We start from the raw sequence: 142,961 nt of genomic DNA, 5'->3' as shown, positions 1-142,961 counted from the left end.
ATTTAGTTGTGCATAGCAATATGTTTTTGTAGTCCTGTACTAGAATTCACTGGAATGTACAAACCTGAAGATTTGCTGTCTTTTAGTTACAAGGTTCTCCCTGTCTTGCCTAGCTAGTAGTACCTCGATATAACAATTGCCACACCTACCTGATCAGAGGTGATAGTGGGTTGGCACTCGAAAAAGTTGAAGTCGTAATAGACATGGCTTGGGAATGTGTACTGTCATTACAATCTTTTTAAAGTTACAGTATGTTTAATTTCAGTTCCAATGGTTTTGTGATGGTGAAGATGTAGGCTATTATGAAGGTACATCAATTTGGCTTGCAAGAAAAAAAGTTTGCCATGTTATTTTGCAGTAACATCCTCAAGGTGAACTCTTGGAAGTGCTTGCACAAAGGATAGTAACATCTCATCCTGTGTTCTTGGAATCTCAAGGTGGCAGTATAATATGAGAAACAAATGTATTGCCTATCAAATCACATTTTATTTGTCACACGCGCCAAATTCAACAGGTGTAGACTTTACCATCAAATACTTACGAACCCTTTACCAACGATGCAGAATTAGATAAGATTTAAAAATAATAATAATTCAAGTTAGATAAGAAAATGTTGAATAATAACACAAGAGCAATCAAATACGCAAGAATGAGGCTATATACAGGGAGTACCAGTACCATATCAATGTACAGGATCAGTACGAGGTAGTTGAGGTAGATATGTATATATAGGCAGGGTAAAGTGACTAGTCATCACGATGGATAATCATAAGAAAAAATAACTGAGTAGCAGCAACAGCATATATAATTGTTATGGGATTTTGATCAATAATGACTAAACGAGGTATACTGCACTATAACTGGCAATAATTCTACCCTGTCTTTCTGGTAGTTTTAAATCATGTTTGTCCATTAGGAAGGGGTTTTGTGGCATGGACCTAGGAAGAAAGGAATGTATGTGGAGATAAGAGAGGACAGGGAGGGCTCCTCCAGAGTTATGGTGTCTGGGGGAGCCTGGAACGGTCAGTTGAGGGGTTATAAACTGTGGTTAGACTCATGTGAAAATCCATGTTTGTGTGTATGTATGTGCGTAGTTTAGAAATTATATAAGAAGGGCTGTAATTGTGAAAACTTTGGAGATCTCGCCAATAAATTGGGACATGATCAATTGTGAGCTGGGAATTCTGTCTGTTTTATTTAAGACCAGAACTTTACAAACTCTGGGTATCAGACCGATAAATATAATTGGAGATAATGAAAACTGATTAAATAATTACTTGACAATAATGAGCATGAAAGACTGTGTGTCAGACATGTGCAGATAACTTTTACTTTTCAAATACTCAAGGTAGTCAAATATAGTTTATATAGAGTTTAAACTAAAATGCAACTATTTTCTTTGATATTCAAATAAAGGTCTCAGAAAACCAAATCATATTTTAAAGTATTTTGAATATAAAAACATTTATTTGTATTTTTATGGCTGCCAAATATTTGATGAAGAACCAAAACTTACAATCAGTTAGTTGAGTTAGTGTAAATGTAACAGTATAGCTTCGGTCCCTCTCCTAGTCCCTACCTGAGCTCGAACCAGGGACCATCTGCACACATTGACAACAGCCACCCTCGAAGAATCATTACCCATCGCTCCACAAAAGCCACGGCCCTTGCAGAGCAAAGGGGAACAACTACTTCAAGGTCTCAGAGCGAGTGATGTCACCAATTGAAACGCTATTACCGCGCACCCCGCTTACTAGCTAGCCATTTCACATCGGTTACATAAATATATAATCAATAGCACTTGGTTTGGAGGGCTCTCAGATATTAATCTTAATATAGACTATAGCCTAGAATTAAATACATGAGGAACATGGAATCACCTCAATATTAGAGTGGGTGGACCACTTTTGCAGCTTCAAAATTACTAACAAATATATTTTCATAATGAGTGTGACATAAGGTAATCCAGTAACACTTGACATCAAGATCTTATACATGTGTAGTAACTTTGATTAATAGCAACGTTGTTACATAAGAAATTACTTTATAATTGCATAATAATTGAGTTAGGAACAGTCGCTACAGTCGCTATTCCTCTTGTGTACAGTAGTTAAAAACGTTCAGCATATTGCTATGCTATTAAAATGCAACTACCAAAGTATTCTGTAACAACAGGCTACTAGAATGCTAACAGTAACAAAATATGGCTATTAGGCTAAGTGTTGAAGGATACTAAATATCCCAAAACTGCCTTCTTGAATCAACTACAGTCAAGTTAGATGAACAATTATGTTAGCTTGTATTCTGAGTAAATTATCCATTTAAAGATGGTATAGTGTGTGTTTGAAACAAGAACACTTGTGCTCAGATGAACAATGAGGTTCAAAGTTGTTTTAGCCAATTTGCTGTTTGCAATTGGCTTTGAATTACGCTTCATTTTTTTCAGGGATAATAAAATGTATTGCAGCTTTCAAGCTTTTCAGTGGCATGTTGAAAGAGTCATGCAGTAGTTGAGTATTACAACTTATTTATACGTATCTGTACAAAATATAATTGGTTTGACTTGATTAATTACACCTGGGGCAATGGACATTCAGGAGAATGGATATTTACAAAATGTTCAGATAGAAATGTATTGTGTAGGGGCCTCCCGGGTGGCGCAGTGGTCTAGGGCCACCAGAGACTCTGGGTTCGAGCCCAGGCTCTGTCGCAGCCGGCCGCGACCGGGAGGTCCATGGGGCGACTCACAATTGGCCTAGCGTCGTCCGGCACGCTAACCAGGTTGCCAGGTGCACGGTGTTTCCTCCGACACATTGGTCCGGCTGGCATCCGGGTTGGTTACGCGCTGTGTTAAGAAGCAGTGCGGCTTGGTTGGGTTGTGTTTCGGAGGACGCATGGCATTCGACCTTCGTCTCTCCCAAGCCTGTACGGGAGTTGTAGCGATGAGACAAGATAGTAACTACTAACAATTGGAGACCACAAAATTGGGGAGAAAAGGGGGTAAAATAAAATAAAAAACAGAAATGTATTGTGTAGATCAAGTAGATTGGAATAGTATAGGAGATTGTGTTTGGTCTATTCATTTTATTTCTGTCTTCCACATGCAGATCTCTGCTTGGAATACATGTGTAAGTTAAATTTGTCAGTCAATACATCAGTCAGTCCCTCCAGTCTGCTCTGTGGAGCTTTCATGCTGTGTGTGTGCATGTGTTATCCACACTGCTGGTGCTGTGTGCTCCCCCTCTGTCCCCCACAGTAGAGCTGTAGTTTCCTCAGCCTCTCTGAGTGTCTCTCTGTAGAGAGAAGCAAAACATGATGATGATAGTCATGATGATAGTGATGATGATAGTAAGGATGTTAGCCATGGTGTTAGCCATGGTGTTAGCCATGGTGTTAGCCATGTAGTCATGATGTTAGCAATAGCGATGATGTTAGCGATGATGTTAGTCATGATGATAGTGATGATGATAGTCAGGATGATAGTCATGATGATAGTCATGATGATTGCAATGATAACTGGTCATGTTGATAGTGATGTTAGTCATGATGTTAGCGATGATGAGAGTGATGATGATTGTCATGATGATAGTCATGATGTTAGTCATGATGTTAGTGATAGCGATGATGTTAGCGATGATGTTAGTCATGATGTTAGTCATGATGTTAGTCATGATGATAGCGATGATGATAGTGATGATGTTAGTCATGATGTGAGTGATGATGAGAGTGATGATGATGATAGCGATGATGTTAGTCATGATGTTAGTCATGATGATAGCGATGATGATAGCGATGATAAATGGTCATGATGTTAGTCACGATGTTAGTGATAGTGATGATGTTAGTCATGATGTTAGTCATGATGTTAGCAATGATGATAGCGATGATGTTAATCATGATGATAGTCATGATAATAGTCATGATGTTAGCAATGATGAGAGTAATGATGAGAGTGATGATGAGAATGATGATGATAGCAATGATAAATGGTCATGATGATAGTGATGATGATAGCGATGATGAGAGCGATGATGATAGCCATGATGATAGCCATGATGATAGTGATGATGATAAGTCATGATGATAGTCATGATGATAGTCATGATGTTAGCGATGATGATAGTCATGATGTTAGCGATGATGAGAGTGATGATGATAGCAATGATAAATGGTCATGATGATAGTGATGATGTTAGCGATGATGAGAGTGATGATGATAGCGATGATGTTAATGATGATGATAGCCATGATGATAGTCATGATGATAGTCATGATGATAGCGATGATGACAGCGATTATGATAGCGATTATGATGTTAGTCATGATGTTAGTCATGATGTTAGTCATGATGATAGTCATGATGTTAGCGATGATAAGAGTGATGATGTTAGCGATGATGGTAGCGATGATTGTAGTGATGATGTTGTGTCTTTGGTCTTCTCTGCTCTAATGGACCAAAGCTCCCAGTGACTCCCTGTGGACTCTGCTGCTGGAGCTGATCAGGTCTCTCAGGGGAACTCTCTTCTAGGGCTGACCCCATTTAGTCGATTGTTTGGTTGATAGGCTGTTGGTCGACCGAGATTTCTTTAGTCGAGCAGTTACAAATTGTTTAGTTTTTTCCATTGTGCACAAGCCAACTGTTTGATTGGCTGATGGACTGTTCATCATCCAATGGATTAGTCTATCAAAGACATGCAACTGAAATTGTATATGTTTATATTGTCTAAGAATAATAGTGCAACACTAATATTGTAATATTTTATAATATGTGCTTTCTCCCGTGTTGGATAGCGGTCACTTTGCGCGGTTCTGTAACATGCACGTCGCATGCACGTGACCAATAGGACCTGACCTTTAGCCCGTCATAAGAGTTGAGTGTTTAGGGTAGAGGTCGACCGATTATGATTTTTTGATACCTATTATTGGAGGACCAAAAAAGCCGATACCGATTAATCGGCTGATTTTTTTATTTCTTTATTTATTTGTAATGACAATTGTGACAATTACAGCAATACTGAATGAACACTTGTTTTAATTTCATATAACACATCAATAAAATCAATTTAACCTCAAATAAATAATGAAACATGTTCAATTTGGTTTAAAAAATGCAAAAACAACGTGTTGGAGAAGAAAGTAAAAGTGCCATGTGCCATGTGCCATGTAAAAAAGCTAACTTTTAAGTTCCTTGCTCAGAACATGAGAACATATGAAAGTTGGTGGTTCCTTTTAACATGAGACTTCAGTATTCCAAGGTGTAATAACATATTAAAACATGTAATGACGCATTCACTGACTGTTGTCTGCCTGGGCTTAACCATGCAATTTTGGCTTGTACTCTGTGTTATACCTTCCCCATCTCTCTGTTTCTCAATATACTAACTGCACGGGAAACCCCCACCAGGGTGGCGGAATAAGATAAACACACTGAAAACTCATAAATATACACACACTCAAAACCCTTTGGGATGGGCTCCAAAGACAAAGAACTCTGTCGAGAACCAATGGGATACTGACACCAGGCTGGAGAGGACTGTCTATCACCTACGAACAACCTACCAGGAGCCAGGACTACCAGAATCTACCTACGTCATTTCAATGTATAAATGAACTGCACAAATATGTTGTAGGTCTCTTCTTCTTCCGAAAGCTCCCTAAGAGTTGGACGAATAGGAGCCGTGCAGCACGTTTTGCCAGATATCATTACGCTTGAATAAACGGCCTTTAATATACCGTATCCGCCTTGTCCAGAGTCTCATCTTGGTCTCGTTTCTCCAATAACTAATTATTAACAAATTGGTAGCCAGAGGATGGTTGAAACCCATGAATTCGGTCCATAGACTTGATGAGAGAAAAGACAAGTTGACGACAGATTCTAGAAGGACGGGCGACCTGTCTACAGGAGCCATCGGGGATTCAACTCGCCTCAGGAAACTGATCAAAGAGCTCGACACTATAAGGTAAGCAGAACCTGTTTAATCGAAATCTGCATATTATATTATAGTCAGTATCCAAATTATGACCAGGAGTACTGAGAGCGTGAGTATGAATTGCCGTTAAATTTATGAAACATTTTCCGATAACCGGCTCCCGCATTTGCATAATGATATCTGTGTAAATATATTGTTCAAATCTAATTCAAATAGTCCAGCAACAGTTGATATGTAAATCGGCTGGGTGTAATGGTGAGGAATTGGAGGACAGAATGTGATGTGATATATTGTTTAAAATAAGGATTTGATAACAGAATTTGATGGAATGTGATGCACTGTTTTAATCGGGTCCATATAGTCTGGCAATTTTCGATGTGGCAATCGTTTAGGTGTTACGGTGAGGGATTCAATAACTCAGTGAAATGAAATATGAATGAGATGATGAAATGTTTTGTTAATTGATCGAGACGTATATTTAAGACTGGAACTAGTGGAGTAGGCATCCCACTAGGAGCATCAGTTAATAAGCTAAATAATTGGACTAGGAGTGAAGGAATTAAACCTGATCTCTCCAGATTAATGTCACTGATTCACCGTTCCATGAGACCGAGTGATACTGACCACCGGCTCTAAATTTGACCGCCGAGTCAAAAGTTTGGGTGGGGTTGTGCGGCCGCCGTGCCGTGTAACGAATTGATTTCTGTTCTCTTTGTGCTGTTGGGGTTGCCTAGAATTAATTTGACAAATATTATAGAAGGCATCTGAATGCATTGTCATTGACCCAAAAGTAGGCGTTTGGGACACTAACATTTCGCCAGGCAGTAGAAATGTGTGAAGCTGTAAAATTACTCCAATAAAATACCCTAGACGCATAATTATCTTGCGAATATCCCTTTTCGATATTATAGTACAGTAATTCTACAAAACTCTGTGTGCACGAGGGTGAGACACGAGAGATAAGTCTGTGTTGGCACCAGGGATACATCGCTGGTTTCGACCAAGTGACGGGCTAAGTGCACATAGTTGCTGAGGGCCATAGTGCAATATCTTGTTAGCACATTTTGTTGTTTTTTTAATTGTTTTACATAATTTTTTATCGGACCCAGACATAGTGAATTGTCAATATGGCCTCAATTACCGTTCCCAAACTCAAATTCAATGAATATTTAGATCAGAGAATACAGGAAAGGGCAGGAGGAAAACAGGAGTATAAATCAATAAAGAAGATATGGGGGGAAATTAGGCTGAGATGGACCCAGGCAGGTTACATTAGTGGAGTTGCCCCGTCAAGGGAACAACTCAACGCTATGGAAAGAGAATTAGAGGAGGCAGTCAGGCACGGGAAAGAGAGTGAGGCAGAAAGGAATAGCAGCCATTTTTTCAAGAAGAAAGGAACGAAGGAGAGAGCTGAGGCTGAGCTGAGAATAGGGACATGGGCAATAGAGGAGACAAAAAGGACACGCCCACAAAATAAACCTGATATGATGGGGGTGCTTGCTGGGGCCTCAGATGACGTCAGAGAAGGCACAATCAACAACCACAACACACCACCGCCCACCGTGACCACCCCATCGGCCCCGCTCTCTCTATACCCGCCACTGCCACAGGAAGAGAAGACTGAAGTGCCACCTCCCTATTCACAAAATCCATTCGCGCACCTCCCACACAACCCATTTAAAACCCACACCACACCAGCAGCCATACAGGCCCCGGTCTTTATGGTGCAGGGAGGACAGCTAAAAGGGAACATGACTGTGGGGATTCAAGAAGGCCACCTCGTCTGTGAAGAAAGGCCCGATTGCTCAAGCCCCACAGCATTACAAGGCCCAGGTGGGTCCCTGCCGAACTACCCACTAGGAAGGGAAGGTGGATCACAAATGGGCCTCCTAAAGAGAGAAGGCCACAATCTTATTCAGTTCTCCTCTACTCCAAACACAGACAATCAGCTGAAATCATAGGCTTGACACAAGCACTGAAAGGAGCAGGAAGGGGCCTACCAACTTCCCCTACGCCCAGCAGCTGATCCACGCTTTGTTGAGTACCAGCCTTGGAAGACCGCTTTGATGGGACAGATGCCCAGCCTACATGGAGGAGCCTCTACATGGCTACACCAACTGCAATGAAAACACTACTAGCCAAAGCCACGAACACAGGATGAGGAGGAGGAAGAAGAGGACCCCCTCCTCTACAATACAACCACCCAGGACCCAGCCACATGCAGCAGCAACAGCAAGATTACAACCAACCACAGTTTCAAGGTATAGCAGGGAACACCATGCCCTGGCCATAAAAGATGCCCACACTGTCTGAAACCCAAGAAGTGTACTGGCTAAAATGCCTACCCACAGGGCCTGCCACCCCTCACATCCAGTTTAAGTTCAACCAACTGAAAGCTCAAATCTACACTCTGCACCCATATAAGACTCCCCAAGCTGAGAGCCATTGCACACTCAATGCAACAGAAACTGATGACTGCCTCTACACTGCAGACTGGGACGAAGACATGATGCACCTGACCCCACCTATCAGGTGTTGTACCATTGTGTGTGGCCCAGAGGGGGTGGCAGCACCGGTCATCCTACGATCAAGGAACCTCCATGCACCCCTGGCCTGGACGGCTGAAGCATCAACAGCCATAGCACTCCTGACAACAGATCTATCAGCGGCAGCAGCTCTGACTGTACCTGACTACAAGAACAAGTTCCATTTGGATGTTTCTGAAAGGGAAGGATTCACCTCATCCGTCCTATTCCAGAAACAAGAGGGGGAGAGAAGGGTCTTGATGTACTACTCTTCCAAACTTGACCACATTGAGGTAGAACAGACAACATGCTCCAGATACGTTGCTGCAGTAGCAAAAGCTATTGAAAAAACAGCTCACCTCGTGATGTCACCCTTCAATCAGCCATCATCCCTCAACCAGCATCGGCCCAATTAGTTGAAATCATCGGATTGACGCAGGCCCTCATCAGAGGAAAAGGAAAGACTGTGAATATCTATAGAGACTCAGCCTATGCCCATAAAGCAGTCCACACTGATGGACCCAGAACTTTTATGAGAAGCACATGGCCCCACACACGAAGGCAGACTAAAGACCCTCCAAAAGGCCTCGCACATCTGGTGGCACCCTCACATAAAAAATATGACTGACTTATTTCATGGCGATGATTTATTTTGTGATGAATGCAATGTTTGTGACAGACACAACCCAAAGAAACCATATCGAACACCAATGGGCTCATACCCATTACCTAATGCATGATTTCAGGATATTAGCATAGATTACACTGACATGGGGACGAATAAGGTGGTTAATGGGAAACAATACCTATTAGTGATGGTGGATAGGTTTTCCAAATGGGTAGAGGCAATTCCAGCGGCGGGGGAGGATGCGAGGTCAGTTATAGGCCACAATCCCAAGGTCTCATGGAACGTGCAAGTCAAACGTATGTGCCGGGTCGAAGTTGAAATGGGTCGAAGCCCTGCCCCTGGCGTTGATGGCCATGAGAGCCTCACCAGGGTCAGGCGCCCATCTCTCTCCTCATGAGATAATGACTGGTAGAGTCATGCCTGGCCCACCAAGGGAGGGAGGTCATATGCCCGCCCTTGATGTGCAATAAATTGTAATGTCTAATTATGTGAAAAAACTGACGGTTCTCTCTGCAGCACTCTCTACCCAGGTTCACAAGGTCCAGGAGGGGGAGCTGCCGGGGGATACGCCACCACTGAAGGTAAAAGTTGGAGACTGGGTAAGGGTAAAGGTCCACAAGAGAAAGTGGCTGGAACCCAGGTGGACTGGTCCGTACGAAGTGAAGGAGGTTACTTCACACTCAGTCCAAGTCAAAGGTAAATTGGGCGCACCTTGGCACCACCTCACACATTGTACACCAGCTCCAACCCCTTCCCGCACACTGACGGAAGTCAGAACCGACCTAAGTGGTCTACATTCGGCCCCAAATCTTGCACCTCCTTAGTCAGGGAAAATGGGAGGTTCAGCCCCATATTCACTGACTAAGTCACACCGTACTCCTTGGGAACGGTTGGGGATCTCCGGATCCTTGTTTGTTATTTTTCTTCTCATGGGAGGAGTCACTGTATGTACACTCACATGGCTTATAGACCAACAGATGCACCCACTACAGATTCACACACTGAATTCTACTCTGCCAGGTGAAACTAACTCTCTCTCTTTTCCCTCTTATCTACCACAAGACCATACCGTCTCTAGGCGTGAGGTGGGGGTCACTAAGTGTACCCCCCAGGAGTTGAAGAGCACCACCTTGTGTTTGCCTTTCAATGCCACCACCACCGTTTACCTGCCTTGGGGCCTTTTGGGTCATGCGCAAAATAGTTTGGGGCTACCTGCCTGGACCTATTCCAGTTTTAACTGGTATATAACCAAAGGGGGATATGGTGAGTGGTCTTGGAAAAACCTGGTGGCGGAAACAGGGCATGACTGGTCCAGCTATTCCAAGGGACGGGTTGTTCTTGCCTGGCGCAAACGGCTTACATTTTCACTCACTGGTTTTCAACTAAAGCTGATTGTACGACCTGGGACCACTATGGGTTGTCAGGTTTTTACGTTGGCCCCATATGTAGATACCAACAGGGCTGAAGTCCATTTCACACTATATATCTGCGTTACGCCACAACCACAGCCTACTTCTGTGACGGTGCGTGACGATATGGCAAAGCCACATACCCTACCCCAGCACAGGGATAGGTGGGGTTCTGCTGTTTTAGTGGTCACCACCTCTACCCCGGATGAGAACATTCGGGTTGCTACAGGTATCTCAGGTTTGTCTAACAATTGGTTATTATTGACCGAACAAGCAGCCAATACAACCCCCACTAGTTGCGTAGTTTGCATGGGTGCCCGACCATTGCTCCGCATTGTCCCGGCTACTGTCGAGATCGGATGTTTAATGCCCCTTATGGACAAAGACAATCCGACTGGTAATTGCTCCTTGTGGGATGCAGTTTACCCTGTTGTCTCCGCTACGGACAGGGCACCAGTATTTTCCTCTGATGTTGCCAGGGCGAATTCTCCTGTATTAACATGACAGGGGGTATACTACAGTTAGGGTTACTCCCTGTTGGTTGGTGTACAAATACTATCGTAGTAGTTGGTGGTTTTAAGCCAGTGATCAGGGCTGACATCTGGTGGTGGTGTGGGGGACCTCTGCTTTTTGACAGACCTCCCAATAAGGCTACGGGTACTTGTGCGCTTGTAACACTTCTGCTGCCTATCTCTGTTTACCCTATAGGTGTGGGTGATTTGGTGACCCGGATACAGGCTGTGGACCCACAGTTTCTGCCTACCAGAACCAAGCGGGAAGCAGCCCTGACTGTTAGGGATCCCACATATATTGATGCTATAGGTGTTCCTAGGGGGGTCCCTGATGAGTACAAGCTGGTGGACCAGGTCGCCGCAGGTTTTGAATCATCTCTCTGCTGGTGGTGCACTGTGAATAAAAATGTTGACCGCATTAACTATATACATTACAATGTCCAAAAATTAGGTAACTGGACTCAATAAGGTTTTGAGGCCGTACATGGTCAACTGGCGGCTACCTCCCTTATGGCTTTTCAAAATCGCATTGCCGTTGACATGTTGCTGGCTGAGAAGGGTGGGATATGTTTTATGTTTGGGGAGCAATGTTGCACATTTATCCCCAATAACACAGCCTCTGATGGCAGTCTCACTGTTGCGTTAGAAGGACTACGTACCCTGAATGGTAAAATGAAATCCCACTCTGGGGTTGATACCAGCACGTGGGACTCCTGGATGGATGCATTTGGTAAATATAAGGTCCTGGTCTCTTCTATTCTGGTCTCTATCTCTGTGTTTGTTGCAATATTAACTCTCTGTGGCTGTTGTTGCATCCCATGTGCCCGCTCCCTGCTTTCTCGAGTTATTACTTCTGCTATTGCACCAAATAATGACCCTGCACTGATGTTCCCCCTCCTACAACAGGAGGATCCTCTGGTGGAGTTTGAAACATGCACATATGAGTAGTTTTCACGTCTCTTTGGAGACGTGAAGAGGGGGACTACAAATTTCCTACATTTCCTGTTCTATTTTTCTTACTTTTAGTTTTTGTCACGTCTAATAGATGTGAAGAGGGGGATTTGTAATAACATATTAAAACATGTAATGACGCATTCACTGACTGTTGTCTGCCTTGGCTTAACCATGCAATTTTGGCTTGTACTCTGTGTTATACCTTCCCCATCTCTCTGTTTCTCAATATACTAACTGCACGGGAAACCCCCACCAGGGTGGCGGAATAAGATAAACACACTGAAAACTCATAAATATACACACACTCAAAACCCTTTGGGATGGGCTCCAAAGACAAAGAACTCTGTTGAGAACCAATGGGATACTGACACCAGGCTGGAGAGGACTGTCTATCACCTACGAACAACCTACCAGGAGCCAGGACTACCAGAATCTACCTACGTCATTTCAATGTATAAATGAACTGCACAAATATGTTGTAGGTCTCTTCTTCTTCCGAAAGCTCCCTAAGAGTTGGACGAATAGGAGCCGTGCAGCACGTTTTGCCAGATATCATTACGCTTGAATAAACGGCCTTTAATATACCGTATCCGCCTTGTCCAGAGTCTCATCTTGGTCTCGTTTCTCCAGTAACTAATCATTAACAAATGTAAGAGGTTGTAGTTAATATAGTATTTATAGGACTATCTCTCTCTATACCATTTGTATTTCATATACCTTTGACTGTTGGATGTTCTTATGGCACCTTAGTATTGCCAGTGTAACAGTATAGCTTCCGTCCCTCTCCTCCCCCCTACCTGGGTTCGAACCAGGAACACATCGACAACAGCCACACTCGAAGCAGCGTTACCCATCGCTCCACAAAAGCCGCGGCCCTTGCAGAGCAAGGGGAATAACTACTAATCTCAGAGCGAGTGACGTTTGAAATGCTATTAGCGCACACCCAGCTAACTAGATCGCCATTTCACATCGGTTACACCAGCCATTAGGCTGATAGGCTTGAAGTCATAAACAGCGCTGTGCTTGCGAAGAGCTGCTGGCAAAAGTGCTGTTTGAATGAATGCTTACGAGCCTGCTGCTGTTTACCATCGCTCAGTCAGACTGCTCTATCAAATCAGACTTAATTATAACATAACACACATTAATATGGTCGAATCCGGAAACTATCATTTCGAAAACAAAACGTTTATTACAGAACAGTTCGGTATTTTATCTAACGGGTGGCATCCCTTAATCTAAATATTCTTGTTACATTGTACAACCTTCAATGTTATGTCATAATTACGTAAAATTCTGGCAAATTAGTTCGCAATGAGCCAGGCTGCCCAAACTGTTATATACCATGACTCCATATACCATGACTCTGCGTGCAGTGAACGCAAGATGAATTACACAATTTCACCTGGTTAATATTGCCTGCTAACCTGGATTTCTTTTAGCTAAATATGCAGGTTTAAAAATATATACTTCTGTGTATTGATTTTAAGAAAGGCATAGGTGTTTATGGTTAGGTACAGTCGTCCAACGATTGTGCTTTTTTCATAAATGCGCTTTTGTTAAATCATCTCATGTGTAGTTATAACTAGTGATTATGATTGATTGATTGTTTTTTACGCAATAAGTTTAATGCTAGCTAGCAACTTACCTTGGCTTCTACTGCATTCGCATAACAGGCAGGCTCCTGGTGGAGATGAATGTAATCAGGTGGTTACGAGCATTGGACTAGTTAACTGTAAGGTTGCAAGATTGGATCCCCCGAGCTGACAAGGTGAAAATCTGTCGTTCTGCCCCTGAACAAGGCAGTTAACCCACCGTTCCTAGGCCGTCATTGAAAATAAGAATGTGTTCTTAACTGACTTGCCTAGTTAAATAAAGATTAAATAAAGGTGTAAAAAAAAAAAACTACGCCCAAAAATACCGATTTCTGATTGTTATGAAAACTGGAAATCGGCCCTAATTAATCGGCCATTCCAATTAATTGGTTGACCTCTATTTTAGGGAATGTTTATCATATACAGATGAAGGATTTCAGTAACAACTTTTCAGTCAGAGAAACAAGTAGAAACTAAATGGCTGTAATTAGGTTGCAGCTTCAGCACCACGGACAGCGTGATAAACACTTGCTGTGTTGTGGTGCCTGTTTGCTGCAGCAGGGAGGAGAGGAGACAACGTACGCCAGTCACAGGCACTCACTGTCATTTATTTAACACAGCGTGGCCATCTGACTCCCTCTTGAGTCATTTATTTGTCTTAATTATTTCATCAAACAGTGTGTTTAAAGCATCAAACCACTCTCGTCGACCAAGATTGTTTTTGTCAGGGACAGCCCAACTCTCTAGACACTCACACACACACACCTGTCACCTTCAGGATCTGGGGGTCACACACACATAGCTCCAGCAGGCTCACATTATTGAGAGATAATCTTCCTCATGTTAGTCTCCATCTCTCTCCTGTTGTTTCTGACTGAACAGAGGATCCTCTCTCACTTCCTCTATTTATCTCTGACACCATCACTAGAGGACAGTCTTCATTTATCAACAGTGTTTTATTCATTTACACACCTCACTGAACTACAGTTCTACACAACATCCATTTGTTAGAATAACACTAGTGTACTGAACACAATGTGTATCTTCAACACAGTAGATAGAACCAAGCCAATATCAGCTGGTGTAGAATAGATCCACACACTCTGAGTGAAGCAGAGGAGTAGAACATGATAGTGATGATGATAGTGATGATGTGTCTTTGGTCTTCTCTGCTCTAATGGATCAAAGCTCCCAATGATTCCCTGTGGGCTCTGCTGTTGGAGCGGATCAGGGCTGTGGTCGTCATGAAATTTTGTCAGCCGGTGATTGTCAAGCACGTAACACGGTAATTGACCGTTAATTAACATAAACACGCTTAGCATCTCCTGGCTTCCACACAGACTACAAGTCACTGATGCAGACCTTTGGAACGTTTACATTTTAAAACGTCTAATAAATCCATGTAATATAGCCTACACCTTCACAATAAATCCATTATTTATTTTAGTCATGTCTAAAGAAACATGATATGAAGAAAAAGTAGTCTGTTTCAGAAGAACAGAATAGCATACGCTGAGTTGTCCTTATGTTAGGTCCTGATGTGGCTATGCTATATGGCTGTGGGCTCCACTAGTTCATTTAGCAGACAAGATTTGCTTAGAATTCCGTGGCATTATTTTATATTATTTTGTAGTATGAAGAATACAATTGAACATAGCTGAATAAAATAGAAAGGATATGGCTCTGACATGGCTCTCTCAGAAAGCTCAATTCTCATTACCCGTCACGTGATCGGGTCTTTCTCACAGGCTACAATTGAAGACAGACACATCCGGGACACAACTGCACGACACGCGTCCTTATCCAAAAGATATTGGAAGAACTGTCGTCATTTACATTTCTTCAACAAGATGAGTAGGCTTTCCAAACAGCAAACGCACTAGCCTATGTCAATCTACTATCCTCCATAGTACAAACGTCGACCTCTTCTATTAAGTGCAAGAAATAAATATTCCAAACATAGTCTGGGACAGTTATGCAATAGATCCAAAACTAATACAACCATTAGCATAAAAAAAAATGTTTAAGCAATGAGGCTGACTCAACAGATCAGAACGTTTAGCTTAAAACATTGATAAACTATTAGGCTATTTCTTCACATGATAAGCGCAGCAATGCGCACGGCAGCAGGCTAAAAGCAAAATGCAATCAATTAGTTGGAAAACGCCATTATCAAAAGTGACTGCAAATGCAATTATACATGTAATGCTTTTATTATAAAGGTGCATTTTTATGGTAAAAATGATCTTCCCCAAACTTGAAACTCATGTGCTGCTTATGTATGCCAGTTAGGCTCTACACCCGTTGTAAAGCAGATTAATGTGCTTAATTTTAACATGTTATTTGGCCACTTTAGTTGTGATACAAACCTTAGCAAAACATATAGGCCTATAGGCTAGGCTACATGAGGTGTGCGACTATGATTTGAAAAAGGCGCAAAACAAAGGCGCGCTATTTCTTGCCTTTTTCTGGGCATCTTTCACAAGTGACAGTATATCATTCAAAAGTGATAGTATATCATTCACAAGTGATGGGCTAATATTGTCACCCATCACACTATTCTCGATTTAATCTTGTCTTTACATATAGTAAATATGTGCGATATTTAGAATGGACCATTATCATGCACCTGTCTCAGAACAGGGACAACGGGAAAAAAATACATGTCATCTATGCACTTAAATAGGGAATGGAGGATGCTTTCGTTGACAGACCAAGGTGTTGTTACATTCGTTGACAGACCAAGGTGCAGCGTGGTAGGCAATCATCTTACTTTTATTTAAAATGAACACCAAAAAGAAAGCAAAAAATACAGACGTTCTGCAGGCTATACAGCACCTAACAAAATCAAGATCCCACAAACTAAGGTGGAAAACAGGCTGCCTAAGTATGATCCCCAATCAGAGACAACGATAAACAGCTGCCTCTGATTGGAACCGTACTAGGCCAACATAGATTTGCCCACCAAATCACACCCTGACCTAACCAAATAGAGAATAAAAAAGGCTATCTGAGGTCAGGGCGTGACACCTGTGATTTATTTTCATGCCAGCCAGGTGAGCTATACTCCTGTTGTAAAGCAAAGCAATGTGCTTAATATTAGGAAAGCTGAGAAATAAATATAGTAGCCTAGCCTATAGAAAGCTGATGAGATCCTCTTTTTAATAGAGGCCACCACTCTGTTTAATTGCATAGCCTATAGAAATATTGAGCAACCTGAGCTCATGGGCTCTCATGAAGTGTTTGATTAGATTTCTTTCGATTACATTTGCATTGATGTCAGGGATTAGAGGGACAATAGAGTGCTGAGTACCAGGCAGTTAGCAAGTTTGGTAGGCAACTAATGACCAGCAGCAGCATCAGAGCTTGAAGAAGCCTAATTACCTTGATTAAACGGTCACGTGGAATTTGCCGGTGTGACACACTCACCTGTCACCCTCAGGATCTGGGACACACACTCACCTGCCACCCTCAGGATCTGGGACACACACACACACACACACACACAGGAAACGTTTTGTTCCTCAAGGTGTCATTCATTAAGATAACTAGTATTGTCTTTGTGAGTAACATTTTTGAGTTTTAGGTAGTCCTCAGGATCTGAGCACGGAAACCCCCTTTTTCCTTCAAAATGAACAAGTAAAATCAAAACATTGAGACGAACACAGACAGAGGCACATGGATCAGTTTCTTTATCATGTTAGGTTAGTGTGACCTGTAGTGATGTGACTCATCACAGATCTGAAACACTCGCTAAGAGAAGACTTCTCCGGCAGGAAGGCAACCCCACATTACAGCCAGCTAACTATTAGAGTGTATTACAGTGTGAACTCATACATGCCTGTTTGTTCCCTCTAGGAGTTCACGTCCTCCAGCGGATGTATGGCTGTGAGCTGGATGATGACGGCAGATTTCCTCAGTCTGGACAAGAGCACTCGTACCTGGACTGCTGCCAACCAGAAAGCTGCCATCAGCTAGCTTAAGTGGGATGCAACTGGAGATAACGCTAACTATTGGAAGAATTATCTAGAAAACACATGCATTGAGTGGCTTAAGAAGTATGTCAACTACGGCAAAGACACTTTGGAAAGGAAAGGTACAGTATAATCACTTCTTCCTTTTAGCTGAACACAACTTGGGTAGTGTTGACAAATATGAAAACATATCTCCCTTTCATCATAAGCTGTCCATTACATACATGGTTGTAGAACTATGATATCGAAAAATATTTATGTATACTCAGTATTTATTCAAATGTTCACTTCATCTGTCTCTTTGTCTCTCTCATCTTTCTCTCTCTCATTCTCTCCAGTCCCTCCCTCAGTGTCTCTGCTCCAGAAGAGCCCCTCCTCTCCAGTGACCTGCCACGCTACAGGTTTCTACCCCAGTGGAGTCATGGTGTTCTGGCAGAAAGACGGACAAGGTCACCAGGAAGGTGTGGAGAATGGAGAGACTCTCCCCAACAATGATGGAACCTTCCAGAAAAGCACCCACCTAAAAGTGACGCCTGAGGAGTGGAAGAACAACAAGTATCAGTGTGTGGTTCAGGTCACTGGTATCAAGGAGGACTTCATCAAGGTTCTGACCGAGTCTGAGACCCAGCCCAACTGGAGAAAGAACAGCTGGGGTAAGAGGGAGATAGATTTAAATATACACTTTACCCAACCCTCCTATTGAATGTACCCAATAATCCTCATTTAACTTCACTCATCTGCTCAGTAAAGCTACCTTTCTGACTGCATGTTCTCATTGATCTCATGACCTTTTATTGACATTGAGCGATGCTGCTTGGAGTTCATTTTAGATGAAAATGTATCATCTAGAACTGTAGTCTGAATGCTCTGTTCTGATTACAGGTGTGAACACAATTGTCTCCGCCCCCATCATTGGAGTGGCTGTAGCTCTCCTGGTCGTTGTTGCTGTTGTTGTTGGGGTCGTCATGTGGAGGAAGAAGAAGAAGAAGAGCGAGAAAGGTGTGAGGAGAGAAAGACCTCTTTCTATTGTCATATGTAGGATACACTGTCATCTTAGACATTATCAGCTGTGATTTACTTTAGTTTAGAAGTAGTAGTCATAGTACTGGTTTACAATTAATAGTATTGTACAGTGTAGTTAGTGATGGTAGAAGTATGTTTGATTTGATCTGATTCGTGTAAATAAAGAGTTACGTTGTCACCTAGGTTGTATGTGATGTCTGCAGTGGGAATACAGGATTCAGAATACTGCGAAACATGGTCTTCTATTGTAATATTCCAACAAATCTGAGTCACACACACTGTAAACACAGAATCCATATATAAAAAATATCTGCCTTTAGAAATATTCTTTGGTGATTTCCTTGAAACAGTTGTACTTTAATTTATTCCGTTTGCTTTTTAAAAGTTGTGCTGTAATTTTGTTGAATTATAAAATGAAAATGTTCCACTGTGTGATAGACATCTCAATCTTACAGGTAAATTAGAATCAATGGATGTAAAAATTCAAATGTAAATTATTATTCAAATAAAACATCAATTAGCTTGATTTTCCCCTAACTGAAGCCACCAAAACAATCACATTTTAAGAGATATTGCTGTAAACTGGAAAAACATTTTTCAATTTTGTTTGAATGCGTAGTGTAGCAGCACATGTTTTGGTGGTATAAGATACCGTAATTGTGTGATGTTATAACTTTGCTCACACTAACTTGTTTAATTGTATAACTATAATCCAGACCAGTCCGTCCACATGTTCCATTTGTACATTTTTCTCTTTTCTCGAATGTGGCTTTATTTTTCTAGCTTTTTTAAAATTTAATGATATGTTTGATTTATGATGAGGCATAACACTTATTCACTACACATTCTGTAGAACTAAGTTGGTGAATGAGTGAACATGTATTTTATTGGAAGTGTAAATGTGATCAATTTAACAGACGCATAATCAACCAGCCAAACAAGACCAATTAGAGATGCATTCTGTAATAATGTTCTTACACCTTTCAATAAAGTCCACAGAGTTTAAATGAAAGTGTCATACTGGGCCTTTTAATAATGTTTGCAGTAAGATATGTTCTAAACAGCAAAGGACTTGAAGTGGAACAAAATAATTGTGTATATGGTATATGGGCTTAAGAAGAAGTAATATATATTTTGATGACCTGTATGAAAAAATGATGGGGTGACAGGTAGCCTGGCGGTTAAGAGCGTTGGGCCAGTAACCAAAAGGTAAGTTGCTGGTTAGAATCCCACAGCCGACAAGGAGAAAAATCTGTCAACGTGCCCTGGAGCAAAGGCACAACCATAATTTCTCATGTAAATCGTTCTGGATAAAAGTGTCTGATATGTAATTGTTTTAATAAAATGCTTCTTAGAAAGGGGGTCATCTCTACACTGTTTCTTTGAGTACCGGCACCTATTTCAGTCCAAGTCAAGCAATGGCTGTAAACGACAACGGGCATAAATAAATAGGTGCCGGTACTAGTTTGGGTGCGGTACTGTTGACGTTTAGGTGTAGGAGTTCTACAATTATTTTGTAACAATATGATAGGCTTTTGAATAAAGGTAATTCTAGACATTTTGTTGTCCTGTAAGAAAGATGTTTGAATGAAATGCTTCTTAAAAAAAGGGTGATAATCTCTGCAATGTCATATGATCGTATGATAGAGACTAGAATAAAACAACATAAAACAGTATCTTTACTTATATGGAGGTCCACAGCACTGCTGGTTTTCATTCTCTTCTAATCAGGGACTGATCAATTATATGTATTGATCAACTGCCAGGGAGAACAGAGAAGCTGTAGGAGTACTTCTGCCCTCTAGGGTTGAAATGTATCATCTGGTGTTCACCAAGACCTGTTGCACAGAATCCTGCCTGGCAACAGATTATATCAATGTTGGTAGACTATTTTATGGAATGTAGTTTCTGTAAGAGATGTAATTCTCTTTTGAGAAAATGAACATAATATGTATGGGAGAAATAGGCTTCTTCAGGTTTTATGGCAAATTCATTGCATTCATTTAAAACTTCCTCTGATATCACAAACATTTTGGTTGTAGAATTTCATTTGTACAGTGAACTCCTATACTGAGGTGGACATTTACAGAATTATGCCAACCAAAAGACACCTGGGCAAACACATCCGACTGGTTTGGGACAAGTATTTGTGTTTCAGGAAACAGTTTGTTGGAAGCAGATACGCTCGACAAAACGATAAGGACTCTGAATTTTACTTCTTCCAACTGTCGGCTATGTTATTCGACTGTTTAGTAGGCTAAAACATTTGACTAAAACGCTTCAAGGCACAAAGTTGTCAAGTGTATTTCACAAGTCTCAACAGACTTTACAGAGAAATTTAAAATCAAGGTTTGTAGTATTGTATTAAACAATCCTACAAACATTTTCCAATGACTGGGACTGGTACATAACTAGTAGATTATCATACTGTACATTTGAATAGGACTGGTACATAACTGGTAGATTATCATACTGTACATTTGAATAGGAATGGTAACAGTTGCAGCAAGTTGTGACTGCATGTAAGACCTTCAGGTTAAACAATCCAGAGGATGCAGTTTGAAAACGGTCTTTATTTGGAGCAGTGCTGGGATCAGTTGATAGAGAACACAGTGTGTCTGTGTGGGTGTAGAAACTGATCTGGGATCAGAACATGCCCTTCCTATAGCGGTGGATCAGTTCTGATACGTCCTCCTTACACACCTTTATCCAGCCGTCCTCCTGCATGTGGTACACTGGACAAACACAGACACACATAAATTAATTTGAAAGGTATTGTTAACATTTTATTTTCCTATGGATTCAGCATATGACTACTTTTTAATATGGATAAATCCCTATGAGATTAGATTATAATTGCATATTTAGATCTAACCCCTTGAATGGAATTACAACAAACAAACAAAATCTCAACATACAGCAAACTCAATCCTGCACCTATCTATGCTTCACATGGTCTAACATGAACTGACTTAGTCAATTCATGTCAAATGAATCGTTATAGAATGAGTATAGGTTCAGAACAAGGTCACTCACGGTTGACCACTCCTCCAGAGTAGGCGTCTCTGTGCGTGGCGTGGGTGATGCCACGGCGGCCCAGCTCGTACGCCTCCTCTACCGTCATGTCCTCGTGGTAGCCGCTGTCCATCACTCCGTACGCATAGCTGCTACCACAACCAGTAGAGAACATACGACCAGAGAGACGTGTGGCGTTATCATCCACGTAGTACAAACCAGGGCCCTGGACAGCAAGACACAAATAAATCAATACTCATCAACAGACATGTCAACTGGAGACACTCCAATGCTACTCAAACATCTTTGGGTAGCATCAGGATGAAAATGTCATCTATAAAATAAGGCTTTCAAATAAACACACGCACGCACAGACACACACATCCCACAGGCACACACAAACACACTCCTCCCTCCCTGTACCTTGTTGTCCCAGCCAACGATCATGCTGCCCATGGAGAGGCCCATGCCTCTGTATCCCAGCATCATGTTACACAGCAGCTTAGAGGCTGCAGACACTGAGATCCTCTGCTTGTTCCTCAGTTTGTACAGCCTGAGACACAAAGCGATGGTCAGTCACTGTATGAGACAAGGCAGTCAGAGTGCTAAAACACTGGTTTTCTTCCAGATACATTTTAACACCCCAGAGACATGAAGGCATTAATGTGGCTTGGAAGCATATCATTAACACCAATACAGGAGAGGGCTAGTCTAGATAAGCATTATGGCCAACACGTTAAGTAGATGGTAACTACAGAGTTACTGGTTGATATTGATATGGTTGTGCGGTGCTTACTTTATTTCCCATGTATTTGTTTTGAGTGTATGGAAATTACATTGATTGGTACATTTTCTCTTCAACCAACCCTCACTGGCCCTCCCCTTGTGCATAAGCCTAACAGACAGGCATCAATGATTGTGATATCAACACCATGTAACTGTATAGCGGGACTCAATCCAACAGAGACAAGCTCCAACAGACCTGCACTCCTTAGCCAGCAGTCTCTCCCAGTACTGGCAGTCAGCAGCACTGCCAGACATGGTCCCCAGCAGGTAAGGGTTGATCTCTATCACCTTGTTAGCCTCCTTCGACGCTGCAGGGAAAGACAAATGCACGGGAAAGGGGTTAGAGAATGATTGCTTTATGTTTGGTTATAGATCCCCGAGATCCATTCGGCATCTGACGTGTCGGACGTGTCTACGACTGCTGCTGGAACAAAAATCTAATGGACTCAAGGCTGATCACATCAACTTTCCAAGGTAAATCACATCAACATGGAGGATCTTACAATTACCACTTGTAGATGTTTTAGTACTCACAATACAGTAGGCAGTTATAGTAGTAACAGTAGAATGCTATTACTAGTTTCTTACTGTGTATAGGCACTGTATTCTCGGATGAACACAAGTGTATGAGAGAAACGAGAGACTAAAAACGAATCCCTATGGAATGTGATGTTTACCAATGTAGCTGCCAGCTGAGGCCCTGGAGTCCACAGCCACAATGACGCCATGGCGAAATTTGAAAGCCAGTGTAGTTGTTCCGTGATTCAGATCAATGGACACCCCACCTTCACGGCTGCATGACTTCAGGAACCCTGAAGGCTGGAGAGAAAGAGCACATTATAGAGGGGGACTGAGAAATAGATTGATCCAATTGTTTAAAAAATGTGAGACAGCAGCTCTGGTCAACATTTTGTCAGGTGGTATACATACGTGCGCGCGTATGTTTGTGCGTGCGTAAAAGTGTGCTTGAGGTGAAGTGTGAGTTTCCATTGAACCATGCTTTAGTAAGGTATAGTTCACTTCACATAGGACACATTAGATCATTTAGATCACCATATCATTGTCACAGGAGAAACAGAAACGAACTGCAGATTGAAAGACGCGTAAAATACTCACATCCACTCCAACTGGGACAGCAAATTCCTGATTCGGTCGGTCAACAAGATGCCCTACTCCTGTTCCAAGAATCTGCCCACGAAGTCCCGCGTGCGATTTATAACCACTTACGTCGAAAAGTGCCATAATGATTAAATCAAATATAAGAATGTACTGTATCTTAATAAAATTTGAAAGCGAAAATACAGCTTGACTTCGCTCTGACGCGTCAAGGAAATATATTTCCGAATCCAAACGAAACCGAAAGGGTTTTTAATATAAATTTTCATTCCTAATCGAAAAAGTAACCCAACTGTTGCTTATAATATGCGTACTCATTCCGAGTATTATTTGACAATAGCCTAACCACCCCTAATCATACGGATAAACAACTGTGAATAGTTATTAAGATTTGACGTGATTTTTCACAACAATATACAGTAAACTGACTGAAAACGTATCACACATTTGGCCAATCGCAGAGCATCATTTGTGGGTCGTCATCAGTAAATATGAAGACTTACCTGGTAGAGGTTTACCGTGCTGAAGGAATCACTCACAAAGAGTCACAGGGAGAGAACTACAATGAACAACAATATAAATACAACATGTAAAGTGCTCGTCCCATGTTTCATGAGCTGAAATAAAAGATACCAGAAATGTTCCACACGCACAAAAAAGCGTATTATTTCTCTCAAATGTTATGCACAAATTTGCTTACATCCCTGTTAGTGAGCATTTTATATTTTGTCAAGATAATCCATCCATCTGACAAGTGTGTGATATCAAGAAGCTGATTAAACAGCATGATCATTACACAGGTGGACCTTGTGCTGGGGACAATAATAGTCCCTCTAAAATGTGCAGTTTTGTCACTCAACACAATGCCACAGATGTCTCAAGTTTTGAGGGAGCGTGCAATTGGCACTCTGACTGCAGGAATGTCCACCTGAGCTGTTTCCCCCCCATGGCTACGCCCCTGCCCAGTCATGTGAAATCTATAGATTAGGGCCTAATGCATGTATTTCAATTGACTGATTTCCTTATATGAACTGTAACTCAGCAAAATCATTGAAATTGTTGCATGTTGCATTTATATTTTTGTTCCGTATAAATGTTATGCTGTATTACATTTGAAATATCTAAATCCCCTGGATTGTAATAGCAGGCATTTCTTCATTGGTGCACCATGGAAATATATATATATTTTTAACATTAAGATTCTGTGAGCTGAAATTGCTATAAGGAAAGTGGAAAGCTAAAAGTGAGGAGGGAAAACTCAGACACGTATTCATGAAACATAATGTAGACTTTTTATTAAATCAATCACTTTCCAATATTTCACCCAGTGCCTATAGACACAGCTATAGCCTAGACCTGCTATACCTGTTCAAAATGTATTGGTGACCACAGTTCATTGAACTAAGATCTTTATGTGACAATGGTTTTTTATGGCTTTGCATTGTAGTGTCACCTAGCAGTCACATCTTGTCATCATTAGGTGTATTGTATTCACTGATTTTATGTCTGAATATTGTGATAAGCCTCTGTGTGGCTGTAACTTTGTCGTTTCTAAGTGGTCAGGTTCAGGCGGTATCCATCCGCTGGACTGTCTCCTGCACTACCTCCAGCTCCAGAGGGACTATTTTCTCTGTCAAAATAGACGTTGTACCTGGGCGATACTTGTATCTTCTCTGCCTGAGTAAGAGAAAGAGAGAAGAGAGATAGAGAGAAGATAAGATAGAAATGAATCACTGTTCTGTCAACAACAACAAAAAATTCTCAAATATGCTGTTTAGAATAATAGTTGAAGCAGAGTCTGAGGATGGTGACACCATTTACCTCTTGTCTTTGTACTCTGACTCCTGGTACGGCCTGATGTAGTCCACCCCCTGTTTAGTGATGACACAGATATCTATGTTGTTGCCTGAGCCCAGGTCACTCATGATGCCAGAGTGGATGGCATCCCGGACCAACTGCTTAGCCTCTTCTAACTAGAAGGGCATAGGGATGAGGAGTGAGTGAAGGGATTGGAATGGGGGAGGTAGGTCTGTAATACACCCAGATTAATGTAAACAAACCTGATGCCTTCTTTATGGTGAGTCCAATGACTTAACTCTTGAGACTTGAAGTCTATCGATGTGATGGCATATGAACTACATGTATGACAACCCCTAGCCCGCCTAAGGAAAAGTCACTCACCTCCATATTAGGTTTGAATCTATCCTCCAGAATCCCCAGAGCGGCCAAGTCACCAGACCCTACACAAAACACAAATAGGAATCAATTAAATGTCATTATTTCTAGATGATTCATGACTAGTCGATTAATCAACTAATAATGGCCCACACAATAACAGTATATGGATGTATGCTTATGTATGCTTGACACAGTAGCAGTCCCTCACCCATTGCAAGGTATGGCACATTGTCTATGCTCCCATAGGGCCCCACTGTGTAGAGGTGATTACCGGTGCAGTCCACCCCTCCGAGGATTAGACTGGCCCCTATCTGGCCCCGGTACCTAAACATACACATATGAGATACATTATGAACAAACAAGAATGACTCTTTTGAATCAAACCTATCTGACATGAAAGGCGGTTACATTGGAGCGGCTATTGTGGTGGGTGAGGCGAGTTATTTCAACAGAATGTGATGTTTAAAGGGGCCATCTGCATTTGCTACATCCATTTTTGGACTTTTAAATCAATGATATGTACCTGTTGATTCTTGAAGAATATCACTTATAAATGCCTCATGAGCTTAGTTAAACTGCCGTACCCGTATCAGAACCCAAAATAGAACACTTTTTTTACTCCAATGTTTATAAACAATGTAATTCTAAATAAGCACTGTATAGCCTCAAAACATGGGCCTAAATTCAACCAGTTCAGCTTTAACCCGCAATAACCGATAACTGCATAGCATATCATTGTTTTTGTTTAGGCGATGTCAGAGGTGTAACTGCATTGGAGCTGTCAAACCCAGAAGTGGCGCCGGGCGTTATACTGTACATATCACAGACATTGCCATAGGATGCATTAGTAGAAATACCATGCAGTCGTGTTCGAACACTGGAATGTGTGATGTAATCTATTCTACACCTTGATTAGGCTGATAAAAATCCTTATTATTTTGTTTTTTGATTTTCAATTTGACCACACGAGCAGCTGCTCACCGATTTGACAGCTCCAACGCAGTTACACTTCTGACATCGCCTGAATAAAAACAATTATAAACTGGTGGGTTTCGAGCCCTGAATGTCGATTGGCTGACAGCCGTGGTATATCGTATATAACAGTGTTAAAGATACACACACGCGCACACACACACACACACACACACACACACACACACACACACACACACACACACACACACACACACCTGAATAGCATGTCCTGTAATATGTTTACTGCCATCACGACACGTGGGTTCCTGCCGCTGTTCATAGAAAAGATGGTGAGGTTGGAGGAGAGCAGGTCGGTGGTCTTCTCTGTATCCGCTGCAGTTCCTGCACCACAGCAGCTGAGAGAGGGAGTAGACAGGAGCGGTCAGGAGAACGAGGGATGTGTGGGCATGGATATCTCAAATTAAAGTGACAGCGTACATTTGTTCACTACTCTTTCACTTCTCTCTTCCACACATGACAATCAATTCCATTCTAAACATGTCACACACGGACTTATCCCTTAAACAGGTGTAGGCCTACTCACTACATATTGGGGGAGATGTAGTGGATCTTGGCACACATCTTATCAGCCACCACTTCACCTGAGGTGGCCCGTGTGTCTGCTCCCAGAACCACTCCATCCTGCACAAACAAGGACACAAAGAAAACTCAATTTTTACTATCAGTACACAATTCATTTCCATCATTATTGTATTTTTGTTTTAAGTCACATAAAGACAGGCAAGGATCATAATAATATATCACTATATAAAATTTACTGACATACTCCCACTATATGGAGTCTTCCACTTATTAGAGACGCCTGCCCTTTATCCGCGGACATTGCTCTCACCTTGCACACTACTCCAGCAATGGTGGTCCCTGTCTTCATAGGCTTAGGTGCCTTGGTATGTCCTCCCTCAAGCAGACCCTCCAGAGCAACATTTCTATTTGATAAAGATATAGACTAATCAAACACACTTTAACACAATACCAATAGTGTACCTTAAATTCTTACTAAGAAAAGCCCTATCTAAAGATGACCAGATCAATAAAATTACAATCAGCTGATTAACACGTAGAAGTATGACTTTCATTAAAAGAAAATGCAGACAGAATCCAATTGAACCTTTACAATTATGTAGACTTGCTGGTCTTTTTAGAAATAATATTTACACGATTATACAAGATACGTTACTTTCACTTTTGATATAGGCTTGGTATGAGAAGAGAGAAATAATTACGAAGTTCACTATTTACCCCAAAAATACGAAATGCCTATTATCCTTAAAGATAAAAAGGGAAATCATACCTGGAGACGTTCTCAAAATTAAATCCCGATGCAGGTGTTTCGACAACATTTGATAGCGCCATACCTGAAACACTTTATTTTGCACTCAGTGCTTAGATTTTGACTTCACTACAATCGCGCATTTCAAGTCCCTGGAGAGGTCGCTATTTCCTTGACATGGTGTGACCATATGTGACTGGGGGACGCAGTTTATTCCGTATTTTTCATCCGTGTTCGGGAAATACTGGAAATAGACTTTATGGACTCTCAAATCAAAGGAGTTAGCACAGGCGTAAGTTAATTGTTTTTCATATTTTGTACATGATCCTTTTATACATTTTCATAAATTGAAGCTGCGATTAACAGTGCATTTTGGGACGGACGTAGCCGAATTTACACTGAGGGTTTTAATTCTAGGTTTCCTTGTTGATTTTGTCATTAATTCATCTCAGTAGCCTAAAGCTGAACCTTCAAGGAAAACGTTTATGCATTTAACCTGATAATAATAGACTTATTTAATATTTTCCGAAGAACAAAGTGCTGAATTTACTTTCGTTTTCGAGTCATTCATCTGCAACTCAAGCTCAGGGTAGAAATTAACCTAAACTTTACCACTGATCTAGGATCAGTTTAGCCTCCCCAAATGCCAACCGTAGTTTATCCATTGACTGTAAACTTGATCATAAGGAAAACTAACCTTAAATCATATATTATAAATATGTCATAAATATATTATTATATATCATATTGTAATTGTATGCTCTCCCCATCTAACTGATTATTCATTTATTTATGATTTTTAAATCTCCTACAGACCACCATCTTGGCGGTGACGTTCAATGGAGGGGTTATCATTGGCTCAGATTCCAGGGCGTCCATTGGAGGGTAAGGAGGATCTTCAACACCTATTAACACCTGGAACTAAATTAATCATCTTGCCCCTCCTTTCATCTATACTTCTTTATGATCAAATACAAGTCTGTGACACGCAACATATTAAATAAATCAGCCATCACTTATAGCAATATATACATTTAAACATGTCACCAGGAGTCTCTATCTAATGTGTTTCCAGGAGTCTATCTAATGTGTCTCCAGGAGTCTCTATCTAATGTGTCTCCAGGAGTCTATCTAATGTGTCTCCCTGAGTCTCTATCTAATGTGTCTCCAGGTGTCTCCATCTAATGTGTCTCCAGGAGTCTCTATCTAATGTGTCTCCAGGAGTCTCTATCGAATGTGTCTCCAGGAGTCTCTATCTAATGTGTCTCCAGGAGTCTCTATCTAATGTGTCTCTATCTCCACTTCACCCACAGGTACTACGTGTCCTCTAAGACCATCAACAAGCTGATCCAGGTTCATGACAGGATATTCTGCTGCATCGCCGGCTCCCTGGCAGACGCTCAGGCCGTCACCAAGGCTGCCAAGTTCCAGATCTCCTTTCACAGGTATGGACCACCCTGTCCCTTTCCCTGTCTCTGTCCTTGTCTGGTTCAACATAGCTCATGAGTGTTGATATCAAGCTAATGAAGCTTGATTGATGTGTGATTGATTTGTATTATTATCAGCAATAGGGACACCTCCATTTTAGACCTGGTCTTAGTAGTAATGTGCAGCCTACATTTACCAGAAGCTCTTTTCCAGAAAGCGATTAGGGTTAAGTGCCTTGCTCAACGGCAGATTTGTTTTCACCTAGTCAGCTCGGGGATTCGAACCAGCAACTTTTCGGTTACTGGCCCAAACCTCTTAACCACTAGGCCTCTTGAACTACGATAGACGTAGAAACAAACTGTGGAATAAATCTGATCCTGAATGATGACATGTCTTCTCTGTGTCTATCCTGTGTGATAAGTATTCAGATGGAGTCCCCTCCTCTGGTGAAGGCAGCAGCGTCCGTGTTGAAGGAGCTGTGCTACAACAACAAGGAGGAGCTGCAAGCCGGCTTCATCACTGCAGGCTGGGACAGGAAGAAAGGGCCACAGGTGATGCCATGGGGCGTAACAAACAGACATAGAATAGAGCACGATAGAATAGAACGCACACACACACACACAATTTCTAACCGTTATTTCACCTCTAGGTTTACACGGTGGCCTTGGGCGGTATGTTACTCAGTCAGCCGTTCACCATCGGAGGATCAGGGAGCACGTACATCTACGGTTACGCCGATGCCAAATACAAACCTGACATGAGCAGAGAGGAGTGCCTGCAGTTTGCTACAAATGGTAAAAGTTGATTTTTCCTGTAGAATCTCATAGGCTTCATTGTTTTATTAGAATGGCACTGTTTTCATATAGGATAAAAGACGCCAGATAAGACATTTTATTTTATTGAAAACATCTTCCTGTGGGACAGTGGGACAGGAGAGTGATTGTAGGATGGGTTTGCTATGGGATTATTGGCACTGGAACACAAGAGAGCTGATCCTGAAAAAGTGGACAGATATGCTCTCATACCCATCTCTACCTGCTTTCTGATCTATTTTCCTCTCTTTCCTCCCCTTTGTTTTTCTCCTGTTCACCCCACCTAGCTCTGGCCCTAGCTATGGGCAGAGACAATGTCAGCGGAGGCGTGGCACACCTGGTAGTGATCACCGAGGAGGGGGTGGAGCATGTGGTCATCCCTGGAGACAAGCTACCCAAGTTCCACGATGAGTAGAGTGACACTACAATCAACCAATCAGTGACACTCTGTGAGATGAATCTTCACTCAATCATTCATGGTTGTTCATACATGCAGAACTTGGTGTTCATATGCCTGACTATTCACATCAGTTTTGGGACTGCGGATTGAAAAACAATCATGATTTCCAAGAGACCAATGTGAAAATCTTCTCTGGTTCTGCCTATGTGTTTCATAATCTACACTGTGTTCATGTTGTTTATGTGCATTATATTTTGTTTACTTAATGACCTCTGGGTGGAATCAATAAAATCTTAAGAAAAAATATGTGTACACAGCATGTAAGTGTGTTTGATTATAGATATGTAAATCTGACAGACCCCAATATAATTGAGTAGGCTATTTCTGAGGGAATACGCCCTATTTAATTTGAGGCATCATTAGCAATAGATAATTAGTCAATATTATAAGCCTGTTATAACTAATGCATAACTGTCTGTATCTAAACCTATGTATTTACAAGACAGCAACATACAAATCATTACAATTAGTACATATTGGTACAATTTAAAACTTTTATATGATGAGTGAGAAAGTGCATGATGAGTGCACAAATAGCATACCCCCAAAATATGCTAATCCCTCACCATTACAATAACAGGGGAGGTTGGCACTTTCTCACTCATCATTATTCACGATTCATCCGTAATCATGGTCATGTCCACATGAATGTAGAATGTTTAAAAACATTAAATTCTTATGTACAATGAAAGTGACTCCCAAATGGCACAATACAATATTTCTCATTCATTTCTATTGGGCACAAAATATTCTGAAACACATCCGAAACAAACAGAAAATGCATCCAACACATTTAGAGTCACGTGCTTGATGTAGCCATTGCGTGCTATACATATGAGCCCAAATACTTAACTTTTGAATAGTTTAATACACATATGAGTGAATTTGTCCCAATACTTCTGCTCCCATAAAATGGGGGACTATGTACAAAAAGTGCTGTAATTTCTATACGGTTCATCCGCTATCAATGAAAACACCCTCAAATGAAAGCTGACAGTCTACACTTTAACCTCGTAGTCATTGTATCATTTCAAATCCAAATTGTTGGAGTACAGAGCCAAACCAAAAACGAAAACGTTTATTGAGAAATTATATCAGCCTCTCACCTGCCGGTCTGTGACTGACAATGTAACTTTCATTTTCAGTTTATGCCAGAAAATGGTGGACGAGACAGAAATGAACGACGGTTCCTTGCTCAAATATATTTAAGAGTTGATTCTTAATACAACAGTATAGTTGAATAGTAATCATTCGTGTATGTCCTAAATGAGCCTTCGTTTGGTGTTTTCTTTTTCTTTTCATTTTATTTCGCGTTGAATCAATAGGCTTCTCACACACCGTGCGCACTGCACAGGTATCAGCGCGACCAGCCACAAAACTAAAGTGCTTCAATATGTTGGATGAATCATCAGAGCCAGGGTGGCTATCCGAAGAAGTCAAAACTGGGGTGAGTATCATTTAATGACATGTTTGGACCAGGAATTGATGTTAGCCTAGAGAAGTGTTCTCATTGTAAAATCTTGGGGTGTGCATTCTGTTTTTGTTTTATTTTTATTAACGAATAAACACAGTATTTTGGTTCATGTCAAAGTGAACGTAACTGTGTTGAGTCATTCAATTGAGTCATTTAATTATGCACTTAATCAAAATTGTGTCTGTGCTTTGCTTTCAGACCACCATCATTGCTATTGAGTTTGATGGAGGTGTGGTGCTGGGCTCTGACTCTCGAGTGTCTGCTGGGTAAGTCGCTGTTCCAAGTCTTAGAGAGACAATCATTTACTATGAACATTAAAAAAGTCCTCCCTCAAACCTCAGTTTGCCCTCCACCCATCCCCCCTCTTCCCTCCTTCCCTCATAGGGAGACTGTGGTGAACCGGGTGATGAACAAGCTCTCTCTCCTCCATGACAAGATCTACTGCGCCCTGTCAGGCTCAGCTGCAGACGCCCAGACCATTGCTGAGATGGTCAACTACCAGCTGGATGTGCACAGGTGTTTCCCACTGCATGGCTATGTATTGTGGTCGGCAATAGCTCTAGTGCTATGTGTAACACATTTTGTTGAGTTAAATGTATGGAAAAGGTTTTCTAGACTGACACTGTGCATTTTCACGTGTTCTCATGGGGGGTTGCTTATATAGACGCAGTTAAAGAATTCTGCTATTGAGCTGTGACTTGTGACCTCTTGAACTCAGCATTGAGGTTGGAGAGGATCCTCAAGTTCGTTCAGCTGCCACTCTGGTGAAAAACATCTCGTACAAGTACAAAGAAGAGCTGTCAGCACATCTCATTGTTGCCGGGTGGGACAAGAGAGGAGGGGGACAGGTTAGTCATTACATTGGTATTTTGTATTTATTAGGGATCCAGTAGCTACTCTTTCTGGGGTCCAAACACATTAAGGCACTTACATCACACCTAAAACAAAACACAAAACAGTACATCATATAACATCATTACACCACTACATATCTACAATACAAAATGTAAAGTATTACAGTGTACATGTGTGTAGAGTGCGTGAGTTAGCGTCTGTGTGCGTGTGCCTGTACCTGTGTGTGTCTCTTCACACTCCCCGCTGTTCCATAAAGTGTATTATTATTGTTTTTTTTTTATCTGATTCTACTGCTTGCATCAGTTACCTGATGTGGAATAGAGTTCCATGTACTCAATACTCTATGTAGTACTGTCCGCCTCCCATAGACTTGGGGATTGTGAAGAGACCTCTGGTGGCATGTCTTGTGAGGTACGCATGGGTGTCTGAGCTGTGTGCTAGTAGTTTAAACAGACAGCTCGGCGCATTCAGCTTGTCAACACTCCTTACAAAAACAAGTAGTGATGAAGTCAATCTCTCTTCCACTTTGAGCCATGAGAGATTGACATGCATATCGTTTATGTTAGCTCCCCGTGTACTTTTAAGGGGCAGCCGTGCTGCCCTGTTCTGAGCCAATTGTAATTTTCCTTTGTCCCTCTTTTTGGCACCTGACCACACTACTGAACAGTAGTCCAGGTGCGACAAAACTACCTGCCTTGTTGATAATGTTGTTAAGAAGCGCTTTATTATGGACAGACTTCTCCCCATCTTAGCTACTGTTGTATCAGTACATTTTGACCATTACAGTTTAGTCACCTCAACTTGCTCAATTTTCTCATTCTTATTTTTTTTACACCCCCTTTTTCTCCCCAATTTTGTGGTATCCAATTGCTGGTAGTTACTGTCTTGTCTCATCGCTACAACTCCCTCATGGACTTGGGAGAGTCATGTGTCCTCCGAAACACAACCCAACCAAGCCGCACTGCTTCTTAACACAGCGCGCATCCAACCTGGAAGCCAGCCGCACCAATGTGTCAGAGGAAACACTGTACACCTAGCGACCTGGTCAGTGTGCACTGCACCCGGCCCGCCACAGGAGTCGCTAGTGCATGATGAGATAAGGATATCCCTGCCGGCCAAGCCCTCCCTAACCCGGACGACGCTGGGCCAATTGTGCAATGCCCCATGGGCCTCCCGGTCGCGGCCGGCTGCGATGGAGCCTGGGCTCGACCCCAGAGTCTCTGGTGGCACAGCCCTAGACCACTGCGCCACCCGGGAGGCCCCAATTTCCACATTATTCATTATAAGATTTAGTTGAGGTTTTGTCCCAAAATGATTTGTCCCAAATTCAATGCTGTATGTTTTTGAAATATTTAGGACTGACTTATTCCTTGCCACCCATTCTGAAACTAATTTCAGCTCTTTGTTAAGTGTTGCGGTCATTTCAGTCACTGTAGTAGCTGATGTGTATAGTGGTGAGTCATCCGCATACATAGACACACTTGCTTTACTCAAAGACAGAGCCATGTCGTTAGTAAAGTTTTTTTTTTTTAGTATGGGGCCTAAACAGCTGGATTATGTTGGAGAAGCATCCATTAAAGAACACCCTCTGTGGTGGCAGGTAGCCTAGTGGTTAAAGCTTTGGACTAGTAACCGGAAGGTTTCAAGATCAAATCCCTGAGCTGACAATGTAAAAATCTGTTGTTTGGCCCCTGAACAAGGCAGTTAACCCACTGTTCCTAGGCTGTCATTGAAAATAAGAATTTGTTCTTAACTGACTTGCCTAGTTAAATCAAAGTAAAATATATATTTTTTAAAGACAGGTAACTCTTTATCCACAATATAGCAGGGGGTGTAAAGCCATAACGCATACGTTTATCCAGCAGTAAACTATGATCGATAATGTCAAAAGCTGCACTGAAGTCTAGCAAAACAGCTCCCACAATCTTTTTATCATACATTTCTGTTCTGCCAATCATCAGTAATTTGTGTAGGTGTTGTGCTTGTTGAATGTCCTTCCCTATAAGTGTGCTGAAAGTCTGTTGCCAATTTGTTTGCTGTAAAATAGCATTGTATCTGGCCAAATACAATTAGTTCCAAATGTTGACTAAGGGTTGGTAACAGGCTGATTAAATAGAAATGCCACATCTATAAACACTAGTCCAAACTGTATTAATTGATTTTTGTGTCCCTTTCAGGAAATGTTCTTGCATCTGGAACAGTTTCACTAATCCCTGAAGCTTAGACGAGGTCATTTTAAATATAAATTTTTTGTTAAATAGTTTTGAGTGTTTCCTCAACAAAATGTACCATGAGTACAATTACAGAATCAAACTCAGCTGCCTCAAACTCACAGTTGTTCACTAGTCTGCATAATATTGAACTTTTTCAGAGTTTGCTAGGTTGCTGTGCTCAAGCATTCCCCTCTCATTGACCCCTCCCAGGTGTATGTGACCCTCAATGGCCTGTTGTCCAGACAACCCTTTGCGGTCGGCGGCTCCGGAAGCTCCTACGTCTATGGGTTTGTTGATGCAGAGTACCGGAAGGCCATGAGCAAAGAGGACTGCCAACAGTTTGTTGTCAACAGTGAGTGACCAAAAGTGTACTTTTAAAATAAAATAAATGTGTTGATGTCCAGTTATGACCTAAACAGCATGAATTAGAAGCTGTTAAGATGTGTCATTTGTCAATAATATGCTCTCACTTGCTCTCTTTCTTCACCTCTCCTCTCTCAGCACTTTCATTGGCCATGAGTCGAGATGGTTCCAGCGGAGGTGTGGCCTACCTTGTCACTATTGATGAAAAAGGTGCAGAGGAGAAATGCATCCTGGGTAACGAGTTGCCCACATTTTATGATCAGTGAACACTGGCTTGTGGAAACAGTAACACTGAAGTTGTCGTAGTTATGAAACAGTGAGTGGACACCTTACGAACAAACAGTACTATTAAATCTACACAGGATATAGAATGTTTGGATAGGGGTATGAATCATGCTGGCACAATGTCAAATATTCTCACTACACATGCCACTTTCAAAATTATTCATAATTGTTATGCCCTCTGTTGAAGAAACTGATTTTATTTTGGGTAGCCAGGGACCTGAAGCTGGACTGTGTTTTTGGGTGATTCACAAGTAAATTCAACTTTCCCATGGATATTTCTCTGCATGTTTTTTTCAACCCCAAAACAACTATTCAAGAAGTATTCTGCCACCATCAAAAGTAATGATAATTTTAGTTATTATGATTATGTCTACCATATATAATGACGCGTTCAAAGCAACTGGGAACTCGGATATCTCTGACTTCCGACTTCAGCATGTTCAAAACAACTGGGAACTTGGAAATAAACTAGCTCCGACTGGGACAAATCGTTTTGAATGTTCATCCAACTCGGAATTCCAACTCAGGAACTCTGGCCTCTTTCTAGAGCTCCGAACTTTCTGACCTGAAGCTCACTGATGTCATGATTTCACCTCGTTTTTTTCAGAGTTCCCAGTTGCACTGGTGAGGTCATGGGAATATTCGTATCAAATTGTATTAATTTTAGGTGATTAGTCATCAGTTACAAAGTGGATATGAAGCCTGGCTTAAAATAATTATCCTAACCTGCTGCGTAAATTCTCCTGCTTCGAAAAGTCAAATCTGACGTTAATTTGACAAAAGCTGGATTCCTTCAAACCATGACCGGTTCTTCGGCTGTCCCCATAGGAGAAACCTTTGTGGTTCCAGGTATAACTATTTTGGGTTCCATGTAGAACCTTCTGTGGAAAGGGATCTACATGAAACCCAAAAGGCTTCTTCAAAAGGTGGGGAGAGCTGAAGAGCCCTTTTAGATTCTAGATAGCACATTCTTTCTAAGAGTGTAGGGTAAACCTGTTACCATAGAGTACCACAGTATTAGTCATAATACCCATAAAACCTAGTGGTCAAACAGTGAAATTGTTCCAATCGCTTTTCCACCATTCATATTTCCAATAGGGGATTTTAGAAACACTTAAAATAAGGGCTGTGTTTCATTTTAGGCTTACCCTGGCGGTAAGAATCTTTGGATTATCTATCTAATGTTAGTTAAATGTAGTAATGAATAAATTGGCTACATTTCTTTCAATGGACAATTCTGTAAACTGTCTTGTGCAAGTTTTAAATTGACATAATACCTGTTAGCAAAGGTGTCAGATAGAGATGATGTGCAGGAGCTTGCATGGATTTGTAGTTTTGTATTATGTCTACTTTAATGCTGATTAGCATGTTCAAATATGAGAGTAAATAGAGCCGAATATATCGATAAAAGTCACCTTGTCCGAGACAGATTTACATGGTTATCAAAATGTAACCCCAGGGTAAGCATACAGGAAACACTGCCCTGGCCTCAAAGACAAGTTTTTAACTCCTTACTACTTTTTTTTTGCTATTTAGCAACTACTTAGTATGTTAGCTAAGCCTAACTATTTTAGCTAACCCTTCCCCTAACCCTTTAACCTAACTTAACCCCTAGCCCAGCTAACATTAGCCACCTAGCTAGAATTAGTAAAATATTGTAATGAAACAGGCAGGGAGCAGGACTCGAACCCTCGACCTTCTAGTCCGAGGTTCGGCGCACTGTCGACTGTGCCGCAAAAGCGTTCTCGTGCGGCAGTGTCGATTTCCGCGCTTAAAAACCCAGGGTCGCTTATAAACCCAGGGTCGTTACACTATCATTCGTAACACATAGTACGAAATGGGTGATGGAAATCCACAAATGAATATATACCATTTGAGTGTTGTGGATTTATGTACAGAATAATATGAAATGCTAAGAGACAAGATTGAATAAATGAATGGTGGAAAAACGATGCTAGGTTTTATGGGTATTATGACACCTCCACTGTGGGGATCTATTAACCACTATGTGCAAGCATTATTGTCTGGTATTTATTATGGCACAGAATAAACGCTAAATGGAAAGGTGCTTGATATTGTGGAGAATAATGTCGCCTGAGTTTAAGGCATATGTGAAATTGAAACTAAAACGCAGACTGAAAACAGCTGAAAAAATCCATTCCGTGGAAAGATCTCCGCGAATTCGCAGGTTTGACATCGCTCACCTTTTAATTAATAGGTTATAGATTAAAAACAATTATAGACGACAAAAATGATGCTTAGAACGTGCGTGTTCGCTATGGCTGTAGGTCTATGCATTGACATAACCACATTTTGCGCCACTGGTTTTGGCGCATCTATTCCCAAAACTGGACCAATAAGTTTTGACGTTTTCGGAAGTATGTTGCGTCTATGGGTTGTAGCGGGGATTCGATTAGTTATACTATTTGGTGTATCGCTACTCACACTAGGATCGATTAAACCCGTATTGAAGCGCTGGTTAGCAGTGCACTGTTTCCTTGCCCCGGTCTACGAGACCGGGCAACTGATGCTGCATGGCAGTTCACCGGAGAGCACTCATGGATCCTTGGGGGGTCCAAGTTTGTGGCTATTGTGTACCGCGGCAGCAGCTGCTGCAGCCCTGTTTTGGGAGAAAACCTTCCCTGACAGCAGCGAAGAAAGTCACGGGAAAGAGAAGACACAGAAGGCACGAGTGCTGTTCATGAGAGTCCTCTACTTCTACAGACCTGACACCCTCCTTTTGGTTGGAGCGTTTATATTCCTGTCACTGGCTGTCCTCTGTAAGTATTTTATTGTTTTAACACAATTACTGAGTATTATGTGATGATGATCATTATGATGATGATGGCGAGTATGATGAGGATGATGACGGCGGTGTGCGTTTTCAGGTGAAATGTTCATCCCATTCTATACAGGAAAGGTGATTGACATCTTGGCTTCCCAGTACAAGTGGAATGACTTTCTCACAGCTATCATCCTCATGGGGCTCTACTCTTTGGGAAGGTGAGCAGATACACGAGAGAGCTTCCTACCTGTTTTTCATCACTACGGCCTTCATCAGTTTCGCACCTTACATATTGTAGTTTGTGTTATGTATGTATGTAACGGTTATTGAATACACGGATTTCACCGCTGCAAGTGAACATCAACATCAGGTTGATTATTTCAACACTGCAACAGTTTATGGTGTCTGTTTCAGCTCTTTCAGTGCAGGTTGTCGAGGAGGCCTCTTCATGTGTGCCATCAACAGCTTCACCTCTCGAATGAAAGTAGAGCTGTTTGGGGCCCTGGTGAAGCAGGAGATCAGCTTCTTTGAGACCATCAAGACAGGTAGAGACACGTTTATTGATTACCCCAAACAAGAACTAATGATCAGTATGCGATCTGTTGTCTTGCTGGAATGTGTGGCATCCTTGTTTGTTCATGAAATGACTGTAACTGGAATGCACTTCCTATTGAACTTCCTCTGTCTTCCGATGTGTGGCTGAATATCTGTTGAACACCCCATCAGTTGGTTCTTCTACGCTCCTTGGTTATTCGACGAAGTTGCAGCAATTTACTTTCACCTCTGAACTCTCGTAGGTGACATCACGTCCAGGCTGTCCACAGACACCACTAAGATGGCCCGGGCGGTGGCCCTGAATGTCAACGTCCTACTGAGGACCCTCATTAAGATTGTGGGTATGCTGTCGCTCATGATGAGCCTGTCCTGGAAGCTCACTCTGCTCATGCTGATGGAGACGCCTGTCACCGGCCTGCTGCAAGGCGTCTATGACAACTATTACCTGGTATAGTACAATCTATCTAGAACCTAAAAAACCTACATAGAACCCAATAGGGTTCTACCTGGAACCAAAAATGGTTATCCTATGGGGACAGCTGTGGAACCCTTTTGGAACCCTTTTTTCTAAGAGTGTACTGTTTGTGTCCAGATCAGAAGGTCCTGAACTAATCTATTGGTCCCTGCGAACCCTGAAATAAATCCCTGAAATGATCTAATGCAGAAGGCCCTGACATGTTTTTTGTGAAAATACAGTACATGAGATGGTGACTGCTAAATGTACTGGGTAACCTTATAAAATAAAGTCTAGTAAATGTTATTGTGTATTGACTGTTCCTCAGAGGCTCACTAAGGAGGTGCAGGACTCCATGGCCAGGGCGAACGAGGCAGCGGGAGAAACAGTAGCTGGAATCCGGACCGTGCGAAGCTTTAACACAGAGCGGAGTGAGGCTAGTCATTATGACCACAGGTTGATGGACACCCACACTCTCAAGACCAGGCGGGACACCGTCAGGGCAGTGTACGTGCTCCTGAGAAGAGTGAGTATGCAGGGATCACTCCCTGTCCCCTTAGGCTCAGAAGAGTTGAATGCTTCTGATGTGATCTTTATGTGTTCTTCAGTGTATGTACTTATGTGTGTGTGTGTGTGTGTGCGTGTGTGTGTGCGTGTGTGTGTGTGCGCGTGCGCGTGTGTGTGTGTTAAAGCTAACAGCGCTGGTAATGCAGGTGGCCATGCTGTACTATGGCAGACTGTTTATCCAGCGAGGTCAGATGAGCACTGGGAACCTGGTCTCTTTCATCCTCTACCAGTCTAACCTGGGAACCAACATCAGGGTAGGCAACTACCAGTGTGACTGTTTGAGCAAGGCGAGGCACAGGATCACTAATCAAATATATTAACTAACCAATAGTAATATTGTCATTACATAGTACATAGTAATGGGAAAGTTTGATTGAAGAGGCAAGTAATACTAATGTTAGGGAATGAAAAAATAAACATGTTTAATGTCTGAGATACTGTTGAACATTTTGTCTAACTATTGTTTATTGAGTTACGATTATACATCTGTATAATACATCTGCCCTCTCCAGACTTTGATTTACATCTTTGGCGACATGCTGAACTCGGTGGGGGCGGCTGGTAAGGTGTTTGAGTATCTGGACAGAGAGCCCCAGGTCAGCACCAAGGGGACCCTCCAACCAGAGACCTTAACTGGACACGTCCACTTCCACAACCTCTCCTTCTCCTACCCCACCCGCCAGGAGCGCAAAGTACTGCAGGTAAAGCTCACCTGGGAGAAGGATGGCACAATTCTGGAAACATGAGAAAACCCTAACTGGCAGTTTTGCCATCACCACATTTTTGACTTCACGTGTACCCATTGCTAAGGTAGTGTGTCATTGGCTCTCTGCTTGTCTTAGGGCTTCTCTCTGGAGCTGAGGCCGGGTCAGCTGACTGCTCTGGTGGGGCCGTCAGGAGGGGGGAAGAGCACCTGTGTTAGTCTGCTGGAGAGGTTCTATCAGCCTCAGCAGGGAGAGATCCTATTGGATGGACAACCACTGCACAGCTACCAGCACCACTACCTACACAGGAAGGTAGTATAGAAAGCTACCAGCACCAGCACCAGCACGCCTGCACAGCAAAGTCATAAGACACAGATATTGACACATTTACAGTGGGGCAAAAAAGTATTTAGTCAGCCACCAATTGTGCAAGTTCTCCCACTTAAAAAGATGAGAGAGGCCTGTAATTTTCATCATAGGTACACTTCAACTATGACAGACAAAATGAGAGAAAAAAAATCCAGAAAATCACATTGTAGGATTTTTAATGAATGTATTTGCAAATTATGGTGGAAAATAAGTATTTGGTCAATAACAAAAGTTTATCTCAATATTTTGTTATATACCCTTTGTTGGTAATGACAGAGGTCAAACGTTTTCTGTAAGTCTTCACAAGGTTTTCACACACTGTTGCTGGTATTTTTGGCCCATTCCTCCATGCAGATCTCCTCTAGAGCAGTGATGTTTTGGGGCTGTTGCTGGGAAACACGGACTTTCAACTCCCTCCAAATATTTTCTATGGGGTTGAGATCTGGAGACTGGCTAGGCCACTCCAGGACCTTGAAATGCTTCTTACGAAGCCACTCCTTCGTTGCCCGGGCGGTGTGTTTGGGATCATTGTCATGCTGAAAGACCCAGCCACGTTTCATCTTCAATGCCCTTGCTGATGGAAGGAGGTTTTCACTCAAAATCTCACGATGCATGGCCCCATTCATTCTTTCCTTTACATGGATCAGTCGTCCTGGTCCCTTTGCAGAAAAAAAGCCCCAAAGCATGATGTTTCCACCCCCATGCTTCACAGTAGGTATGGTGTTCTTTGGATGCAATTCAGCATTCTTTATCCTCCAAACACGACGAGTTGAGTTTTTACCAAAAAGGTATATTTTGGTTTCATCTGACCATATGACATTCTCCCAATCTTCTTCTGGATCATCCAAATGCTCTCTAGCAAACTTCAGACGGGCCTGGACATGTACTGGCTTAAGCAGAGGGACACGTCTGGCACTGCAGGATTTGAGTCCCTGGCGGCGTAGTGTGTTACTGATGGTAGGCTTTGTTACTTTGGTCCCAGCTCTCTGCAGGTCATTCACTAGGTCTCCCCGTGTGGTTCTGGGATTTTTGCTCACCGTTCTTGTGATAATTTTGACCAGACAGGGTGAGATCTTGCGTGGAGCCCCAGATTGAGGGAGATTATTAGTGGTCTTGTATGTCTTCCATTTCCTAATAATTGCTCCCACAGTTGATTTCTTCAAACCAAGCTGCTTACCTATTGCAGATTCAGTCTTCCCAGCCTGGTGCAGGTCTACAATTTTGTTTCTGGTGTCCTTTGACAGCTCTTTGGTCTTGGCCATAGTGAAGTTTGGAGTGTGACTGTTTGAGGTTGTGGACAGGTGTCTTTTATATTGATAACAAGTTCAAACAGGTGCCATTAATACAGGTAATGAGGGGAGGACAGAGGAGCCTCTTAAAGAAGAAGTTACAGGTCTGTGAGAGACAGAAATCTTGCTTGTTTGTAGGTGACCAAATACTTATTTTCCACCATAATTTGCAAATAAATTAATAAAAAATCCTACAATGTGAATTTCTGGATTTTTTTTCTCATTTTGTCTGTCATAGTTGAAGTGTACCTATGATGAAAATTACAGGCCTCTCTCATCTTTTTAAGTGGGAGAACTTGCACAATTGGTGGCTGACTAAATACTTTTTTTGCCCCACTGTACATCTCTAGAGAAAGCATAGCAGTCAAGATAACCAACTTTACCATGCCTGTATGGCTACCAACATCATATACATTTCGCTTGAGAAGAAACATAGCAATGGTTTTGATTGGCTGATTGGTGATTGGTTTTGCCCTATGATTGGTTTTGCCCTACCAGGTAGCCATGGTGGGCCAGGAACCTGTTCTGTTCTCTGGGTCCATCAAGGACAACATTGCCTACGGCCTGGCAGACTGCTCTTTGGAGAGGGTGCAGGAAGCTGCTCGCAGAGCCAACGCCCACAGCTTCATCAGCCAACTGGAGAAGGGTTATGACACAGGTACACTGGCAAATAGGAATATTATATATATTACTAGTGGATGACCACAAGGAGAGACTTGATAAATGTACTGTTTGTCCATCTATTAGATGTAGGAGAGCGGGGTGGTCAGATGTCCGGTGGTGAGAAGCAGCGTATTGCCATCGCCAGAGCTCTGATCAGAGAGCCACAGGTCCTCATCCTGGACGAGGTCACCAGCGCACTAGACACTGAGAGCGAACACATGGTACGGCATCCCCCCACACATAAACTAGAATGCTTTAGCCTTCCATCATTCATACTCTCAATACGGTTAGTGCTAGCGGTTTCACGTTCGTAGCTATAGCTAGCATTGACATTCTCAAAAGGGTTAGCGCTAGCTAGCGGTTTCACTCAGATGTTCCCTCTGTCTCAGGTCCAGGAGGCCCTGGCTAGCTGCCCCTCCCAGACCCTGCTGGTGATTGCTCACAGACTGAAGACCATCGAGAGGGCAGATCAGATCATTCTGATTGACCAAGGAACCGTCCTGGAGCAGGGCACTCACCAGCAGTTGATGGACAGGAAGGGGGGCTACTACAAACTAAGAGAGAGACTCTTCACAGAAGACGACACGTCACATTGACCAAAGAAATCCTCCTGTTTGAACTGTAAATATTGATGTAATTTTCTCACTTTCACTCTGACCAATACTCACAACCTCCCAATGTACTGTAAATTACATGTACATCAAAAATGTATTTAAATATTGAATATAGTTAGGTATATATTTTTACTTCATAGGAGATGGACACTTCTGTTGGTGACATTTTATTATGTTGTATGACTCTAGGAGTGGTTTTTATTTTATTTTATTGTATTCTTACTATTCTTCTATTTCTTAATGTTCGATAAAGAAATAGAAGGGCAATGAGTGACCCACGTTATAAAGCCATTTATGATGTTCTGGAGCAAAGGTCTCTTATGTTGTCTAACCAAGGGAATAAATGATCTATTAAACATTTTAACCTCTCGCTAAACCACCTCTAATTTAATCTGACGCTTGTTTTACATTTCCTGTAAAACTTCCACACCTATTGTTGTGAATGCTTTTGTCGTATAGTATAGTCATTTTGTAGTATGTATCAGTGACAGACTTATCTACAGCCATTTTGTGGCAAAGTGTAGCCTAAGCATTGGCTTAGAGATGAAATGTTTTCCCAGTATTTTTTATTGTGCGTGAGTTTTTATGTACATTTTGGTCCACATGAGTGTATACATGAGCACATTTTGTTGTGTTACGGGATGAATGTTATTTTACCACACAGAGCACAAAGTCCCTGGAGGCCAGTCCCTTGTTCATTACCGACGTTTATGGTAGTTTGCCTGGCTGCACCACAACAAGATGTCAGAAATCCACCATCGGAGAACAATAACACATATAAACACAGACCTCAGGTCAGATAATGGCAAACATTTGATCACCAGACATGCAACTAGTACACATCACCATGAACTGGCAGCAGTCAATTGTCATCCGAATCTTCACGTTTTGTGCACCTGCAGCACTAAATGTTTTACGTTGAAGTTCTTTAGCAGACACTCTTATCCAGATAGACTTACAGTAGTGAGTGCATACATTTTCTTTGTACTGGTCCCCCATGGGAATCAAACCCACAACCCTAGCTTTGCAAGCACCATGTCTTACCAACTGAGCCCCACAGGACCCCCGGTGCAGACGTTCATCATCGAGTGGTGCAGACGTTTATCATCGAGTCATCCGAATCGTCAAATTAATCAAAGTATTGATAAGAATACGTTTTTCTGTGTGTTTTTATTTGTGTTTAGGGGCTGCTGCGATTTGAGCACAGGACATTTGTGAGACAACAGTCATGTGGCAACATTCATCAACTCAATTATTTTCTCACTAGAAGAAGCTTGCATTGTCAGTGAGACATATACAGTATCCTCTCCTCTCCCGGTCCCTTTAGGTTTGTGACTTATCAACAACAATTCACCTACCGACCCTACAGATACCAACAAGGTGGGAGGGAAAGCACAAAGGGGAAATACCAGCGGCCATCTCATCTCAAGACCTGGCATCACAAAATGGCCGACAATAACTTGAGCTGTATCTGACATGGATGAAGCGAAAATTGTGTAACCAATCCGTGCCGAATCAGTTGACTTAAGTGGATAAGAGTCTGCTAAAAAACGTACATTTAAAAATGTAGTGCTGCAGGTGCACAAAAAGACTGGTATGACAATCGACTTTTGCCATTTCATGGGGATGTGTACTAGTCGCAGATCTGGTGATAAAATGGTTGCCAATTGCAATCACACCACATTGGAAAGTCCCTTCTGCCTTTGCTTTCACTTTCAATTTAGTACAATTCACCAAGCAAAACCAAGCCAAGCCGTGGATCTTGTGACTGTTATTGAGGCTTTGATACACTAAGCTGCTGTTTTATTTAACCTTTACTTAACTAGGCAAGTCAGTTAAGAACAGATTCTTATTTACACTGACAGCCTAGGAACAGTGGGTTATCTGCCTTGTTCAGGGGCAGAACGACAGATTTAACCAAAAGTATGTGGACACCCGATCGTCGAACATCTCATTCCAAAATCACATGACCAAAAGTATGTGGACACCCGATCGTCGAACATCTCATTCCAAAATCATGGACATTAATATGGAGTTGGTCCCCCTTTAGCTGCTATAACAGCCTCCACTCTTCTGGGAAGGCTTTCCACTGGATGTTGGAACATTGCTGCAAGGACTTGCTTCCTTTCAGCCACAAGAGCATTAGTGAGGTCGGGCACTGATGTTGGGCAATTAGGCTTAGTTCGCATTCGGCGTTCCAATTCATCCCAAAGGTGTTCGAGGGCGTTGAGGTCAGGGATCTGTGCAGGCCAGTTAAGTTCTTCCATACCGATCTCGACAAAACATTTCTGTATGGACCTTGCTTTGAGCATGGGGGCATTGTCATGTTGAAACAGGAAAGGGCCTTCCCCAAATTGTTGCCACAAAGTTGGAAGCACAGAATCATCTAGAATGTCATTGTATGCTGTAGTGTTAAGATTTCCCTTCACTGGAACTAAGGGGCCTAGCCCAAACCAAAAACAGCCCCAGACCATTATTCCTCCTCCACCCAACTTTACAGTTGGTACTATGCATTGGGGCAGGAGGCGTTCTCCTGGCATCCGCCAAACCCAGATTCATCCATTGGACTCCCAGATGGTGAAACGTGATTCATCACAACAGAGAACGCGTTTTTTACTGCTCCAGAGTCCAATGGCGACTAGCTTAACACCACTCCAGCCGATGCTCGACATTGCTCATGGTGATCTTAGGCTTGTGTGCAGCTGCTCGGCCAAGGAAACCCATTTCATGAAGCTCCCTACGAACAGTTCTTGTGCTGACCTTGCTTCCAGAGGCAGTTTGGAACTCAGTTTGGAGTGTTGCAACCGAGGACAGACACATTTTTACGCGCTATGCACTTGAACACTCGGCGGTCCCGTTCTGTGAGCTTGTGTAGCCTACCACTTTGTGGCTGAGCCGTTGTTGCTCCTAATCCACTAATATGAAGGGGCGCCCACATACTTTCTATATATAGTGTTGTTGCAAAGTTGCAAATTAATTAAAATGCTAAAGTTAACCATGATGAGATTCAAACATGCAACCTTTGCATTGCTAGATGTGTGCATGATACCAATCTCCTTTCTTTTTTCCCCTTAAGTAACCTACTGTCCATGCCAAGCTTAATATATCATACTACATTGAACAAAAAATACAAATTCAACATGTTTTCATGGTCCCATGTTTCATGAGCTGAATTAAAATATCCCAGAAATTGTCCATGTGCACAAAAAGGTTATTTCTCAAAAATGTTGCATCCATTTTAGTGAGCATTTCTCTTTTGCCAAGATAATCCATCCACCTGACAGGTGTGGCATATCAAGAAGTTGATTAAACAGTATGATCATTAAAAATGATCATTTGTGCTGTGGACAATAAAAGGGCACTCTAAAACTTGCAGTTTTGTCACACAACACAATGCCAGATGTCTCAAGTTTAAGGAATGTCCACCAGAGCTGTTGCCAGAGAACTGAATGTTCATTTCGATACCATAAGCCGCCTCCAACGTCTTTTAAAAGAATTAGGCAGTACATCCAACCGGCATCACAACCGCAGACCACGTGTATGAATGCTGATGTCAACGTTGTGAACCGAGTACCCCATGGTGGCGGTGGGGTTATGGTATGGGCAGGCATAAGCTACAGACAATGAACACAATTGCATTTGATCTACAGCAACTTGAATGCACAGAGATACCGTGACGAGATCCTAAGGCCCATTGTCGTGCCATTCATCTGCCATCATCACCTCATGCTGCAAGGAACTGTACACAATTCCTGGAAACTAAAAATGTCACAGATCTTCCATGGTCTACATACTCACCAGACATATCACCCGTTGAGCTTGTTTGGGATGCTCTGGATCGACAGTGTATTCCATTTCATGCCAATATCTAGCAACTTCACATAGTCATTGAAGAGGAGTGGAACAACCTTCCACAGGCCACAATCAACAGCCTGTTCAACTCTACGCGAAGGAGATGTGTCACGCTGCATGAGGAAAATGGTGGTCACACCAAATACTGACTGGACTGGCTTTCTGATCCAGCCCCTAACTTTTCTTTTAAGGTATCTGTGACCAACAGATGCATATCTGTAAATCCATAGATTAGGGCCGAATGAATTTATTTAAATTGACAGATTTTCTTATATGAACTGTAACAGATGATGGCGCGGGAGGGGATGGCTGCCGCTTTATTGGCTCTTAACCAACCATGCAATTTTTTTTGTTTTTTCGCATTGTTTGTAACTTATTTTGTACATAATTTTGCTGCTACTGTCTCTTATGACCGAAAACAGCTTCTGGACATCAGAACAGTGATTACTCACCTCGAATTGGACTAATCATTTTTCTTTAACGAGTCGGACGGGAAGGATATAGTCCAAACACCCATACAGGCCCTCATCCCCAGCTTTCGCTGGAGAAAGAAACTGATATTTTGCGGAAAGAGATCGGGGTGCATTGTGTGGATCAGGCTAATCTGCCTTTGCCTTCCGTACTGCTAGCTAACGTTCAAGAGGGTGATGCGTACGGCCCAGTACATCACCGGGGCAAAGCTTCCTGCCATCCAGGACCTCTATACTAGGCGGTGTCAGAGGAAGGCCATAAAAATTGTCAAATACTCCAACCACCCTAGTCATAGACTGTTCTCTCTACTACTGCACGGCAAGCAGTACCGGTGCACCAAGTCTAGGTCCAAGAGGCTTCTAAACAGCTTCTACCCCCCCCCCCGTATGCTGCTGCTACTCTCTGTTATTATCTATGCCTATGCATAGTCACTTTAATAACGCAACCTACATGTACATATTACCTCAACACTGGTGCCCCCACACATTGACTCTGTACCGGTACCCCATGTATATAGCCCCGCTATTGTTATTTACTGCTGCTCTTTAATTCATTATTTGTTATTCTTATCCATTACTTTGCTAGGTATTTTCTAAAAACTGCATAGTTGGTTAAGGGCTTGTAAGTAAGCATTTCACTGTAAGGCCTGTTGAATTCGGCGCATGTGACAAATACAATTTGATTTGAACTCTGTATATTCTTTGACATTTTTGCATGTTGCGTTTATATTTTTGTATAATTTGAATGTCCCGGATTTACATTTACTATGTTACATCTAGTCAATGTAATGTAACCTAACGTAAAGTAAAATTTAATACTAAATGGATTATTTAACTTATTCCCTGTATCACAATTCCAGTGGGTCAGAAGTTTACATACACTATGTTGACTGTGCCTTCAAAAAGCTTGGAAAATTTCAGAAAAGTATGTGATGGCTTTAGAAACTTCTGATAGGCTAATGACATAATTTGAGTCAATTGGAGGTGTACCTGTGGATGTATTTCAAGGCCTACCTTCAAACTCAGTGCCTCTTTGCTTGACATAATGGGAAAATCAAAATAAATTAGCGAAGACCTCAGAAAATTGTAAAAATTGTAGACCTCCACAAGTCTGGTTCATCCTTGGGAGCAATTTCCAAACGCCTGAAGGTATCACGTTCATCTGTACAAACAATAGTACGCAAGTATAAACACCATGGGACCACGCAGCCATCATACCGCTCAGGAAGGAGACGCGTTCTGTCTTCTAGAGATGAACGTACTTTGGTGAGGAAAGTGCAAATCAATCCCAGAACAACAGCGAAGGACCTTGTGAAGATGCTGGAGGAAACAGGTACAAAAGTATCTATATCCACAGTAAAACGAGTCCTATATCGACATAACCTGAAAGGCCGCTCAGCAAGGAAAAAGAAGCCACTGCTCCAAAAAAGGCCATAAAAAAGCCAGACTACAGTTTGCAACTGCACATGGGGGACAAAGATCGTACTTTTTGGAGAAATGTCCTCTGGTCTGATGAAACAAAAATAGAACTGTTTGGCCATAATGACCATCATTATGTTTGGAGGAAAAATGGGGGAGGCCATCCCAACCGTGAAGCACGGGGGTGGCAGCATCATGTTGTGGGGGTGCTTTGCTGCAGGAGGGACTGGTGCACTTCACAAAATAGATGGCATCATGAGGGAGGAAAATGATGTGGATATATTGAAACAACATCTCAAGACATCAGTCAGGAAGTTAAAGCTTGTTCGCAAATGGGTCTTCCAAATGGACAATGACCCCAAGCATGCTTCCATAGTTGTGGCAAAATTGCTCAAGGACAACAAAATCAAGATATTGGAGTGGCCATCAGAAAGTCCTGACCTCGAGTCTCACACCAATATTGAGCATTTCCTTTTAAGAATCCTAAGCACTGACCTGGAAAACACCGCGCTTGTGTCTTGCAGGTGTTTTGAAGAGTTGACTTGGTCAGTGTCTTGTGAGAGTCTCTGCTCACCTTTACTTTTTTGTGCACCTGCAGCGCTGGTGCAGGGAGACATTCATCATAAACCATTTATCACACCATGTTGGAAAGTGCATTCTGCCTTTGCTTTCACTTTAGTACACATCACCAAGCAAAACCAAGCCATGCCCTGGGTCTTGTGACTGCTATTGAGGCTTTTACCACACAGAGCAAAACATCTTGGAAAGTCCCTGAAGGCCCATCCCCTTGCTCTTTGCCAATGTTTTCGGCAGCTTGCCTGTCTGCACCACGGCCAAAGCCACAACAACATGTCATAATAACACATAGACCTTAGGCGATACTGGCAACCATTTTGTGACCAGATCTGCGACTAGTACACATCACCGTGAAATGGCGGCAGTCGAGTCTCTATACCAATATTGAGCATTTCCTTTTAAGAATCCTTAACACTGATGTGCTTGTGTCTTGCAGGTGTTTTGAAGTGTTGACTTTGTCAGTGTCTTGTGAGAGTCTCTGCTCACCTTTACTTTTCGTGCATCCGCAGCGCTGGTGCAGGGAGACATTCATCATCAAGTCGTCCATGTCATCAACTTAATCAATCAAAGTATTGAGAAGAAGTGCCCGAGTGTGTTTATTTTTGGGCTGCTGCGGTTTGAGCACAGGACATTCACGAGTTAACTGTAAAGTGTCAGCATTCATCAACTCAAGTATTTTCTCACTAGCAGAAGTTTGCATTGCCAGTTAGACATAGACACTATCCTCTCCTCTACTGTCCCTTTAGGTTGGTGACTTATGGACAACAATCCACCTACCCACTGCCCACGGATACCAACAAGGAGGGAGGGAGAGCACAAGCGGCCATCTCATCACAACACCTTCTGGTATCACAAAATGGTTGACAAAAACTTGATCTGTATCTGACATGGGGGAAGTGGCAGTTGTGTAACCACTCCATGCCGAATCAGTTGGTTTGCAATCACACCACGTTGGCAAGTTCCTTCGGCCTTTGCTTTCACTTTCCCTTCAGTGCACTTCACCAAACCAAAACCAAGCCCTGGGTCTTGTGACTGGTATTGAGGCTTTGACACACCATATTGCTGTTCAACAAGGACAACTTCTCTGGTTGTAATAAACAGTAGGCTGCGTTAGATTACATTACACGGACTTGCTCTGGTGTAGATATTTGATAACAGTCTTAACAAATGAAGCTCAACATAGCCTCATCATCAGAAAGCGTAACCTTAGGTAAACCCATGTTGAATGGTGAGTCACAAATGCGACCTGACACAGAAGATGATATCAAACGTTCTGATGGTGGTAAACAAACAGCAGAGGTGAACAGTAAGGTGAAACTAGAGCAACCAGTTTGTGGGCACAGAGGTTGAGGCACACACCAAACCAAACTAGGCAGATGATCTCTTCCTGTCTGGCCAGAGTTCATGTTTATTTTTTATTTGATTTATTTCACCTTTATTTAACCAGGTAGGCTAGTTGAGAACAAGTTCTCATTTGCAACTGCGACCTGGCCAAGATAAAGCGTAGCAATTAGACACATACAACAACACAGAGTTACACATGGAATAAACAAAACTGAGTCAATAATACAGTAGAACAAAAGAAAACAAAAAGTCTATATACAGTGAGTGCAAATGAGGTAAGTTAAGGAAATAAATAGGCCATGGTGGCGAAGTAATTACAATATAGCAATTAAACACTGGAATGGTAGATCGGCAGAAGATGAATGTGCAGGTAGAGATACTGGGGTGCAAAGGAGCAAAATAAATAAATAAATAAATACCAGTATGGGGATGAGGTAGGTAGATAGATGGGCTGTTTACAGATAGGCTATGTACACGTGCAGTGATCTGTAAACTGCTCTGACAGCTGGTGCTTAAAGCTAGTGAGGGAGATGTGAGTCTCCAGCTTCAGAGATTTTTGCAATTCGTTCCAGTCATAGGCAGCAGAGAACTGGAAGGAAAGATGACCAAAGGAGGAATTGGCTTTGGGGGTGACCAGTGAGATATACCTGCTGGAGCCGCGTGCTACGAGTGGGTGCTGCTATGGTGACCAGTGAGCTGAGATAAGGCGGGGCTTCACCTAGCAGAGACTTGTAGATAACTTGTAGCCCGTGGGTTTGGCGACGAGTATGAAGCGAGGGCCAACCAACGAGAGCGTACAGGTTGCAATGGTGGGTAGTGTATGGGGCTTTGGTGACAAAACAGATGGCACTGTGATAGACTGCATCCAGTTTGTTGAGCAGAGTGTTGGAGGCTATTTTATAGATGACATCATCAAGGATCGGTAGGATGGTCAGTTTTACGAGGGTATGTTTGGCAACATGAGTGAAGGATGCTTTGTTGCGATATAGGAAGCCGATTCTAGATTTAATTTTGGATTGGAGATGCTTAATGTGAGTCTGGAAGGAGAGTTTACAGTCTAACCAGACACCCAGGTATTTGTAGTTGTCCACGTATTCTAAGTCAGAGCCGTCCAGAGTAGTGATGCTGGACGGGCGAGCAAGTGCGGGCAGTGATCGATTGAAAAGCATGCATTTAGTTTTACTTGCGTTTAAGAGCAGTTGGAGGCCACGGAAGGAGAGTTGTATGGCAATGTAAGAATGACACTTACGGTTGCCCTGTGTTAAAGCTGCTTCAAACTGGATTGTCTAGACTGGACCATTACTGAATTGGTTGTACATGCAGCAGCCGCATTTGCCAAATCCACTTCAGTAAACAAGATGACTGAAAATGGTTTCCGACGTATTATATCACCACGATATCATATGATATGGTGGACCCAGCGGTATCCAGCTACAGTATTTTGATTGTCCTTATTTCTGACTAAGACACAGTGGTATCATGCATGATTGGGGATTTGATAGCAGCCTTTTCCACCTCCTGAGAGGACGGAACTTAGCATTACATGCTTGAGGGGTGTGTCAGGTAAACTCCCGATGTGTTGTTGTGAACCCCCTAGATTTCCCTGAGGACAGCACGTGTTTATTGGCCCTTATTGGTTCATCATCTTACAAGATGACATGCAGTTTCCTGTCTCATTACAAGAAAGAAATGTGAAAGTGGTCTGCTGGAAAGTCCCTATGAGTGTGTTGAATGAAGGATTACAGTAGTTAGGGAGTTGCGCCCCACAGAGGTATCTCAGCACACTGCCCCACCACGTGAGTTCATTGAATTGAAACTCTCGATCTGGAATTAGGTGACTAATGTGGACAAGAAGGGGAGGGAACTGGCACAATAACAAAATTGAGGACAATCTTAAGGGATAGTCAACTGCTGTTTTGGCTAATAAATGATGGTGTCTGCTACATGCAAGAATTGTTCTGCTTCAGAGGATTTCTTAGTTGACGGTTTCCTTACTTCCTGGCTCATCAGAACCTGATCCTTCCTTTCTCCCGTAGTAACTGATGATGTAATAGCAGCCCAATCATAATCGTAATCGCTCACCCCAGTGTCCACACTAACCCTGATTCAGATGACCATCATACCCATGCTAGATTACGGAGAAATAATTTATAGATCGGCAAGTAAGGGTGCTCTCGAGCGGCTAGATGTTCTTTACCCTTCGGCCATCAGATTTGCCACCAATGCTCCTTATAGGACACATCACTGCACTCTATACTCCTCTGTAAACTGGTCATCTCTGTATACCCGTCGCAAGACCCACTGGTTGATGCTTATTTATAAAACCCTCTTAGGCCTCACTCCCCCCTATCTGAGATATTTAATCCTCCACATACAGCACCCATTCTGCCAGTCACATTCTGTTAAAGGTCCCAAAAGCACACACATCCCCGGGTCGCTCCTCTTTTCAGTTTGCTGCAGCTAGCAACTGGAACAAACTGCAACAAACACTCCAACTGGACAGTTTTATCTCAATCTCTTCACTCAATCATGGACACTCTTACTGACAATTGTGGCTGCTTTGCGTGATGTATTGTTGTCTCTACCTTCTTGCCCTTTGTGCTGTTGTCTGTGCCCAATAATGTTTGTACCGTGTTTTGTGCTGCTACCATGTTGTGCTGCTAACATGCTGTGTTGTCATGTGGGGCTGCCTTGCTATGTTGTTGTCTTAGGTCTCTCTTTATGTAGTGTTGTGTTGTCTCTCTTGTCGTGATGTGTGTTTTGTCCCATATTTACATTTGATTTATTTTAAATGTTTAATCCCAGCCCCCGTCCCGGCAAGAGGCCTTTTGCCTTTTGGTAGGCCGTCATTCTAAATAAGAATTTGTTCTTAACTGGCTTTCCTAGTTAAATAAAAAATATATAACAACCCCAAACAACTGCCAAGAGTTATGAGACACAAACAGATGGTCTTTGCTGACATCTTGTGGATAAAATTGGATGTAGGCATACAACCACATTATTGGCAACATTCAGCTACTTTTTTTGTGACACTAATTCCGAAACAATCATAGAGAATATGATTTGTCATAGGAAACACATTTTACTTTTTGAAATTGTTATAATGTGGCTACACTTAAACATATGGAAATGTCAAGGGCTTTGTAGCCTGTGAGGAACTTACAGGAAGCCACAGGTGGTAAGAGGAATATGGTGTAATTGCAGACCGCATACAAATGGGAAATTACAGTCACCATTAGTAACATTTATTGAATGACCATAGAAAGTTGAAAACATTACAACAGTCTAACTCTAACACAACTAAACAAAAAACTTGACAGTGTGTGTGTGTTAATAATAATACATTTTATTTTAAGTGCTTTTCAAGACACCCAAAGTCACTTAACACCCAAAGTCTCAGCCAACTTTATTGCTCCAGTCAAATCACGTCAAACTGTATTACAACAACATCAGTCTTTCAGTTCACACAGACTCTTCAGTTTCATAGTGCTTGGATCCATATCCTCTCCTCACTGAGAGAGGGAGGGAGGGAGTCAGAGAAAGAGAAGAAGAGGAAGACACCCCCTCCCCCACACACACACACACACTCCCCAAGCCAGGGGTGGCCAACCCTGGTCCTGGAGAGCTATAGGGTGAGCAAGCTTTGTAAGTTACCTATCAACACTAACACACCTGCTACAGCTTATCAAAGACTTGATGAGAGGTTGATATGTTGAATCTGATCTGTTAGTGCTGGGCTGGAACAAAAGCCTGCCCAATGCCATTCTAAGAGAGATCCCTCAGTATCAGGAGAATGCATACCAACTCTGACATAATTATACAACATCTTATACACTATACAGTACATATTGTGAATAAACACCAGTGACCTCACAGGGTCAGAGGTGAAGAACTGGTTTGAAATGCTGCTAAGATTGGAGGAGAGGAGGAGTAGACTTTCACCTAGGGGTTGGTATCTTAGAGCTGATGTGTAACTGATGGACTGTGGTTTGGTCTAGGTGTGTGTGTGTGTGTGTGTGTGTGTGTGTGTGTGTGTGTGTGTGTGTGTGTGTGCGTGCGTGTGCGTGTGCATGCGTCTACCTGACAGACTTTAGTTTGACCCAGAGGTTGGACCTGCGGACCTCCGTTCACAGGTTTGTTGGTTAAGATGAGGTTGCAGAGCTTGGGGTCAGAGTTCACAAACTGGGCTGCATCCTCAATCACCTTCCTGATCTCTTCATCTAGTGTATCTCCTAATGGGAGGGAGGAAGGATGGAAGGAATGACATGTATTTATTTTTATGAATTAGAGTACTCGGACCAGTACTGTGTGTGTGTGTGTGTGTGTGTGTGTGTGTGTGTGTGTGTTGGACAGTGCACATTCCTTCAGCATAGTCAAATCAAATCAAATTTTATTTGTCACATACACATGGTTAGCAGATGTTAATGCGAGTGTAGCGAAATGCTTGTGCTTCTAGTTCCGACAATGCAGTAATAACAAGTAATCTAACTAACAATTCCAAAACTACTGTCTTGTACACAGTGTAAGGGGATAAAGAATATGTACATAAGGATATATGAATGAGTGATGGTACAGAGCAGCATAGGCAAGATACAGTAGATGGTATCGAGTACAGTATGTATAAATGAGATGAGTATGTAAACAAAGTGGCATAGTTTAAAGTGGCTAGTGATACATGTATTACATAAGGATACAGTCGATGATATAGAGTACAGTATATACGTATGCATATGAGATGAATAATGTAGGGTAAGTAACATTATATAAGGTAGCATTGTTTAAAGTGGCTAGTGATATATTTACATCATTTCCCATCAATTCCCATTATTAAAGTGGCTGGAGTTGAGTCAGTGTCAGTGTGTGTGTTGGCAGCAGCCACTCAGTGTTAGTGGTGGCTGTTTAACAGTCTGATGGCCTTGAGATAGAAGCTGTTTTTCAGTCTCTCGGTCCCAGCTTTGATGCACCTGTACTGACCTCGCCTTCTGGATGATAGCGGGATGAACAGGCAGTGGCTTGGGTGGTTGATGTCCTTGATGATCTTTATGGCCTTCCTGTGACATCGGGTGGTGTAGGTGTCCTGGAGGGCAGGTAGTTTGCCCCCGGTGATGCGTTGTGCAGACCTCACTACCCTCTGGAGAGCCTTACGGTTGAGGGCGGTGCAGTTGCCATACCAGGCGGTGATACAGCCCGCCAGGATGCTCTCGATTGTGCATCTGTAGAAGTTTGTGAGTGCTTTTGGTGACAAGCCTAATTTCTTCAGCCTCCTGAGGTTGAAGAGGCGCTGCTGCGCCTTCTTCACGATGCTGTCTGTGTGAGTGGACCAATTCAGTTTGTTTGTGATGTGTATGCCGAGGAACTTAAAACTTGCTACCCTCTCCACTACTGTTCCATCGATGTGATGGGGTCACTCTCACTGTGCACTTCCTGGATCTCCTTAGGGGTATGCTACACTCTGTCCGCATAAGATAACCCTTTTTGGTTCCAGGTTAAAACTCTTTTTGGATCCAGCTAGAACTCTTTTGGGTTCCATGTAGAACCCGCTGTGTAAAGGGTTCTACCTGGAACCAAATAGGGTTCTTCAAAGGGTTATCCTATGGGGACAGCCAAAGAACCCTTTTAGGTTCTAGATAGCTACATGAAGTTACATCACACATAGGAAGAGGGGTTTGACCTGTTTAGAAGGGTTTAGCTCCAGCCCTTGGCCGATGAGAGATTGGGATGCATCCCAAACAAACACTGCCCTACACTGAGGGGGTCTATGCAGGCTAACATAGGGAGTGAGGGAGAGTGGCAACACTAGGAGATGGGTAAGACTAAAACAGAACAGAGTAAGGGAGGAGAGAGAACGAGGAGAGGAGGTGTGGGGAGGAGTGAGGGGGCAGAGAGAGACCGGTGGTCAGGTGACAGTTACATGGTCAGGTGTCAAAGGTCAGAGATCACATCTCACCTAACCCCAGCGGTAGAAAAAGTCCCCAATTGTTATACTTGAGTAAAAGTAAAGATACCTTAATAGAAAATGATTCAAGTAAAATTGAAAGTCACCCAGTAAAATACTACTTGAATAAAAGTCTAAAAGTATTTGGTTTTAAATATACTTAAGTGTCAAAAGTAAATGTAATTGCTAAAATATACTTAAGTATCAAAAGTAAAAGCATAAATAATTTCAAATTCCTTATATTAAGCAAACCAGACGGCACCATTCTCTGGAGTCGAGTCATGCATCCTCCGAAACATGACCCGCCAAACCAGGCTTCTCAACACCCGCCTGCTTAACCCGGAAGCCAGCCGCACCAATGTGTTAGAGCGCGATGAGCCAAGTAAAACCCCTCCGGCCAAACCCTCCCCTAACTCGGACAACGCTAGGCCAATTGTGCGCCGCCCTATGGGACTCCCGATCACCTCCAGTTGTGATACAGCCCGGGGACGAACCAGGATTTGTAGTGACGCCTCTGCGCTGCAGTGCATTAGACCGCTGCGCCACTCGGGAGCCACTCTTGTGTTTTTTTGTTATTTACGAAAAGCCAGGGTCACACTCCAACACTCAGACATCATTTACAAACGAAGCATGTGTGTTTAGTGAGTCTGCCAGATCAGAGACAGTAGGGATGACTAGGGATTTTCTCTTGATAAGTGTACAATATGTTATGAATTTGCAACATGTACAATATGTTACGAATTTGCTAAATTTATGATATGTTATGAATTCTAGCTAGGTGGCTGGCTCGCTAACGTTACCTAGACTAGGGGTTAGGGATAAGGTTATAGGTTAAGTTTAGGAGTTAGGTTTAAAGGGTTAAGGTTAGAGTTAGGGGAAGGGGAAGGGTTAGCTAACATGCTAAGTACAGTGCATTCAGAAAGTATTCAAACCCCTTGACTTTTTACACATTTTGTTACGTTACAGCCGTATTCTAAAATGCATTAATTCATTTTTCCCCCAATCAATCTACACACCATACCCCATGATGACACAGCAAAAACAAAAATGGAAATATCACATTTACATTTACCCTTTACTCAGTACTTTGTTGAATCACCTTTTGCAGCGATTTACAGCCTCTAGTCTTCTTCGGTATGATGATACAAGCTTGGCACACCTGTATTTGGGGAGTTTCTCCCATTATTCTTTGCAGATCCTCTCAAGCTCTGCCAGTTTGGATGGGTAGCATCACTGCACAGCGATTTTCAGGTCTCTCCAGAGATGTTCGATCGGGTTCAAGTCCGGGCTCTGACTAGGCCACTCAAGGACATTCAGAGACTTGTCCCGAAGCCACTCCTGCGTTGTCTTGGCTGTGTGCTTAGGGTCGTTGTCCTGTTGGAAGGTGAACCTTCACCCCAGTCTGAGGTCCTGAGCGCTCTGGAGCAGGTTTTCATCAAGGATCTCTCTGTACTTTGCTCTGTTTAATCTTTCCCTTGATCCTGACTAGTCTGCCACTCTACCATAAAGGCCTGATTGGTGGAGTGCTGCAGAGATGGTAGTCCTTCTGGAAGGTTCTTGATAAGGGAATTTATATGTTTAAGGTAATGGCTAAAGAATTTCACCCTGAAAAGTAATTATTAGATTATGTAACATGTATTATGAATAATTAGAGTGATAAACTTAAGTCCAAGAAGGTTTGGCCGAGACTAGTAAGGGAGAGAAATGTGTGTGTGTGACTAAGAAAATACAGAGGAAAATTAAACTATTGATGACCAAACCTGGTTATAACTCTAAGAATCTTACGACAGGAAAGGGAGTCCTGTCAAGGTCCCTCTAATCTCGGGAGGATAGAACTGCCAGCTTGGTAGTGATAGACGAGGAATGCGGACTGTGGGCAAAGATACATCCCACCTACTGTTTGTGTGTCTGTGTGTGCGTGTAAGGAGGTGGGGGAAATGGGAGTTATGAAATGTAATCTCTTTGCATTCTTGACTTTAGAACGTTCTCTGAATAAACTGTACGGAACTTTTGCATAAACTGAGTCTTTGCCTAATTATTATGAAACCACGGGTCTTATAAACCTCAGGGATTGGTCAAAGCTTAAATAATTGTTAGTTATCATCATCGGGATTGAAAATTCTCCTGACAGTTCTCCCATCTTCACAGAGGAACTTCGGAGCTCTGTCAGAGTGACCATCGGGTTCTTGGTCACATCCCTGACCAAGGCCCTTCTTTCCCGATTGCTCAGTTTGGCAGGGCAGCCAGCTCTAGGAAGAGTCTTGGTGGTTCCAAACTTCTTCCATTTAAGAATGGTGGAGGCCACTGTGTTCTTGGGGACCTATTATTGTCACGCGGAATGATGCTGGAGGGACGAAGCAGGTACGGGGAGTAAACATTTAATAAACAATGGACATAGACGAGACAGGAACAGCGTCAGAAACAAATACAAAGACAAAAGTCAATCAATGAAGATGCAGGGCACAGAGTTGGGGAACTGACAAATATAGGGGAGGAAATAAACAGGAGATAAGTGAGTCCAGGTGAGTCCAATAATGCTGATGTAAGTGAAGAGGGAAGGCATGTGTGCATGATAGATGGCAGGAGCGTGTAATGCAGGGTAATCTGGCGCCCTCAAGCGCCAGAGGATGGGAAGAGCGGGAGCAGACGTGACAATTATAAGGCGTTGCATCTTCCCCCGGCAATGTGTATAGGCCAACATTTCAGTTCTGCAGAATGAACGAGTCGTGCGTTCCGGAACACCTGGTCATCTTGCCACCACGTTCAGCAGTCCCTTTTGCGCATCACATAACCTATCACCTTCACATGAAGAGCGGAAGCCGTTTGTGTTCAAATAGTTTAAATCGTTTTGGGATGGTGATTTTTAAGGCGATGTAGGTGCCGTCTAATTCGTTCGTATTTGGCAACCTACTGATGGCATCATGGCAAAGAAACACCTCTTGACTTCCACCTGTTGTGCAATGATGTAGGGAAATTGTATGTGTGACTGTTTTGCTGAGGATTGCATCCAAAATATTGGCTTATCGAGGCCTGTCAGATGACCATTAGCAAGCTCCCACTGAAAAGTTCCCTTTGCATAAAACCCAAGGGTGGAAAGCACTTGGATGTGCACCGGAATGACATGTGTTTGCCTTTTAAGAGCAGGTCTTAAATTATCGCAAAAATCCTATAAGATTGATTTTGGGAAATTATATCTGATGAGCCAATCTGTACTTTCTGTATAAAAAAGTCTGACCTGTCTCTATGCAGCGCTTGGCAAATCTCCAAACAGGGCAAGATCTCACATTTGATTTCCCATTATCTCAGTCTTTTATAGTGTTCCAACAATGTTTTCACTTTCACACATACCAAATGACTGTACTTTATATGGATTATTATCGTAACAAATGCACTGATGTGGTCAAATTATATAGCATGTCAAGAAGATATGTTGCACGAATTCACAATTTCAACATACAGTGAGGATCCATTAGGAACACCTTCCTAATATTGAGTTGCACTCACCCCCTTTAACCTTAGAACAGCCTCAATGTGTCAGGGACTGTACAATCTATTAAAATAGTTCCACAGGGATGCTGGCCCATGTTGACTCCAATGCCTCCCACAGTTGTGGCAAGTTGGCTGGGTGTCCTTTGGGTGTTGGATCATTCTTGATATACACGGGAAAAGATTGAGCGTGAATAACCCAGCAGCGTTGCAGTTCTTGACACAACCCGGTACGCCTGGCACCTACTACCATGCCACGTTCAAAGGCACTTAAATGTTTTCTCTAGCCCATTCACCCTCTGAATGTCACACATACACAATCCATGTCTCAAGGCTTAAAAATCTTTCTTTAACCTTTCTGATCTCCCCATCCCGGATCCGGGTTCGTGAATACAGACTCAAGCTCATTACCATAACGCAACGTTAACTATTCATGAAAATCGCAAATGAAATGAAATAAATATGCTAGCTCTCAAGCTTAGCCTTTTGTTAACAACACTGTCATCTCAGATTTTCAAAATATGCTTCTCAACCATTGCAAAACAATCATTTGTGTAACAGTATTGATGGCTAACGTAGCATTTAGCATTAGCATTCAGCTGGCAACATTTACACAAAAAAACAGAAAAGCATTCAAAAAAATCATTTACCTTTGAAGAACTTCAGATGTTTTCATTGAGGAGACTCTCAGATAGCAAATGTTCAGTTTTTCCTGAAAGATTATTTGTTTAGGACAAATCGCTCCGTTTTCTGCGTCACGTTTAGCTATGAAAAAACCCCTGTATCCAGGATTGTGTAAATCTATCAGCAAGCTCATTAGCATAACACAACGTTAACTATTTATGAAAATCGCAAATGAAATGAAATAAATATGCCATCTCTCAAGCTTAGCCTTTTGTAAACAACACTGTCATCTCAGATTTTCAAAATATGCTTCTCAACCATAGGAAAACAATCATTTGTGTAAAAGTAGCTAGCTAGAGTTAGCATTTCGCGTTAGCATTTAGCGTTAGCATTAGCGTTAGCATCCAGCACGCAACATTAACAAAAACATAAAAGCCTTCAAATAAAATCATTTACCTTTGAAGAACTTCTGATGTTTTCAATGAGGATACTCTCAGTTAGATAGCAGATGCTCAGTTTTTCCAAAAAGATTCCTTGTGTATTAGAAATAGCTCCGTTTTATACATCACATTTGGCTACCAAAAAAAATCCATAAATTCAGTCCTCAAAACGCAAACTTTTTTCCAAATTAACTCCATAATATCGACTGAAAACATGGCAAACGTTGTTTAGAATCAATCCTCAAGGTGTTTTTCACATATCTCTTCATTGATACATCGTTCTTGGAAACATGCTTTCTCTCCTGAATCCCAGGAGAAAATGCCTGCACCTGAAGATTACGCACAAATTTAGACAAAGGACACCGGGCGGACCTCTGGAAAATGTAGTCTCTTATGGCCAATCTTCCAATGATATGCCTACAAATACGTCACAATGCTGCTAAGACCTTGGGCGAACGACAGAAAGTGTAGGCTCATTCCTTGCGCAATCACAGCCATATAAGGAGAGAATGGAAAACAGAGCTTCAGAAATTCTGCTAATTCCTGGGTGATGCATCATCTTGGTTTCGCCTGTAGAATGAGTTCTGGGGCACTTACAGACAAAATCTTTGCAGATTCTGAAACTTCAGAGTGTTTTCTTTCCAAAACTGTCAAGAATATGCATAGTCGAGCATCTTTTCGTGACAAAATATCGCGCTTAAAACGGGAACGTTTTTTATCCAAAAATGAAATAGCGCCCCTAGAGCTCTAAGAGGTACCTGTCTCCTCCCCTTCATCTACACTGATTGAAGTGGATTTAACAAGGGATCATAGCTTTCACTTGGATTCACCTGGTCAATCTGTCATGGAAAGAGCAGGCGTTCTTAATATTTTGAATACTCAGTGTATATTTTCCCCATTCTACGCGGGACAAACAGTTCCCTTATTCCACCGCTTGGCACAGTGTGGTCATGGCTGTGCGCAAATGTACACACACTCTCAAACAAACGTTCATACCGGCCGTGGTTGAAAGCATGAAAACCGTGATATATCATGAGTAAATTGTGACTGGCTGATCTACAAATAATATTGAGTAGTTATTTCGAATGCAAGGTGATTTGTAGATCAATCAGTCGCCTGCAGTCGCTTTGATGCTCTCAAACACGGCCATTGGTAAATCTCACACTTTGCCAGGAAATACGCATGATTGATAAATGAGGCTCCAGGTAATTTGGTTGTGCTATTAGAAGAAGCACGGTAATAACACATTACGTTGTCATTGTATTCCCATTTGAACTTGGTTGTGCTATTAGAGGAAGCACGATAATAACACATTAAGTTGTCAGTGTATTCCCATTTGAACTTGGTTGTGCTGTTAGATTGTTGAAAGCATGGTGATAACACATCAGGGTTGGGGACCCTGGGGGAAAAAACAACATTTAATTTAATTTAATTTAACATTTAATTAACATTTAATTAAATAACTAAAAAAGTGTAAACTGTAGACACTTATTTCCCTTCATAGTGTATTTGCCTAAGCATGACCATAATCCACATACCTAATGTTTTACCAAACTTTGCTTTCTTGTGTCAGTAATTGGCAGTGGTGGAAAAAGTACCCAATTGTCATACATGAGCAAAGTAAAGATAGGTTAATAGAAAATGACTCAAGTAAAAGTGAAAGTCACCCAGTAAAATACTACTTGAGTAAAAGTCTAAACGTATTTGGTTTTAAATATACTTGTGTATCAAAAGTAAATGTAATTGATCAAATGTACTTAAGTCATAAAGGTATAAATCATGTAAAAATCCTTATATTAAACAAACCAGACGGCACCATTTTCTTGTATTTAAATATACGGATAGCCAGGGGCACACTCCAACACTCAGACTTAATTTACAAACAAAACATTTGTGTTTAGTGAGTCCTCCAGATCAGAGGCAGTAGATAACCAGGGATGTTCTCTTGATACATGCGTAAACTGGACCAATTTCCTGTCCTGCTAAGCATTCAAAATGTAATGCGTACTTTTGGGTCATGGAAAATGTATGGTGTAAAAAATACATGATTTTATTTAGGAATGTAGTGAAGTAAAAATTGCCAAAAATAGTGAAGTACAGGTACCAAAAAAACTAAAAGTATTTTTACTTAAGTACTTTACAGCACTGGCAATTGGACATTGTTCAAAATCAAAGTTTATTTGTCATGTGCGCCGAATACAACAGGTGTAGTGCTGTACAACAGTGAAATGCTTACTTACACGCCCTAACCAACAGTGCATTTTTAAAGTAAAAAATAGGTATTAAGTGAACAATAGATAAGTAAAGAAATAAAAACAACAGTAAAAAGACTCAACCCATGCCTCCATAGCATCGGATTTAGATTATCATAATACTTTCCAGTAGTATAATCCGCAGTAGGCTGTTGATTCTTTGCCCACCCACCCCACTGGGCAAAACACCCCTCTGGTTGAATCAACGTCGTTTCCACCTAATTTCAACCCCAAAAATCTGTGCGATGACGTTGAATCAACGAGGGAAACTAATTGGATTTGCAAAAGGTCATCCCTATAAGAGCATTTCTTCTTTTTTTCACCCAACCTTTAACCTAAATCCAACGCCTTTGTGAAATGTGTTTTTTTATTTCACTCAACCAAATGTAAATCAAAACTAGACATCTAATGACGTCTGTGCCCAGTGGGACCTGTATATTTCTGACCACTAGATGGAACTGTAGCATTGTGTTAATGGAACATGTCATTGTAATTGGCTCTAGATGGCCTTGCAGTACACAGTGACTTGTAATTGATCCGTTCATTTAAAACGAAATAATTGAAAAAATGGTGACTGCAGGGCAGGGTACTAAAGATAACATGGTACAATGTGTATATCATTAATCTAGTAGAAATCATACCAAAGATGGTGGACAAATGAAGATATCTTACTCAGGCCGTTTACCATTGAAAACAAATGTCACAGTTCCGGTTTGCTTAAGGCATGGGTGTCAAACTCATTCCATGGAGGGCTAAGTGACTGCGTTTTTTTGTTTTTTCTTTCAATTAAGACCTAGACAACCAGGTGAGGTGAGTTATTTACTAATTAGTGACCTTAATTCATCAATCAAGTACAAGGGAGAAGCGAAAACCCGCAGACACTGCCCTTCGTCGAATGAGGTTTAAGGGGTGGCTCTCTCATAGTCACCAATGTGGAAGCAGCTGGATCTGGTCTGCCTCAGTGAATGTATATGAACCAGAAGAAATTAGCCAGTGAAATGTCTTGCTTCCTCTTCCATCGCTGGTATTACCATAGCTAGTTAGTGATATATGCAGGGTCAATAGTAATACTGGGGCACATCATTTGTGTTGCACTAGCATGGGGCTTATAACAGGCCTACTTGAAGCTGTGTCCATTTGGGACATCTCTTCTCTGTGTTTTGACTAATCCACATGCATACATTACTGTTCAGCCTGGTCTCATAAACTAGACGTAACATAGTCAACGTAAAATCGAGATACTTCAATTAGTATGATATGTTACATTTGGTATGGTTACATAAGACAAGGTTAAGGCAAAAACGAAAGTAGGGTGGTTTGTCAGGGACGATGGGTAGGCACGTGACTCGTTTCACAAAACTATGCGCATGTCACAAGTCATGACTTCACATGAGATGCATTTGACGTTTATTTAAAAAAATTGTCAAAATGTGTTTTTGGCAGAAATGCCTTCTACAACATTTGAACATTAATTTGCCTTAATAACAAACTTGTATGCCTTCTATAAATATGGATAAAGTTATTAAATTATGAGCCTAGTTGGTTTAGCCACAGAAAAAGTAAGGAACCTTCCCACTAGCCATGATTGGCTGAGATAATGAATGGGCTGGATATGCCGAGAGATGAGTTTCGGATTGGTCTGCCGTGTAACATCTTCTGTCTATAAAATGAGCTGCTCGTTATGTGTAGATAATCCTTTCTACTGCATTTTTTTTCCCAAAGGATATAACGTTAGCAATGGAGAACTGCAAATGTGTTCCTACTGCTCTCAGTAACATTGCTGCCCTGAGTTTATCAGGCACTATCGACAAAGGTCAGTGGGAAAAAATTGTGATGGACTACTTTCAGGAGCATGATCGTACCATACTGACTCTCTCGGACCGAAAATGACTCAGACGATGAGGAAATCCCTGATTTAGGTAACATTTTCATTGAATAAGACATTGTAGAGTCTTCTGATGACAGAAATGGAGATCAAGAGTGTTGTTGTCACGGAAGAAGTTGACCGAGTTTTGAAATCAGTGGAATGTCTTGTGGAAACAGAGTATGATAAGGAGATTAATACAATTTTGGAATTTGATTGCAAATGCAGAGGGAGTTGAAAAGAGAACACAGAAGGCTGTTGTATAAAACACCTGTCCCTGGATTACATCTTCAAACTAAGGGCAACCATGGCATCCGTGACAGAGAGGGAGAAAGATCTGGTGCTTATTCTGGAATTGCACATGGTCAGTGTGAACCAGAGTGACTTGACACAACGGGCCAAGCAAGCTGTACAAACAAACGGAAATGTCACAGGACGTTTTATTTAATAAAAGGGGTTGCAGGCTGCCGTGAAGCGTTCATCCATGTACTGTTGAAGTCGGAAGATAACATACACTTAGGTTGGAGTCATGAGAACTCCTTTTTCAACCACTCCACAAATTTCTTGTTAACAAACTATAGTTTTGGCAAGTCGGTTAAGACATCTACTTTGTGCATGTCACGCCCTGACCTTAGAGCCTTTTTATGTCTCTTTTTGGGTTGGTCAAGGTGTGATTTGGGTGGGCAATCTATGTTCTTTATTTCTATGTTTTGGGTGTCTATGTTTTGGTATGGTTCTCAATCAGGGACAGCTGTCTATTGTTGTCTCTGATTGGGAATCATACTTAGTCAGCCTGTTTTGCCACCTTAGGTTGTGGGATGTTGTTTTTTGTTAGCTCTGTAAAGCCTAGGGTACGTGATGGTCGTTATTCTTTTGTTGTTTTGTTTAGTGTTCAGAGAAAATAAAGAATTATGAACATGTACTACGCTGCACCTTGGTCTACTTCGTACGATGAACATTACAGTGCATGACACAAGTCATTTGTCCAACAATTGTTTGCAGACAGATTATTTGACTTATAATTCACTGTATCACAATTCCAGTGGGTCAGACGTTTACATACACTAAGTTGACTGTGCCTTTAAACAGCTTGGAAAATTAAAGAAAATTATGTCATGGCTTTAGAAGTGTCTGATAGGCTAATTGACATAATTTGAGTCAATTGGAGGTGTACCTGTGGATGTACTTCAAGGCCTACCTTCAAATGTAGTGTCTCTTTGCTTGACATCATGGGAAAATCAAATGAAATCAGCCAAGACCTCAGAAAAAAATTGTAGACCACAAGTCTGGTTAATCCTTGGGAGCAATTTCCGAATGCCTGAAGGTACCACGTTCATCTGTACAAACAATAGTATGCAAGTATAAACACCATGGGACCACGCAGCCATCATACTGCTCAGGAAGGAGAAGCTTTCTGTCTCCTAGAGATGAACGTACTTTGGTGCGAAAAGTGCAAATCAATCCCAGAACAACAGCAAAGAACCTTGTGAAGATGCTGGAAGAAACAGGTACAAAATAATCTATATCCACAGTAAAACGAGTCACATATCGACATAACCTGAAAGGCCGCTCAGCAAGGAAGAAGCCACTGCTCCAAAAACCACCATAAAAAAAGCCAGACTACGGTTTGCAACTGCACATGTGGACAAATATCGTACTTTTTGGAGAAATGTCCTCTGGTCTGATGAAACAACTGTTTGACCATAATGACCAACGTTATGTTTGGAGGAAAAAGGGGGAGGCTTGCAAGCCGAAGAACACCATCCCAACCGTGAAGCACGGGGGTGGCAGCATCATGTTGTGGGGGTGCTTTGCTGCAGGAGGGACTGGTGTACTTCACAAAATAGATGGCATCAAGAGGGAGGAAAATTATGTGAATATATTGAAACACCATCTCAAGACATCAGCCAGGAAGCTTGGTTGCAAATGGGTCTTCCAAATGGACAATGACCCCAAGCATACTTTCAAAGCTGTGGCAAAATGGCTTAAGGACAACAAAGTAAAGGTATTGGAGTGGCCATCACAAAGCCCTGACCTCAATCCTATAAAAAAAGGCAGAACTGAAAAAGCGTGTGCAAGCAAGGAGGCCTACAAACCTGACTCAGTTACATCAGCTCTGTCAGGAGGAATGTGCAAAAATGCACCCAACTTATTGTAGGAAGCTTGTGGAAGCCTACCCAAAACGTTTGATCCAAGATAAACCATTTTAAGGCAATGCTACCAAATACTAATTGAGTGAATGTAAACTTCTGACCCACTGAGAATGTGATGAAAGAAATAAAAGCTGAAATAAATAATTCTCTCTACTATTATTCTGACATTTCACATTCTTAAAATAAAGTGGTGATCCTGACTGACCTAAAACAGGGAATTTTTACTAGGATTAAATGTCAGGAATTGTGCAAAACTGAGTTTAAATGTATTCGGCTAAGGTGTATGTAAACGTCCGACTTCGACTGTATATGGGTGAGATTCTAGCTACAGTTTCAGATGTTATACTTACTGTTAGCTAGCTAGCTGACGTTAGGTGGCTGGGTCGCTAGCTAACATTACGTGTATGATCTGAGTAGTAATATCTCAGAGAGCTATTTGCATTGCTAGTTACAGACTAATGTTAGCTAGCTAAATTTGGTTTTCAGCATCAGTAGAACACACCTGACTCTCCTCCACAAGTCATACAAGGAGAATGGTTTAATACCTCCCATCAAAAAGAGAGCTGGCCCAAGCAAGCACAGGTTGCACCTGAAGCATGAGGACTTGCAGAGAGTTGTGAACTTCATCAAAAACTACACAGAGGATAATGCAATAGTATTACCAGGACGCCACCCAGGACACAAACACTTTGGTGGAAACCTGCTGCCATCTCGTGTGGTAAAAGCAGCAGTGTGGCATCTCTACAAGGAATCGATGACAACACTTGGTATGTAAAGCATAAACAACACGTTTTGATTATTGAATTTACCTCCAAAATGATTGGCACCACCTTTATTGATCTCATATTATTTGTGTATTTGCTAGAGGTACGTGTAGTCGGACTGTCTTCCTTTAGGAATCTGTGGAGAAAATTGCTGCCCCACCTCTCAAACACTAAGCCGACCTGTGCTGGCAGTGCCAGAGGAACAACTATCAGGTCTTCAGATCTGACAGAAGCTGTTAAGTAAGCCAAGCTAAGGAAGCAAGGGAAGCATCTCCTGCTTGTTCAGAGTGAGCGGTCTGTTTACCAGAAGATGGTTGCTGACTGCAAGACCACCTGCCAAGACCTGCAGTTGTCTCTGGGGCCCCTACTGAACCAGCAAGCAAAGACATCAGGATGCATTACAGCTTTGATTTTGCTCAACAAGTAAGCAACATTTCCTCCTTTATACTGATTAAAGACATAGATGGATAGATATACAAACACAACATTTATATATACATACACACATACATACATACATACATACATACATGGTTGGGGAGTAATGGACATGTAAGGGATTACAAAAAACGATAACTGTAATCAGTTACTTTACAAGCAAAAATATTGTAATCAGATTACAGATATTTTTGAAAAACTAGATGATTACTTCGAAGATTACTTTTAAATTCAAAAATCTTTGACACTTCTGTTTTCTCAATGACATTCAAATCAGCATTGAAAAAAGGCGCAAATTGAAATTTGTTCCACCTGAGCGAGTCTGACCACAAATCAGAGACCACTATGATGACACACCAAATGTGTTTGATGGGTCGCAGGAATATGCTTTTGTAGGCTACAGTCCAAGCCATGTCTTCCACTTGTGCGTATGCTGTGGGGCATCCAATGATTATCCAACTTGAATAAACGCTTGGAGGTAAGGATGACAGTAGTGGTGTAGTGTACGGCGATACGTATATCATTTAATATTATAGTTATATCTACATAACGTTAGCGCATTGACGTGAATCATATTGCTACTCTCTCATTTAGCTATTTGCGCCTTGCGGATTGTGGTTGTTGTGGATGGCTGTTCACAAATCTAAATGTGTATTTGAGCCCAATTATGGTTGAATTCAAGAAGTTTAAACTGCCTATCAATCATTGTTTTTGAAACCAAGGGACAGTCAGCAAAAAAATGCGCTTTAGCAACAGCTGCAAAATGCAGATCCCTGCCTGTGGAATAAAAGTAAGGCTTTTATTGCTCAATCTAATTCATGCTGGTGAAAAATCGATAGGCCTAATGGACACATGCTCAAACTTGCACAGTTTTGATAGAATTAAAGAGGCAATCTGTAGTTGCTACACCTATTTTGGGATTTATAAATTATATATACAGTACCAGTCAAAAGTTTGGACACACCTACTCATTCAAGGGTTTTTCTTTATTTTCACAATTTTCTACATTGTAGAATAATAGTGAAGACATCTAAACAATGAAATAACACATAAGGAATCATGTAGTAACCAAATTATTGTGGAACAAATCAAAATATATTTTAGATTCTTCAAAGTAGCCACCCATTGCCTTGATGAAAGCTTTGCACACTCTTGGCAAAGCATGCCATTCCATGAGAGCAGCATTTAATTTTCAACTCGAATCAATGAGCCCAATCAGTCCTCCATGACAACAAAATCATAAAAAACATAGTAGGGCTGGCTAATAAGTCCTTCGTTTTGGGGTAATGCTCAGGTAAAACAATTTGGATAATCTATACTTCCATATTTCCAAGTCCTATTCTTGAAGATCGAGGGGTATAACATTTATTGGAATGACTGGAATTCTGATAGACTTTGGTTTTTAATGTAAATATATAATTTTGTCATATTATGATATGTAGTAGAAAGCGATGGGTTAGAAGAAGTCTACATAACCAACCCATAAAGTAAAATTTAACATCCGTATATGGCCAGCTATGTAAACTTTAACATTGATTTATCCTGCAATAGATGTCTTTCAATTGGTAACATACATTTTTGTCTTCTTCTAATGCCTCTTAAGGGGAAAGTAATCTAAAAGTAACGGAATGTAATCAGATTACATTACAGAGTTAAGTTACGTTACTGATTACAATTTTGCATAGGTAACTTGTAACTGTAACGGATTACATTTAGAAAGTAACCTACCCAACCGTGTGTGTGTGTGTGTGTGTGTGTGTGTATATATATATATATATCACTGAGCTGTGTAAAGACAGACTGACAGGGGTGAGACAATTTATTTTAATTTATCTTAATGTTCTTTTGTTGTTTGCCACATCAAGTTTGCACCCGACTGGTGCTTCAGCCACATCAAGCAGCGCTTCACAAAGACCAGAGTGAACACTTTGTCTGAGATTGCTGGTGTTGTGAAGGACAGCACTGTGACAGGGGTCAACATCCCACAGCTGTTTGGACTGTCAGCCTAGCGCAAACAGACAGGGCTGCTGTGCTTCTAGTTCTTAGGAAACTTTTTTTAGGTATTATACGTTTTTTTAATGTATTATTTCTTACATTATTAGCCCAGAAATGTTTTTGTGTTATTTAGATTTGTGTGTATTGGATATATGTTGTGAAATTGTTAGATACTACTGCACTGTCAGAGCTAGAAATACAAGCATTTCGCTACACCCGCAATAACATCTGCTAAACATGTATGTGTGACCAATAAAATGTGATTTGATTTGGAGGATGGTACGGTGCTGGTGGAAAGCTATGGCTGGCAACAACACCTGACTCTGTACTTCAGGCCGCTGCCACAGGTCAAGCAGTACCAGCACTTCAGTTGAATATCATTTTCATTGCATTGTATGAGGTTATTCTTCTTATCTAAACTTGGGAGGTGAATTAATGTTATGCAAGGTTGTAATGTCTTCTCAATTTTTTTAATTTCCTGTTTTACAGCTTCAATGCTCTGGAGCCTGGTCTTGTTGTCGCCAAGGAGCATCACTGACATCCTTCCTCCCATAGATGGTCTGCCTGTACAAGCACCACTTGGACTGGACACAGCTAGACAGACTTATCTTTTTGAGAAGATCAGGGAGTTTTGCAACGAAGAGGCTATGGACATCACATGCCCTGCGCCAAAGTCAAGGGCAGGACTGAAACAGGCTCTCCGAATATAGATTCCCTTGTTCATCCGTGGTTCAGAGGGACCAGTTCATCACTGGGGTCCAGTTCCCAGTCATCAGCACTATCTGCAGTGCCTCTATTCACATAACTCTCCTAACACACATGTCATATATTGCTGCGACTATTTTTTTTTTTATCCTGCTGCTCAGCCACTTTACCCCTGATTGTATGCATATAACTGCCTCATCTATCACCAATATCACTGATATCATTATTGTTCTTGTACATTCTGTATATTATTTTGTTCTTTCTCTACTGGCATTGACACTTGTTATTTTTTCTTTACATTGACACAATCTATTTTGATATTGCAACTATGCAAGTAACCATTTCGCTGTACCGTTTATACCTTCTGAGAAAGACCCATCAATTTAGCAAAATGTGTCTGGGTAAGCGTCATCTAATATTTATAAAACATTTTTATCTGGACACTTTCTGTTTACCTGGAATTTTTCCTTATTTTAGGCTACTACTTTTACCACTTTTAGTCTTCATCTTTACTACACTACTCACTGTTTAGCACATGACGTCACATGTGAATCCTTAAAGAGATGTGTGGGGCTGGCTTAAAAGGGTGTGAACCATGCTGAATGGGTGTAGACAAAGAAGAGCTTTCCGGTAGGTGTACCAAAATATTCAAGGGCCATTTTCTCAAAAGTGAGGTTACAAGTTTATCAACTTTCAAAGCAGAATTCATTTCCCATTTTTCGTCAAATGCAGTGTTTGATATACAGTACCATTTTGTAGCTCTGTCTGTGCTTTTATCCAATGTAAAAACAACACAATTTCAAATGTTGCTATATCAAGGCTGTCGGTCACATAACGCGAACATCTAACAACCCAAAGGTTACGTGTTTGAGTCTCATCACGGACAACTTTACCATTTTAACTAATTAGCAATTTTGCAACTACTTGCTACTTTGTAACTGCTTAGCATGTTAGCTAACTCTTCTCTGAACCTTAATGTTAACACTAACCCGTAGCCTAACTAACGTTAGTCACCTAGCTAACGTTACGAATGGATGACGGACATCCCAAAATGAATACATACCAATACGAAATGTAACATTTTGCACTGTCCCGGATTTACATGTACTATGTTACGTCTAGCTCTTGAGTCCAGGTTGCTCTGTCTGGCAGGTACTGGTCAAATCAACAATGAAAGATGTTCAGAATCAACACTATCTCAGAGTGTCTTCCCCTCTGAAGTGGTACATCAGAGTGGAACTGGATTTTTGGTTGATTCACAACAGTCAACAAAACAGGTCAAAGAGCTTACTTATCTTTTGTGAAAGTATATAAACACAGCAGTTTGATAGGTATAGTTTTTTTTTTTAAACATCTGAAAAGTCTTCAGACTTACTTTGACTCATTCTGCACATCCACGGTGAAAACGCCACTCTACTATTCCTGTAGAAAAGCTTTAATCGCAATGAGAGAATGATATGAGAATTGTGAAGAGTTGTTTACCAGTGCATTTCTAGGCTGCTCCCTTGTTGTTTTCATATCATTCTATGGAGCGGAAAAACAGGGAAGGTGACACAATGGGATGGCATACCATCCATTCACACCTCCCGGCCTGTTTGTAGGCCATCAGGCTGAAGCACTATCTTTCTGCCTTCAACTTGCAAATGGGGGATAAATTAATGAGAACAACCCTCAGAAGCACCAGTCGAGCCCCTCCCAAGAAATCAGTCATTGACTAGACCTCACTGATTCAAACACACAAGTGATCTGAGCAAACTTGAGCTATCCCTGAATGAAAACTTAAACTACACTCGAAAAAAAGATGTACATGTGAAACCAGTAAAATACAATATTGGTGCTTTTCTACATTACCTGGTATCTTACATTTGTTTTGTATACCTGTGTGTCTGAGACATGCAGTATGCTGCAAAACAGATGGTTCTCTTTGGGAGTATACATTTGACATATTTAGCAGATGCTATTATTCAGAGATATTTACAGTAGTGAGTGCATACATTTTCCTACTGCTCCCCCATGGGAATCAAACCCACAACCCTGGCGTTGCAAGTGCCATGCTCTACCAACTGAGCAACACAGGACAAATGAATCTTAATCTCATTCAATGTGATGATAACTAATGAAGCTCTTATCTGTGGCTGCAGGTGTAACCAGGGTCCATTAGAGCTTCAGTAACATTCTGTTCCAACTGAGCTATTTAGCCCCAATAAAATAGCAGTGTTGGGGAAGCTACTCTGAAAATATAGTTTCCCAAGCTACCAATGACTTCACACTGGAGAAAGTTAAGCTACACTAAAGCTACCAGTAAGAAAGATATTGTTGACTTAACTCTGAAAAAGTAGTTTACTACATCCAAACTACTAAATTATCATATCTAAATGTGAAATTTCATAGACTACAAATTGCAAGAACAGATCACTCTGACGTCAATGTTAATAACAGAATGTAATTTAGCCTATAAAACACAGAAACTATGTTTCAAGTGAGAACTAGGCAGGTCTGATGCTGAAAAAGAAAGGAAATTCTTATCTACTCCATCCACATTTCCTTTTCTTAAAAAAAAAAGTAGTGTTGTTCCAGTAGTTAGAAAAAGTAATTAACTACTGAAAAGACTACCAAGATTAGTTTTTTGTTCAACTACCACCAAGCTACTGCAAAATGTAGTTAAATTACTAGTTGAACTAGACGTAGCTCCTTACATTGTAAAATAGTTACTCTTCGAAAAATCTTTAGTGAACTGTGTCTGTTCCTTGAACACTCCAAAATCGGAGTGCTGTACACCTTGGAGTAACCATCTAAGGGAAGTACTAACTTCTATTCAGATGCTAATCATCGTTCTTGGATGCTGCCTTCCTTTCTAGAGTATGAATGCATAATTACAAAGCTGTTTTAGAGGCCTGGACACATTTGTACAAACTGTGCGGCACTACATCAATCAATCAATCAATCAAATTTATTTTATATAGCCCTTCGTACATCAGCTGATATCTCAAAGTGCTGTACAGAAACCCAGCCTAAAACCCCAAACAGCAAGCAATGCAGGTGAAGAAGCACGGTGGCTAGGAAAAACTCCCTAGAAAGGCCAAAACCTAGGAAGAAACCTAGAGAGGAACCAGGCTATGTGGGGTGGCCAGTCCTCTTCTGGCTGTGCCGGGTGGAGATTATAACAAAACATGGTCAAGATGTTCAAATGTTCATAAATGACCAGCATGGTCGAATAATAATAAGGCAGAATAGTTGAAACTGGAGCAGCAGCACAGTCAGGTGGACTGGGGACAGCAAGGAGTCATCATGTCAGGTATTCCTGGGGCATGGTCCTAGGGCTCAGGTCCTCCGAGAGAGAGAAAGAAAGAGAGAATTAGAGAGAGCATATGTGGGATGGCCAGTCCTCTTCTGGCTGTGCCGGGTGGAGATTATAACAGAACATGGCCAAGATGTTCAAATGTTCATAAATGATCAGCATGGTCGAATAATAATAAGGCAGAACAGTTGAAACTGGAGCAGCAGCACAGCCAGGTGGACTGGGGACAGCAAGGAGTCATCATGTCAGGTAGTCCTGGGGCATGGTCCTAGGGCTCAGGTCCTCCGAGAGAGAGAAAGAGAGAAGGAGAGAATTAGAGAACGCACACTTAGATTCACACAGGACACCGAATAGGACAGGAGAAGTACTCCAGATATAACAAACTGACCCTAGCCCCCCGACACATAAACTACTGCAGCATAAATACTGGAGGCTGAGACAGGAGGGGTCAGGAGACACTGTGGCCCACTCCGAGGACACCCCCGGACATCGCACTATATAATTTGAGTATCAATTAGTTCTAAATTGGAATTAGAGTTTGAGCCCATGGTCCAGACACATGGCTGGTTTCGTGGACCTTGAGTATATTCCTGTATTTAAAAGCACTTTCAATAGAGATTCTTCATTGGGCAGACTTTTTAGGAGTAGGTTTAATCTGTGTCTGGGAAATTGTCCCTTAAAATGCACTCTAGGCTTTTCAATTTGAGAGATACACCATTTGTCGCATTAGGACAGAGCCCTGTTTTAAATACAGGATTGTCAAAACAACATCACATAGAGTAGGGCCAACCAAACGGAGAGCCCCTGGTGTTTGATTTGAAGTCAGATGCGGTCTCAATTTACTGTTCAAAGTTTTTAAAAAAATTAATATTCAAGATGTCTTGCCCATGTGGTTGCTGTGCCCCCCAATCAAATCTCACTTAGGGGTGATTTGCCTGATGAGCTTCCCTGATGTTTTCCTGAACTTTCCAATACTTTTCTAATGCAGTTCAGATACTTACTGCTGCAAATAGAAATTGTTACACCTTTCCCATATTCAAGTAATTTGAAAAATATTCAAGTTATTATCCTTATGATCTGTATGAATGATTTTTTTTAATGCATCTTTAATACCGGTAATCAGAATGTGCTATAGGTATCAAGTTATATGGCTGCAATTTGATTCATGTTTGAAGTGTGATTTTATGATTGCTTACTAAAAAGCTGTTGTTTAAAGCCCCTAAAAAGCTAAATACATCCTAACTATTTGTTCAGCCCAGGGCCCACCACTCAGATTATATTTTGGCCCACCAAGCCCAAAACTTTAAGCACCCCTTAGAGCAATGCAGCTTTTGTTTTATACACAGCCACAAACAGTCAGTTAATGCAAGGTGCCTGAGGGACCAAATTAATAAATGTAGAAGTCCTATCCCAAGTTTTATTAGGTAGTCCAAATGAAGTCACAAAATTTAAGCCATAACAGTAATTGTTCATGGTATTCATAGAATGTGAAAGAAGGGAGAGAGGGTCTCGCTCAAAAAACGCAAAGGAGGAAAATAAGTTTCCATAGTCATGAACGCTCATATACCCTCCCTTGTATTTTCACACTACTCTGCTTGCGTCGCCAGTAAACAAGTGGGGCTGTTGCCAAGGATGGCTCGCCAGTGAAAGAAATGACGCGTCGCGGTGGAGAGAGCTTCCCTAGCAACCACTTCTCTGCTGGCCAAATCATCATGTGACACGGCTCATGCGCCGAATGCTTTGGTGACTCAGAGACGTCTTCCTCTGAGTGAGCTCTGTGAACTGAGGGTGGGGTGTGAGCGTGCAACTTCAGCAGCAAGTCCTATTTGTCAAGTCCTGAGAAAGCACAAAGGACACTCTGTTCTCTGTTGGAAGCCTGATTAGATCACACCACAATGGCCAACTCAAGTTGGTCAGAATGTCCCCTAGATATCTCCGTTTGTGGTTCATAGCCTACTGACCTGTCATGCTATAGACATTTGAGGTTGCGGCAAGATAACAACGTAACGTTATATTTATTTGTAGTTTGGAGACTAAATAAATTCGGCATATATGGAAGTTGCACTTGTGTCTTAAACAACTACCCACAATCACAATAATTTTCCCACAATCATATAACGTTTAGCCTACAGTTACTTGAAACTTCTTTCTTTGAAACATTTTATTTGACATTTTCAATACATCACAAATACTCATCTTCTGATAATAATCTGTATTCAGTAACAGCTCAAGGTAGAAGTTTCCTGGGTGAACACAGATCTAGGATCAGATACCATCCCCAGCTCCTAACGAAACATCTCTGCCTTTCTCCAAATGAGAAAATGAATTTAGAATTGAGTCCACTCTGTATAGTGGCAATATCCCAAATAGGCTCGCCCATATCTAACGCATGCGTAGTTTGATGTCGCAGTGGAAGCCACAATGCTTGCAACCGAAATATGAGCGTTGTCAAGAGAATATATGCGGTTCTAACAAATATAAGGGTCGTGTTGAGACTGGAAATTGATATTGTTTGCTTGCATGGATTACTGCAGTTGTGTCAAGGAAACATTTCAATCAATATTTCTGTAAATCCAAGCCGCACCACGTGGGTTGGGTTTGTCCAATCGGTGCAAAGCTGTGATACACGAAAGTATGCTCTTTGTTCTGGATTTTGCAAAGTTATACGGTCTAATTAACTTTAATACAGCAACATGTGGACAAATGATATAATTTGTTACGGCAAGATGACAATCCGGATACATCAATATATTTTTTCCTGGAGCAGTTGTGTAGCCTCCAACCTTTGGCAAACAGTGCGCCATTAGCTTATTTATCACATGACTTCCCTTCCCCCACTTCATTGAATGAGGAAGAAGTCGGACATGTTGGAGGAAAATGTGTTGAAAAAAAAACGATCGTGGTGGAGGACAAGGAGATTTTTGAAGGAAAGTTTTACTCTGCGTAATGGATTTACAAATCGAGATTTTTAGTAGTTAATTTTTATGTAACCCTGGGAATCAATTTGCAAAATGTATTTTTTCCTTCATATTTACTCACGATTAAGAATATCAATGCATGGTTTAATTCAATGTTCGATGTATTTCGAGGCTTTAAAATGTATAATTTTTGTCCGTATATATTGAAAATCGTGAGAATTTAGTTCAGTGACATTGGAGAGAACGTGTAACCTTGGTGTGGGGGATGGGTATTAGCATTAGGGAACCATTTTGTACAGCTCTTAACTACTTTACGAGTTTATTTTGTTGTCGAAGGTTGGCATTTTGCTGATTCATTGTAGTTTGTTGCACGTGGACTTGGTAGAATGAGTATCTTGTCGGTATATATGATAGGAACTGTTTGGGGATTTAGTTTGTCTGAATGTAGGTTTTCTGTTTGGGTTTTCTCTGGGCAGCTCATGTTGGGAGATTGTAAGGCTTATAAATTACGATTTAGTTGAAGTGTTCAAATCGTGGATGCGGCCTACATGGGTGTTATTGAAGCAGAGCAACATGGCTCTAAAATTCTTAAAACCGATGCAACCTTTGTGCTTGAAGTGTCTCATAGTAATTCTTATAAAAGTGATTGATTGATATCCGAAACTCTACTTTGATAACCATTTCAGCAAGAGTTGAGAGAAATGCTGTGTCATTCAATGGAGGGCAATTTCCTTTACCACTTTGGCTTAGGGTGGAAGTTTGCCTTTATAAGCCATTTAAAAAACCCAGCTTGAGTGCGAGTTATGGTATTTTATCCATCAGATGTTAAGCCACTAAGTTCTGAAATATTAGGCCTTGGATAATGATGGCCTTTTTCAGTTGTCTGTAAATTGTCATCTTGGTTAAATGTAGCTAGGTCAAACAGCACGTGGCTCTTACTTGGTATACGAGTAGTTTAGAACTAGGCGTTATGATCGCCTTTGTTTCAATGCAGGGAGTGGTATTTCTTGTACATTGTGACACCATCTCATAGGCTAATAATTTGTATGCAGACAGTAAAGTTCGTGTGCACTCTTTGCACTTCAAGATGGCGCTCCAACACTTGGGAAGGACTAAAATGCGGCTACTCGGAGAGAAATGTGTCGTTGAGCGCTCGGCCTACGTTTGGCATCTGATAGATACGCGTGACCGGACTCGCTAACCAATGGCTTGCTTTCTGTTTACTCTGGAAGTTCGCGCTAGAGATTCAGCGACCAATCATTATCGTTGCTCTGCCCACGTTGACGTAATGTAATTTGATGAGTGAAAGGGCGGGTTTTGGGATGTCGCATTTCGTAAAAGAGTAGCGACGTAAAACAACCACAAAAAAATAATAATTTTTGAGTGATGGGAGGTCTAGTCAGTGATAACGAGAATTTTGTTTGATTGACAATAACAATATGCGAATAGGTTGGATGAAAAGCATAATAGAAAAACAAAGTTATTTGGGGGGCTGTGCTAACTCTGGCGGACGTATTCAACTGCGAATAGAAAATACGGGGCGTAGTCTTAAGTTACCGTATCCAATAGGATGAGTGGTTGGTCTATAAAGTATCGGGCGTAGACGTGAGTTGCCATTTCGCTGAAGCAGTGGTCAGTCTAGTGCTGTGGGGGCTGGAGGAAAGGACGGGCGAAGCAGGAACTTGAATATTGGTATTTAAACAGAATCCGGATCCATCCTGATGGAGACGGCCATAAACCCGCCCCATGACAGGTACCGATCGGAACAATTGACTTTAAGTTTGCGATCTGACAGGATATTGTTGCATTAAGATTTGCATTAACTCACAAACCGATGTTTTCTTATTACCGACATGTACACTGGCTGTACATCCAAAGACTGCTCAGCCGGCGTAGAGCGTTTATATATTTTTTGCAATAAAAAAATATATATTGGACGTTTGTCAGGATATGACCACTCTTCGTCAACCTGCAAAATAACACTTAATTGGGACGACTGTCGTTTACATTTTGCTGCACCGACGCCATCTTCCCAGCGTCTCGGCTAGCTAGTCCTTGCTGTAGTTTTGCCTAGCCCAGTAAGAAGTGAACTAGTTTCACGTTGTGACTGTATATTATTGCTGGCGACGTTGGGGATCAGCTTGCCGTGTCAGCTAGATACGTTAGTTGCAGACGGCTATTGCTTGCCAGGGAGTCTGCTTTATGTACCGCGCTAGCTACCATGGGGATAAGCTTGCTGTGTCAGTTAGCTAGCTACGGGTACGGCAGACGGCCATTACTTGCGAATAAGTCTGCTTGGTAGCGATCTAACAAGTAGCTAGTTTCCGCTAGCTCAAGTTGACAAATTCGCATGGATTTACTGTAGCATAATCGCGAATGTTTTCCTTAGCTACGTTACTAGCCATCTCGTCGAGTAAAAGCCGACGTTTTGCTAATCACAACACAGCAGTGGCTAACGTTAGCTAGTGATTGTGGTGGCATGATAGGCTTATTTTTAAAAAAAAATGTATTTGACCTTTATTTAACTAGTTAAGCTGGTTAGCCAAGGTAAGCTCGTAAGGTAGCTAGCTATCCTTACCTGTTGGGGCTATTTGGAGAGCCTCGGTCTCGTGTATTTGGATGGGGAACTATAGCTAGTTAACTAGCCAGCCGGCTAGTCCAATTTGTTTTGCGGACACGTGAAATGTTTAGTGAACGTTACATTTCATAGCTGCGTTTCGGTTACGTAATAGTGCTGATCATTTAGTCATTCTGTATCATTTCCGCCTAATGCCAGGCCCATGCAATGGTATTTTTAACAGCGTGTGCAAGTCACGTGTCTAATTGGACGGAAATAGTTACCCATCAGTTGCTTGCAATGGCCTCACAGTCCACTTACCTTTCCTCTCACCAAACTTTTTATGTTACTACAGTACTGGACATCGTTTAATCTGAAAGTGATATATTACTGCTCACATAATAGTGAACTAGTCCAGTGCAACGTTCTCAATGGTGGTCTTCCATTTCCCCACATTTCTTTTTTAAAGGTAGTGCTGCACATGTACAATTATAACATTATACGTTTTTTGTTGCTGACCAGTCTCAGCGACGTAAGTGTTTTGAGTATTAAAAAAAAAACTTTTATAATAAAGTACATCAAATGTCAAATGTGTTTTCCAACTTGTATCATTGAATAACAGCTGATATTAAACTGTATATAGGGGAGGGGTTATCTCTGACTTGGATTGTCCTCTTGATCAGTATAGGCTACACCCCAAGTTTACCTGTCATCAAGAAACTCTGAAAGTCTTCATTTTGTAGAATTGGTAATGGAACAATCATGACAGCATGACCTCCACAACGGGCACTGTGCAGCAGTAGTGTTACTAATTTGTTTGGGTTCCTGTTGAGGTAAGCACAGGTGAATATTAAATTCTGCTCAAATAGTCTCTGTGTTCACTTATGAGGAAGACGCAGCCCAACCGATCTAGTCCTGAATGAAGGGACGCACAGACTACAGTATGGAATGGTTTGCTCTTTTGATATTCACTTGAGCATAAAATAGATTTATCACATGCGCCGAATGCTACTGGAGTATGCCTTGTGTACTTTTCCCAACGATTCAGGGTTTATGAAAAAAATAAGGTATAAATTACACAAGGTCAATATATACAGGGAGTATCAATACTAGATCAATGTGCTTGAGGTAGAGATGTGTGTAAAAAGTGACTAGGCATCTATATAGAGATTAGAGAATTGGATCAGCCAAACAAACCACAATTGGTTAATCTTATTTGAGTATTGGGGATTGGCAGTAAATATTGAACCCCTGCTTTTCTGGTGTAAGCACAAGAAGACATGGCACCCAGTTGCGTCACTGAACTTTTCCATGTTTCTTAGCTTGTCTGTATAGAGGAAGTTGTTCATTATTGGTAACATTATGAAGAAAGCACCAAAGAGTATTTGTCTATAAGTGGCTTCTAATTGCCAACAAACTGCACTCTTAAATAGTTGGTCAATTATGTACACACAGTTAATACTCACAGGGCATGGAATACAAATCAAAACATTTTGGCACTGTTTTACTCGTGTATATAAACTTGCCCTTCATTCAGAGGTATGGCGTATGTAAATCATTCTGCTCATAGGGCACTTGAACAGGGTTAAGGTAACTTGTGAGTTGATTGAAGATATCACTGCACTCTTGAGCCCCTCGATTTAAGATTTATTTTGACACATGCATATTGTATTTTGGTCACAATGCTAAATGTACACACCACAATTGACTGCAGACTTGGACTTCTACTTTGCCTCTATTGTAGGTGATGGTGGGGGGGGTAGTGCCTAGTTACCATGGTTATACCAGCATACCATCCAATGGAACAGACTTGTTAGCTTCGTTGCCATGGCGCAATGGGCAGTTAAATGCATGCAAATGGCTTTCCCTTTTTTCTGTAGCATTGCTCTCCTCAAAGCCTCTGGGTGTATAATGGCGGGATTATGGGATCATATCACCAGTACACAATGGTCAATGCATTCGAGTCCACAGTTTCAATTAACAAGCTGCTTGTATGTTAATTTATGTTCACTATGAGTATCACTGTTGCTGTGTATGTCCAGCCAGGCTCTTATCACAGTTTTAACAGATTTGTGTTTCCGTTGAGACCACTTCAGCCCACAGATATCAGCCAGGGGCACTAAACCACGGCCGGCACAAATGATTCATCAGTCATTGGGTTCCTTGTCTTGGTTTATTGCATAAGCTTTTTGGCAATTCGTAAAGTGAACCACACAAATGCCTGCCTGAGGCCAGCTGTCCAAGAACTCCTGAAACCACACCCAGATTCCAGTGTCATAGATCACCACATTTTCTACAGCCTGTGACGGTATGGGTATTGAGGCTAATCTTCTAGTTTTTGACAATGCTGATGAGGCAGTTGTGAATCGTAACTAACTCAAAGCTCAACTGAAACCGAATCATGGTGCGGGCGCATGACTCACTTTTGTTAACCTGTCTTAATTTTAAGACGTTTAGAGAGGGCTAGCTAGGTAGAAGGCTAGCTCTACAAAGGCTGCTGTGTCACATCCAATACCCCCTCCTTTCTCCGCCTCCCAATTCTTCTCTATGCCCCACTGCTCTATGCTTATTCCCTCCTCCCTGTCCGTCAACAGCTCCCTGGGCGGGGTCGACATAGGCCTGCAGGGCGTCATGACGATGGAGCAGGGCCCTCCGGGCCCCGGCAAGCGCATCCGGAAACCGTCACTGCTGTTTGAGGGATTCGAGGGCCCGCCTTTGCTCCCCCATGGGCAAGCGCCCCCCTCTGGGTCACCACGGCCCCTAGTGTACGACACCAACCGGCAGGGCCGCGCCACCAACCAGCTGCAGTTCCTCCAGAGAGCCATGATGAAGTCCCTGTGGAGGCACCACTTCGCATGGCCCTTCCATGAGCCTGTAGACGCCTCCAAGCTCAGCTTGCCTGTGAGTGTCCCTGCAAGCCACTACCAGAGAGCCCAGTCACATTGTGCTTTAGCTAAAAGAAGACCGACAACAGTGGCTATTTATAGATATTCAAATAGAGTTATCTTGTTTGCATATTAGGATGTCTGTTTTCAGAACCAACTGTAGAATTATTCATCTTTTAGGTTGGGAAGTTTTATAGAAGCTTCTTTTTTTAAACATTTTTTTAAAGCTTGCAGACAATACAGTACTGAATAGGTCTGTAGAGCTCAGTGTACTTATCGGTAGAGCAGCATTAAGTAAACCTGCTCCTCTCTGCCTCAGGACTATCACAAGATCATCAAACAGCCCATGGACATGGGGACCATCAAGAGGCGCCTGGAGAACAACTACTACCGCAGCGCCAGCGAGTGCATGCAGGACTTCAACACCATGTTCACCAACTGCTACATCTACAACAAGGTGTGTGTGACATTTTCAGTCAGAAATAAGGCTTTGACCAACTGAGGTTACTGGCTGGACACTAGAGGGAGTCGAAACTCCAGTTGAGTAACAAAGCTCACTGTCCCCATTATCTATTTATATTTTACAGCCCTGGAAGCTGTCACTAATAAACACAGTCTGGTAGAAATGAGGCTGATCTCACATCTTAATTAGGGAAGTTACATGTATTCTCCAGCCGAATAAAGCTTTTCCATGGTGACTGTCTCCCAGCCAACAGATGACATTGTTCTGATGGCCCAGTCCCTGGAGAAGGCTTTCCTTCAGAAGGTTGCCCAGATGCCCCAGGAGGAGATAGAACTGCCCCCTCCTCCCCCACGGGGCAAACCGGGCAAGCCAGGCAAAGGACGCAGAGCCGCAGGTGAGCATGAGGGGGGTTGTGTGATTCTGTTTGTGTACGGCTAATGAATGTTTTTGAGTGTGATTGTTTTTTTTGGGGGGGGGGGGGGGGGGGGGTACTTTTTGTATGATTATTTTGGGGGAAACGTGTTCTGTTTTGATATTGACTCAGATGATATATATATATATATGCCATTTAGCCATGACGCTTTTATCCAAAGTGATGCATATATATTTCTTATGGGTGGCCCCAGTGGGAATCGAACCCACAAACCTTGGCATGGGCAAACACCATGCTCTACCAACTGAGCCACACAGGACGCCGTGAATACGCATAATCTCCCATGCGTAATACATTTTTCTTCATTTGCCTCAGTACTAGGAGGAGTGACCACTGCTCACCAGGTCCCGGCAGTGTCCCAGTCCGCGTACTCTCCCCCCACGCCAGACACCCCGGAGTCGCTGCTCTCCACCCCCCCACAGACACTCCAGGCCAAGAGTTTACCTCCTACCCTCCACAGTACTCCTGCTATGCTAGGCTTACCCCCCACACAGCCCACAGCCAAGGTAAGGGCAGCAGTCGATACACAAATACTGTCAACTACTGTCTGTGCACTGTTCACTTACCCCTAAACTACACTAATGTTGTACAACTTTACCTTATGGCCTTGCAGCTGACAGTGCTACTGTAAATGAAAGTACCTACTGATCAAAGTGTTTGCGACAATGTTAGGGCAGCAGTTGGTGACATCATCTGTCGTTTAGAATGATCTGAAATGGCAGGCTGTTCGGTCAATGACGAGCCCCTGTGTCTCTGTCTCAAACAGAAAAAGGGAGTGAAGCGGAAAGCAGACACCACCACCCCCACCACCATGGCCATGCCCATACCCATCACCATGGGCGTTGGCGGGATTGGCATGGGCATGGTCGGTGGACCCGACTCCCCGTTGACACTCACCTCGCTGGGGGTAGGCCAAGGCCTCGGCATGGGCATGGGGATGGGTATTGGTATTGGTATGGGCCGCGGCAGAGGCATGGCGGGCGCCAAAGCAGCTGCAGGGAGGCGGGGAGTCAGTGGGCGCCCTATCAAGCCACCGAAGAAAGACCTGCCTGACTCGGTGCAGCTCCAGCCGGTGCGACGAGGCAAACTGGGCCAGCAGCTCCGGTACTGCAACGGGATTCTCAAAGAGCTGCTGTCCAAGAAACATGCGGCGTACGCCTGGCCTTTTTACAAACCAGTGGACGCCTCCATGCTGGGCCTACATGACTACCACGACATCATCAAGCAGCCCATGGACCTCAGCACCATCAAGGTACATGCCCTACCACACAGCCTGTTTTGTAATCCTTATGGACTCTAGGTAGGGCTGTACATCACAGCTTCATCAAGCACCATAAAGGTAGACTGTCAGTAATTATGTGACGTTAACTTCCTCCACTCTCCCTCTGCAGAGGAAAATGGACAGTCGAGAGTACCGGGACGCCCAGCAGTTTGCCGGTGACGTCAGGATAATGTATTCTAACTGCTATAAGTACAACCCTCCAGACCATGACGTGGTAACCATGGCACGCAAACTACAGGTACGGGTCAACACATTTTACGCATGGAGATATGTCTTTTCCTGGCTGAGTTTTTATGGCCTTGCACAGTAGTTTCACACAGCTGAATGGACACGAGTGCGCTGGTCTGATATAGTCCTCCCCCTCTCCAGGACGTCTTTGAGTTCTGCTTTGCCAAGATGCCCGACGAGCCTGCGGCCCCTCCCGCTTCCATGGGTGGACGCTCCTCATCTTCTTCCTCTTCCTCCTCGTCCTCGTCTGAGAGCGACCCCAGCAGCGAGAGCGAGAGCGACAGCAGCCCCAGCTCGGACAGCGAGGAGGAGCGTGCACACCGCCTGGCCGAGCTGCAGGAACAGGTGTGTACACAGGTAGACTGACCCGGCCCTGCGTCCACCGCAACACCACACACACACCATCACACTGCATCCTCACTATAATACATGGCATTTTAGTCATTTAGCGGATGCTCTTATCCAGAGCGACTTAAAGTTAGCCTTTTCATCTATAGCTAGATGGTTGAGACAACCATATCTCAGTCATAGTGAGTACATTTTTCTTCAATAAAGTAGCTGTCAGCAAAGTCAGTGCTATTAGGAAAAGTCATGTATAGGATTTTTGTATTTATATACAGTGTGTAATATATCTTTTTTTTGCAAAAGTATTTCTGTATACCTTAGCTGGAAGTGGTTGCCACAACAGTCACTGACCATGTCCTCTCCACGGTCCCATCAGCTGAAAGCAGTTCATGAGCAACTGGCCGCACTCTCCCAGGGCCCCATCGTCAAGCCTAAGAGGAAGAAAGAGAAGAAGGACAAGAAGAAGAAGAAGAAGCCCGAGAAGCATCGGGGAAGCCGGGTGCCAGTCGAAGAGGATATGCCCATCCGGCCGCCCAAAACGCCCAAGGTCACCAAGACGTCGAAGATGCCGAAGACACCTAAGACCAAGAGCAGCAAAGGGGGCTCCACACAGGGCAAGAGGGGCACTGGCAAGAAGAGCAACAAGAGCAAGTGGGTGCTCTCTGCTAGCAGCGCTTCAACATCTCTCTGTCATGATATGATTTATTGTCTCCATGCTATAAAAATTCCTCAAAAGTATTCCTGACAAAAACAAAATGTGCACCTTCAGGATTGAATCATTAAATCACACTTTCACCCTCAGGTCCTCCAAGAAGTCGCAGGCGGTGATGCTCAGCATGCACCAGATGAGCGCTGCCGCCATGCTCCCCCACTACGACTCAGAGGAGGAGGACGAGGTGTCGCCCATGAGCTACGACGAGAAGCGCCAGCTCAGCCTGGACATCAACAAGCTGCCCGGGGAGAAGCTGGGCCGCGTGGTTCATATCATCCAGGCGCGCGAGCCATCGCTGCGCGACACTGACCCAGAGGAGATCGAGATAGACTTTGAGACGCTCAAGCCGTCCACGCTGCGTGAGCTGGAACGCTACGTTATGACCTGCCTCCGCAAGAAGCCTCGCAAACCTTATGGTGAGAGAGCTTTCCTATGTAGTGCCAGATCTGTTTTCAAATCTTCTCTGGTCCCTGGTATGTGTCCCTGGATGGGTGCGACCATAGGGTTTTTCTGTCACAATTTTGGTCAAATGTCATAAAGATTTCCCCTGTTCCCAAGATTTCACTGGGTAGCATTATAGTGACTTAATCTCCGGTTTATTTGGATCGGTTGGTGAATGCAGACATTGCATCATCTAACCTCCCGGTCTCCTCTCTGTTAGTAGGGAAGAAAGGTGGAGCAGGGAAGTCCCGGGAGGAGCTGGCTCTGGAGAAGCAGTTGGAACTGGAGCAGAGGTTGCTGGATGTCAGCGGGCAGCTCAACTCTGGCAAGAAGCCTCAGAAAACCAAAGGTGAGTCAGAATAAATCTGGATCACTGCCCACAGAGTAGACATGACAACTAATTTCAGAGCATGCATAGAGATGTGAAACTACAAGCCCAAATGTATTTAAATATTACTGTCTCAGTACATTTTCACTAGCATATGGCCATGTCGACCTACATAGCATGTCATGAAGAAGTTCTGAACGAGATCAGCTCGGGTCTTTGGAAAACGTGTGGGGTTATCTTAACATTATATTACAAGTATTTTATCTTGTGTGTATCGCTCAGCAGAGAAGCCCAGTGCTGTGGAGCCCCATGCCGTGGCGTCTCGCCTCAGCGCCAGCAGCTCCAGCTCAGACTCTTCTTCCTCTTCCTCATCGTCGTCCTCTGACACCAGTGACTCGGACTGAATGCTCCGGAAGGACGGGCCTGGATCCCGCAAACCCCGGATAGGACAGTGCAGAACTGCTAACAGAGCCGCAGGCGGATCAGACTATAGTCAGAACTGACCTGGAATTAAGAGAAAGCTTTCCCTGTGTCCAGAGAAGCCAAACCCAACAGAAAGTGGATGGAGAAATATTGAGTTGTTTCATTGCTTTAGTAACCTAGAGGGTTGACAGAGAATTGCATCGTCTCATTGGAAAAAGTGCCCACGGTAGGATCTCTACAGGCTCTAGAAAGACGGCAGGATCTCTACAGGCTCTAGAAAGACGGCAGGATCTCTACAGGCTCTAGAAAGACGGCAGGATCTCTACAGGCTCTAGAAAGACGGCAGGATCTCTACAGGCTCTAGAAAGACGGCAGGATCTCTACAGGCTCTAGAAAGACGGCAGGATCTCTACAGGCTCTAGAAAGATGGCAGGATCTCTACAGGCTCTAGAAAGATGGCAGGATCTCTACAGGCTCTAGAAAGACGGCAGGATCTCTACAGGCTCTAGAAAGACGGCAGGATCTCTACAGGCTCTAGAAAGACGACAGGATCTCTACAGGCTCTAGAAAGCGAGACGGGTGGATAGGTCCAGAACTCTGGGATCATCTTGTACTATGTCTTTCTCGCCACACTGTGTATATACCGTGTACAAATATATAAATATATATTTTTCTTTTATAAAGAAGAATTTTAAGGAATCCTCAAATGTGGGGAGAAAGTAAAGGTGTAGAAAGGCTGGCTTTAGTCTTTCTGTATAGAGGGCAAAGTGTGTGTGAGAATGTGTGGGGCACGGCCTCGCACAGTAAACACAGTCCTGCTTAGTTGTTCATCTTGTTGATGCAGGTTGTTTAAATCATTGTGCATTGTAAAGCACCTTGGCTCAGTATAAATGTATGAACTGCACACATGGAGAAACTGAAGAGCATCAAGACCGCAACATACGCATGTACTTCTACAGCTTGAGAGGGGTGTCCGTTGTACACATTTAATGAGACGTTTTGGTTTAAGCAAACTAACTTTTTCCTATTTTTTTTTCACTCTGTAAATGACGTGTTTCTATCTTCTTGTGACCAACCTGCAAATAAATTGTGAGGACATGTCTCAATTCAACATTTACCTACACACAAACAGATTCTTCCCTTGTTGTGTTCCGTCAATTGGATACGTCTAGTGAAGTCTACAGACTACTGAATGGTCACATCTCTCTTGCAAGACATTTGAACTTGCATGGGTAGTGCACAATGACTAGATTGAGACTTCACTTTTTCATTTCACTTTGTCTGGGGGAATTTTTAAAATGTTATATATAAATATAGAGATTTGATCTTAGTACGGTTCAGTGGGGTGCTGACATGCCTTCCTTGTACCCCAGATGTGATTCCCATACCGTTGCCATAGCAGTGCTTTGCGGCACAGAACCACACTATTTATTTTAACTACTTGGCCTTTTAACTTTTTGGCAGCTGGATGTTTTATTCAATTTAGCTAAATCTGGTTTGGGAAGAAGATTGTAGTGACCATTTCCTTGCTCATAGTGCGATTAACAGAAGCTGTATATATGCTTCATGAGATTCGGAGGTACTAAACTGATTTAGTTAAGAATCGTGCTTTTTTTTTTTATATAATAGTTTGAGAATTTAGATTTTGTACTTGTGTGATCAGTTATTTATTTCCCGGGGATTTGAATGGAATCCTGGAATCTTTATTGCATTTACTTGAAGGCAATGGAGAAAGTTATATTGGTAATAATGACAAAAACTACAAGCAAAAATGTGTACAGCTCTAAGGAAAAAAGGCAAGACTTAGACTTTAAAAAAGTGTGGAGCATGTTTCTACCAGAGGTTCCTGGTTTTGCTTTCGTTCTCTTAGTCATGTTCTTCCCCCCTACAATTGAGTGGTTGTTTCTTGTGTTCGGTTTCTTTTCTAAGAAAAAATACTTTGAACTGTCCACCTCTAAAAATAAAGAGAGCGAGAGAGAGAGCTCTTTAACATTGACTTTGTGTCTGTTTTGATCAAGAAAATGGGTCCATGGAATGATTTGATACAGGGATGAGAAGCTTTCACTTATTAGGGACAATTGTTTTCAAGAGATGAACTTCTTACCATGAGGACATGGATCACTAGATGGCAGCAGTCAGTGAAGAACATGTGTGCCGACCTATTCTCATATCTGTCAGAGAGCAACAGACCCATACACTATGTGGACACCTGCTCGTCGACCATCTCATTCCAAAAACATGGGCATTAATCTTGGAGTTGGTTCCCCCTGTGGCTATAACAGCCTCCACTCTTCTGGGAAGGCTTTACACCACTCCGGCTGACGCTTGGCATTGTGGTCTTAGGCTTGTGTGCGGCAGTGGAGGCTGGTGGGAGGAGCTATAGGAGGATGGGCTGAAATTAATGGAAGAGCTCCTCCCACCAGCTTCCACGCGATTCAGAACTCAGCGGTCCCATTCTGTGAGCTTGTGTTGCTTATCATTTTGTGACTGAGCCGTTGTTGCTCCTAGACGTTTCCACTTCACAATAACAGGACTTATAGTTCGGGGAAGCTCTAGCAGGGCAGAAATTTGACGAACTGTCTTGTTGGAAAGGTGGCATCCTATGACGGTGCAATGTTGAAAGTCACTGAGCTCTTCAGTAAGGCCCATTCTACTGCCAATGTTTGTCTATGGAGATTGCTGTGCTGTGTGCTTGACTTTATACACCTGTCAGCAACGGGTGTGGCTGAAATGGCCGAATCCAATCATTTGAAGGGGTGTCCACATACTTTTGAATATATAGTGTATTTGCCAAGGTTGAACAGTGCACACAGAGAGATCCTCACTATAGTCACAATCCTCCAGCTTCTGTACCATAATGTATCCATCTAAAAGACAGGGCAAATAACACAACCTCAGCAAAATATTATTTTTATCATGATGTTAAATACACGGTGTTATTTGGACCTATGGTTCCTGAGAACACGTTTTGAAAGGTTTTCCAAAATGTCCAAGATGGAGGGAAATCTAGCCTGACAGACCTCTTGGGTCCTTGGGGCAAATTTGTTCAGCTTAAAGAAAGACACCTACATATACATTTTTAAGCCGGGGCGACAAATATGAGGGTTTAAGTGAGACTGCTTATAACAGTGCCCCCTATAGGCCAATCAGTGCCATTATTTTTGACCAATTTTCTCATGGCCTTTCTGTGTGCCAAATTAGAAAACAAGTTACCGATCTATGCTTGAGTTACTTAACCATGTCAAGAAAAAAATAAATAAGAAGGATTCAGACAATAACAATAGGCGTTTATGGCTTCGCTGAGAACCCTTTAAAAATCTAAAAATATTCCTGGACCATCTGCAGTATCCCAGCGGACCACGAGCCCGAGGTTGAGAAACACTGATACTGTTTCGGCCTATTGAAGTGCAATTGCTTTGTCTGAATGTTTGTGCCTATAGCTTTCCATATTAGGTCAAAATATTATTATTTCTGTATTACCTGCTTCAATTAAAATATACTGAGCAATATTAATGCTGTCTTTTTGTAGGCACTTCCTCTGCAATGGCTCGTTGGCCAAAGCTTATGGTGAAACGAATGGGGTTAAACGCCGAATACGGTCTGTGGTAAACATAGGTTTAGGAGATCTTGTACAATTCGTGCTGTGATAAAGAAAAAAATATTCTGTGTGTTTTTGAAGCGTTATTGCAATCAAAACAACACATAAAAGGTCATGTTAACACTGCCTGATATTATCTCATAGAACAAAACGTATAAAATATCCTCAGCCTGTGTTACTCCTAACGAACCCCATTCAACATTCATTTCCCCGTTAGGAATGGCTGAACGAACCCACCTTAGGTTAGAATTAACCAGAGGAAACGCATTCATTTTTTTAGGACGACAAAACTGGATAGTTACAGATATGAGCTCAAACAAAACCTGTCCTGTGGCGCCATCTCCTGGATCAAGAGAGAACGAGTCGGTCTTCAACGACAACCATCATGGCGGCCACCACACGGCTCATATCAAGGTTGACTGTTGTCACGGGTTAGTGTCTTCTTTCACGCTTCGTCGGCCTTTATATGCAACTTAATACATATGTAAGGTAGGCCAATATATCTGCACTTCTCTGTAGGAAATTAGTGGGGCAGATATGTGTGCTTAGCTAGGCGCAATATATTGTGTTGTTGTAGCTGACCCTTGGGCTAGTTGTTGGACTTCAATCATTTTATTTCACTGCGGGACAATATTGTAGCTAACGGCCTTTGTAACATTGTTTCGACTAAGCTACATAACTGTTACAGTATATTATCTTCAGACATTCTTGAGCATATTTGCTTTAAAAATTACAATAATAATCTGTCCTGTGGTATCTCAACAGCAACAGCCATCCAAATCAGTTGTTAATGAAACCTCAATGACAATATCCCAATTAAGTAAATTTAACATGCACATACATTTTCTTAAGAGTATGCACATACATTTTCTTAAGAGTAAACTAGGCCATTTTTATCCAACAATCAGTCCTATATTATAGCCCTTGTGTACATAACATCCAAGTTAGTGGTGTCGAGCCCTCTCTTTACCTGCTGTGAGCTGCAGCCGATTGCCTCCTACATTTTTTGCACAACCCATTGTCTCCAGGAGGGGGCAGCGGGATTGGCCGAGCCGTATGCCAGCGATTTGCTTCCGAGGGTGCCATAGTGGTGGTCGCTGACATCAGCGAGGAGTCAGCCAATCAGACCCTGGACAGCCTGAACCATGACCACAAAGGGCAGGATCACATGGCGTCTGCTGTGGATGTTTCATCAAGGGAGAGTGTAGAGAAACTACTCACAAGCATACAGGTGATTGACTTATGTGCAGACACACACTCACTAATTCAGTGTGTGCGTTTGGTGAAATTAAGTTATTATCCTAAACCACATGCTGGCGTTTCATACTAGGAAAATGAGTCAATGATGTAACGTTTTTGGACCTTGACCTAAATTACTCCACTCAGTACTTCAGCAACAAAATCGAGAAGTTAGAAATTGCCTGAATCTGAAGAGACTTTGTGTGAGTGAGTCACTGAATGCCGTAAGTGATTAACTCATAAACAATGTGCTGTGATACCCTGCTGCAGTGTCGGTACTTCCAGCCTCCCTCGGTATGTGTGAATGCTGCAGGGATCACTCGGGATGAGTTCCTCCTGAAAATGGAGGACGAGGACTTTGACAAGGTTATCCAAGTCAACCTAAAGGTATTACCCTTTGTTCTTATTGTCCTGACCACAATATATTTATATCAGTGGAAGAAAAGCATCAAGGGTTTCTCTCTCTTTAGGCTCAGTGACTGTTTTACGTTGATGCACTGAAATCAGAGTTAAAACGTTGTTACAATAAATAGTGCTTCCTAACCTCGTCTCCCACAAACCCCTCTCTTTCCCCTCTATCAGGGTACATTCCTCCTGACTCAGGCTGTTGGCAAGGCTCTGGTTGCCTGTGGAGCTCCTAAAGGCTCCATTATTACCGTGGGCAGCATTGTGGGCAAGGCGAGTCCGACATCTTAGCTATTGGCACCCCAGGCATTATCTTTCAAACAGACTTACATTCATTCCTGCCATTCTTTAACCTTCTCTTTGTGTTTCTGGCTGTTACCAGGTGGGCAATATTGGACAGGCAAACTACTCTGCTTCCAAAGCAGGTGTGGAGGGCCTGACCAGAACTGCAGCCAAGGAGCTGAGCAGGTGAGACACACCTGGGTTATGTTCATTAGGGCAAACCGTAGCAAAATGTTTTGAAACAGAGACAAAAATGAGCATTTTAATATTGTACAAGTTGAGATGGTACTGACCCTTTTTGGGCTGTTATCTTCTGTGCTGTGTCTACTGAACATGACCCTGCATTTGATTTCAACACCCCAAATTTGACCCATTCACCAATAGAGAGAAGATGAATAGGCTATAAACATGATTTAGTGAGGAGGGCCGGTCTCCTGATAGCAATGGAATTTAAGCTTACGAGTGTTTTAACAATCCATTGTTCCTATGGCGAAAGATAAGGTGTGTTTCCCAAAACACCAGGCAGAGAAAACATTCACTAAGTGCGTCGTTGGAGCCTGTGTCCATCTGATAGGATCTTTCGGATCAGCTTTCTCCATTCAAATCTTATTTTAACATTAGAATTAGTCCACAAAACTGACGGTGGATCAGCTCCTAGAGATATATTATTACTTGGCTGCAAATATTGAGCTTTATTGTAATGCTTACTCTATAATAACTTAATCACAGATTTGACACATCATGTTGTAATACATCAGGAAATTACAGACAGTGTAGCCTACAATCATTTTTAAAAATGTTGCCTTTATTTATCTCGGCAAGTCGGTTAAGAACAAATTCTTATTTACAATGACGGCCTACCCCGGCCAAACCCGGACGACGCTGGGCCAATTGTGCGCCGCCCTATGGGACTCTAATCAACGCCGATGTGATTCCGCCTGGATTCGAACCAGGGACTGTAGTGTCGTCTCTTGCACTGAGATGCAGTGCCTTAGAACGCTGCGCCAGTGGCAAAATAGAACTCAACTGACTGAAATAGATCGGCCCATATAGCCTTTAAGCCTACTGTATGTTTTTATCTTTCAAGACATTGGCAACTTTGCATTGGGCGGTCACAGAGCGACAGATAAACGCCTTGATTCTATGTTTAGCGGAGACCTTCTGTGTTTAAAAGTGACTCCGAAGGGAGCAGAAAAAAAGCATTAAATGACCACTTTGCTGTTCTACGAGTAAAGAGCGTTTTCAGGTGCAACTTCACTAACGCTGGTTTTGGGAAACAGCTCTGAGTTTTAAGGATGCTCCTATGAAGGTTCTAATGAACTTAGCCTTAAGATGCGTTTGGGAAACGGGGCCCAGGTGTGGTGTGAAGTATGAATACTGCCTAAAACCTAACATACAACTGCTCTCTTTCTCCAGATATGGGATCCGGTGTAACTGTGTGCTTCCAGGGTTTATAACCACACCCATGACTGATAAAGTACCAGAGAAAGTAATCAGTCAGGTACGACTGAGTTCTCCTTTTTTATATTAGATACAAAGTCACTGTTGTTTTTGTATAAAAGTGTGTTTTTAACTTGCTGTGTTTGTGTGTGCAGCTTACGTCCATGGTGCCACTGGGGAGGATGGGAGAGCCTGCAGGTAAGAATACTGTATACATACTGTACACCTCTGTGCAGTAGAGCACATCACAAATGCAGAACTCCGTTCCCTTTATAATCAAGTTATAAGACTTAACCTCGCTCTGTCTCTGTGTGTGTGTAGAGGTAGCTGATGTATGTGCCTTTCTGGCTTCGGATGACTCTCGCTACATCACTGGAACCAGTATTGAAGTAACAGGTAATGGACCCACCTGAAATACATTCAAATGATTGAGTAATGTTTAACAGGAAATGCCTTTTTTTTTTTTTACTGCTGTCCTGTTGACAAAAAGCATTTCCTACTCACCTCCAGGAGGCCTTTTCATTGGCTGAGACAACAGTCCATCATCCTCATTAAGACCAATGAGGCAAGTTCCCATCTCGGTCCAGGAATGGAGTATCGCTTCAACGTTCACATTGTGCCTTCGCTTGTAATAATGCAACTGATTGTTTTGTAAATCTAGTCAATATGTACAAGGTAAATGTGCAATAAATGAAAACCAATGTTTGTAACTTTTGAGATCTCGTGTTGCGGAGAGAGTTCACAATACAGAGAGCGGGTCAGTCAGTGTTCAGTGGTTTCCCAATGTAACCAAGTTACACCTCTAAACGCTCTACATTTATGTACAGTTACTATCATTTAACTAGTGAAACTTCTACTAGTCATTACTAACAGGGTTGGATTTAGATGTTTATGAACAGAAATGGCTGGCTTCACACATGCAAAAGGTACTCTAATACAGTATGCACACAGAGAAAATGTGTTGGCATGTGGTTTAATTGGAGACTTCGGACAGAAAACAACAAGCCAAGAACAAACCGAGACAGTGAAACTAAAGCAAAACAAAAACCAACAGGAAACGTGGCAAAAAAATGAAACACAAATGAAAGAGAGCAGTGGACTGTAGAGCGAGAGGGAAGCAGGCATAGATCAGAATCAAACTGGAGTGAAAACACTAGAAGGGATCTTTTGGGGTGTTGAGGTGCTAAATAGTGGAAATAAGGTTGGGATGTGACTGATTCTGGGTTAACTGGAGATTTGTGAATGTGGTTGTATTCAGCTGTCTGAGCCGCTGAACGCAGCAAGTCGAGAGGAATCAAATTGAAAATTATTCTAGCTATTGTGTAGCCCCGGGCAACATGCAACACCAGCCAGTTGAGAGAGAATAAAACAGGAGAGGGACTAAGAAAAAATAACAAGGGAGTCGAGCAGATCTTTTTAAAAAGATTATATATTACAGAAACAAACATTTTAAAAAAAAATACTTACATAAAATACTTTCTCTTTTCAGCACCATGTTTTGTTGAAACATTTGTCTTTAACAATAAAACTAACCAATAGATGCGATTTTCACTCGAAATAACAAGGTAATTTTTTTTCACCTCTGGTTTAGTTAGGTCAACCCCCCCCCCCCCCCCCCCCCCCTTCTCTGCAATATCAAAAGAAAAACAAACCAAAATACCCATAATGATATTCAACCCCATAGCCACATTACTTACTTATAAACAAAATCGTAATAATTCTTCCCCAGGTGGTTGCTAGAATTTTCCCTCCCTCCCGCTTGCTGTCCCCTGCCCACTGTGTTCTCACAACCATAGAATCCCGGTGTCTGTTTGTCGCCCACGCCATACTCCTGCAGCACAGCGCAGCTCAGCATTGGCAAACCGCAATGAAATGTAACAGCACAGTACAGTTGATTGCTAAAGGGTTACAATGAGATATCGCCACAAATGACATGTTTTATTTTTCACCAGAACTGTTGACATGCATAGACCAATGGGGTGCGCACAGATAACTCGGGTTAATGTTTTGTTTAATATGTATTTAATTGTTTTAACCATCAAGTGAGAACTACAGGAAATAAATACAAAATGAAATACCACATTCGACTGGCATATTTGGCTTGTCGTTGTTTGAAGCACCTTGTTTGTTTTCAATAAATACAATAGAATTTCACTATGTCTGTACAAATGGATTCTAATGCACATTTCCAGTAGGAGAACTGGTGACAGCATCATGTGGCTGTGATGGAGACAAACTTGAATTATTCACGCTGAATATATTAACGCTTTGGTATAATTAGCACCTTGCCACAGTTTTTGAAAGCATGCATTTATTCACTGTTGTACGAGATAACTTTTGGCCGTCATCTATTAAGCTCATACACATATTTAACCCTGATACCTTCCCTGCTTGAAAAGAGACGGAATGTCACAAATCCTGGTAAGTAACCCTGTGTTCTACATAAAACAAGAATCAAATTCCAGGCATCACACCTGTAAATACTGGACTGGTTTGATGGCATTCTGGCCTATTCGCTGGTCTCGGAACGACAGTTCTGGCCTGTGTATGACAGTTGTAACAAGGATTAAAAATACATGTACCGTACATCACGTTCAGTACAATTTACAAGGTTAATGGCTTTTGATTCATTGGTCCTTGGAGAAGGCAAAGACACCCTTCCGTCCCATTGCATGCAACATTATTGGCCCAATAATAAACAGCCATACAGTTCAGAGACAGTACATTGCTGTTAGGACTTTATTATTACAGTACTGAGCAAAGAGATGTTCATAGTCACATCTTAGGTTAAAGCCGCGATAAAACTAGAGATCTCACCGCTTTGCTTCCACTCCACAAAGCACCGTAAAGTTTCTATTCACCCTCCTCTAGTGTGTTTGACCAGCTTTAGGATAACTAGGCTGATACAGTTGTTTGGTACAGAATTTCACTGTGGAGATGAATAGACCATGAACTTAGCTAGACAACATGGACGTCTCCGTTTTGTCAGGCCTGGTTGGCTACAGGCTCGGCTGTTTTCCAGTCCTCCGTGCTCTTCGTGGAACTCCTATTCATTCATTGGTTTCCCCTTAATGTGGTGAGGCAGCAAGTGAGGCGTAGGATGGGGCGGGGCTTAGATGCAGAAGACGTACAAGTGTGTGGGGAAGGCAACGCAGAGAGGTAGAGTGGGTGAGACAACTGGAAAGAGAGGCAGCGGGAAGAAGAGAGGAGTGAGAGGGGGGTTCCGCGATGGTGGGCTCTGGTGTGCACGGAAGGAGGAGACGGCTCTTTGGGCCAGCTGTTCGTTGGAAAAGAACACGCTTTTATTCTGCAAACGGTCAGAACTCTATCTCTCGTTCTCGCAATCGATCTTTGGTCTCCTCTTCGTGAGAATGTTTGTGTTCTACTTTTCTCTCGTCGTCCATTTCTATTTGGGAGATGTTTTCCCCTGGGCATGTACTTGAGTGAGTGCATGTCTGTTTCACAACAGTATTTGTGTGTGTGTGTGTGTGTGTGTGTATATATACATGGTCGGGAATTAACTTGATATCATGAAATACATTTGCAAATTACTGGACATGTACTGTATATTTGTGTGTGTGTGTGTGTGTGTGTGTGTGTGTGTGTGTGTGTGTGTGTGTGTGTGTGTGTGTGTGTGTGTGTGTGTGTGTGTGTGTGTGTGTGTGTGTGTGTGTGTGTGTGTGTGTGTGTGTGTGTGTGTGTGTGTGTGTGTGTGTGTGTTCATCAGTGTAAGTGTATATTCTATACGTGTAGGTGTTTCTCATTTCTCTGCACGGTGTTTTAGCCCAGGAAACAGACAGGTCCCACTTCAAAGCCAAATTTCTGGTTGCTCTCCCCAAAGTCTGTGATCTTGAGGTCCCGCAGGGGAAGCTGTTCCACCTGGGGCGTGTTCACCTCCACCACTGTCCTGTCGAAGCCCTTACGATACTGCAGACAGACAGAAACAGAGAGACAGGTGAAATCACTACACGTGCAGCAAGGGTATCTGCCTAGGATTCATTATTATACTTTGATTGTGTGTAATGGAAAAATACAGTTCCGTAGTAATACTTTTTGTAGTTATTCAATTAGCCTACATCAGATTAAAAATAGAGCAACATTCAGGGAATTCCTTTTTAAAAATCTAATGGGGGGATGTACCCCCGGACCCCCTATAAAATCTCAGGTTTCTTAGTTTACTTTTTGAGATACTTGAGATGCGCATCCATAACTTGAATGTCCGCACACAGAGGTGAGTAAGCTAGAGATGACCTTTGGTTACCATGACTCCCTGGAAAACACTGGCAATTGTTACTGAATATGACCACACTGTTTAAATAAACCAATTAAATAAGACTCACAGAACAGCCGTCGACCAGGGCCTTGATGTATGGGCTGGTCTCGTAGCTGAGGTCCTCATCGTTGGCGCCTTGGAAGTGTAGCGCCCTCTTGTGGCCGTTATTGGCCGTGCGGTCGGCCCAGGCCACGGAGCGGTGGCAGTGGTAGGTGAGGTTTTGGCGGGCCTGGACACTCAGCAGCCGCAGGAAGCCCAACTGGACCACGCCGATCGGCTCGCCATTAGAGTCCACATACGAGAGCTGGGGGGGGGGGGGGGGGGAGGACGCCCCATGAAATAAAAACTCAGATAAAGCCAATAGATGTGAACTCTATAATAAGCATGAAAGCAGAGTGTGATGTCTCAAACCTGACATTAAATAAACATGTTGCTTAGTGACAGTGTTATTATGATAATGCTTTGATCATTTTCCTGATCGACCTTCATCTTTACCCATTGGTTGATATCTAGGTCAAACATAGCACACTAATGGACTATAATGAACGTCCCTCTGGTGCAATAAACCCAAACTAACCTTGCTGCCAGTTGCAAACTCACTGTACCAGGAGCCTGGTTTCTCCGTGGTCCAAGAGCTGAGCTTTACCTAAGAGAGAAATAGAGAGACAATTACACTTACGTAGAGTTTGTGTGTGTGCATTATTGACTGACAGGCCCAGTCTCTCTTCTCACCGTGTCCGCGCTCTTGCTGGGGTACAGGCAGGTCTCCCCACCGGCGGTGAAGTTACAGAACACCTTGAGAGAGTCGCGAGAGCAACCCTGGTTGGGGTCGATCCAGTACTCTCCTACAGGGGGGAGCAGAGAGACGAGGCACGGCTAAGTACCAAGGAACTCAAATTCAAATGTCTTAATGTGACTAAAATGACAATGTGAAGTCGCCATTTATCTTTCTCTGCGTTGCTGGTGTCTTAACCAAATAATTAGCATAGTACACAAATCTCCATCAAAACCCATCTGTTTCAGCTAGAGATATGGTTGTTTAGGCTGCGTCTCCATCCCCCGGATCCGCCGACGCCGGCCTGCCGTGTCTGGGTTGGAAGGTGGCTGAGCTACAGCGATGTTTGTCAGACCAGGAGACATCCCGAACGGTTTGGGCTGCAAACTAAGGCAGTGAGCTCCAAAAGTGTTGGGACAGCGACAAATGTTTGGTAGTTCTGGCTCTGTCAGCATTTTGGATGCGAAATTACACAATGACTAACTATGGAACATTGTTTACATGTGTATTAAAGTAGCCAAACGTTTAACATTTGGTCCCATATTCCTAGCTGTGTTTGCTGTTTGTTTTCGTTGTTTCCCAGATGATTTTGTGCCCAATAGAAATGAATGGTAAATAATGTATTGTGTCATTTTGTGAGTCACTTTTATTGTGAATAAGAATATAATATGTTTCTAAACACTTCTACATTCATGTGGACGATACCATGATTACAGATAGACTTGAATGAATAATGATGAGTGAGAAAGTTACAAATGCACAAATATCATACCCTCATACCCCCTGCTAACCTCTCACCATTCCTATTACAATGGAAGTTAGCATTTTTTGGGGGGGGTATGATATTTGTGCATCTGTAACTTTCTCACTCATCATTATTCACGATTCATTCAAGTCTATCTGTAATCATGGTATCGTCCACATGAATGTAGAAGTGTTTAGAAACTAATATTATATTCTTATGTTAGAATTGCCACATTTTTGTGAATTGTTTTATGCCTGAAAGCCCCGTACCGTCTTTGAGCTCTGGCTGGCCGAGTTTCAGGTCCTGACAGGTGCGTGCAGGGCTGTCCTTGGTGCCCAGAGGGAAGCGCATGGTCTCGATCTCCTGTCGCAGCGAGTTCAGTGAGCCGAAGATCTCCTCCATGCCCTCACTGCCTGTCAGGAACTCTGTGCCGGTGGCGTCGGCTGCGACCGCCTCTGCGTCTGTCTCGGACAGCATCCGGCTGGCATCGATGGAGCGCTTTGACTTCTTGGAGATTTGGATGGGCAGCGGCTGGATGACGTCGCCTGGAGGACCCTGATTGGAGGCGGGTCACAGAGAAAGGTTATTACTGGTTGATAATCATTCATGAGATTCATAGATTTAGGTTAAATTGAACTTATTTATGTTTGAACTGAAAACTGTAGATGTATGAGAGCATATGCTATGCTCTAGAATGATGTAAGCAACTAACCATAGATCTAGGCAGGACTAAAATACGAGTATTTAATTCGTTTCATGGAGTAAACTGATTGTGCAAAGGATGGGTACTCACTGGAGGCCCAGGGGGTCCTGAGACACCCTTCTCTCCCTTGGGACCAGCTCCTCCCTGGAACACACAGACAGGAGATAGAGATTTGAACAATACTGTGCACATGGGACTCAACAGTGACTATAATATGGAAGCAGATATTCCACTAGAGAGAGTGCGGAGGAGGATGTTCTACTCACTGTAGCACCCTTAGCTCCCTTGACACCTTGGGGACCCTGGGAAAGAGGCGCAGGGAGGTCAGGGTTATCATTCAATAGACGCTAACTATTACCACTGTTATACGGCCATAGAAAAGAGGACATTTTAAATTGATTAGAGAGCGACCGAATTATGCAAGACACAAAAGGCATGGAGGCATTCGTGCTTAAATCTCTCTATGTTACCGTCTTTTTAAAATTTTAGAATATACACAATGCAGATAGAGGATGTTACATGATATATTGGTAAAAGAACCAGGAGAGGTGATGTAGAAGTGGTTACTCACAGGCATGCCAGCAGGGCCACCAGGACCGATAGGCCCAGTGCCTCCAGAGACACCCTGAAACACACAGGAAATGCATCAGCACTGAACTCAACTGTTTGTCGACGGGCGACAGAATACATGTTCAGGAGGGACGTGTCGTACAGACACAACAACAGATTATTTCGAGTGTGCGTGTGCTCTCTTTCAAAGCTCTATAATGTCCGCTAAGGAGAGACAGGTGTCACTCACAGTCTCTCCCTTGTACCCGTGTGTCCCCTGTGGCCCTGGCAGTCCTCTGTCTCCCTTCTCTCCCTGCTCTCCGGTGGGCCCAATCAGACCGATCAGACCCGAGTGGCCCTTCTCCCCCTTGTCACCGCCCTCGCCGCGCAGTCCTGGCAAGCCTGGTGGTCCCTTGAAGAGAGAGAGTAAGAGTAAGATGGTACTGTAGCTAAGGAAGTGGGTATATTCACTTGAAGCATCAATATAGCACTGTATGCCCATAGATCAACACTGTGGGAGATACAATCTATTATAGATCTATTCATGTACGCATCTTATCTCACCAGTGGTCCGGGAGGTCCCTTCTGGCCGGCAAGGCCTGGAGAACCTTGTTCGCCCTGGAAGAGATCATCAGAAGGAAGTTAGTGACACTCAGCCTAATGCACCAAACAGCTCAGCTACACTGTTAAGCTCATAGCTAGTAGTAGTGAACAGACGATAATAAACCCTATAGAGCAGAGGGTAAGACAGATGGACACCCGTACAGACAGACAGACTAGAACAGTAGACGGAACCACAGACTGAACAGCCCAGTCTGTCCATGGAAGCGCGGGATCATCTCGCTCACCACTGATCCAGGGAGTCCTCTCAGACCCTCCGTTCCTGGTTTCCCTGGTTGACCCTGAGGTCCGACGGGGCCTGTCTTTCCTGGAGGTCCGTTAGCACCTGGGTCTCCCTGGGGGGGGGGGGGGGGGGGGGGGGGGGGAGAGAAAGGAGAAAAAAAACATTGATAAACTTCAATATTCCAAATCCCCAACGTGTGTTGAGCAAATATTTGGGAAAAAAATTGACAGAGAAATATACATTTGGTGTCAAGTCTGTCTGGCATGGCGTGCAAACCATCACTAGACAGATAGAAACTATCCACAGGCTAAACTGCCAGTGCCAATACATTGAACGGCGACCTTTGAACTCTTACCTTAGTTCCCTTCTCTCCTTGTCGTCCCTCTGGCCCTCTCGTTCCAGCAAGACCCTAGGAAGTAAGCAATGTGTAACATTCTCAACGTTATGATGCTTTCACGACCGCCTATCGGCCACCTAGTAGTCTTCATTGAGTAGATATATGCACCTATCAAACAGAATACATTGGGAACAAACAGATATGTCTGTGGATGATAGTTGTGGTTTGGCCTGTTGAGCTGAACGATCTTACCCTCTTTCCAGGTCCACCAGGGGGTCCATTCTCACCCGTGGGTCCTGGAGATCCCTACAGTAGAGAGCACGATCACCATTATAACGCCTCAGTGACCTATGCAGGGTCAATAATAATTATAGAGAACTGAACCAAAATAAACATGGTTGTTTTAGAGTTCCATAATAATCTACATTCTAGACAGGCCTGAAGAGCGATCTGCTCGGAAGGACTTACAACTTTAATCTTGCAGTGCCATTTTATGTTTCAACAGGTGCTTCAACATGGGAAATACACTTTCCTGGGGCTTTAATTGAGATGGTTTGTGGCTGGGACTTGCATACCAATGTCCACAGTGGCCCCTTAGTCCTCTCTGACCCCATTACATTTCTCAATTCTAAATGTTTTTGGATACATCTTAAGGATGTGCTTCACATTACAAACACTACTCTTGCCGGGAGCCATTTTGAATCGGGGCGATGGTAAACGGACAACATATGACCTAATGACATCCAGTTCAAAGTGCTTAATGAAGGCTACAAGGACAGTCCTGAAGATCCCATGTAGTACCTATAGTAAGTTAGGGCAACTTACAGCTTGTCCTTGTTCGCCGTCCTCTCCCCTCTCTCCCTTTGCGCCATCTTGACCCTAAAGAAGAGAAACAGAGTCATTATCAATGATGGTAATTGCTAAGATGGTGTCAAAAGTAGATACTTTTTGGGGGTTTTAATCATGGAAAAAGATTCACAGATACACCAGCAGAGACACATCTTGCACTCACTAGGTCTGAAAAGTATGAACACCTGCATTGGAATATCTGTTTAACCACAGCAAAACAGATCTAATGAAACGTGTGTGAAGAGTGTTTAGATACTCACTCTGGGACCGAGTTCACCAGGGGGACCGGGGTCGCCAGGGAAACCAACAGGGCCCTAGGAGAGAGACACAATGGCATTACGTTTGACTTACAAACTTTACAGACCAAGTGTGATTTTTTTGTGACAGTGTTTTCCTATAGAGTGCAGTGTTTGACATACAGGGTTTCCTTTAGGTCCGTCGTCTCCAGGGCCTCCTCTTCCACCCGCAGGGCCAGAAGCACCAGGTTGTCCCGCCTCTCCCTTGTCACCATGCTCTCCACGTGGGCCCTGCCATTGGACAACAACACTGTCACTCGCAGTACAAAACATCTATGCATATAAACATATATGTGTGTATGGGACAATACCTTGAGGCCCATGAGAAGAAGCAAAGAGACAGAGTAAGGATCAACCTCTCACCTTCTTTCCTGGCTCTCCTCCGATTCCAGGTGGTCCAGCTTCACCAGGCTCTCCCTGTCAACACAACGTGTTCAGTTCTCAGAACATACATGTACACACATATCATAACTACTACAACAGAATGTGGAAATCGAGTTATTGTGAAGTCATGTATACCTTATCTCCCAGGTTTCCAGGGTTACCCAGACCACCAGGAGGACCTTGAGGACCCTGAATAAACAAACCGATACACATCATAGCGTCAACGATATAAAAACAACAAGAGTCATACCCATAATAACATATATGTCTTCAAATCAACAGGAAGACTACAGTAGGTATTTATGTGGGATGGCTTCATAACATCACCAGTAGCATAAAAACTCCATCACAATAAAATCATTTGATATGATTATTCTATAGTGAGGAAAGAGTTCTGGAACGTTTTGAGAGAAGATTAGTACTCACGTCAGCACCGCTGGGACCAGCAGGGCCACGGGGTCCTGGGGGGCCAGGTGGACCCTAAAGAGACAGATAGGATGAGTTTAGCAATATCCTAGTGTGTTTCATGCGAACAATACCTCTTTCCTGAACTATTGTGATTGGCTTCATGAGATCCAATCATCTGTTGGGTTGCTCCAATTTGTCGTCGACTCTCACCATTGGTCCGACATCTCCAGTCTCTCCCTTCTCTCCTGATGGGCCTGGCAATCCCTGCAAGATACATTCACAGTTAGAGATGCCATTGACCTATCGCGTCACAATCACACGTTTATTGTACTAAGGCTAACATCATATAGTCATAACAGAAATCAGTCATCATACCTGCAGTCCAATAGGACCTGGGGCCCCTGGGAATCCTCTTGATCCTTCATCTCCCTTGGCTCCAAATGGCCCCTGCTGACCTCTGGCTCCTAGTTCTCCATCAGCTCCCTGAACAATGGAGATATTAGTGAAGGGGACATTTCTGAGGGGCACCATGCTATGAATTCCTATGTGTCTGATGCAATATTGATGATACACTGTACGTTGATGGAGTTAAGTGTTTCTACTTACAGCAGCGCCGGGTTGACCGAGTGGACCCATTGGCCCTGGTGGACCGGGAGGACCCTGTTGACACACAATGTTTCATTGTAGCCAAATGTATCACTGTACTTCAGCAGAGAAAATCCTATTTATAGTATATTGTTCAGACACAATAGATGTAAGGAACATAACAAGATCTGTGGATTTGACACGGACAGCAAAATAAGGGCGGTAATGTCACTCACATGCTCTCCTTTGCCGCCCTTTGCTCCCTTCTGGCCGTGCTCTCCAACCTCACCCTGTAATACACAATTCACCACCAAGGCCTTTGTTACGAGAGGTTTGAAATTAGCATTATGATATAGTTTCAAGTGGTTTGAAATGAGCATTATGATATAGTTTCTCAAGTGGTTTGAAATGAGCATTATGATATAGTTTCTCAAGTGGTTTGAAATGAGCATTATGATATAGTTTCTCAAGTGGTTTGAAATTAGCATTATGATATAGTTTCAAGTGGTTTGAAATGAGCATTTTGATCAAGTTTCAAGTGGTTTGAAATTAGCATTATGATATAGTTTCAAGTGGTTTGAAATTAGCATTATGATATAGTTTCAAGTGGTTTGAAATGAGCATTATGATATAGTTTCAAGTGGTTTGAAATTAGCATTATGATATAGTTTCAAGTGGTTTGAAATTAGCATTATGATATAGTTTCTCAAGTGGTTTGAAATGAGCATTTTGATCAAGTTTCAAGTGGTTTGAAATTAGCATTTTGATATAGTTTCTCAAGTGGTTTGAAATTAGCATTATGATATAGTTTCAAGTGGTTTGAAATTAGCATTATGATATAGTTTCAAGTGGTTTGAAATTAGCATTATGATATAGTTTCAAGTGGTTTGAAATGAGCATTATGATATAGTTTCAAGTGGTTTGAAATTAGCATTTTGATATAGTTTCTCAAGTGGTTTGAAATTAGCATTATGATATAGTTTCAAGTGGTTTGAAATTAGCATTTTGATATAGTTTCTCAAGTGGTTTGAAATTAGCATTATGATATAGTTTCAAGTGGTTTGAAATGAGCATTTTGATATAGTTTCTCAAGTGGTTTGAAATTAGCATTATGATATAGTTTCAAGTGGTTTGAAATTAGCATTTTGATATAGTTTCTCAAGTGGTTTGAAATTAGCATTATGATATAGTTTCAAGTGGTTTGAAATTAGCATTATGATATAGTTTCTCAAGTGGTTTGAAATTAGCATTATGATATAGTTTCTCAAGTGGTTTGAAATTAGCATTATGATATAGTTTCAAGTGGTTTGAAATGAGCATTATGATATAGTTTCAAGTGGTTTGAAATGAGCATTATGATATAGTTTCAAGTGGTTTGAAATGAGCATTATGATATAGTTTCAAGTGGTTTGAAATGAGCATTATGATATAGTTTCAAGTGGTTTGAAATGAGCATTATGATATAGTTTCTCAAGTGGTTTGAAATTAGCATTATGATATAGTTTCAAGTGGTTTGAAATGAGCATTATGATATAGTTTCAAGTGGTTTGAAATGAGCATTATGATATAGTTTCAAGTGGTAATACAGTAGTTTGGATATGTGATAGAGACAGATGATTGTTACTAGCCTTGTCTCCGTCCTCTCCTGGAACTCCGATGGATCCGGCTGCACCTGGCAGACCCACTGGGCCCTGGACACCGTCACGCCCAGCCGGGCCAATCGGACCTTTCTCACCCTGAGAGGGAACGGGGTGGGAGAGAGAACATGTATGAGACATAGAGAATAGAGAAGAACAATGACTCAATCTGACAGCTCTTTATATTGGATATGTGTTGTAAAAGTACTCACAGGCACTCCCTTCTCTCCTGATGGTCCTGGAGGCCCCTGGGGGCCGGGTCTTCCTGGGGGTCCGATGGGACCTCCGCTGCCTGCCTGTCCTCTCTCACCTGGGGATCCCTGCACAGGTATGGTTACAGACATGATTACAGCCAAGGTGATGTGGACGTCAACAAATACTGTGCATCACATTCTCTTTTCACAATGATTCATTTCAGATGTAATTATTGCCAGACGTACAGCTGTTCCGGGAGGTCCTGCTGGGCCTTCACTTCCTTTCAGTCCGCCACCTCCCTAAAGACCAGACAGGAACAAGTTAAAACACTGCATGTGCAATCTATATTCAGTATGACATCTCGCCCTGTGATATAGAGAATAGTGTGCTATTTTAGATGCAGGCAGAGTGTTGGTTAGCCTGCTCACCGGGGTGCCAGGCATTCCTCTCTCTCCAGGGAAGCCTCTCAGTCCTGAGGGCCCGTCTTTCCCGGGGCCGCCTGGGGGACCAGGGTCTCCCTTCGTTCCCTCCTTGCCAGATGGTCCGGAGAGTCCCTGCTCGCCTGGTGGTCCTGGAGGCCCGGGGTGACCGCGCTCGCCCAGAGGGCCAGTCTCTCCTGAGGAACCCTGGGACAATCAAGAGGAGGAAGAGGAGGGAAATGAGTAATGAAGATGGAATGTGAATGGTGGATATGATCTATAAAAAATGGATTGGACACTGGACAATGTAAATAAAAGAAAGTTGCATTAATCTTACCTGAGGGCCAACAACACCTGGAGGCCCGGGTGGCCCAGTCTTTCCTTGGAATCCCTGTGGAATAGAAAATTAAATGAATTGGGTCTTGAATATAGCCTTGTGTAACCCCTAATGCAATCAGCTCAGGCAATCATGTGTGTATCGTGTGAGGAAGTAACAGTAGAGCATGAACAGTATAATTTGAGATCAACTACAAAAAACAAAAAAAGGAAGACATGGCACTGTTTGTAAGATACATTTATTTCTGATAGCGTGTACGCCACATGTTCCGGACACGAAAACAGACTTACAACTTCTCCTCTCTGTCCAGGGTGTCCGGGCAGTCCATCCTTTCCTGGTGGTCCCTGGGTAGGAAACAGAAAGAGTTGAGGGAAAGAAGGCACTTACCGTTTCAAACTACACTAATCATTCTTAAATGATTGCTATATATAGTACATATTGTGGCCTTACGGGAGGTCCCTTTGGCCCCGGGAAACCGTTTGCTCCTTGAGGTCCGGGCAGTCCCTGAAAGATACAATGGGAGAAGGACAGGTATAAGTCTCTCAACAACATGTATGTTATAGTGGCACGGCAAAGTGTATATCGTAAACAAATACATGAGAACTCCAACAACCTACCCTCTCTCCTGGTGGACCAGATGGGCCGTCACTTCCTGATGTACCCTAGTAAAAAGAAATAGAAGCCCAGAATTAACACCATCACATGCAGCTAACCAATATTCCAGCTTTATTATGACGTGTCTTCCCTGTGGTGGCCAGTAGGTGAACTGACAGTGCTGTTGAGCATTAAACCTCCGTAAATGTATTGTTGATATTCTAGACATTGTCTTACCTTGGCTCCTGATTTCCCAGTAGACCCTCTTGGCCCTCTCTGACCCCTGGGGCCCTGTTGGAGAGATATGGATAATCGATTAGGAATGGTATGGGCATTTGGTTGAGTGTTTCTGATCCACTTCAAGTTGGTTCATCTCAGTAAACTAACCAAACTGTTGTTTGTTCCCATTACAATATGAGCCCTGGTTTAAACAGCGATGCATAAACTATAAAGAGAGACTTTGACAATCAACAGTAATATAAATACGTGGAATTTAGTGGAGTTGAACTGTACCGTTGGTCCTCTTTGTCCTCTAGGTCCAGACTTTCCAATCAGACCCTGAAGAAACACAGACTCAGTCAGACAGACACACAGGCAACATCAGCCACCAGAATCAACTTCAGTGCTATTGACTTTGTACCTGGGTTACATCACTCATAGAACATACTGCGACAATTTGAGTTTGAATTCCCTTACCCTTGTTCCCTTCTCGCCGTTGGTTCCAGGGAATCCTGGGAAACCGAGGGAGCCCTGAAAACACATCCAGCATTTGTTAATCTAGCATCCGTATTGTCAGTCCTTTTATTAAGATAACATTCCAATTGTTACCTGCAAACAATTCGAAGGAAATCGGGGTTATCGTTACCTTAGGTCCAAGTCTTCCAGGATAGCCAGGAAGTCCAGGAACACCAAGTTTACCCTGCAATCAGATACTGTCATTAATGACCCTCTGACGAACCTATCAAAATGACCATAAACAACAACATAGACGGAACCACCATCATGTAAAAGTTGGCCAACCAGGTAGGTGTGTTTATGAGATACTTTCAAATATAGTGTCATTTTAATCAAGATAAAGAAACTTCTGTTATACAGAATATCAACCCTACTCTCACCTTCTCTCCAACCAGACCGATGGGCCCGAGCTCGCCAGGGGGCCCAACACGACCCTTTGGCCCCTCAGGACCGTCCTCTCCTCTGGGGCCGGGCACTCCACCCTCTCCCTGTTAGCAGGAACACACAGGGGAATCAATCAACACTGATACATAAAACCACATAACCATACATTAAATCAAATGTGAATCAATACATAAACCTTAAATTAAACAAATAATTGTATGCAAATAACAAGGCAAGAAACAAGGCAAATAACTTCAAACATGTAACACGACATTGTAAAACAGTACATAATACTTGAATATAATTATTTGGAGGAATTATTTAATAAACAACATGTATCTTACTCTCTCCCCCTTGACACCAAAGTCTCCTTTAATTCCAGGGAAGCCATCTTCTCCCTAAAAAAAAGGCAATTGTGGTTAATATTGAAAGCTGAAGGCCTTATGTGTATGGTCAATCAAGTGTTTGGGATGTTGTCCCTAAAATGCACAAATCCAAATAAAGTCTTCCTAAGAACTCTTACAACATAAAGAATTATGAAAACGTTGGTGGAATAATATTTAAAGTGTAAAAAAAAACAGTATGTACATCTTCTCACGTTTAGGTCAGAGAGAGACAATGAACTTGACACCTGTGTGGCTTTCGTGTCTGAAAGTGTGTCACAGTGCGCCCTCTAGTGATCCTAACCTAAAAGTACAGATACCAGTGGCTGATCTCTGAAACTGCATAACAATGGCTGTGTCATTCACAAAATACATGTTAGTGGGCTGAGAGAAATAACTTCACAACATTTCTAAACGTATGTCGAATCAATCTAACCCAAACACTAACGTAAATGTTTCAGAGGCATTACTATGCCCACGACATTGCTGTCATCATGACACAGGACCAGCGTTGTACGTCACCTTCAAGATACCAGAAGCAGTTCTCAAAGTGAGAGGCTACTTATTTTTTTATCTAAAAGATAAGATGTTTTATTGTCACATATACTATTCGGCAATCCCTGATACATTGGATGAGGTCACCTACCTTCTCTCCTTTGTGACCCTTCAGTCCACGGATACCTTGAGTTCCCTGCAATTACAACCGGATTAGGAGGTCAGTCATTAATCAGGTATTATCGTCACAGATTAGGGACAATTAATGACGACTTTAGCAAAAAAAAACTCATCTCACCTTAATGCCACGAGGGCCAGGATAGCCAATAGTTCCCTGAGGACCGTTGGGACCCTGTATGAAGATAGGAGAGAGGGTTAATGATGCACTACCTCACACAAGACACAACGCATAAGACATAATATATAGGCAGGCATCTTGGTGGGGATTTTGGCACGGAGGTTGACTATATTTTATGAATACTGTGCAGGAGAGAGACGATTAGAGGATCTCACCTGGTTTCCTTTGGTGCCAACAGGTCCCTCCTTTCCTGGGTGACCCTGTGAGGTGAAGAGAGTATCAGAGGTCAAGAGAGGCATTATCAAGGGCAACTTCAATTCAAGATGTGCTGATTACTTGTTCTTACCACTTTGTTCCATGAAAATGCAATAAAGTACTTAACCAGTGGAATTCTGCGCAATGCATTATTTATTTTACCTTTATTTAACTAGGCAAGTCAGTTAAGAACAAATTCTCATTTTCAATGACGGCCTAGGAACAGAACGACAGATTTGTACCTTGTCAGCTCGGGGATTTGAACGTGCAACCTAACCACTAGGCTACCCTGCCGTCATCTCATGTTAAAAAATCTCTGCAGATTACCAATAATGTTTCCATTGCTCTATTATAACATACAGTAGAGATGAGTCCAATATAGGTCAGTGAGTACGTGACTTACAGGGGGGCCGTCGGCTCCGGGCATTCCTGGCAGACCAGGTTTTCCTGTGGGGCCCTGGGGGAGGAGATGAGAAGAAAGTCATGAGTTTACTTGACTACTGATGAAAATACTGGTAACAATGTTATCATCACTCAGTCTAAATACACTAGGACCTAAGTTACAAAGTACACAATACTTTGTCTCCTTGTCAATCATTCCTGGCTGAATATTCTGAATGTGACGCTTCACTAGTTGTGACAAGTTCTGGAGACTTTACTGGAGCCCGTCGGGACGGTCAATATCTTTATGAAGATTCATTACATAGTAATTACACACACAACAGTCATGGATCACTTTGATCTCTTACCTTATCTCCCGGGGGGCCGTGGGCTCCCTGTGGCCCTGGCATTCCCTGAAACAATCATGTCATACGGTCAGATCTGGTCAGAGATACATCGCTTGGGACATTATTACCACAGATTACAGTTGTGTTATTAGAGGTTGCTTATTTTTCATTGGATCATCCCACATTGTAAGGAGGCGAAAATTTGAATGTGATATCCAGTCATTTGCAAGTGTTTAAATTGGCTAAAATCTGTCCCCAATAATGTGTCTCCTGCTCTGTGACGTTTCTCACCTGTGTTCCTGAGGTACCCTGCTGCCCTGGGGGCCCTGGCTCTCCTTGGGGACCCTGAGAGAGAAAAAAGAGAAGAGAGAAGAGGAGGAAGGAAGAAGAGAAGGTTTGAGACTTTAAGAATGGTTTGCTCTCAATGGGAATACATCAATATGTTCAACTCCACAGAGGACAAAAAGGACAGAAAAACATTCACTGACCAGGTTTCCTTTAGGACCGTGGGGACCGTCGTTTCCACGCACACCCTGAAAGAGGAAAAAGAAAATAACATAAAATAGAAAAGACTGCTAGTTATCAAAGCTATATGCAGGGTAAACAACACACATGACCTTAAGTGGCCTTCTACAAAATGACAATCTAGATGTACTAGTGATAAGAACATGATCCTGTACTTTAGGGGCATTTTAGCTGGTGACATGAGGTTGATGTGGTCTGCTGACACTGTTGATGTGGTTCCTGGTCATATAGTTGCCTACTTTAGGGGTGCTTAGTACTTTCAGGGGTAGTATGAGGGAAAAGTTGTCATTCTGGGATGTAGTGAAACTATCCCAGTGCAGTGTTTGCTTGGTCATGGTGTTGTGTTAGGGTGCACCGTCATTGGCAGATCATTTGGCATATTTTTTAACCTAAAAAAGGTTTAAGTCATTTAACATATTTCAATATATTTTTTCCAATATGTTTTATCCTAATATGACGCTTTAAGGTAAAATATCTTGAAATAAGATATAATAATTACTTGCATAAAGCCTTTTTAGGTTAAAATAAGTGAAATGATCTGCCGATGACATTAGATAATTTAGCTTGGTACAAAAAAAAGCAAGGAAAAAAGCACACATTTGAAGTTAATTATCCCTCAATATAAGATATTTAGGCTTGCTTATATTCACTTTTTGCAGTGTAGCTTCACAGCCAAGTATATTTTGAGTAAAACTGACATTCAAGTGTGGTGCACCAATGTGTGTACTTACAGGAGGGCCGGGGATTCCGTTCGGACCTTTAGGCCCGAGCAAACCACGAGGTCCCTAAAAACAAGAGCGAAACAACAAACGAACACAGAGAGAAAAAGCCAGGAACGGGTCAATAACAAGCCAGCTAAAACAGGTAGTCGCTATAAACAACACAATACACACACTATTATCCCAAAAATGTGAACGTGATGGTAGTGAGACGGAACCGATGTCAACGGTAGCGTCAGAAATACACTCACGGGTTCACCTGGAAGTCCTCTCGGTCCGATGTCTCCGTCGTCTCCCTGGAAACAACACACACACACACACACACACACACACACAAAAGGTGAATGATAGAGACAGGATGTGAGGAAGGAGGAAGGAATTTGAAGGATCAATGGGGTCATGTTAAAAGACCACGGTGAGAAATGTAGAAATGTAGATGCAGTGTGTGTGTGGTTCTAGGTTCAGTGACCACTCTACTCTAGTTCTGGGCTGATAGACTCATAGTTGTATAGATCTCTATGGAGACATGGGACTGATAGGTCAATGTCTGATGTTTCGCCAAACTACTTACCCTCTCTCCGTCCTCTCCAGGACCTCCTAGGGGTCCCAATCCTCCAGTATCACCCTAAAATGGTGGAATAGAGAGGGAGGAAGAACAATTAAAACGACAGCATGCTTTATCACACTTCGATTCCACTCTGTTTTCCCTCTGTTTCCACTCTGTTTCCGTCATGGGTAATCTTCCTTCCTGGGCAATAACCACGAGTGACAATAGTTCCAGATGGAGTGGCTTGGTTTTCCCGGTCCCTTGCTGCAACACGATTTCATTTCATGTGATACTCAAACTCTCTTTGTCGAGGCCTCTACCATGTGTCTACTACGGTGGTGTGCTGGGTTGACCTTCGACCGTGAACTCACCCGGTGTCCTTTGTCTCCGGGCAATCCAGGCAGTCCGTCGAAACCACGGTCCCCCTGCGGGAGACAGACACGTCGAGTCAGGGGGTGGAGAAAACGGAAAGAATGTGTGCGGCTGTTGGATGAATCCATCGACAACACAGTACCGCGGCGTGTTCAAGGCGCAGCAGTAAGCCAGAGCATCAAATGAAATCCGCACTGAGAATGGAAAACGATTCATGTGACCTGAACAACGATTCAAAAGCAACACGCATGCAAAGTCGAGGCCATACAGACCGTTTCAGAGAACTTACGTGAGGTCGTAGAACAGAATCGGGAAGAACAGATGATGTTTACGACAAAACAAGCAGCTGAGAGCTTACCTTAGGCCCGCCCTCTCCTGGCATGCCTCTGGCGCCATCAGCTCCAGCACGACCCTGAGGGGAGATAGAGGGAACCACACAATCAAATCTATTGTCACAGCATTCACGTTTATTCTAATCTGCATGGCTGTAGACATAGCATACCATTTAGTGTGAAGCAATGTATTGGGCATGCATACAACTAGCATGCTAGTATCAACACTGGAATGTGGGCAGAGCGCGTCCGAAATGGCCCCTTATTCCCTATTTAGTGCACTACTTTTGACAGGGGCCTATAGGGAATAGCGTGCCATTTCGGGCGGATTCATAAATACAGTAATGGAGATCAGATTACGCTCACTTACTCTTCTTCCTGATTTGCCGAGAGGACCGCTCAAACCCTGTGGTCCTCTGGGGCCCTGAAAAAAAGAATAGATGTCTGTGATGAATGCCTGTCTGAATTGAGTATCGATAATAAACACATAAAGAGAAATAGTCTCTACTACTATACTACAGTTGAGGGAAAACAACCGTCTCTTCGCAACTGACCAGCACTACAGTGGTGTAAAGGTACCTGTATAAAGCCAATCTGTGGTCTGAGTCAGATATAGGGGGAAGAAATGTCCACAGACGTGGTTCTGGGATGAATATCTCTTTACCTGAGGCCCAGGATCCCCACTCTCACCCTTCAGACCAGAACTTCCAGGGGTACCCTGACATAGAACAGAAACAACCCTTATTGCGGAGGAACACACAGACGTCAATCAAATAGCCCAGTCACTCTGTTTACTTTATCCCCGTGATGATCTGGGGACCATCTACACACGGTCAATATTCTTATGATACAGCGACAGACTGTGATTGGAGGAAAAGGGAGGGTACACACCAGAGGTCCTGTGCGTCCAGTGTAGCCCATTGGTCCGGGTGGTCCCTTCAGAGCCAGCTAAGAGAAAGGAGAAACAACAAGAGGTCCCCGTCAGCCCTTAGCCATTACTCAGACCATTTTGAACACATGAGAACTGCACTTAAGAACACTGACCCGAAAGAGATTGCATTCAACCTGCATGTTGTCTTGTGTTCGTTAAATCATTCGGGGTGTTTTTGTAGTGCGTGCTAAAGCTGTGTGATAAACCAGTGTGACGGACAGTGTTGAACTCTCATCCCTCACCCTGGCCTGAGACAGAATGGCCTGAGCCTGGGCTTCCTGTGCTGAGACCATGGGACCCTTGTCTCCTCCACTGCTTCCAAAACGGAACTACAGAGAGAGAAAACATACAATTATTCCCAATTAAGGCAGTTTGTCATCTTCAACCTTACGACTCAGTACTGGAGTCTGAGTCGGAGACAGAAACAAACTGATGAAGAACAGGGTAAAGATTAAGACTGTTCAAAGACAACAGAGAGAGAGAGAGAGAGAAAATGTATGGAAACGAAAGGGGAAAGAAAGAACGTAAGAGGGCCGTAGGGATGATTGCCAGACGGGCATCAGTCGTTCACTCACGGGCAGCATGACAGACGTTCCGGGGGGGCCAGGGACGCCATCGGCACCGGGGATACCAGACTTTCCAGGGATTCCCTACAGGAGGAGATACCAGCACAGTCAACCACCACAACAAGACAACTAAAGCCATAGAGAAACAATACATCAAGTGTAACTTGTTCAGAAACACAGATATACATTAGATAGTAGGTAAAGTAGGACTCCCGAGTGGAGCAGCGGTCTAAGGCACTGCATCTCATGGTTCAAAATCCAGGCTGTATCACAATAGAATACCGTGATTGGGAGTCCCATAGGGCGGCACAGTGTCGTCCGGGTTTGGCCGGGGTAGGCCGTCATTGTAAATAAGAATGTGTTCTTAACTGACTTGCCTAGTTAAATAAAGGTTAAATAAAAACTCACCCTCTCGCCAGGATCACCAACAGAGCCAGGAGGGCCAGATGGGCCATTAGGTCCGGGGAGACCCTAAGGGAGAAGAAGAAAAGTTTGGGATAAGTACAGTAAATAAAGGTATTCTATTCTATGAGACGCATTTCAGTGGAAAGAGGTGGATGAAATGCACTTACTGCTGGTCCCTCTGGTCCCGGAGGTCCCTCAATCAACATACCCTGTGAAGAATGTAAAACATGGGGGACTGAGAGACAGTGGTGGTATTTCAACGGTCAGACGTTGCTACTTATTTCCATATCAATTCCATCCACAGGAAAATCGGGGAATCCTCTGGCCTTGTGGTAACTCGGTGTTCGGGACAGCTAAACTGTTTCTTGTGAAACGTACGTTGACTACTGAATGTTGTGGTGCCCCCTGTAGATGAGGAGGTCACAGTGCACAGGAGTAGCTATAACAACGAAACGACAACGTAAATGGCAACTCACAGGCTCAAGGACAGCGGGCTCTCCCTTCTCTCCTTTTACGGCACTCACTGAGGCCTGAGGAAAACACACATGTAACCCACAATACAGCACAGTCAATGCATATGCCTACAGACCCGACACACACTCCACCAAGAGCTTTGGTCAAACCTGCCGACATGGCGTGTAGCCAACAGGTTGAGGTAGAAATAATCATAGAGGTCGGAAATAGTCATAAAAGCAAATACACGAATAACAGTTGATTCCCACGTCACCCAAAGGTAGCTCAAAATTGTTCCATGGCACGAACTTGGAGAAATGCGGTGTTGTAGCGTTTGTTTGTAAAAGCAAGGGAACTATTTTAGAGGTTAACCATTTCTCAACAGGCATCGTTTCATAGGACATTTTGTAGCTCCTTATCAAACTGGACAAATCAATGGCTCATCGCCAAGTTACAGAAAACTACCTGCAAAGGATGTGTTCTGGGTTGATAATATCACATACACAACATAGTATTAATGAGAGATACATTCAGTACAGACAGAATACTGTATATACTGTGGTCTTTACTACCAAAAGGCAAATGAGCAGAGTGGGTTTGAATCATAAAATGGTCGCCAAAAATATTGCTATTTACAAGGTTGTAGAAGCAATAGTTCACCTGTTTTATGTCCGAAATACTATGTAATCTTAAGAGTACTCTAAAGAGACCACAGTGTCTAAGTGTATAAACAAATAATGTAAATAAGTCCAGACCCTCGTTGGGCGCCAACTTTTATCAAGTCTCCTCACTAAAAAGTCTTCAGGGCATCCTTCACTCGGGGCGACCTATAACCTCAAGCTTAATAGCAAGTCCAAATGGAGACATACACATAGACAGGCATTAAAAACAAATGAGATCCGAGCCAGATCATTTGCTGCGCCTTTAGTACCTCTTTGTGTATGCATACTAACTAGAGTATACACCGAGTATACACAAATCCTATTTCAGCTCCTGCTAGGATTGAAAGAAAGATTTGGTGGAAGCGCAGTGACTTACGCCTCCCTCGTCTGTCACAGCGGACAGGGCGGGGCCCATGTAGCCGTCAGTCTCTCCTTCGGGCAGAGGCTCGTTGTAGTCCTTGTAGGAATAGTCGTATTCCTTCATGCCCAGGTCGCCAGTCACATACTCCTCAGTAAAGGCCTCGACCTCACCCCCTGCCTTGGCCAAATCTACCTCCTCTGCCACCAATGTCTCCTCCACCTGGGGCAGAGCGATGACGGAATGGAGGTGCCAACAGAGAGAAAAAGAGCAAAGAGAGAGATAGAGAAAGAGAGAAGGGAGAGGAAGACAGGAAGAGGAAAAAGATCATAGAAAAGAAATCCAAGACATTGACGAAAAGTAAAGTGACAGTAAATGATAGATGAAGAAGCAGAGAGATACCGGGAGAAAAGGAGACGGCAGAGAGTGTGGTAAGTCTTACCTTTTACAAAACACAGATACTGACAGAGGGACATAGAGCATAGTGACACCTGGTGGACATCAAAGGAACAGCCAGTTCTTCCGGGAATTTCCTCACCAAAGCATGGAAAGCTTAAGGTCCATTCATGCTCCATTAATATCGCCACAATTTTCATTAAGGTCCTTCTGGCCCTTTGAAGCCATCATCTCTTACAAATGTAGGCATATTTGTGTTTATTCTTAAACTTATTATAATGGCATGTTTCCACCAAAGCTTCTAGGGTTTATCACCAGCTTGTGTGTTTGTGTCTAATGGTTGAGTTAACTGAAAAGGAAGCAGAATAATTGTGGGCTAGCAATATACTAACATTATCAAAATTAAGTGTGTGAGGGAAATTTCATGATTCTTTACCTAGGCAGTTTTACATATTTTAAGAGGCCATTCTACACAATGGAGATTAAAAGTTGGGTAGCAATATACTAATATTTTAGTGTACAAGACTCACTGACACACACACACAAGAATGAGGTGAAGCCCCCCCACTTTGTGAAAACAAAAGCAGCTGCTATTATGCAAAGCTATTACTATGTTACTTTTCCCTATTCAACTTACCACTGCTGGTTATGTAAAACATTATGTAACAGGTCCAACATTGATCACATAGATACAAATGACTGAATAGAATGCTGGCTATTGAAATAAAAGGAACCGATTTATTTCTCAATAGAAAACAAATCTCAGAAACATTTTTTTCCAATGATTTACCATTTCTCCTTCGAAGATAATAATTTTAAAAAAACGATTCATATAAAATAAAGAGAACACATACAACAGAACTGTGAGGAAAGAGTCACACATTCTGGCTGATAGGGCTGAGGATAGCCACTATAATTCTCTCAACAAAATGCAATTCTGTATGCTGTCAAAGAAGAATGCATGATATCCATTCCTCCGCTGTGTTATATCAAACATTCGTACGCGACTCCCATTTTCTCAAGACTGTTGTTCTTATATCAAGACTAAATGTGTTATCAAATTAGAATATTGATATGAGAACAAACAAAAAAATTGATCTTGGGTTAGGGAAAATGAGAGCCACATGAAAATGTTTGATATGCCAAAATGAATGTGGTGTATTCCTCTTTGAAAAAGTGTGGCATGTCTCATGCCTCTGGTGGCAACAAAATGGGTAGGAGTGTTATGGTGCGTGACAACCTGTTAGACCACTTTGTTGTACTACCGGATGGCTGGGCTCACCTCCACATAGAGATTACTAGGAAGTATATAACAGTATCTAATAATTCATGTTGTATTGACTTTAGCTGGGGAGTGTTTTGAACTAGTGTGATATCGATGGCGTCTTCTCCCACTGTTTTGCTATGTGCGGTTTACCTGGCCAGTCGTCCCTTCTTGTCCAATCACCTCACTCTCTGGCTGTAGGACTGCCTCCTCGTAATAATAATCCGTCTCTGTAGGGGTGTGGCCAGCCTCAGAATTTGCAGTTTCTACATCCTGATTGGTCAGGTCAAGAAGAGGTGGGGGAGGGGGACCAGGGTGGAGGTAGGCGGGTTTGAATGAGAAAGGGTGGTTAGTTTTAAGATGGTCAGTATTATGACTGATGTGTTTGAAGAAAAGATGAGACACATTACAGGGGATGTTTGTCAGGTAAAAAGGGCAAACATCAAATAGTTTTGCCAAAGAGTTCTCTGGCAAAACATGTTTTCAAAGTTTAGAAATGTCACTTTGAGCTAGAAATACATTTTAGCAGTTCAAAAAATCTTGATGACTAGAAATGTTGCCATCCGCAAGATTTAGGAACTGTTCATGCTAAAATGTATTTATTGAATTCCTGAAAAAACGTTGTCTGGAAAAAAAGAGCCACAAAGCCACAATAGGTTCATTAGGTCAAGTCTGCTCTTCTGCTGATGTCACAGAAGGTTGGAGAAGGCCTCAACTTGACCACTCCTGGTGATATGGATTATCACTGTTATTAATAGTGGATGCATACTTTGTTTGGTCTCCTCTATGAAGTGGGAAAGACTTTAACCAGAGACACGGGAAAAAGTTTCAACCACAAAAAGCAGCCTCACAGAACAAGTTCCAAATAACCTCAGAGCAGAGATATTCACAATAACTAAATACTTACCCGTTTTTCAAATCAGTACACACTTATCTGATAACTGTAATACATATGGCTTTGACATATTATATATATATATATATATATATATATATATATATATATATATATATATATATATATATATTTAACCATCTCAGAGCTTCATTACATTGACATACTCGCCCATCTCAATTCGACTTGCATGTTAATAGTAACTGAGCCAGAGGTCTACGACGTGCACTGAGTGGAGTTGAACTGATACCTAAGCATGTTTAGCGTGCTTAGCTTCTGTGAGACTGCTTCACTCATATTTCACTCCAATATGATCAAGACGGGGGGACACGTCTTCGAGAGAACCCACGTTTGAGAGGAGAGAAGAGGAGAGAGAGAGAGAGAAACGGGAAAAGTTGTATTTGTATTGTCTACAGATTGTGTGGATACATATGTTTTATGTCTCCCTTTGTCTGTGTAAGAAACGCATGCACACAGGTCAATCCCTTTCACTAGCGCGCCACTCAATGACGAAAAAAAGACAACAACAGGCCCCGTGTGAACGCTGAGAACAGGTTCTGAGTTTCAGGAGCTTTGAAGGGGAGTTTGTCAGGAAACGGAGAGGAGACTGTACAGGTAGCCATGCGTCAATACGACAGTCTGTTACACCGCTATATCATATAGGTTCTCACCATCATATTGGTCATATGATATGTAAACGGAGGAGAGGGTCCAGGTTGGTATGAGCCAACTTCCTTTCTGAGGACCAGGCAGTCCACCACCTAGCTAGGTCTTTCACACTCAATTCCATAGCTGTTAGTGGTTGAGTCGAAAAAAGAATTGCAGTCCCAACGAATGCAAATTCGTCAGCAGCGTTGAACTGTGCAGTTTTAGCTTTATAGATGTTACATCCAAGATTTGTAAATTATATGAATCATTCAGACAAGTATAAAACAGTTACTTCTTATATAGATATGAGTATGAAACAAATAAGAGTCACAGCTTTTCTGTATCACTGTAATCTATGTACGTCACATACCCATAGTGAAGGTATGTATCGTTGTATAAAAATGGTTTACCAAAATCATTTGAGAAGTGTGTCTAAAAAAGTGTAAACTCTTTACGCCTAAAAGGAGGCAGTAAAACTATCATCCGTTTAAAGTAGAACTACAAGCCTGCTTGTTGAACAGACATTTGCAGTAAAATCTGGATGGAGAACGACCTGGTTCCCAGAAGGGATAGCTGGAAGATACAGCTCTGGACTGCCACCATGGGCTCTTTGTTTGTACCTGTTGATAACCGTTGCCCGTTTTCTTCTTCGGTGTTTCCGGCACAGGGACGACGGTGCCACTGTATGCAGTCTTGCCGAAGGGAGGCATTTTTTGGGTCATCGATTTGACGTTATTTACATCAAGCACCACCTTGGTTCTCTCTGGCTTCGGGGAAGCAGGTTCTGGGCTTGGCAGCTCTTTCTTCGGTGCAGGTTTGAGGAAGGGAGGAACTTTGATGACAACTGACTCTCTTGGTTTGACTTTAGTGATCTCGGTTTTCGCTTCCTTAACCTTTGTGACCTCGGTTTTTACTACTTTAATTTTGACTTCGGTTTTTGCTACCACTACTTTAGTTTCTGCTTTTGCTGGTTTCTCTTTGCTGACCACAGTTTTTTCTACTTTAACTTTAGCGACGTCTTTTTTGGGCTGGGCTTTAGTGGTTTCAGGTTTTGCTGCTTCGGTTTTGCCATGAGCTTTTTTGTCACTGGCGCTTTTGCCATTACCACTCACTTTCTTATCCTCAGTGGTTTTACCATTGCCATTACCACTCACTTTCTTATCCTCAGTGGTTTTACCATTGCCATTACCACTCACTTTCTTATCCTCAGGGGTTTTACCATTGCCATTACCACTCACTTTCTTATCCTCAGGGGTTTTACCATTGCCATTACCACTCACTTTCTTATCCTCAGGGGTTTTACCATTGCCATTACCACTCACTTTCTTATCCTCAGGGGTTTTACCATTGCCATTACCACTCACTTTCTTATCCTCAGCGGTTTTACCATTGCCATTAACTTTGGCCTCACCATTTAGTTTCTTCTCAACTACAGGTTTGCCATTGACCTTGGAATTACCATTTACTTTCTTCTCAACTATAGGTTTGGCATTGCCATTGATTTTGGCCTCACCATTTACTTTCTTCTCAACTATAGGTTTGGCATTGCCATTGATTTTGGCCTCACCATTTACTTTCTTCTCAACTATAGGTTTGGCATTGCCATTGATTATGGCCTCACCATTTGCTTTCTTCTCAACTATAGGTTTGCCATTTACTTTTTTTTCGCCTTTTTTCGCAGCAGGTGTGGGCTTGGCCACTGGTGTGACTGTAGTGGGTTTGATCTTGTTCAGGAGGACTTCAATTGCAGTAGGTTTGGCTTTGGCTGGTTTGGCCGGGTAAAGCTTGGCTTTGCTGGGCTTGGTGGCAGCAGGTACGGCTTTAGCTGGTTTGGCTGTGGCCTCAAGCTTAGCATGCTCTGCTTTCGCAGGTTTGGTTGAGGCAGGTTTTGCCGACTTAACTACTACAGGTTTGGGAGCCTTAACGACTACAGGTTTTTCTGCCTTAACGACTATAGGTTTGTCCGCCTTAACGACTACAGGTTTTTCTGCCTTAACGACTACAGGTTTTTCTGCCTTAACGACGATAGGTTTGGCCGCCTTAACGACGATAGGTTTGTCCGCCTTAACGACTATAGGTTTGTCTGCCTTAATGACTACAGGTTTGTCCGCCTTAACGACTATAGGTTTGTCAGCCTTAACTACCACGGGTTTGCGTTTGTCAGCATTGCCATTGGCACCCTTCTGTTGTGCATGCGTGTCGGTTGTGTTGTGTTGTAGTTTGTGAGGGTGGGTGTTGAGAGAGAGGAGAGGTAGAGAGATACATTGGGGGGTGGGAAGGGATGAAAGCACAGGGGATGGATAGATGGAGAGAGAAAGACAAAGGTGGATGTTTTGAGACAGTGATTTAAAGATGGCTTAGGCTTGGGTGATTTACTGAGACTGTTCTGGCATTACTGGATACAGCAGAATGTGGGCAAAGTTGCTTTACCGTTCCTATAAAGAAAAGTTGTTTCAATGTAGCACTGGAAAGATGGGAACTGAGCATTTTAAAGCCAATTGAAACCTTGACTAATCGGAGCAAGGTAGGAATGGTGCTATGTGCCAATGACAAGACTTAAATTACAACAGGGGACAGTGTAGAATTATATTTTGGAAGTCAATGTAATACAATTTGTAGCCTAATACTCAGCTTGTACAGTGCAATGGATGCTGATCTCTCCAGTAATGCCATTCTCCATATTAAAAAAGCAGCATCTCTGTGCTAATGACAAATGGAGCCTGTGGCTTGCGGAGGCACTGGGGATGTAATGGTCAGGTAAAGCTGTAGCCTCTGATGCACTGAGCCGTCCAACTGCAAGAGAGCTGTGAGCTCATAGCCACAGAGAAGCAGCAGCATTGGGTGTCAGGCGAACAAAAGTTTGTTTTACTGGGGCGTGATCTGATATTTTAACAAGTGAAGAAAATACACAGATGGGAACCGATATATTCAAATTCAGGCAAATACAAAAATATGTACAGTGTGTGTGCATATATGTAGAGAATAGCTCATTGGATATGCAATGGGAAACATGTATATTACACATAATGATATATAGACAACAGAAAAGGGACATTGAAAAACACAGGTATTTAGACAGACAGTTAAACTGAGGCACAGAGAGATTGACAGACAAATGGACAGACAGGGGCATATTTATGCCAGATCCAGGGGAAATGCATAACCATGGATGTACAGGGGGACAGACACATTGATACCTTATATTGACCAAAAGACAGGTAGACCGATTACAAAAGTCAAATATGTGGAAGCATGCAGTAACATTTATACATATGAAAAGCAGAAATGCAGTGGTTAATCCCAGAAAGAATCAGACATGCAAATGATGTTAATACAGACACATCTGATACATGACAGCCCTTTCTCACCCACTGCTGTCTGAGTTGAATAATCCTTCCTTATCCTCAGCTAGTCATTTTGTACAATTGCTCCGTTGTTTTGTCATAACTGAGACTCAAACTGAGACTCAGACCCAGTGATATGATGTATGTCTACCTAAAATGCCTACTTCATACAAAACATGTACTGCATTAATTAAGTTGTTATTTCCAAGTTGAGGGTAATAATCATATGAGCAATTGCAAAAAATGATAGCAGAATATATAAAGTCCATTGTTTTGTATTCATTCATTTTCCTTCCTTCTCTTGACAATTGGTCCGGCCCAGTGTGGCCAGAGAATAAGGGAGAGAGGGGCAGTGGGACAGAGAATAAGGCAGAAAGGGGGAGTGGGACAGAGAATAAGGGAGAGAGGGGCAGTGTGGCCGGAGAATAAGGGAGAGAGGGGCAGTGTGGACAGAGAATAAGGGAGAGAGGGGCAGTGGGACAGAGAATAAGGGAGAAAGGGGGAGTGTGACAGAGAATAAGGGAGAGAGGGGCAGTGTGGCCAGAGAATAAGGGAGAGAGGGGCAGTGTGGCCGGAGAATAAGGGAGAGAGGGGCAGTGTGGACAGAGAATAAGGGAGAGAGGGGCAGTGTGGCCAGAGAATAAGGGAGAGGGGCAGTGGGACAGAGAATAAGGGACAGAGGGGCAGTGTTGCCAGAGAATAAGGGAGAAAGGGGCAGTGGGACAGAGAATAAGGGAGAGAGGGGCAGTGTGGCCAGAGAATAAGGGAGAGGGGCAGTGTGGCCAGAGAATAAGGGAGAGAGGGGCAGTGTGGACAGAGAATAAGGGAGAGATGGGCAGTGGGACAGAGAATAAGGGACAGAGGGGCAGTGGGACAGAGAATAAGGGAGAGAGGGGCAGTGTGGCCAGAGAATAAGGGAGAGAGAGGCAGTGTGGCCAGAGAATAAGGGAGAGAGGGGGAGTGGGACAGAGAATAAGGGAGAGAGGGGCAGTGGGACAGAGAATAAGGGAGAGAGGGGCAGTGTGGCCAGAGAATAAGGGAGAGAGAGGCAGTGTGGCCAGAGAATAAGGGAGAGAGGGGGAGTGGGACAGAGAATAAGGGAGAGAGGGGCAGTGTGGCCAGAGAATAAGGGACAGAGGGGCAGTGTGGCCAGAGAATAAGGGAGAAAGGGGCAGTGTGGCCAGAGAATAAGGGAGAGAGGGGCAGTGTGGCCAGAGAATAAGGGAGAGAGGGGCAGTGTGGCCAGAGAATAAGGGAGAGAGGTGTGTGTGCTGTACCTGGTCCCCCAGTGCCCCCACATTGTAAACATACCTACACATACTCATATATACGACAATGACAACATGTAAATGACATTAATACAACATTAATAACACAATGTTAATACAATGTGATAGGTGAGGTGTAAAGAGGTGATGTCAGAGGACGAGTGGTCATGTGAATGACACCACGAGAAGGGTCGTATTACAGAAGAGAGTAGGGAGAAACAGAGTGACAGGGAGAGAGGCATGGCGACCTAAACTTTATTAATATGATATTGAAAAAATTTAACACACAAATTTTACTTACAAAAGGGATGTCTTACAGTAAGAAAAAATGATGTCATTCTTTTTTCATGTACTGAGCCTGAACCTTATTTGTCTTCACACCTCTTTCCCTGTGCCTCTCTCTCTCTCTCTCCCTCCTTTCCCTCTATTTTGATTCTCTTGCTCCCCTTTTTACCTGTTGAGTGGGGCCCCTTGGTCGGGGGGAGGTGAGGTGGACAGAGGAGGGGGGGGGGGCTGTTGTTTCCCCATAATAATAGAGGTACTCATGGTCATCTTACTCCTCATCAAAGTACTGAGAGAGATGGGGGTGTGGCCAAGAGGGTCGTGCAGGCATAGGAATGGAGGCAGTGGAATGAAGGACAGGAGGTGCGAAGAGTGAGTTTCAAAGGCAGAGAAAGGCAGAGAGGGTGGACAGGAAGTCATGAAAGGAGAAGTGAAGGGGGAAATATGGTGGGGATGAGCGCGTTGGAAAAGAAAAGAAAAGCAATGTTTTTCGATTCATTAGGACTCCATGTGTTGATTAATGTCTGGAGAGGTATTAATGGAGACACACGGAGGATCTTGATGAATGAGAAAACAAACGCAATGAATAAAACCACACCGATTTATATTCATTCCACAGCACTCATTTCAGCAGCATTTCTAACACATGTTTTCTGTGATTGGTGCAATCCAATGTGATAATTCTCCTTATACTCATGAAATTAAATGTAGAGAAGCAGGCTACTTGTATCATCCTCTTTCCCCGACCTTTCTGTCTTCCATTTTGTTCTAAAACAGCCTTTTATTCAAGTTGAGTGCATATCGACTGTGATTCAATGCTTTTGTGTCTATATTGAAATAAGTCTTGCACCAGGATTTCAACAAACACAAACAAATTAAAAACGTCATTCTTCTGATGAGTTTCTCATAAATTTGCCTGTATTACTGACGTACTACGGCATTGTTTAATGTTGTATTGTTTGTAGTGGTAGAGAAAGGGCTCTGCTTTTATTGAATTCCCTCAGAACACACGTAGGTGAGGGGGAAAGTGGGTAGATACAAACTCATAACGCGAGAGGACAGAGCAGCACTTTGATGACTTCCTGGAGCTGTCGATGGCTGGGAAGGATGAGGCCTCACTGCCTTCAGTGAGCAGAGGGGTTTGTGTGGACATCCCTTCATATCAGTTTATATATTGGGGCTTGGGATAGCAGTATTGTACTGCACTATGCTATCCTGTGTTGTGTTGCACTGGGATGTGTGGTCCTGAGTTGCTTTATGCTGTGGCCGTGATGTTTGAAGTAGCTGGACTGCAAAGAGAGACTCTAGTGACGTGAGCTCCAAGTGGTAAACGTACTATAGAAAACTGTTGTGACTTGTGGTGGCGCATTGGTGAATCCTAATTCCCTTCCAGGTGGCTGTTCAGTGTCTGTGGTGTTTTGCTGTGTTACTCACGTATGTGTTGGGGTCCTGGGACTGGGTCTTGGGTAGAGGGGAGTCACAGTCGGGGCTGTAGTGTTCACAGAAGTCATAAGCAGCCTGAGGGTTGGATGCGATCAGCAGCTGTTGGATATCGCCCTGTGGGAATTAGAAAACCAAAAGAAAGCCTCATTGAAATGAGAAGTAATATCATTTGAATCAGTTCCTGAGCTGAAAGCAGATCCGCTGCCTTTGAAGGGAGAAGGGTTGATCGGGTTTTTGCTGGACAAACAAGAAGAAGAAGAACATGAAGGTTAACGAAGAACATTGCAGTCATTGTGAGAGGTTTAGCTTGGTAATGCCATAACATGGTAGCCTATTTACTGAAGCAGATCTTAATGAAAGTGCTACCATTACAACAGACAGTAATGGTAACCGTGTCCCAGGAGACTCCACATTCCTGGCCCCCTTTTCCTTTCAGACCACAAACCTGTAAAAACTTGATCGGTCAAAGAAAGAAGTTAGACCCATTTTCAGTCTTTCTACCTATTCTGTTCAGGAAGGAGAGGAGACGAGAAAAGATAGCAGTCTAATAATATTGGGACAGGTATATCTCTATGGTACTAGTGTCATGTATGTCTCTATGGCCCTGGTGTCATGTATGTCTCTATGGCCCTGGTGTCATGTATGTCTCTATGGCCCTGGTGTCATGTATGTCTCTATGGCCCTGGTGTCATGTATGTCTCTATGGCACTAGTGTCATGTATGTCTCTATGGCATTAGTGTCATGTATGTCTCTATGGCACTAGTGGCATGTATGTCTCTAAGGCATTAGTCATTTTTATCTCTATGGCACTAGTGACTAACTGTGTGACCTCTGACCTGGAAAACCTCATCGTCCAGCAGGCGTGCCCCGAACATGGTGATGCCCTTGGTATCCACCACGGGGCTGTTGCTGCGAGGCAGGGCCCTGGTCATGCGCTTCTTACAGTCCAGGAGCAGGGTGACGTTCTTCTTCGACACGGAGATAGCGATGCGGTGCCACCTACAGGCAGGGAGGAGGTAAAGCACAACTGTGTAATGTGCTGGAGGGGGTTGCTTAATTAATGGAAACCCCAATATGTACAGTGTAAGTTGTACGTGTGTGTGTGTGTGAAAAACTTATGGGACCCCCAGCTGTTCCACGTACTTGAACTATTCCAGAGCTAGCACACCAGATTCAACTTGTCAACTAATTATCAAGCCCTTGATAAGTTGGATCGGCGACTTAGTTCAGGGCTACAACAACATTGTGAAACTTCTGAGGGTCCTTGAGGAGAGGTTTGAAAACCACTGTTCTGGGACACTGAGGCTAAATGTGTCAAATCTCATGACAACCCTGCAAGATCTGACTAATCAACAAGATATTCATATGATGTAACGCAGTTGCATAAAACAAAAACAAGCATGCATGCAAACACTGAAAACCGTAGTCCATCAAACAAACCCAGTACACATGCAAATACTGACACAGGCACACACACACACACACACACACACACACACACACACACACACACACACACACACACACACACACACACACACACACACACACACACACACACACACAGAGCCGCGGGACGTGTTTTTACTGACTTGCCGTCGGCCAGGTTGACGCCACTGAAGAGGGGGTAGTCCTCGGGGGCGGGCTTGCCGGTCTGGTCCTCGTACAGGAAGACGGGGGAGCGTCCCAGCTCCACACCCAGCTGCTGGACACCCTGCTCACTGTAGATGGACAACAGGAACGCCTGGAGGCCCGCATGGGCCTTGACCAGGGCCATGATGGAGAAGTTCTCCGGGAAACGACCTGAAGGGGGGGGGCATGAAGGGAGGAAAAGAGGAGAAAGAGGAATGGAGGAAAGAAAGAAGAGGGGAGAGGGAGGCATTGAGGGAAGAAGGACATTAGACACAGGAGAGGGGTAGACGACTGATGACAAATTAGAGTTAGGGGTGTCTAAGTGTAGACAGATGCACATTTTATTGGATCTTAAAGGTGAGGGTTTGAAGGATTGAAGTGTGAACCGCCATAAGAGGTGGGTGTCGAAAAAATCTGAAACCCAGACTAAGAAAATGAGCTTCTGACTTTTCAGGATATCTTTCAACCACATAAGTGCTACTTACAATCCTAGCGCGCTTCAGGGTCTCAGACGATAGTTAGTTGGCCCTTCATTTGTTTAGGCTCTTCCAAAGGCATTTACATTTCACATGCTCTTGCACGAAATAATTATATGCCTAACGCAAAAGCAATCTAGCACTAAAGCTGCAAAGTTATGGCCCAACTAACCTCCTTTATGGTAATTGTAGGATGGAAATAAACCCTAAAACCGAACAACAATGATAAGAACCACCAAAAGAGACAAAAATAGCAATCATGACACATTACAAAAATAAATTCACAGAATGCACGTGGCATAAATTGTATGCCCCAGTCTGTGTCCATTATTTCAGCAATCCATCCCATTTACAGGTAATGTCGACCACATCTTTCCAAGTCAACCTGAGAGATGAGGTATGTTGAGGCTTCAGTCCAGTTGAGGCCTGGGTCGTGTTCATTAGGGCACCCAACGGAAGGCATTTTAAAGCGCTTTGCAACGGAAAACAAAAATGAACATTTCTTATTAGGAAAGTCCATGTAGTCCCTCCCTGTTTGAATCCGTTTTCTTCCGAACAGGACCCTAGTTAGACATGGATATAGAGGTACTGTACCTGAGAAGAGCTGATTGGTGGGGGCAGAGATCTGGGCCTTCTTGGTGATGCGGTAGGCGTGGTCAGCGGAGCCGGCACGGCGGGAGGTGCAGAAGCCTGGAACCTTCCGCACCCCTTCGGGGAGAGAGGGCAGCTGCAGCATCCGCAACACATCCACTGGATCTGAGAAGAGACGGAGAAAGAGAGAGAGAGAGAGAGAGAGAGAGAGAGAGAGAGAAAGGGTTAATAGACAAAAGTGCATGGAGTTATGGTCGTGATCCTTCATGAATGGACTCTATCATGATATAGCTTTTACATTGAAACCAATTGACTAAAATCACCTTACATATATGTTTCTTTATAGGTTGTGGTCTGAGACCCACCACCACAGACAACAACCATTCCAGTAAGATTTGTAGATTCAATATTAGGCCTATATCCTACACCTACACTCATCCAGAGGTCAAAGTATCATAGACATAATTATTTCTGTAAAAAAAATACATGCAAAACGTTTTTACGGCAATAGAAGGTCCCCAAGTCTAGTCCACCATCTATCTAACCTGAGGAACAGGCTCCTCTATTCAACCAGTGTCTGTCAAGCAAATATAACAAGTACCATAAATGAGATAGTGCTGAGTCATGGAAGTCTGTGCAAACAGAATAAACCGACCGCAGACATCACCACCAATCTCACATCCTGCCTCCATACCAGGTATGACTGTCTGTCACCCATACTTTGCTTGGCTGAACCAATGGGCTGACTCCTCAGGGCCAGTTTCCCAGGCCTAATCCAATGGGCTGGCTCCTCAGGGCCAGTTTCCCAGGCCTAAACCAATGGGCTGGCTCCTCAAGGCCAGTTTCCCAGGCCTAAACCAATGGGCTGGCTCCTCAGGGCCAGTTTCCCAGGCCTAAACCAATGGGCTGGCTCCTCAGGGCCAGGTTCCCAGGTCTACATTAAGCCTACATCTGGACTAAAAAGCACTTTCAATAGGGATTCTCCATTTAGCATACTCTTTCGCTAAGACTAGGCTTAATCTGGGAAACTGGCCCTCACTCAATGTGCCACGTTGAACCTGTCTATTCTGCCCAAGTAAGAATTGGTTGGATAAGATGTGGAAATCTACAGCCTTATTCAATCAAACCAGGAAACAGAGTTTCTGAGATAAGTCAAACAACGTCTTGCGATGCAAGAAGGCATGCTTGAATTCATGTACTCAACAAAGTACTTATTACTTCCAACATGCTCCATTACCTAGCAGGATAAATCGTTTAGACTCCACCCAGTTAACAATTTAGCCGGAATGGGGCACTTGGTTGGTTCAGGAATGTGACTAAGTTCCTAGACACTCCAACAAGAGAGCAGTGTGTACAGCCTAAACAAGTTAAGGTACTCCCATCTTTCTTCACTATGTTTCAGTGGAGGGACTTTTCTCAAGGTTGTATTATTGCAGTCAAGAGTTGGTCTTGGCTGCCCTGTCTGTGTTCGAGACGCTAGGTCCATTTTTTCTATACCGTTAGTGGGCGGCAACGTTTCATTTGTAGCACACCCTGCAGTGACACTAGTCCTAATATCCTTATGATGCCAGTCAAGCATTTTACAGTCAGGAAGTATTGGAATGACTGAATTACCACAGACTTTAATGTTGCCATTACATAAAATAAAAATAAAAACAGTAAGCCACATTTACTATAAGCCATTTCCAGCCACTTTAACGAATAGCACTTTGAAACGAAAGAGAAAAGCAATCCTAGCCTGGAATAGGAATGTATCTTTTGATCATTGAAAAATGCCCCCAAACAAAGCACATTCATATGTAATGATATGATACTCTTATTCCCATAAGCCAGTCTGTACTCTGTATTGGAGTCTCAATGTAAAATGAACTGGACCATATGATATTATATCATTTTCATCACAATGATCCAATCCAGGCTAATTGTGTTTAGGTCACACCCTGCTAGCAACATGTTTGAAGGCCTCAGATGACAATATTTATGGTGAACTCTCAAATGGTGCGTTAATATTGACTCAGAGAATCGGGCCCACAGTCTGTTAGCAGCACACTAACTGAGAGAGAGAGAGGGAAAAGGAGGGATCAACGGTGTAGCAGAGGGGGAATTCTCTACAGACATAGAGAGTGGGAGAGTGATACTGTAATGCCCCATTAACTCTCCAAAACAGGAACTGGGATAACGAGCCGTGGGGGAGAGAGCGAAGGAGAAAGAGAGCGGATGAGAGCGACAGTGAGAGAGGGACGAGAGCAAAAGGGGACGAGAGAGGGGGGAGGAGAGAAACCGCGACAGCACGGCCTGTGTCAGACTCCACCGCAGGATCACGCACACAATGAACACCTCTGTCTCGGCCCGCTCACCGCTGCTCTGCTCAATGGGCCCTTCCTGTCAGTAGGCCTTGGGAGAGGAGAACGAACCAAAATATAACTTCAGAAATACACAACACCCCCCAAAAAAACAAACACGGGACAAGGAGCGGAAAATATGGAGCTAGACGGGGTTAGACAAGGCAGGCACGCAGGCAAACCCCCGCTTTCTCTTTGCCTGCTTTCTTTCTTCTCTCGCCCTCCCTTTTAACCACTCACGTATGGTCACAGTGTAGAGACCACCCTGTACGCAGCGTCACTAAATGGGAGTGCCGGGTGTGTCAAGGGAGTTAACACCCTGTGCTGTAAATGAGAATCATTCTGTTGTCCTTCACGTTGCTTTATTCACAGCAACATAGTAAAACAAAACGCGATGGGTTATTGTCACATACACCGGATAGTGAGCTACAGTGATTATGGAATCACATTGCCCAATCGCACAGTCATTGGACTAGCCTATCCATTTTCTTTCATGGAAATAGCCTACATACATGTACAGTAGTATGCTCCATCCATTTTAAACCAGAATGTTAGAAATGGTTAATTGTGTCTTTTATATGCAGGCCTAATTATGAAGAAAAATGATTCATATATAGCACTATGCCCAATCAAAACTATTCTAAATGTAAGACAATTGGGAGATATAGTGCAACGTAATGAAGTGCAGGTAAAGAAATATGATTTGATTTGATTGATTTGAAACAGGAGCTGGGCGGCTGCTTTATTAATGTAATTAACTTAATTGACCACTAGATGGGGCTAGGTCAGACACAGAACTCTCCTGACGGCTGTCAGAAAGGAGGGTGAAACGTGACAGAACGCTCAGATAGAAAAGTACTGTGTAGAGCAGACGTGATTGTCTGTCAGGTAGAATAAGGACTCCTGTTAGCTCTATTCATTACATTTCTATCTGCAGTTGCATGTCTTATTTCACCCTCAATTATTTCCAAGGGTATAATTAACGTTAAAATACAAACAATATATTGGGGGTGAAAAGCAATCTATGCCTTGATAGGATGGCATAAAACACTGATGGATATAGCCTACTGTTTCATTGTATTCATGACAGAATGCACACTGTACAGCACACACACACACCAATAAAACCATTCAACAGTGTTCATAACTGATAACAGTTTAAACACTGAGTCCATACATCCAGGCCAATACATCTTTGACCATAAAACAGCTAACTGACCCAAACACCAACTGTCCAAACACAGAGGCTGGGAACAGACACTGTTGAAGGAGACTAGGAGACATGACAACACACACGCTGAACAGAGCCCTTTGAAACCACTGCAGACCAGATCAGTCACACTCCAGATGACCCTCTAGACTTTTGTAACACTGTCCAACGTTAAACAAGGAGGGTGAGAACCAGGACTGAGGATCGTTCTTCACCTCACCCCGTGAGTAACCTCTTGTTTCCCGCCTCCACCCCCGCTCCTTTCACTCTTTCTTCTGGGGCCTCCTCGTAAGGCTCCAAATACCAGACAGACCCGCAGCCTGACACCTTGACCTCTGACCTTTACTGCCACACCAAACGGACATTGTTAGAGAGAGAGAGACGGTGAGAAAAACAAAGAGAGAGAGAGACAACAGAAAAGAGTTGCAGACAGGATGGAATGAGAAGGAGACAAAAATAGGATGAGAAAAGAGATAACACGGAAGAATATTCTTGCCTTCGAAAAATAACCCAGACCAAATCCAAGTTGGTCCTCGATTTCCTCTCTTTGAACTCTCACTCTATCGTTCTCTCCAGCCAACCACAACAGTTAGGCATGTGTGTTCAGCTCAGGCTGGAGGTTAGGCCTATAATTTGTATCATTCTCTATAGTTATAATGTATTTATAATCATTCATGTACACAGACAGAAAATCCATTATAACCACCCGCACTATAAAAAGGAGTTATTGAGACATATGATATACATATATTTATATACAATTCCGATATAATATGAAAGACCGCACAACTTGTCACTGCGGTGGAGATTTCAAAGTGAGGTAAAATGTTTGGAAGAGTTGCCTGGGGTTAAAGTGTTAGAGACGACTGAAGATTGACGAACTCAACCTCAAGTTGAGAAACTTCTAACGACGTCTAACCGTCAAACCATTCCACAAAACCACTGATGAAACTTTGCCATGTCATACAATTAAAGAAACCACCTGTCGTCTGTCATGTACATGCAGTGTTGGGCACGATCAGCGTTTCAAACAGCCTAGCTAACACACCTCCATGTCTGCTCCTAATATGGTCATGGGTGTCTCCAAACACGTTTCATTCGACAGAGACGTTACTAGACAGGAGATCACATTATCAGACAATCTGTTGTAGCCCCTGACTACAGCTTAGGTCTAACCTAGTAACGGCTGCACTTCCTTTAGTCTGAGGCCTGCAGCCTCTGGGAAAAAAACATTCAGTAGAGTAGAAGATCACAATAGGTGCTATAAAGAAGATCACAAGTCAACGCCACAAAACGTGACATAGGAAAGCCCTCATTCTTCTGCGTATGGGATCGTACCCTCAAGCAACTCTGGGTGAATGGTAGGGTAAGACAAGCAGGACAGCATGGTGGACAGTGGTGAATCGCAGCTCGTTCTGTTTAATATGAAGCTAGTGAGGAGGTGGACTAGCTATAGCCTGGTTAAAACAGACTTGATGTTTTACTTCGAACGTAGCGGTCAGTCTGGTTTAACCAGGCTAGGAAGATTTGAACCTAACCATTGCCCTACGCTACAAAAAGTAGCGCTACCCCCCGACCGGCAGTTCTACCGCAGAGTGCCAACGTGGACCGTGACGAATGTTCAGCCAGTTCAGTTCAGCCAGTGACTCAGTTGGGCCTAGGACAGGATTAGCCCTTAAGGGAGGATACCCGGACCACAATATGATAGGCCTTGGTGGCCTACTAAAACATACAAGCCCAAGACAGCCGCTGCCAAATAAAGAACTGAAGCAAAGTTAGAAGGCTAAGATACTGCACATGTCTTCTTGACAGTTAGGCCTAGTATCCAACAGAAGCACGAGCAAGAATCCCAACTCAGGGAGTAACAACTTAGTGCCTTTCCATGTTAAACACATGGCTGAACTTGTCCCACATCCTAACCAGGGGATCCACAGCTCTGTTTTACATGTAAGTCCAAACGTAATGCCTTTTATAGATATACAACATAAACTGTTGTCACTTTGTAATGTTACATAGCTGCCATAACCATGAGTCTGACTGGTAACCAGTGTTTTACCCAATAAATTACTGAGAGTTTATACACAGAGTGTGCGACTCTCTTGATTTAAAAAAAATTAGAAAACAGTGAAATCAAACCAGACTTTAGCAAAGTATACCAAAGAGCTTAAACCCCATTTACCACTGAGACTAGGAATGGTGATAAAGTCAGCCTTGTTAAATAGTTTTGTGGAACTATGCAGATTACAGAACAATAAGGTATCATCATCGTTTATGGAGACCCTTGGAAACAGCCAATCCGAATTGGGGAAATCCCATTCAGTAAAATCACCTAGCATTTTGACATGTTTATCGGTGAACATTGTCTCGAATTCGAACATCATGTGAGGTGGGAGACGATGGCAGGCTGTGATTTTTCATCTCTAAATGGCCCACTATGTTATATGAAGGGGGTCAGGGGTGATATAGACCGTACAAGCAGCCATTTAAACACAGAAACTGTCTGGATTCCCGGTGAATTGTCCACAAAAGCAACCATACATTGTGAAAATCATAGGTCTCTAAAACACTTATCGTGATCAAAAACAACACTAAAATAGCAAGAGAATTCTAGATGACTAGGTCCATAAATTCTAACTACAGTTCCGGATTAGACTGTACACTAGCAGAATGCATGATCTGTCATTTCTATTCTTACATCTCATGCATGTCCCACTAATGGACAGCTGAGGCCTTCAAACATATGTAAAATATTGCCCGTCTGAAATAATTGATACAAATCTACATGCACAATTACCCATCTGAGTTCCCGGACACTCCAACACACTTCCTACAACCAGGGAAATGACAGTGATTAGTCTACCAGGAACAGTAGGTCTAGACTGACACTGTATGATTACGCTTTGGCACACTTTGGCAAGTCAATTTTCAGAAAACCCTTGAAGGAAAGATGTCTAACTATCTGTCTCGCAAAACCCAAATCATCTCCTCAAAAGCAGAGCGCGGAAAGTGCCTCTAGTCTGACGGGGTCTAGTCTGATGGGGTCTAGTCTGATGGGCTACTGCGGTTAGTCTGACATTTATGGTGGGCGGCGACGTGAACTGGGCAGGCCCTTTTTGACACGGCAAGATTTCGGATTTACAGCTTTACATGGTTGATACGCAGTTAGGGCCTTGGGTCGTGCACGTTTCACATCTACAGTATGGCCGCGGTCTGGGCCAAGCCCTAAGTCTACGTCTGGGTGTGCGGAGTGGGATGTGGGCAACTGGGGGGTGTGGGTTCATGACACATCGTGGATGACTTGATGCCCCTTTAGTTTTTCTTTGTGGGCTCTTGACCAACCCTGAACCACTCATCAACTCCAATGATAAGTGAACGGAGGAGACGGACACCTCTCATGGTACACTAACACTAGGCCCTTGTGACTGAACAGTTTCTCGTAGGTAGCGTGGTGGTCTGACGAGATCTCCACCACCGCTGCTTCCTGTTGGAGGCAGCTAAAAGCGGCTACGGTACTGCTCAACTTCAGGGACAACATGCAACTGGACAAAAGCAACAAGCATGCCAAGGCAAGGAGAGAAAGTGGGAGAGGGGAAGAGAGAGTGAGAGCGAGAGAGAGCGAGAGAGAGCAAGAGAGAGAGAGAACAAGAAATATGTGAATAATATGTCCCATGTGGGGAAAAAAGACAAGACAAAAGGACAATAAAGGAGACAGGTATCCAGTTGCAGAGTACACATAGATGAATACTCAGACGTATGTACACCCACAAGCATGCCTGTGGCATAGGCTGAGAACAAATAGCCAGGGCCCTACTAATCGGCCCCACAGTGGCTCTATTCACTACCTCTGTGACTGCTAGGGGGAGGAAGAGTGCGAGAGCGCAGGGGAAAGAGGGTGTCAGTGAGGGAAGGTGTTTTGTTTGGAATATGTGAGACAGACCGTTCTTTGAGAATGATTGCTTTGAAATTAGGTTGAGGAACATCCATGTTAAGAAAATATTGCCCACATATTTTGTTCATTTACAAAACCCTGCTTTCATTCCTTGTACCCTCTGTGTCTGTCGTGCTATATATGCGCACTTTTTTTTTTTACCCCAGAGGGATGGGAACAAACAGTAGGGGCAGACCTTCTGGGGGGAGCCACAGCACAGACCATCTCTAATTCGGGTTTTCACTGCCTGGGTGGGGTCCTGTTTTAGTGTTTAGCCTATATCCACATGCCATTTGTTAACATCATAAACCAAGAAGCTATCACGCAGTAGCATGGGTAGTAGCAGGAGTTTGAATGAATGTTTAGATACGGCCTTGTCTTACAAACGTGCGCAAGGACACTTCCGCACAAGTGTGTCTAACTATGGAAAGAAGACTATACCAATCCATCGAATATTCTGTTCGTTGAGTAATTATCATAAAGAGAAAGCACTTCTGAACTTGTCAATTATTTTATGCATTTCTGCAAGCACACTCCATCCATACAGTTCATAACGTGAGAAAAAAAACAGTCCAAGGTGTCAGAGACACAGAGGTGCACATTCATTTGAAAGGGGCACTTCATCACCCGAAATGTTTAAAAAAAATCCATAGGGTTCACAGACGTATAAAAAAACACAACAGTACAAAGCGAACATACACTCCGAGACACATGCGCTTTCACTATCCGTACCTCTCTCTCCCGACTCGTTCTCGCAGAAGCGCACACTCCCGTATAATAACCTATTCATAAAAAGCAAAAATGTTCAGACTTCCTCCTCCAAAATACACACAGCAGTCGGACGACGGGAAAATGCAATCGGCTCGGCAATCTGAAATTCGTACTCGAGCCAAGGAAAACAGAAGAGCGCACACATTATGTTACAAACCCCCCTCCGTACACACCAGCATCTATTCCCACTTAAAACGCCTAGGGCATTAAAGCGTAATTAACCAAAACTGAAGAATAAAGTCGCATTCATTCAATGTCGCACCTGAAGAGAACAGCTATGTGTTTTGAAAATGTTGGCTATATTAATATATGACATTGCCAATATCTTGCAAGAAGTTTCCCATGCAGGCACCACAAGCAGTGCTCTTCTTACGTGGGCCTCATACATTTGGGATAAAGCTCAATATGCAATTGCTATATAAAACCGTAGGATATTATTGTTATGCTATAATATACGAGTGCCTACTATATTAGCATAATAAGGTGTCCCCTTTAATGGTTCAATTGTAGGCCTATTCCAATTGTCCACGATTGTTATTAGTTACCTATGTCCAAATGAATAAATAAATAATTGATAAAAGTTCAATTCTACGGAAGTAACATTTTACTAAGAGCATAACTAGTAGAGTTGTGGGAATGAATGGTACCTCTGTGTTAATTAAACATCACGGAAACATCCAAATGCGCATGTTATAATGTAGTGGTCAATCACGGAATTACCGTCCTGCCTAGAAGACATTCTTTGACACCAAATTCTTCGAAACAACATTGACGCTGTTGAATCGTAAAATAAATAGTTATCCATGTATAATTAAAAGTATTATAATCATAACGATAACTGATTAAAAAAGATAAATTATTAGTAGACCTAATTAAAAGTATTGATCGGCTATTGTCGATTAGGGTATTGTTAAGCATAAGCTGTTGTTCGCTTTAAACTGCTTATTGTTCAAAAGGATCACATAAATCAATAATACGATTCAATCATGATACAGTAACTTAATAATAAAAACAATGGTAACTATTTTTAGAAACCGAAAAAAAAAAAAAAAAAATAGAGGTGACCAATGTAAAACAACGTACGTTATGGGCTATCACAAGCAGGCCTAAAGACAGGATGGAACACAAAACAGCCTTCCATTGTCACAGTACATACACGGTATTACAATGCAAAACCATCCTCACACAACAATAAGAGTGATGAGAGGCGATGGTGATGGGGAGGGGCGGGGTGAACTGGTTAAATATCGAATCAAGTTACAAGTTACAATGTCCACAGTCATTACTTTTTGACGTTGCCACTGTATATCCACATACCTACATCCAGTAGTGAAGAGAACGATAAATCACTCGTCAACTCCAAAGTAGCCTATCTCAGTATAATGTCGGCTGCTGAACGCACCGTCCTATCCTATGGCCCCGTCTGGAATGACAAGCGCATCCATGCGCAATGGGCGCATGAGGTTGTCAAAAACTTTCAAAAACCTAACTTAATTCCTCCTTAAAAACCTTTTGCGTTTAAAGCTATTGTCAAATCTAGAATAAAACATTACATTCACAACAACTACAAAACGCTTCTAAATATCCGAAATGGTTGAGCCGTTGGGCTAACTGCAATAGAGCACTGACTGACACCTGTCAGCGCAGCGCGTGTCACTACGGCCAATTGAGGAAGAAGACAAAGAAAAAAGCCTCAAAATATTGTTTGAGAATAACATTAAATGAGTTATAAACCTTGTTCAGAATGTACTGTTTTGGGGTAATGTTGGCTGGCAGTAGGCTAAACTACCACAGGTCACCTGTAAATCTAAGCTAGAAATCATGTCAAAGAGCATCACTTTTAGAAAGCAAATAGCACGGTACAGGCAGTCAGTGCTTGACAATTCTGAGATGTGGTACAATATGCATGGCATTTCAGACAAATATTTAGCTACAAAGTCTCACTGGAACGCACAAAAATAAAAGCCATCTTACCTGCCCGAGCCACGGGTAGTTGGCACAGGGCGAGCACCAGGGTCACCAAGGCAAAAGAGGAAAAGTCCAAGCGCCATGGTCTCCGCTTCTTCCGAAAGGGGCAATCTCGAATATCCATAGTTTTTTAGTTGTTTGACGCTGGACTATAAAGTAGGATATGTTCAAATTAGATATCCTCTCTCACAGAAAGTCAGTCGAAGAGAGTTTCGACTGGACCTCCTGTGAGGCAAAAAAAAGAAGAAAAAGGCTCGCCTCTGGAGACGTGTTTTACCTCTCCTTAGCGGTTCTTTAATAAGTGACCTATATCTACCTATGCTATGTACAAATTTTAAATAGTAAAAGGGGTACGGGCAATAAATATTGATTTTATATCCCTAGTGCTAAAGCTCCATTGAGTCAGCGGAGTGGATATGAGTACCCACCACGGAGAGAGCAGAGAGACCTGAAATCACTCTCTCTCCTTTCTCTTTCTCTTTCTCTCTCCCCCTTCCTACTTTCTCCCACGAAAAGTGAGGGAGCGTGTGTGTGCGTGCGGAGAGAGAGAATGACTGAGTGGCAGTGGGGAAGGAGGGAGGGAGAGATTGTGCGTAATTACGCGCGCGGCACACGTAGGTTACGTAAACCTGTGCCTTCTTATTAGGGCCAAATTGCTGTCGCGCCTTCTATTTCCTACTTTTCATCCTTGTTTTAGTATCCTTTGCACTGTGCTGCGCTCTCTCCAGGCATATGCTAGATTTTTTAAATTACGAGCGTCCGTCTGTCTGTCTGTCTGTCTTTCGGTCAAACAGATTTTTTTCAGTCCCGGTATATCCCGATCAAACAGCCGAACCTTGTAGGCCGGATGGGTCTGCAAAAACAGTGTAGGAATTGCCACAGCCAATCATTTCGCTGTCCGAACTCGCACACGAATGTAGTCCACGCCCACATTAAGATGCCTTCGAGCTTCCCGTGCTCCTGTAAAGCCTGATTGGTCAGTCCAACGTGGCGTCAGCGGCTAACCAGGTGCAACAGTGAGAACGTTTATTGCAGAGCAGGCACATTTCTCATGATCATAACTTGAACTTGTCCATTTTCATTCCCACAGCTGTTTTATGACACTGGGGGTTTACATGAGTAGGCTAGATATAACAGGGTTCGGGTTTAGAGTTGGGGTCAGTTCCTTTTTTATTAAAAACATACATTGAATATCAATCCATCCGCTGAATTGACCACTTGAAGCCTACAGGTATGTCATGATGCATGTATGGCACCTTTTATAATGTCTTATAATAATAATCTCACAATGATCTAGACTAAATAACAGACGTTTGAGACAGTTGAAAATTATATGCATTGAAATACATAAAACATTCAAATACATTATAAATGCTTATACATGATTATAACAAGTTATAAAGCTAGCTGGATGCTTTAAGTAAAGTTTAACCAATATTATTATTATATACCTTTTAATGTCATTTTCTGATTGCCACTGATGTTAGTGTTCCCATATTTTTTTCTTAGGCAGGGCAGTGGGCCCCGAAGACAACCAAAATATAGGGCTGCCAACAACAACATTTTCTATCAATATCCATAGTCGTTTTCAGAGTTGATCGTCAGATGGATTGACGGCTACAATGGGAAGTATTTTGTGCTAGTCATTGATGGAAATGGTCAAGTATTCCATCGTAAGTCCATTACAAATGGCTAGAGCTGGAAATCTGCATTGCCTAGATCTGATGATATAGAACCCATGCCCAAAAGTATGTGGACACCTGCTCGTCGAACATCTCATTCCAAAATCAGGGGCATTAATATGGAGTTGGTCCCACCTTTGCTGTTATAACAGCCTCCACTCTTCTGGGAAGGCTTTCCACTAGTTATTGGAACATTGCTGCTGGGACTTGCTTCCATTAAGCCACAAGAGCATTAGTGAGGTCGGGCACTGATGTTGGGAAATTAGGCCTGGCTCGCAGTCGGCGTCCCAATTCATTCCAAATGTGTTCGATGGGGTTGAGGTCAGGGCTCTGTGCAGGCCAGTCAAGTT

The 142,961-nt window shown here is 42.8% G+C and overlaps 8 protein-coding genes and 1 pseudogene across 24 annotated transcripts; 6 read left to right on the top strand and 3 right to left on the bottom strand.

The window, feature by feature from the left end:
• The first annotated feature begins 10,618 nt into the window (after positions 1-10,618).
• On the top strand, positions 10,619-18,725 carry LOC110488350 (annotated as a pseudogene).
• Positions 18,726-20,512: 1,787 nt separating this feature from the next.
• On the bottom strand, positions 20,513-23,913 carry psmb8a (proteasome 20S subunit beta 8A). Its single transcript, XM_021560568.2, has 6 exons — positions 23,465-23,913; positions 23,026-23,167; positions 22,545-22,656; positions 21,986-22,115; positions 21,584-21,788; positions 20,513-21,282 (listed from the first exon to the last, which is right to left on the bottom strand). The coding sequence occupies exons 1-6, from the start codon at positions 23,588-23,590 to the stop codon at positions 21,194-21,196; spliced, it is 804 nt and encodes a 267-aa protein (XP_021416243.1). The 5' UTR covers positions 23,591-23,913; the 3' UTR covers positions 20,513-21,193.
• Positions 23,914-24,733: 820 nt separating this feature from the next.
• On the bottom strand, positions 24,734-28,117 carry psmb13a (proteasome 20S subunit beta 13a). 3 transcript variants are annotated; one of them, XM_021560566.2, is made up of 8 exons: positions 27,930-28,117; positions 27,471-27,564; positions 27,162-27,259; positions 26,833-26,973; positions 25,851-25,966; positions 25,646-25,704; positions 25,286-25,437; positions 24,734-25,141 (listed from the first exon to the last, which is right to left on the bottom strand). In XM_021560566.2, exons 1-8 carry the CDS (start codon positions 27,989-27,991, stop codon positions 25,030-25,032), a joined length of 834 nt encoding a protein of 277 aa, XP_021416241.2. In that variant the 5' UTR covers positions 27,992-28,117; the 3' UTR covers positions 24,734-25,029. The 3 variants fall into 3 exon arrangements, with proteins under 3 accessions (XP_021416241.2, XP_036827289.1, XP_021416242.2); XM_036971394.1 differs by having other exon boundaries at positions 24,734-25,137; XM_021560567.2 differs by having other exon boundaries at positions 25,286-25,335.
• psmb12 (proteasome 20S subunit beta 12) lies at positions 28,056-30,855 on the top strand. The gene is made up of 6 exons (XM_021560570.2): positions 28,056-28,200; positions 28,723-28,793; positions 29,222-29,353; positions 29,758-29,887; positions 29,986-30,130; positions 30,436-30,855. The coding sequence occupies exons 1-6, from the start codon at positions 28,168-28,170 to the stop codon at positions 30,561-30,563; spliced, it is 639 nt and encodes a 212-aa protein (XP_021416245.2). The 5' UTR covers positions 28,056-28,167; the 3' UTR covers positions 30,564-30,855.
• Positions 30,856-31,715: 860 nt separating this feature from the next.
• On the top strand, positions 31,716-36,071 carry psmb9a (proteasome 20S subunit beta 9a). Its single transcript, XM_021560569.2, has 6 exons — positions 31,716-32,055; positions 32,281-32,348; positions 32,467-32,598; positions 32,801-32,930; positions 35,361-35,502; positions 35,652-36,071. Exons 1-6 carry the CDS (start codon positions 32,002-32,004, stop codon positions 35,777-35,779), a joined length of 654 nt encoding a protein of 217 aa, XP_021416244.1. The 5' UTR covers positions 31,716-32,001; the 3' UTR covers positions 35,780-36,071.
• A 1,389-nt stretch (positions 36,072-37,460) lies between these two features.
• Positions 37,461-44,170, top strand: LOC110488345 (antigen peptide transporter 2). Its single transcript, XM_021560565.2, has 11 exons — positions 37,461-38,578; positions 38,687-38,801; positions 38,998-39,128; positions 39,381-39,586; positions 39,921-40,118; positions 40,285-40,413; positions 40,672-40,860; positions 41,002-41,175; positions 43,020-43,179; positions 43,269-43,405; positions 43,574-44,170. The coding sequence occupies exons 1-11, from the start codon at positions 38,050-38,052 to the stop codon at positions 43,778-43,780; spliced, it is 2,175 nt and encodes a 724-aa protein (XP_021416240.2). The 5' UTR covers positions 37,461-38,049; the 3' UTR covers positions 43,781-44,170.
• A 33,640-nt stretch (positions 44,171-77,810) lies between these two features.
• On the top strand, positions 77,811-90,424 carry brd2a (bromodomain containing 2a). Of its 8 annotated transcripts, none has more exons than XM_021560559.2 (12): positions 77,811-80,084; positions 83,483-83,789; positions 84,093-84,230; positions 84,483-84,630; positions 84,985-85,175; positions 85,436-85,921; positions 86,061-86,189; positions 86,321-86,536; positions 86,901-87,175; positions 87,327-87,652; positions 87,898-88,026; positions 88,291-90,424. In XM_021560559.2, exons 1-12 carry the CDS (start codon positions 80,053-80,055, stop codon positions 88,407-88,409), a joined length of 2,496 nt encoding a protein of 831 aa, XP_021416234.2. In that variant the 5' UTR covers positions 77,811-80,052; the 3' UTR covers positions 88,410-90,424. The 8 variants fall into 8 exon arrangements, with proteins under 8 accessions (XP_021416234.2, XP_036826624.1, XP_021416237.2 ...); XM_036970729.1 differs by having other exon boundaries at positions 77,812-78,340; positions 88,288-90,424; XM_021560562.2 differs by having other exon boundaries at positions 77,812-80,084; positions 86,321-86,524; positions 87,901-88,026.
• A 1,903-nt stretch (positions 90,425-92,327) lies between these two features.
• On the top strand, positions 92,328-96,102 carry hsd17b8 (hydroxysteroid (17-beta) dehydrogenase 8). Its single transcript, XM_021560556.2, has 9 exons — positions 92,328-92,457; positions 93,055-93,257; positions 93,536-93,652; positions 93,848-93,943; positions 94,053-94,138; positions 95,369-95,453; positions 95,548-95,590; positions 95,714-95,788; positions 95,903-96,102. The coding sequence occupies exons 1-9, from the start codon at positions 92,412-92,414 to the stop codon at positions 95,920-95,922; spliced, it is 771 nt and encodes a 256-aa protein (XP_021416231.2). The 5' UTR covers positions 92,328-92,411; the 3' UTR covers positions 95,923-96,102.
• A 1,295-nt stretch (positions 96,103-97,397) lies between these two features.
• LOC110487595 (collagen alpha-2(XI) chain) lies at positions 97,398-141,694 on the bottom strand. 8 transcript variants are annotated; one of them, XM_036970723.1, is made up of 66 exons: positions 140,936-141,693; positions 130,714-130,875; positions 129,604-129,814; positions 128,848-129,010; positions 128,002-128,124; positions 123,313-123,856; positions 122,294-123,258; positions 120,284-120,403; positions 118,489-118,692; positions 117,474-117,527; positions 117,165-117,206; positions 117,001-117,063; positions 116,602-116,676; positions 116,269-116,355; positions 115,987-116,043; positions 115,760-115,813; positions 115,466-115,519; positions 115,122-115,175; positions 114,763-114,816; positions 114,416-114,469; positions 114,096-114,140; positions 113,857-113,910; positions 113,089-113,133; positions 112,892-112,945; positions 112,622-112,666; positions 112,276-112,329; positions 111,833-111,877; positions 111,618-111,671; positions 111,471-111,515; positions 110,786-110,839; positions 110,438-110,545; positions 110,188-110,241; positions 110,019-110,072; positions 109,836-109,880; positions 109,560-109,613; positions 109,346-109,390; positions 109,179-109,232; positions 109,019-109,072; positions 108,729-108,782; positions 108,401-108,598; positions 108,218-108,271; positions 107,990-108,097; positions 107,769-107,876; positions 106,377-106,430; positions 106,162-106,215; positions 105,931-106,038; positions 105,766-105,819; positions 105,574-105,627; positions 105,283-105,336; positions 105,127-105,180; positions 104,887-104,994; positions 104,728-104,781; positions 104,444-104,497; positions 103,871-103,924; positions 103,637-103,690; positions 103,286-103,393; positions 103,002-103,055; positions 102,688-102,849; positions 102,460-102,513; positions 102,155-102,190; positions 101,979-102,032; positions 101,455-101,740; positions 100,398-100,510; positions 100,243-100,311; positions 99,733-99,969; positions 98,118-99,319 (listed from the first exon to the last, which is right to left on the bottom strand). In XM_036970723.1, exons 1-66 carry the CDS (start codon positions 141,051-141,053, stop codon positions 99,173-99,175), a joined length of 6,819 nt encoding a protein of 2,272 aa, XP_036826618.1. In that variant the 5' UTR covers positions 141,054-141,693; the 3' UTR covers positions 98,118-99,172. The 8 variants fall into 8 exon arrangements, with proteins under 8 accessions (XP_036826621.1, XP_036826622.1, XP_036826623.1 ...); XM_036970721.1 differs by having other exon boundaries at positions 122,294-123,856; positions 140,936-141,694; XM_036970722.1 differs by having other exon boundaries at positions 122,294-123,853; positions 140,936-141,694.
• Positions 141,695-142,961: the final 1,267 nt, after the last annotated feature.

The sequence above is a fragment of the Oncorhynchus mykiss genome, chromosome 32 (genome assembly GCF_013265735.2).
Source record: "Oncorhynchus mykiss isolate Arlee chromosome 32, USDA_OmykA_1.1, whole genome shotgun sequence".
Classification (NCBI taxonomy): domain Eukaryota; kingdom Metazoa; phylum Chordata; class Actinopteri; order Salmoniformes; family Salmonidae; genus Oncorhynchus; species Oncorhynchus mykiss.
The sequence above is the reverse complement of the archived record's forward strand: the minus strand, read 5'-3'. Positions and strand labels throughout refer to the sequence as shown.

Bases quoted from the DNA above. Each gene is read 5' to 3' on its own strand.
- brd2a (XM_021560557.2), top strand. From the start codon at position 80,053: ATGGAGACGGCCATAAACCCGCCCCATGACAG. The intron at 84,231-84,482 runs GTGTGTGTGACA...ACTGTCTCCCAG, and splicing joins ACTGCTACATCTACAACAAG to CCAACAGATGACATTGTTCT. The intron at 86,190-86,320 runs GTACGGGTCAAC...CCCCCTCTCCAG, and splicing joins CCATGGCACGCAAACTACAG to GACGTCTTTGAGTTCTGCTT.
- LOC110488345 (XM_021560565.2), top strand. From the start codon at position 38,050: ATGATGCTTAGAACGTGCGTGTTCGCTATGGCTGTAGGTCTATGCATT. The intron at 38,802-38,997 runs GTGAGCAGATAC...TGTCTGTTTCAG, and splicing joins GGGCTCTACTCTTTGGGAAG to CTCTTTCAGTGCAGGTTGTC. The intron at 43,406-43,573 runs GTACGGCATCCC...CCTCTGTCTCAG, and splicing joins ACACTGAGAGCGAACACATG to GTCCAGGAGGCCCTGGCTAG.
- LOC110487595 (XM_036970721.1), bottom strand. From the start codon at position 141,053: ATGGATATTCGAGATTGCCCCTTTCGGAAGAAGCGGAGACCATGGCGC. The intron at 123,857-128,001 runs GTGAGTAACACA...CATGCACAACAG, and splicing joins CCCAGGACCCCAACACATAC to AAGGGTGCCAATGGCAATGC. The intron at 111,516-111,617 runs GTGAGATGAGTT...TTGTAATTGCAG, and splicing joins CTGGCCCTCGTGGCATTAAG to GGAACTCAAGGTATCCGTGG.
- psmb8a (XM_021560568.2), bottom strand. From the start codon at position 23,590: ATGGCACTTTTCGACGTAAGTGGTTATAAATCGCACGCGGGACTTCGT. The intron at 22,657-23,025 runs GTAAACATCACA...CTTTCCCTGCAG, and splicing joins CTCAGCTGGCAGCTACATTG to CGTCGAAGGAGGCTAACAAG. The intron at 22,116-22,544 runs GTCTGTTGGAGC...TTTGTGTCTCAG, and splicing joins CTGCTGGCTAAGGAGTGCAG to GCTGTACAAACTGAGGAACA.
- psmb9a (XM_021560569.2), top strand. From the start codon at position 32,002: ATGTTGGATGAATCATCAGAGCCAGGGTGGCTATCCGAAGAAGTCAAA. The intron at 32,349-32,466 runs GTAAGTCGCTGT...CTTCCCTCATAG, and splicing joins GACTCTCGAGTGTCTGCTGG to GGAGACTGTGGTGAACCGGG. The intron at 32,931-35,360 runs GTTAGTCATTAC...GACCCCTCCCAG, and splicing joins ACAAGAGAGGAGGGGGACAG to GTGTATGTGACCCTCAATGG.
- psmb12 (XM_021560570.2), top strand. From the start codon at position 28,168: ATGGACTCTCAAATCAAAGGAGTTAGCACAGGC. The intron at 29,888-29,985 runs GTGATGCCATGG...TTTCACCTCTAG, and splicing joins ACAGGAAGAAAGGGCCACAG to GTTTACACGGTGGCCTTGGG. The intron at 30,131-30,435 runs GTAAAAGTTGAT...CACCCCACCTAG, and splicing joins CCTGCAGTTTGCTACAAATG to CTCTGGCCCTAGCTATGGGC.
- psmb13a (XM_021560566.2), bottom strand. From the start codon at position 27,991: ATGGCGCTATCAAATGTTGTCGAAACACCTGCATCGGGATTTAATTTT. The intron at 27,565-27,929 runs GTATGATTTCCC...TTTATCAAATAG, and splicing joins AATTTTGAGAACGTCTCCAG to AAATGTTGCTCTGGAGGGTC. The intron at 26,974-27,161 runs GTGAGTAGGCCT...TCCCTCTCTCAG, and splicing joins TACATCTCCCCCAATATGTA to CTGCTGTGGTGCAGGAACTG.
- hsd17b8 (XM_021560556.2), top strand. From the start codon at position 92,412: ATGGCGGCCACCACACGGCTCATATCAAGGTTGACTGTTGTCACGG. The intron at 92,458-93,054 runs GTTAGTGTCTTC...CATTGTCTCCAG, and splicing joins AAGGTTGACTGTTGTCACGG to GAGGGGGCAGCGGGATTGGC. The intron at 95,789-95,902 runs GTAATGGACCCA...ACTCACCTCCAG, and splicing joins AACCAGTATTGAAGTAACAG to GAGGCCTTTTCATTGGCTGA.